The sequence below is a fragment of the Talpa occidentalis genome, unplaced genomic scaffold (genome assembly GCF_014898055.3).
Source record: "Talpa occidentalis isolate TD23 unplaced genomic scaffold, MPIMG_talOcc4v2.1 talOcc4.11, whole genome shotgun sequence".
NCBI lineage: Eukaryota > Metazoa > Chordata > Mammalia > Eulipotyphla > Talpidae > Talpa > Talpa occidentalis.
The window spans coordinates 34,940,271-35,084,449 of NW_023601104.1; the positions used below are offsets into that span (position 1 = coordinate 34,940,271).

The window sequence follows — 144,179 nt, forward strand, 5'->3', positions numbered from 1 at the left end:
TGGGACTACTTCTCTTGACACTGGGATATTCACTGATAAAAACGAATGGGAATTACAACCACAGGCACTGGTAAAGACAGTCATGAATACCAGTTCTAGCTTCATGATTGCAAAAACTAAGACTAGAGCAGATATCCAAATTTCTGTCTAATGCATATGTACTTATGGGTTTTAAATAAGTCTCTTTGTCTTCCCTGTCATTATTGCCCACTCTTGGCATAATTTACTTCATAACTTAGTCTTGATGTCAGATGACACAATTGAAAAAAAAAAAAATGACAGAATTAGAGGTGGAGAACAACCCAAAGGCCTGGAGTTGGAGTTGGAACTGGTCACAGTTCTTATGAGACATTGCGTTGTATCCCTTTGAGACATGTAGGAATGTAATTTTTATTATATGATGTTTACCACAGAGGGAGTTTTATTTTGCTGCATTTTGTTTTGGAAGCAAAAATGTGGAAAGAAGGCATGTCACTGATAGGGCAAAATCCCACAGTAACACACCACCTCATAGCACAAACTTGCTATAGCACAATTGCTACACACTCTGCCCTCCTTGTCTTCCACTCCTGCAGTAGGAATGATAAATACAGAGGGAGTGGAGTTGAAGCCCAGCAGGGAAACAGCAGGCAACCCTGTATGGGAGAGTAGAGACAGGGTTATATTTACTCCATCATTCGTCGTCTCCCAGATCAGGATGATAGAACAGGAATGAACCAAGAGGAGAGTTTTAGCATTGCTGTTCTGGAATTCCTTCCTACTGCAGAATCCAGAATCATTCTTTTGATATTTAAGCTGGAACTGACAGCTGCCCCAAATGGCACCATATGGCAGATGGGACATGGACCTAATTGAATCATGCAGTGGGACACTCAGATCTGCCATCCAGCTAGCTGTGCTGTCTCCCCCAGTTATCTAACTTGCTTCACAATAAACCCCCACATTTCATAAGACTTGAATGTTTTTGGAACTTGCGTATGGTATTCATTATAATGGTATAATGGAAGTCCTTTAGTGATTATTTGTGTCTTGTTTATTTGACTTCTGATTTCCCAGTGCTTGAGCCCATTTCTATAATTGGGAAATTCACACCTTAACATGAAGCAATGTTAATGCTCCCAATTCTCACTGTCCAGGCCTCCCTCACAGTTAACCTACAAGTAACATGGTCCCAGTGCAGCTAGGCCGCAATGGATCTGGAACCAAGTGACGACAGTAGTGGCATAGCCACTGAACCATGTGATTTGTCTGCATCACCTTCAAATTTTGTGTTTTTATTGTCTTAGTGATTCTAAGCATTTAACATTTTTTTTTCAATGCATGGCTTTTCTTCTTAAATCAGACAATTGTTTTTGTTGCTAGAATCCTTGTATGCTACCATATAAGTAATTTTGAAGGCAAAATAGCAGATTCTCATTCTAACTTTTGAACTAGTGCCCCAGGAAGCAGGGTTACCCATTAACAAAGATGGAAAAGGATGAGTCACTTTGAGCAGCTCTGGAATCTTTTTTCGGTGAGTCCATTTTCAGCATCAATTTGCTACTTGGTGAGCTTCTTGAACTCCTGCCTTTAATTTCCCCTTCTTATATATGGCTGCTCTTCCAGCCACTTTTGTATAGGAGAGAGCTCTTATATCCATAGCTGCTTGACTCTCCCTTATATTATTTGCTCTCTTTGTTAAAGTACATAAACTAGAACTGACTGTATAACACCAGAAATGAGGGATTCATGGCCATGCAAGGTAACACACATACATCTCAAATTTAGTGTCAGAAAAAGCAACTGCAAAATCCTAATTCAAAGAAAATAATAAGAATATGATTGATCCACTTGCCAGGGCAAACCTGGCCCAAAATGCCAGGAATACAAATTCATTAATCTTTTGTGCTAAGAAGTAGTTTTGCAGTGATCAAAGAATCTCTCTTTCCATTCAAGTCTAGATACCAGAGTTAAGTTATTTATCCATGGCCATGCCAGTAATCAGGAGCATACCTAGGAACCAGAACCAGGCCTAGTTTGCATCTGCATGAAACTATGAATTATCATCATTAAATATGTACTAGAAGGGTCTATAGATGTTATCTAGTCTGATAATACACACAGTGTCCAGCGAGCGAGTCCCCATATTTGAGTGAGCTCACTAATCTCTAAAGACATCCCTCACTTGATTTAAAGTTAATTTTTCTCCATAAGACATTAAGATCTTCTACCGTTGCCATTTTAGAATCTCAGAAAGCTTTGCTCTTTGGAAATTCTACTGTGCTAGTTTTCCCACATGGTTCCTAGCTTTTCCTGCTGACCGTCACAGCCAGGGCATAAACTGGAGAGACCAAGCTCTTGAAAACACAGAATGCACAAGAAAAAGGACTGCTCAAAGTTTTCAATGTAACACAAAAAAGAACAGCAGGAACTCTTTGATTCACTCATGTTTTAAAGGTACAGCTTTCTGGATTAGAGAAATGTCTCATGAGTAAATACAGAAAACACCAGCAGATTCATGATATTCTTCTGCCTTTAGGAAGCTCAAAGCCAACTTCACAGCCCAAGTTTAGGTGTGTTATGAGAACATTACCCCTAATTTCTTAATATAAATCCTTTTACATTGTGTGTGTGGAAATCATAACTTATTTTTCTGAAGAACTTGGTGAATTTATAGTTTCCCAGTTTGAAATAATTATAGGATTATCAAACATTTTAAAGATACAAGTTTCCACCACTTTCTGCAAGTAGAGCATTCCTATGAAACTATTTTCTAAGCTAAAATGGCATAAAGGGCCTCCCTGGTGGTGCAAGGGGTAAAAACACAACCTATGAAGCTTCCGCAGCCACTGTAACAAGAGTTCAATCTCCTGCCAGGGAGGTACACACATGGCGCAGCAGACCTCTCCTGTCTCGCCCGCTGCTCCCCTCAGCAGTGTGTTTCAGTCAGTCTGCCTGTTCTGCTCCCCACTCTGTCTCTGGTGAATCCTCTCACCCCCACACCTTTATCCCAGTTCTTTTATTTATAAATAAATCTTTTTAAAAAATAAAATGGCATAAAGTGAAGAAACAATTACCATGAATATACATGGAAAATTTTTGAGTGTTTCTCAACACCTGATATAACCTACTAAATCAGACCAAGTAACACATGCACTTAAAATCACACTAACATACAGAAAAAGCAGGTATGAATAGCTCCCTTGGGAGGAGCTCGGGGGGCCACTCTCTCTGCTTAGGGCACATGATATCTCTAAAAGGCTGCTACAAAACAAATGCTGGACACTGTTTGTGCTTTTCACCCTTTTTCATGAAAGGAAAAATCATTTTTGGATCATTCAGTCATCAAATATAGGTACTAACACAGGTCTTTCGTAACAGTTAAGTGGCATAGCCAGGAATACCAATATCTCAGAGTTTACCTTAGTTTCCCTCAAGGTTACACTTTACAAAAATATGGTTAAGCATCAAAACTAGGCACTTGGTATTGGCACCATGCGAAGGTACAATTCTAAGTCATATTAGCACATGTGTAGTTTCACACAACAGTTAAGTACAAGCCCAGGAGAAAAGGGGATGAAGAATAGAGGACAGGACCCCAAAGCAGATACACAGAGAGAAAAAAGAACAAGAAGATTGAAAAGGATTAATTTACATATGGATTAAGGAAAGGTAGAGCTAAGAGGGAGACGGCAAAGAAAATGTATTCACCTGCCCATGACCAGGTGCTGTCTTTCCTACCCACAGACAGTGTTCACTGAGCAGGGGCCAGGGTGCAGGCAGGAGCCCATCAAAAAAGCGAGTGGCCCTTGTTCAGGAAGTTAGGAGGTGGAGCCTGGGGAGCACCACCTTTACATCTAGTTGGCTAGGAGCATCCTTCACTGGCTTAGAGGCTGTTGTTACTGTTGCTCCTAAATAACTATATGATCTCCACTGAAATCAAGACACAGGACTGTGGGCCTTCCTGGTGGTGCCAGGGATTAAGTCTCAGCACTATGAAACTATCTGCAGCCACAGCAGCATGAGCTTGATCTCCAGGCAGGGAGGTGATCCACATGGCGCAGCTGACCTCTCCTGTCTCGCCCCCTCAGCAGTGTATTTCAGTCAGTCTGCCTGTTCTGCTCCCTATTCTGTCTCTGGTGAATCCTCTCACCCCCGCATCTCTGTACCCCAGCTCTTGTATGCATAAATAAATAAATCTTAAAAAAAAAAAAAGACAGAGGGTCATTCCATCACCATGGCCATCTCAGAACCAAGAATAGCAGCTCTCCCTAATGGATGCTGGACCTCACCTATGTGATGTTCTTTCTCTTCCTTGCATTGGTTTCTAGGCAGCTGAGTCAAATTAGAACAGCTCTGGAAAAGTAAGCAGGATATTTGTTAAAAGTAACCTTTCCTCTCTGGATCTTTTTCTTCCCCCCCCCCCAACCCCACAGTTCATAAGAATCAATGGAGAAGCTATTTTCAAACTTAAGTTCCTTACACTATAGAGCAACTGGCAAAGCTTTTTAATGTTTTCTGGTACCCAAGTTGCTGCTTGTTTTTCTTGTCATTTTGGTATTTATCATCCCTCTTCTCTTCTCATATAAGGGGGGGAAATGCTAGCCGCCTTAAAATTATTTTTGTAATGAGATAGGGCAAAAATAATATGTATATTGACATTTGCTTGGGAACCTAGAATGTAAATTCAAAGCACTAGCTCTTTATTCTGGCGAGATATCAGATCACAATTAAATCTGCCTCAAATTCTCAGTTGTCCTGGTAACTGCTCTTTACTTAGAGAACATGGAGGATGAGATTGCCCAAAAGGGTCTGGAAGGAGAGCAAGAGTTTATTAAGGAATTCGTTTTGATGTTCATAACCCTACCACAAGCTGTGCTAGAAACACAGGTAGAGAAGAGCCCTCCTTCAGGTTACCCCAATTACTAACATGAATTTGGGCTTTGTTGCCATTAGTGGCTGTGTACAACATAACAAGATTGTCTATGGCGCACCCAAAATATTGACAATTAATAGTACTTTGGATAATCACAGATTGGAAATCCTCTTAAACGCATTCAGCTCTAACAGACTTATTTACTTAGATCAACAGTAACTAGGGGAATTCTTAATGCATCAACTGGTGTGAGCGGATAAAGACGGCTGTCAAGGAGCTATACAGCTTAGGGATCAGGGCCAACTGAACAACTGAAAGTTTCCAAGTCAAGGAAGCAGCTCCCCATTATTAGATGGAGGTGGGGACATGTCAGTCTTTAGGACTTGTGCGGACAGCCTTGTGGCAGTTCATCTCTCTGATTGTACAAAGAAGATTTCAATTTGCATAAATGGGACCTTGCAACTGCTGTGAAAGAGACAATATTTGGAGCAAAAACAAAGAGGAAAAAATTTTAAGTAGCAGTCATTTTTATTTTGGCTTAACAGATTTTAGCAGTAAGACTCTGAATATGAATCAGCCTCAATTCTCAATCCTGAAGAGAATTTTCTGAAGCAGCCCATAAGGTGTCACTTTAGTCAGAGGCAATTTTTAAAAAGCCTAAAATTGCAAGACATAAAAATCATAAAATTTGTTTGGACATTGTAGAAAAAAAATAGTCACAAATTATGTTAACTCCATTCCCACATCCTTCCTGAATCTATTTGATTTCCATACTGCTACATAAAACTTCTTTTTGGAGATGGGGATGGGACAGGAGGGATGGTGTAAATAGTAAAAAGTGTATCTGAATTCAGACGTTACTTGTCATGTTTTAATCACGACCAGGTAGTGTGTGACAGCTTAATAAAAGGGCCAAAAAGAACAGTGCGGACCTTCTCCCTGTAGGTGAGTGATTCTTCTCAAAGTGGAACTCGAGTCCTTCTTTGATAATTTGGGCATCACTAGGAAAAAGCAGATACTTGTTAAAAGTAACCTCTCCTCTCTGGGTCTCTCACCCCCACCAAATACAGTCCATCAGGATCAATGGAGAAGGTATTTTCAAACTTAAGTTCCTTACAATATAGAGCAACCTGCAAAGCATCAGAAATGTGGCTTCTCCAAGTGAAATATCAACAGAGGGTACACAGATGCTTGGATTTCCTGCAGGTGCCACTTTTAAAGTGGCCTTTGCATCTTCTTCTAGCCTGTAAGAAAGCTATTTAATGATGCATAAAACTAATTATTATAAAATAAGATGAAATCTGTACGGTAGCTGTTCACAATGTGGAAAATCACACTTTTTCATGGCCTATTTTCTTTTAAAATGCATGCCCTTTCCCCATCCTTAATGTGTTCTGTATATGTAAAATAAATACTCTTCGCAGCAGGACCCAAGCTCAGAGGCCTTAAAACCCAGTAAGAGAGCCCTGTAGTTTAATGGTCCTTAAATGCTCGACATCTTTTTCACTTAATGTAAAATCCATCTGATCTAATAGCCGTGACTGAATGATAGATATATAATTTTTTTCTATTAAATGTTAATCTTCTGACTTGGCAGAGCAATAGAAGCTCTAAATTATTAAGAAGGCAATAACCTCTCTAAACTCTTGCCTGAATTCGAAATATTCCCAGGACTGTGATTTTGGAGAAAAAAAAAGAATGCAAACCTGTTGAAAATATAAAAGTCAGACCGTTTAAGTACAATTTGATTCCAAATATTGATTCTAAGAAGCATTATTTTTATTGATTTTTCTATTATTTCCCTGGAGTGTGTACATATATGTGTGTGTGCTTGTACATACACACACACACACACACACGCACCCTCAAGGAAGCAACCCTCACAAGTCTTTTTCATTTACATATGACATTTTTGTAACCTTCCCTTTTTGGTTGAATTCATTCATCATCAGTGTTTGTTCGTGCAGGCATAAATAATGAAAATGCCCTCTAATGCATAAGTGATGCCACATGCCCAATTATGCTAAACACAAGCATTCTCGCCGCCCGGGGAGTCTTCCTGGAATGCCATCTCCGCTGCAGCTTCACCTTTTTTCTTTTAAATTTCTACATTCATGATGTTCATGAGCCAAAGGCCCACAGATGCGGTAACAAGCAAACCACACTAAGAAGCACGTTCACATTAAGCTGGAAAGGCTGCTCTGGAGTCTTGTTTCAAGCAGCCGAAGTCAAAACACGGAGAACTAACATTTCCAAGAATAAAGTCTCAGGCCCAGTGCAGTCAGGGACGTCACTGAATAAAAGAAGAGCTGAAACACCTGTCTTATATTTTGCATTTTGTGCACAGTGTATTTTATGGTACCATTTGTTTTTCTCTATTCTGAAAATTATTCGTAATTGTTTTTTCCCCTCTGAAAATTATTCACAGCACTTAGCAGCCAGGAGTAAGGTCCAGGTTCTTTTTTCTCCGCCAGACATGTGCAACCATATTTTGCATGCTCATCACAAGAATCCTCTTTTTATCTTTATTTGGTGCCAGAGGTACTGCCATTACTTTGATGCACAGAACTTGCAAGAAGAAAAAAATATCACCTCAAGATTGCAGAATCCAGTGATGTGGAAAATAAAAAGACAGTAAGAAATCGTTTTCTTCCACCATGGCGAAGTGGATGTCAGAGAAACTTGTAACCACTGCTATGTAATGTTTGGCAAAGGTGTAAGTGGGCATGGATACAATGAGTCACTGTGGAAGCCAAAAATTCATTTGAAGCTCTTCTACTCTGAAACAAGTAAGCTGAAAACATGAGTCAAAAAGCATGTGTGTGAGGACAATTTTTAGGTCCTTTTTAGAGGAAAGCTAGGGGGGCCACCAGGGGGAAAGGTGCCTGTGTTCTAAAGCTGCATGGTTTTTAAAGCAGCAGTGACTCAATGCATTTAGAATAAGAGCAGATTTAAAACTGCGCAACACTAGTTAAGGACAAGAGAAAAAGTTTTGAATAAACAGGAAGCCAAAAGCGAAATTCATCGGGGAGTCTAGAGCAGTGCAGGTATTGCTAGTGATTATAGTCACTATAGTAGTAATTTTAAAGATGCTCATTGAATGATTTTTTGATTGTATTTTAATAGTTCTTTATAACACTGAAGGAGCTTTTCTGATGAGGCAGGAGTGAGAAGAACAAAACTAACTACAAGTTAGTGGTAAAGCTTTCAACAAAAAAGCACACTCCTACAGGAATTCAGCGATCCTTTCAGAGAGCACGCACATCTCAGACAACAGCCCATCTTCATTCCTCTGGGCCAGAAATTCAGATCTCATCGTTCTTCTGAATATAGAAGAGCAGAGAGACCAGCATCGTCCATTCTACATCTTCTACTTGTTGACTATCTAAAAAGTTTTCACCTTCAGTGTTATGAAAGCAGTCTGTGCCTAGGATATCAAAAGGTGAGCGAATAAGACAATGGAATAAATTGAAGTTGGCCACCTGGTATTTCACTCTCCATAGCTGACCAAAACAAGTGTTGCCACTGCAACACTCTACACCACACTCTCCAAAGACAGTAAACAGACTAGCTTACCTTGGAAATCATTTACAAGGTTATTCAAAATAATATTCAATAGAAATTGGTATTTTATTGATGGCTTAACACAAAAAGTAAAATACATATAAGTTTCTCTTCCCACTCATAATAAGGTAAATTCAACACTGACATGTGACTATTCAGTTCAGAACTCTGCTCTACTTCAGAGTTTCAATGAATCAGAACCCACGCCGTAGGACAACATTAAATATATAAATTAAAGAATCCAAATATTGCTTATGTAGGCTGTGTACAGCCACCTAAGAATGAAAAATAAATCCAGTTCTGACTTTTCACTGTTGTTTCCACACTGAAAAAAAAAATATATGACATCTTATTCCTTGGTGGGAGGAGCTATTTTGACAGTCCTTTGACCTTGTTATTATACAAAAATGAGATCAAAAGTCTGGTTCACGATGTTCAAAGATTATTATTAAGGCATATTTTGTAATTTAAAAATAAGTTGGCAAAAATGACTCAATTGTTCAATTGATTTGCTAGCTATCAAATTCATAATTTTCAATCTGAAGAGTAAACAAGGTATTAATAAAATTAACAAAACATACTTTCCCTTAATGAGATGTAGTTAATAAAAATGGTTGGTTACACTGGAGTATTTACTATAAACATGTCCAACTTTATTATGTTTTGCTATCTATAGTCTTACAGATGGCTATATTATTGCACTTTTGTCTAAAACCCTAAAGATGTTTTCTAAAATCAATTCTCAAATGATAATTGTGTAAGAAAATGGAATTTCACATTATTAATCTCATTAGTACAACTTTCCTATAAATAAGTATGAAACATTTGGAGAATGCATGTATAATGAGTGCTTGGTTACTATAGTAGCAAATGTCAGGGTAATTGCTAAGAAAGAGTGTAAAATTTTGACACTTTGAAAAATCTAGTATACCATTTACCATGGTTCTCTAACACTGTGGCAAGAAAAGTCACCACAAGTGAAAGTTCAGATAACGTTGTGGAAAGTATGAGGCAACTTTATTATAAATTCCTGACATATTCTACCCCTGCCTATTCCTAAATGTAACGTAGCACTGCAAAAGTTACTAGCATAAGAAGAAAAAGATCTGTACCTCCAAAAGAAGTCAAAAACACTCATTAAGTTACTTCAGTAAGAATGCCACTTGGCAAGCCAAGTTCAGTGCATTCCTTGAAATCACATTAGGTTTCATGGCTCGAGGGAAGATCTGAAAGATCTTTTGATCCACTTGAAAGTGGCCATGCACCAAATTAATTTCTCTGAAAAAAATGCCTAAAAAATGATTTCAATTTAGGGATGCTCTCAGATGGCTTGTTTTATCAGGGACTCGATGGTTCAAAAATACGTAGTCAATCCAAGGCAAAATGCTCTTTTTTTGCCTACCTACAAATGTAACATATCTAGAATATGAGATTTGAACTGTTAGTAAAAAACTCAGTCACATACTCAACTAATTTAAAAAACCTACTAATTGGACAAAATGCATTTTATTTCACTTGGAGTAGCCCAGTAGGCCACGAAGCCGCATACAGAACTCTCAGCACCATCAGGGAAGGCAGACGTCGCCAGGCGGGGCTGCTGCTAGCACACAAGCCCCTGCCGCATTTGTATGATCTGGAGCAAGGCCGCCTGCACATCTTCATCCATGTGGCCCTTGATAGAAAGCAGAAAGGGGAGAGACTGTGTCATCTTCATCTACACAGGAATCCTAAAGACAAAGGCTTTGTTGTAGGGCACAACAGGTTGCGATTCCCTCAATGGTAAATCCCCACCACCTTGGTGATGCTCTAAAGAATGTGTTAGAAAAAGGAGTAAGGTCCTATCATGGAAATACAGTCAATTTTAAGCTAGTGCACACCAGTTGCTCTGAACATCTATTATCAGAAAACAGATGGACAAACTTCTCCTTCTCTTTTTATGTAACAGCTCAGATGATAGGGGCAGCATAAATTATCAACAAGCAAAACAAACCAAGTAAAATCTTTTTTGGTTCCTGCTAAGTTGTTTGTTTGTTTATTTATTTATTTATTTGTTTGTTTGTTTGTTTTTAAAGATTTATTTTATTCATGCATACAAGAGCTGGGGTACAGGCCAGAGATGCAGGGGGTGAGAGAACTCATCAGAGACAGAGTAGGGAACAGAACAGGCAGACTGACTGAAATACACTGCTGAGGGGAGCAGCAGGCAAGACAGGAGAGGTCTGCCGTGCCATGTGGGTATCTCCCTGGTCAGCTGGGAATTGAACCCGCGCTGCAGAGTGCTGCGCTCAACTGCCTATGCCACCAAGGGAGGACCCTTTTTTTTAATTAGAAAAGTAATTAGAGAAAAAAAATCCCTATTTTTTTTAACATAAATAAGGTCATATGTATTATTTTACAAGTGAGTATTTTTCACCTTGTGTCATCAAAATCTTTTCCAAGTTATTACCCTAACTACTTTAAATTACTCTATAATTTTCCATTGTGTGGCTGTCTCATAGCTTCTTCACCCCTTTCCCCAATGATGGGTGTGTAAGATGTTTCTAATTTTTGTGGGCAGATTCCTAGAGAAGAAATTACTGGGTCAAAAACTAGGTTCAATTTTTAATCTTGTTTAGTATTTGCCAATTCTGTCCGTGAAAACGGTGCTTCCTTATTTACATGCATATCTCCCATTGCTGGTCAAGTTGAGATCTTTTTACATGAATGTTAATCATTAATACTTAAAAAAGAAACACTTGAAATGTGAAAAGATTGCTGGAAAGAGAGACTGAATGCAAAGCAACAGAGCTGGTTCTATGGAACCACCTCTTCAGATGCATGCTAGCACACTACACCCTCCACCAAGGCACTGCAGTTCTCCACCAGAGTCTGTTCTGCCTCCCCCTCTTTTTTCATGTCTACAGTCCCTCTCCCCCTCTGGTAGAATCAGTTTTATAATCAGATTTCTAGGGTTTGCTTTTGATTTGATCACTTTCGCTGTCTTCTTTATATTTCACATATAAGTGAAAACACACAGTATTTGTCTTTTTCCTTCTGACTTATTTCCCTTAGCACTATCCCTCCAGCTCCATCCATGTTGTCACAAATGGCAAGATTTCATCTTGGTTCATTGCTGAGTAATGTTCTACTGTGCAAGTATACCACATCTTCTTAAAGTGCTCAGCTGTCCATGAGCACTTAGGTTGTTTCCATAACTTGGTTATTGCAAATAGCACCACAATAAACATAAGAGTGCATAACTGCTTCAAATCAGTGCTTTTGCATTCTTTGGGTAGACACCTAGAAGCAGAATTGCTGGATCATACAGTAGATCTATTCTTAAAAATTTGAGAAAGCTCCACACTGTTTTCCTTAAGGGCTAGACCAGTCTGCATTCCCAACAACAGAGGATGAGGATTCCTTTTGTTTCACATTTTTGCCAACACTTGTTTCTGGTCTTTTTGATCTGGGTTATTCTCACATATCTCTGTCTTCTTTGGCCCAATGTCTATTTAGCTGTTCTGCCCATATTTTGATTGGGTTACTTATTTTCTTCTTGTTGAGTTTTAGGAGTTCTTTATAAATCTCAATTACCACTTCCTTGTCAGATGTATGATGTGCAAACATCTTCTTCCATTCTAAACTGAATTTTTCAACTTTATGATGACAGAAGGCAAGACTATTTCAGATGCCAATTGCTCATTTTTCATTAGGAGTCAGTAGAAAATAATTTCACATTTTAGAAGCATACACTATACAAAGTTGAAAGGTTTGTTAGTTTGCAATGTCTTTTGGCAAGTGTGTATTTCCTTCGTTGGCCTGTGTCAGATCTGAGGGAGTCATTCATCCTCTCTAATACAGATCTTCTACACTTTTTTACTATTTGCCCTTCGGAACCTCCCACTCTGCTGTCAGTCGACAATCTTCTCTAGTAATTGTAATGTACTTTCAAATCCCAGTTTAATTTCTCTCTACTCTAAAGAAAGGAGCTAGAGATTCCTTATAATACCATTCTTTTCCACTGGTTTTCCCTTCATCGTTTAAAGAAAAGGCAGGCATTTTGATTTTAAGAATTTAATGTCAAAATGTATTCCTTTTAATAATTTTAACTAGAGCTTAGTTTTTGCTCAATACTTAACTTTTTTTTCAAACAGCGTAGCCTGACATTTCAAATTCTAAGTAATTCCTATGATTGCTTACCTGCCACTCTAACATTGTCTCTCTGTCTTCCTGAAAAATCTATTGAGAATTTTAGAGGTGTTTATCATAGGGTCCCTAAGAACATGAAGTACAGCATCTTTCACATGTTAAATATTTAAGTGTGATTTATTTTTGTTAGAAAATAATTTATTCTTCATACCCCACCCCAAAAGAAAATTCTTAATCTTCTGCTTCACTGAGTTTAAAGTTCAATAAACATTATTAATAATCTCTTAACAGAGCCATTTTTTTTTCTTAAATTATTACAATTCTGTATATACCTTGTCATTTTTGTACTATTATAGTATTCTCGACATTTTAAAAAAATGATCCTGAGCAAGCAAGAAACAGTGAAGTCCTCTCTGTGCTCCTCACGTAGCTGACAGCTACGGGTGGATGTACAGTCAATATCTCCAGTCAGCAACACCATTAATGTGCACTACTATCAGATGTTGCCAAACTGTGAAATGAGTGTCAAGCAGATGGAGATAAGACTAAATTTAAGATGCTGTGTAGCCATAGCTTTGTATATTCCTCTGGGAGATAAAACAAACCATGATTAAAAGAAACACAATTATTTTTAAAGGAGCACATCGGGTACAACTATTTAAACAAAATTTTCTTAAAAATAAAAAGTATATATATTTTCTCTAAAACGATCTTTTTTCCAAAGGACAAATTCTTTACCTGTGCAGCACTAAGGAGGTGTGTCCGATAAATTGCAATTACTTCTTGGTGCTGTCTGTCAGCATCCTAGAAACGTGAAAAATTAGACAGATCAGAATATCAGCAATCACACTGTCAAACACATGGAGACCTGTAACAATGCTGTCCTGAGGCCTGTTTCTAGGAAATAGTAGTATTAAGGTATTCCTGCTTTTTACTGATTACCTTGGACCCAGAAGATGCAGGATTCCATATCATAAACAGCATAATCTTTTCTAATGAATGTGTGGGAATATTCTTAGTAAAGGCACTGCCATGTATCCTAGGTCACCAGTAATTATTGCTCTAGTGAACACTTACTGCCACTAAATTATGCAGACACTCATCAGCTAGACTCCGGAGTCTTGCTAGCTAACGTTGCCTGCTTTATCTCCCTGTCTTTAGACTTTATTCCCTAAATAAATGTTTGACCCCTTTCCTCATGACACTTTTGGCTCAAAAACTTTAAGCGATACCTCTTATAAGATCAAATCCAAACTCATCATCTTGGTTCTCAATGGCCTCCACAGTTTGGTCTCAAGACTTGTCTCAAGACATGCCCCCTGGGGGAATGTCACATGCATTCCACCTCCACCCCTTGCTTCACACTACTTCCTTTGCCTGAAAGATTCTCTATTGTTCTCTCACCCAGCAAAACACCACCCATCTATAAGTTCTGGCCAGGTTCTCCCTTCCTTCTTGAAACTAGTTCCTACCACAGCAGGACTCTTTCCTTCCTGGGCACCCAGGACTCTTATAGAATGGGAAAGTATTCTCAATTCTGTACTGGATACTTTTTGTCTTGTTGTTTTACTTTTCACTTTGCCTCTAACTCCCTGGGCACAGGAAGTGTATGTTCGTTTTATCCCTGACAGGATGTAGCGCAGTGTCCTCAACATAAATAATAGTCAAATATATTTGATTATTGACAAGACTACCATATCCTTTTGATAAGATCTAAATAGGTAATTTGTCAACATTAACCTGTAGGTCAACAGTGTTGTAAAGTGAACACTTTTAAATAACAACCTACTATTCAAAAACAACTCTTAAGCAATTTGTTTAGAATAGGAAAATATTAGCAACAATTTACATTTGATTGGGCTACGCTTTACTGAATATTTCAATATATATTAGCGCATTCAGTTAAAAAAAATCAAGCAAACAAACAAGTAATCAGTTCTGATTATCCTACTTTATGGATAAAGAAGCCAGGTTAAGGGCAATGTTAAAGTATATATAAAGTATAAAACCATAGAAAATGCCAATCTTTATTCATAAGGATAAAAGATTATTTTTTAAAAAGCTTCTTGGGTTTAATGGGCCAGTATTTTAAAGAGTGTGCTGCAATGGAAATGACACAGATGCAGCCAGTTCCAGAATTTAATCCTAACTGCAGGAGCTCTTGTTTCCTTGAGAATTCAATGGGGAAAATAAAACCTTGTGTAATGGTGATGAAGATCTAGTTTAAAGATAAAGTATTAAAAATTAAATAAAATATCTAATGCAGTACCTGGCATGTAGAGGCACCAAACTCATAATGATACTGCTAGAATAATAACTTTTACCAAAAAGCAATTACATTCTTTGATCTGAGCACAGCCACAGATCAATCTGACTTGGAAACAAGAATTCCCACACCAGCAAGCCCGCTCTGGAGCCCTCAAGTCACTCACAGCCAGCTGCTGGTGGAGGGACTGAAGCTGATGCTGCAGGGTGTCAATCAGCTGGCTCTGTCTCTTGCTGGGATTCCCGCTCCCGTAGGTGAGCTGTGAGAGGCCATTGAGTGCCTGTTTCAGTCTTTCCACATCATTAAGCAGTTCAGTTATCTTACAAAAAAAGAAAACAGTTGTGGAAAAACATATATTATTCACTTACTCGTTTAGAATGAACATCTTTAGACAGAAATCATTCCCTGATACATATCCCAGAAATGGAGGAATGAATGTTGTCAAAACAGTGTGTAAGCAGTAGAAACACTCTGTAATTTAACTTTAATTCCTCTCAGAAAATTCCTTTGAAAAGTATTACCAAATTAAGAATAAATATGATGTATATCCTAAGACCAGACTGAGGACTCAGGCTTGTGAGGCGACATTAAGTACCTGAGAAGGTACACAGACTATCTTCTAGGGTGGTTGAAAACTTAGGAAGAGAGGGAGGAGTTCCCTCAACAAAGTTTGAAAAGTAAAAAAAAAACATGTTTCTTGTAAGTCTATAGAAGTTTAACTTGTGTGCCTTGCTCCTTTTCAAGAATGTATAATGTTGACTATTTTGTTTTAAAGAGGAAAAAAAAAGAGGCATGTCTAGAGCAAAAGCATCAGTGTAGGCAGATCTGAGGTACTTGCTCATTTCTTTTGCACTTTAGTTTCCTTCTGAGTGAAAGGGGCAAAATCTTTCATAGTTAAGAAAATTAAATGCAGGGCCTCCCCAGTGGCGCAGCAGGTTGAGCGCAGCGCTGTAAAGCTGTCCGCAGCCTCTACAGTGCCAGTTCGATTCCCGGCGGGCCAGGGAGATTCCCACATGGCCGGGCAGACCTCTCCTATTTGCCCGCTGCTCCCCTCCACAGCATACTTCGGTCCTTCTGCCTGTTCTTCTCCACGCTCTGTCTCTGGTGAATTCTCTCACCAGCCTAAGCCTCTGGCCTATACCCCAGTGCTTGTATAAATAAATAAATCTTAAAAAAATTATAAAAAAAAGAAAAGAAAATGCAATCATAATTATTTGCCTGGCATATGCCCATAAATAGCAATGATTTTAAGTATACATAATAACTTGCTATTATCATTACATTTCACTGCATTCATAACCACCTCCCAAACAAGCTGAGAGTATTTAAATTCTAGGTTACATGGGCAGACATGTCAGAAGGGTTAATATTTGTACCACTCCACTGAGGAAGGCCAGGGCTGTGTCTGTATCCACAGAATTGAGCATGGAAAGCATTTAATAATCATTTGTTGAACAGATAAAATTACGCTCAGTCTCCCCAATTTCTCATTTTCATAGCACACACTTTATGCGACTATGAGTTTTGAAAATACTGTTGAGCACACACTCTGTAAGTGTGCGCTTTGAGAATGAAAGGCAAGAAGGAAACTTAAGTTACAAACTCGATCTTAAAATCTGGCTGGGAGGGTGAGCTATATAATGCTGACATAGCCATCATATGCATGTGTTAAATGAGTGGCAATGTCAAATCAAAACAAAAGATGCATTTTGGAAGAGGACGTTTACTGTAGGCTAAAATGAACAGGAAGGCTCTGGGAAGGATAAGTGGTTAAGTGGGCACTAAGCAAAGTAGAGGATTTAATTCAAAAGGGCGGGAGGCAGACATTCTGAATGAGGGGCTCAGTTTGTAGAAAGATGGGGGGCAGAGTGTAGCTGGAGGCCTCAGTGTACAGGTACAGGTAGATGCCAAGATAAGGAGGCAATGACCCCCCTAGTTCCAATGCAATGCAGGAACATCTTTCCCTCTTTTCCATCATCTTTCTTCAGATACCCTAAAACCCACTGAATTTTGACCATTCATTTAAGAGTGAACCTGGAGCCCTTCCCATGCCTACCCCCATTCTTGTTTTCCTTGAGGAAACCAAGGGAAAATTGCTTTTGATTTTTCTTTGTGTAACTTTACTTTTTTTTTCTATTGTACCTTTTTTTTTTGCTTTTGGCATACCAGTCCTCAGATTGGAAAGGTAGCCTTTCATGGCCACTTTGTTAATGCTTTTGTAAACCAGTTCAGGGAGGCTATGGGAAAGAGCCCTGTTTTACCCCAGGGGTTCTGTCTGGGGTTTCCAATGCAAAAAACACAGACTACTGGGGCCTACCTTGTTATCTTTTGCTTCAATCTGTTTAGCAGATTCCTGTATTCTTCTCTGCAGCTCTGTGATTGTGGTTAAGGACTTGTCACACCGCTCCTGCTGATCCTTGATTTCTTGCTCAATGCTGAAATGGAGCAATTCCTTCTCATCTTTGGCGCACAGTCCCTTCTTTTGGGCATACAAAACCTCCTCGCATACTTCCTCATATTTCCTATTCAGATTGGCTAATTTTTCATTGAGGCTGGAAATCTGTGTCTCCAAATCACTTTTTGTTGCTTTGTATTTAGACAAATCGACAACCTCTCTGGTCTCCAAATTTTTTAATGCTTGTTTAGTATTCTGAACCTCAGACTGGAGTTTGGAGACTTCTTCCGTTTTGTTTTGGCTTTCTGCTTCCTTTTCTCTCAGACTAGCTTTAATGATTCCAACTTCTTTCTCAAATGCTTCCTTAATCTGCAAATGCTCTGCCAGGGGCACAGAAGAGTTCTTTTGATTCTCCAACATTTGCTGCAGTTTGGTCACTGTCTGCTGCTCCTTCTCGTAACACCTTTGTTTATTCTTCAGTTCTTCCTTTAGATTCTCAATTGTGCCATTAAGAGACTTTTTTAGGGCCTCAACCTGTTCTAATGGTACATGCTGTTTCTGCATAAGTGTTTGTGTGGCAAGGATCTCAGAAGTCTGCTTGGTATTTTCTTCTAGCAGCTTCTCCTTCTCATTCCTTACCTCTGTGTATTTCTGTAATAGGTCTTTTAACTGTTTGCTTAGCTCTTCTATTTTTCTGCTTGACGCTCTTTCCATTTCATGAGAATTCTCAACAAGAGCATTCTTATCCTTTAAATCCTTCTGAAGAGTGAATATCTCCTCCCTTAACTGGTCATTCTCTTGCTTGCACTTCTTGCTCTCTTCTTCCCTGACATTACACTTATGTGTCTGCTCTGATAACTGTTCTTTTAGTTCCTTCTCTGTTGCTTTAAATTTTCTCTCACACTCTTCCAAGCTGACAATTGGCGCATACTTTAGCTTAATGCATTCTTGTATTGTGTCAAGCTCCTTTTTCTGGGCTTCAATTTCAGCATGCAGAGTCACGATCTCGTCTTGGCCCTTTTTGTACTTAGCCAGTACTTCAGCACGATCATCCTGCATCTTTTTCATGTTCTGACTCACAGTACTCATCTTTTCTTCGTGTTCTTTGAGGCTGAGGTACTCAGCTTTTATTTGGTTCTGAGCGTTTTCCAGGTTTCTTTTTAATATTTCATTCTCACTTTTTATCTTCACAAATTCTTGATTTACATCTTCCAGTTTTTTCTTCGCATCCAGTAATTCTCTGTTAGTTTTATCTAATGTGCTGCTCAGTGCCCTCTTCACCTCTTCGTGGGCTTTAACAGGCACGTACTGGAGACTCATAGTCTTTTTCAAGTTAGTGTTTTCAGACTGGAGCAAATGTATTTTCTCTTGGTCTTCACCACGTTTTTTATTAAGTTCAGAGAGCTGTTTATTTAGTTCAACAATGTTGGATGTCAGAGCCATGACTTTTTCATGTTTCTCGGGAGGCACCAACACAGTTTCCAGGCGACTAACATTCTTACTTAAACTATCATTTTCCATCTGCAATTTCTCCATTTCCAACTTCTTTTCTGTATGCTTTTGCGTTATATCCAAAAGCTTTTTATTCAGATCGTCGACAATTACACCATGTGACTTTTTCATTTCTTCACTTACTTTTAAAGGAACATAATGATTTTTCATTTCCGTGGTTAAAGTATGTATTTGTTGGCTGAGGGCTTTATTATCTAGATAAGCCTTTTCAATTTCTTTTTGTAGTGTCTGATTTCTTGATGTTAACTCAGTGATCTTCTTCCCCTGCTCCCCTACCTTTTGCTCTAACCTGTTCTTGAGCTGTTCATGGTCCTGGGGTTTGACATGCTGAGCAAGCGTGGCCTTAAAATTCTCATGTTCTCTCTTTAACTGTCTAATTTCACCAAGTGACTTTTCATATTCTCTTTCTAGCTCTGCTATTTTTTTTGCTTTCTCGTTTACTTCACTAGATAATAAGCTCTTCATGTTTTCAAATTTTTCTGTCGGAACAGAAAGGGCCAACTTTGCTAACAAATCTTTCACCTGGCTTTCCATGTCTGTGGTCTTTCTCCCCCTTTTCTCACACTCCATCTCATACATGCTAAATTCCTTCTGCAATCGCTTATTTTCTTCTTTCAGCTTGCCTTCATCCCTCTTAAACTCTTCTACTAACATCTCATTTTGTTTGATTTGGTTTCTTAGTTTTCCCACTTCTGCTGAGGCGCCTTCGTATTTGGCTTTCATGTCTTTCAGCTGCTCCTTGAGTTCCTCTGTGAGTCTGTGGCTCCCTGCAGCAGCTTCACTTGTCAGGTGCTCTTTAAGGGCAAGGAAATGTGTCTGCATTTGTTTCACTTTACCTTCCGAATCATACATCCTCTTCTGCACATCTTTTAATGCATCTTCTAATTGCTTTATCTGCTCGTCTGAATCCTCCTTGACTCTTTCACATTCTAAGGCTAAAGCTTTGCACTCTGCCACTTTGTGAGCCAGTTCATTCTGAAGCGTGAGCCGGTCCCGTTTGGCCGACTCACAGAAATGGCTCATGGCTTCTAACTCCTTCTTTAAAATTTCATTTTCAGAGAATGAGGTTTGATTGGGTAAGGACAGCTCCAGGGGCCTCAACATAGATCTGCTTTGCATATGGGCTGGCATACCTGGGGAAGTACACTGAAAAGGGAAAAAAAAAAACAATCATAAAAGCCTAAAGAAGACACTTATTTGCCAAACTGTGCAAAGTTTCCACATCATTGGTAAAGGGTTTTACCCTGGAAGAACACAGCACTGATATCTGAAGTAAGAAAAACAGTTCTGGGTATGATTTCTTTAATAGGCTCCTAGTGACATTTTCAAAATCTGTTCACTTAGGTATATTTCTGGCAGAACAAAGATGGGAGACAGCTTTGCCCTCTGGGTACTATTTTCTCTTCCTTTCCCCACTCATAATACCTACCCACACATGAATATCAACTTTATCAAAACACATTATTTATGTATGTTATGGCACATCATATACTTAAAACTTTAAACTCTGAAGAAAGTTATCAGAATCCTTGAACTAAAAATAAGTAAAATTTTAAATCTACCAATAATTTTATAGAATGACTATATATTATACAATCTCTAATAACATATATGACCTCTGAATACCTTCACTAACTCCAATGGAATCTTCCTTAAAGTATGGAAACAGGGCCTCCCTGGTGGCGCAAAGGGGTTAAGTCTCAGCAATATGAAGCTAACCACAGCCACTGCAGCATGAGTTTGATCCCCGGCCAGAGAGGTGACTCACATGGCACATCAGACCTCTCCTGCCTTGCCCGCTGCTCCCCTCAGCAGTGTATTTCAGTCAGTCCACCTGTTCTTCTCCCCACTCGTCTCTGGTGAATACTCTCACCCCCTGAAACTCTGTCCTGTACCCTAGTTCTTATATGCATAAATAAATAAATCTTAAAAAAAAAAGTATAGAGGCCTCCCTGGTGGCACAAGGGGTTAAGCACTGCATTATGAAGCAATCTGTAGCCTCTGTAGCATGAGTTTGATCCCTGGCTGGCCAGAGAGAAACCCACATGGCACAGCAGGCCTCTCCTGTCTTCGCCCACTGCCCCCCTTAGCAGTGTATTTCAGTCAGTCTACCTGTTCTGCTCCCCACTCTGTCTCTGGTGAATCCTCTCATCCCCCGCATCTCTGGCCTATACCCCAGCTCTTGTATGCATAAATAAATAAATCTTAAAAAAAAAAAGTATGGAAACACCTTCAAAATAAACCCAGTTAGTATGACAGCTGTTGACAGGATGCTAGTCAACTCACAAAAGGAAACAAATTTTCCTCTCTCTAGCATAAAGATTAATTAGAACTTAGCTGAAGACCTTAGTACAAATTTTTATTTACAGTTTGTCCCCTCTCTTATGTGTTGACAAAAAAGGATAATTAAACTTATGTAAGTGTTCATAAAAAAGAGAATATATAATCATGAAAGACTAAATTTAACTATTTCTATTTTTCCACACACAGCCTATAAAAGGCTCTTTATTAGTACTACTTCATTAATAAAAGCCATGGGCTATGAGTATGTTGCACTATTTTAATAGACAGATTTAAACTGAAGCTGCCTTTTGTGTATCAAGGAGAAAAACATTAACAACTCAGAGTAATAAATATTCCAGCCTTAGTGTGCTTCTAAACTGCCTTTCATCTTACCAATTATCTTTAGACTAAGACTGCTATAATTTACCAACAAATACTTACGCAGCTTTGCAATTTCCATATTTCTTTTATTATTATCAAATATTTATTTCATCTTAAATACTGTTCCATTAATATCCATTCTCTCCACTTAGCCTCTTAGAAGTTTAGAAGTTTCCAAATCAAAGCAACCTTAAACATCACATAGACTAATTCACTCTGCCTACAGATGAAAGTAAGTAATCCCAAATATTTGTCATTCCTGTAGTTCAAACGAGGTGTTAGAAATGCAAACTGTGTACCTACTAGAAACTAAAAGTAGCAGCAAACAAGTCTGAAAATGAGACAATACTGCCTCTTGGCAGCTTTATTTCGAGGTGAAGTTCCAAAACCCCGAATACATACATAAATGAAAAGGAAAGCATTATTTCAAAGTCAAAACAAATGACTTTTGAATTATTCATATGAATAATGTGCCTTCCCCTTTCTATGGGCAAACATGAAGAGTTAACCAATTGCTGTTAATGAATAAGGTTTACTATTCAAGACAATGAAGTTGTAATTCAAATCTTTTATTTAAGTCATTGTCATCAAAAACACTCTAGAGGGCACCAGAAACAGCAATACCTGCTTTTGTTAAACCAAACACAAGACCAATTTTTCTTTGGTATTGAACATCTTACTCAGTGGATATATTTAAAGAATAGTATTACTAGTACCTGTGAATCTGTAGTATACATTTGACCTTGTTTAAGAAGCAGGTCTTCTTTTCCTAAATAAGTACAAACAAATGATATCTTAATGTAAGTTTCCGCACGAAAGTAGGTTAAATATTAATTTGGTCTCTTCTTTAATATTCAAACAAAAGAGGAGCATGAATTACAATATGAAGTTACTCTTGTTCTAAATATTTACCTTAATATTTCTATACATAAAGGAAGTACCTATATTCAGAATACGAAGTGGGTTTTTAGAAATACGTGAGACTAACTAAAAAAGCTTTATGATAATCATAAAATAAGTATCTTACCATCATCAAAAAAAAAAATGGTATTCTTTGCCACCTACAGAATAAATGTTACTGTTGTACTTAGCCTAGAAGATAATTTAATATTCACTGGGAAGCAAGAAAATAGTTCTTCTAGAGAAATTGTTTAAAGCTGAAGAACAGTAAACAAAAATGAAGGTTAATTATGCACTCTCTTAAAATTAGTCATTGTTTATAGAACATCTAACACCTTTACAAGCTTACCTATATTGAGACTCTACAAAAATTTCTCCATAAAAAGCAAGCCCCAAATATTACAAGATAAATATCTACTAGTTGATGAGGCAAATTTGGTAATTGATGTAACATACAATTTAAAAAATAGAGAGAGTTAAGGAAACTCAGCCTCCATGATGAACAGACTGTATATTAAGAGGCTACAGCAGTGGCCTTCACCTCCTCCTAGTTCTATGTGTTGAGCTATAACACACAAGTAGTTGAATGAGATTTAGCATCAGGAATATCATGTTAGACAAAATAATAGGTGGAAACATTCCTCCTCTTTGCTTGAACTAGGTAAACTGAAATTAGAAACTGTATTTTTATACTTACGGTTACTGAAATGACTTCCTGATCCTAAATGATCGCTCTGAAATCAAAAGTATAAATTAAAACATTTTAGTTGAACACTGCTTCATTTTGTTAAATTTTGCTTCTATTTTAGCTCTAAGTGTTCCAGTCATTAAAACCACATTTTCAACATTCCTTGTTTCTCCTGAGTATTATTCTACTTGAACCCACAAAAAGATAATAGCGCTAGCAACAATTAGGGACATCAACTGGGAATAAACTACTTCACTAAGCATTTTAATAAAAGCAGCCAAGTGCTTCAAGGAAAAACCTACTATTCAAAGGGAAAAAAAAGCAAGCTCCAAATGAACTAACTTTCAATGCACACTCTTCTGCTTCTTTACCTCAAAAGGAAGGAAATGCCACATTCACATCAACTGATCATTTTACTCTACCCTGTTGGGAGCTGGGACCCTTCCTCATTGACTGCATAGTAGTGCAATCCCTTCTTTTAGAATTTTAGAATACCAATTACTTTTGGAGGCAAAGGGAGACAGAGAATAAGAAACCAAGTTAAAGCAAAGAGACTCACACACTGATAAATCCATAGGTGAAGTAATAGAAAACTTTGGATATCCCAAAGCAAAATGTATTTGGAGTGCTCCTTTTCCCAAGTAAGCCATACCCCAAAAATCCAACAAATTTAAATATTACACTTCAAAAATGAAGATATGCATGTTTGTATATTTGTACTAACAATTATATGTCCAAATCTGATATAAGTGACCAAGGTCAAAAAGATCCATAGTTCCTTAACCATTAATGCCACCTCACACTAATGATGGAAAATATCTGTAAACTTAGTCAAGCTTTTTGTCTGTGTAATAGTTACTACCAGAGTTTGCAATAGTTACTAAAAGAGCTTATACAATACAGATGGGAGAAGGCTTATTACACATAAGTGGTCAAAAAATTTAGTTTAGGTTTATTACCTTTCCCAGATGACCAAAATGAAAAGGAATACATGAGTTATTATAAAATTAGTTTCATTCTAAAATATCCATATTTTTCTATAACATAAGGAAAAGGCCTACAGATTATTACATAGAACGCAGAAATTTTGGTGGCAGTTTATGAAGAGTGTTGAGAGTTTTATTAAGTATATGAGATGATACAGTAGTGGACATTCAATTCAATTCAGTTATAAATGGTGAATTCTTAGTTTTTAATGGCTGCATTCATATATACTGGGTCATATAAAAGTGGGCCTATCATTATGTCTTTTTTTTTTGAAAGTAAAAAGTCATTTCTAATGTAACAATTCATCACAATGCACATTAATGACGGGGGAAAATGTTGAGTGAAAAAAGTCACAGAACAGACATGCGATCTGACCTCACATATGGAATGCGGACATAGCATGAGTCACAAGCAAAGGAGGACCCGAGAGATTATTGGGCAGGTGCTAGGAGTGTCAGGATCAGAGGTGCCTTTGCCTTATACCTTTAAATATACTTTCCAATTTTCTAAATAAATATATAGCTTCTGTGATTAAAAAAAAATGTTATTTTTCCATTATTTATTATAACGTCATTGAAAGTTTTAGACTTGACTCTACCTTAAGGCTTAAGAATTTGACACCAGTTATAGGTGTCAAACTTGATAAATACTACAAAGAGAAAATACAAATGTGCTCTGAGAGTAAAACTAATACTGCAGTTAACAGCAAAGGAGAGCAAGACTGCCTGGGTTCAAGTTCAGGCTCGACCACTTTCTTCTTGTAAAACCTCTCATGGGCAAATCCCTCTAAGGCTGTGTTGTAAGAGGAATGAAAACAACCTGTTGCATAGAGTCACCCTGTCTATTCCATGTGTGTACAGTACAGTGGTGTCTGGCACATATTTGGTGCTGTGACAATGTCAGCTATGCCTAGTTTCACCGTTAACCTTTAAAAATTCTTCCAATGTGAAAAAGATGTGAGCCACTGAATTGAATTATTCTGTAGCTTATAAAACTGTTTATAAGCAATCTTCACAATCAAATCATATAAATATAAACACACTGCTTTTGTTTTTTTTTAAATGTACCAAGACATAATTCATTCGCAACAAGTACACAAATGACTCTGTACATGTCTACCTTGCATCATCAGAGCCCAGATCAAGATATAGAACATTCCTAGCACCTCCAAAGCTTCTTCATGCCTCACCCTTGTCATTAACCCTCACTACAGGGAGACCCCATCACCATACATTAGTTTTGCCCGAGTCTCAACTTCATAAAAATGGAGCCATGCAGTAGTATACACTGTATGTGATTTCTTTCAAACAACATTATGTCTGTGAGCTTTATCAATATCTTCTAGCATTGTTTTTCACAACTACACACATTTTTATTTACAAGGAAAAAATTATTTTTTAAATTAAAAAAAAATTACAGTATCAGAATTGTATTCCCTCAAAAGATGAAAGATTCACATTGAATCAGCCACCCTCTTTAGTGACACACAGTGATGAACAACATTTATAATATACATATATATATATATATATAATATATTAGAAAACAGTCTATGAAATTGAAAGTCAGGTGTGTGGTCACCTCAGTGCGGGGAGCACGGGTAGTGACAGGAAGCACACGTGAGGAGGCTTTAGGTGCTCTGCAAAGGCGAGAAGGTTTCAGCTTACAGACAGCCTGCGTACTTCATGCTATATCTTGCATTTTAATAAAAAGCTTAAAAAGTGACTTTAGAAAAACTAAAAGCGAATTGATGCCACCAAAGATGAGTTATATGATCTGAAGTCATATTAACACATAGCTCTCACCAAACAAAATGCTCCAGTTAATCCATATACACACAAAATCCTTGGAATAATACTGGTTCCCTAGTCATTTAAATGCTGCTTGTGATTATTGCCATTTTTATTATTGAAAATTTACAGTAAAAATATGAAGTTTTGAAGAGGTGAAGATGGGCGAAGAGGAAGATTGAGGAAGAGAAAAGAAGTGAACTAAATGTCAGTAATATGCTGGTCATTTCAATGATCTCATTTAGTTTTCACGACCTTTCTGTGAAGAAAGAACAATTACCCCAATTTTGCCAGGCAGGCAACACGCTTGCAGACATTCAATAAACTACCTAAGCTCACACTATAAAGGAAAGAATAATAATTTAAATTTAAGTCTGATTCTAAACCCCTTGCCATTACCCATTATGAGTTATAGGAATTAATTTAATTTTTATACCTCAAAATATTTAGTTCTGTTTTTCAGAGCCTCAATAGTTCTTAAGCTTTCTTCATGTTGCTTTTCTTTAGCTGCCAACAGAGACTTCAGTTTTTCTTTCTGAAATGGAGAGGAATAAGTGCAGGAATAAATGCTTGAAACTGGGCTAAATCTGTGTCTTAGAAAATGTTTATGAGAATTACTTTAAAAACCAAAATTAAAAATTCTCCACACTGGTGAATTTTAACTATTAGTAGAGTTGATAATTTCTACAAATATACTAACATAAAAATACAAAAAAACATACAATATATACAAAAATTAGGAAAATTTGTTTGTTTTAAATGTTATCATTTTCAATAGGTGTTCAGATTACCGGGTTAAATTAGTGTGTGCACAAAAAGGGCAAAATAAGGAAAAATATACTTTAACTTAAAAGACAAATAAAAATGGTAACTAGAAAAAATGTTATCATTTTCAGATCTTGTCTTTTTAATGCTTAGAATTTTATATCTTTTTATGAAAAGTTTCACAGACAATGATACATTCTGAGGCAGTAATAGCAAAATGCCTTTAATAAACCCATCCACTATACTCAAAACATACTATTACAATTACATATAGGTTTTGTTTTCCCCTTTCAACAATAATTAGAAATAGAATCCTGTTTTCCACCTGAAATCAGGACTTAAAATTCCACTGCAATACCGTATTTGATTTACACATCTAGAGTAACAGTACATTTTAAAGTAAATTTATCATCCTACCTCACTTTCCAGATCATCAGCAACCATAACTTCCTACATTGAAGAAGAAAAAAAAAAGTCCATTTTCATTCTCCAAAGTTTAAAAGGAATGAGCTTAGCAAATATCTTTTTAAAAGACTGACACATGTCTTTAAGATTGGGAACAAGGATGTGAGAAGAAAATGTTTATATGTGGTCAGTGTGTCATTTACCTGTTATCATTCATTCTTCTCCCTAACCAGATTCAGAAACATCAACCACCAACTCCTTCCTGCTCTTATTCCTCTTGTCTTTTGTGTACACCTTCTTCTCCAATCCCATAGCCCCAACTATGTTCAGTTCTTTGTTATAATCACACCCCAGTAATAGTCTCTGCTCTTATATTTGACATTAAAAGCTTTATGTAAAGTCCTAGAAAGATATAACTGTCCTCAGGGGCAAGGACCTGATTTCTTCTCTTTCAGTACCCTGTCTTGATGTGACAGACAACCATTAACAGTTTGTTAGCCATGATGACAACTGGTAGTAAAAGAGATTTGGGGGTCTATTTTGCATCCTTTGTATCATGTAGATTATTTACCTCATTCAGCTGTAGTTGTAAACCATTGACTTTATCCAATAATATTCTCTGTTCTTGCTGAATTTTCCTCAACCTGTCTTTCAACTCCTCATTTTCAATCTCCAGATCCTTAAACAATAAAGATAACAGGTCCTAGTCAACCTTAAAAGAGCAATACCTTATAGAAGAAATTTTTAAAAGCACTTCACGATCATATGCAGATATACAAGAATAGACAAGTTTAAATACAATTATTTCAACTACATTAAAATTTATATACCCGAAATTACATAGAAAATGACTATACTATACTAGCTAAGTACAAGTAAATACAAAACAGCAAACCTTGATTCAATAAACAAAAAATAAAAGCATCATCTGAAAATAGAAAATAGCAGAGAAGAATATGTGATTTTAACTTTCAATTGATAGTTTCATGTCTATTATTCAAATGCTTTTATTTATTCATTATTTCAGTCAATGTTCTGATAAAACATTTAAGTTTTCAATTAAGGCTCTACTTTACTTTCTTAATGCTACATAGTAAACTACAAAAATCCATACAAAATGATTTTGTTTTACTATATGGAAAACAACCATTCAATTTATATCTTCATGGTACTTCAATCATTAAATAAACCATTTATGGACTCTTCCTCCAACTTAACCCACATAATAAACAGTTTTTGAATACTGGAACAAACATAAAAGATAAAAAGTGCTGTGTGGTTAACAAAATTATTTTTCTTAATTAAAATATAGTTTAAGAAAAGGGTCAGATTTTGTTTTCATTAATAACCATCATTTTACCGCTATAATTAATTTTCAAAAATGAATACAAATTTATGATTCATGCCCAAAATAGATATATTTAAATCAACAATGAGTTATATAAAGCTGTTGAATTATTTGCTTTTGAATATATATTTAAAGATACTTTATGCAATGTAATATTGATCCAGACATTCCTATCAAATGCTAAACCGTTTAGAAAGGACTGGACAAGAAAATGGAGCCCCAAAACATACTAAGCTGCACTTCTTTCTCCTGCTCACTTCTCCTACTTTTTTTCTGCCTCTTTTCCCCAAACCTATTAACAGACAGCACCAGAATTGTTTGCTAAGGAAGACACCAAATTTCCTTTTTCTTTTTACCTGAATGCTGTGGTGCTCCCTCTGATTTGACTTCACAGTCACTTCATCCAGCATGTATGGCAAATTTCGCTTTGGTGAAACATAAGAAAACACAGCTTAGCCAGAATGAGAACATGGAAAACTACATTTTCCTCGAGGCAATACACCCAATGGCGATGATCAGTTTACATTAAATTTTGTCGCACCTAACACAAGGTGGCAGTATTTCCTCTTAAAACTCCAAATGGACATCTAAGAATATGGGCCTCAAATAAATCAAGGTGTGATTTATTGTAAAATATAAAAAAATAACAATTTAAAATACTTATTGGTAAGGATTTGTTTTAAATAAAGTCAGCAAATATTAAAAAGAAGACCTTGTACTAGATACAAAACCAAAGTCGTGCTATGCGCTTCCATCAACCAACCACTCCCAAAGTAAAAATTTCGATTTTTTTTTTAAAGAGGTGAGAGAAGTCACATTAATATTGAATGCAAATATGGAACTCATTTATTTCTTTGAGCCCTAAAGAAGTAAAATATTAAGGAGTGTGGTAAGAAAGAGACAGCCAGCGCTTTGATGAGCTACGTGAAGGATCACTAAATGACTTGGGGTGCACGTTCTGTTTTTGCACACTTACTGCTTTGAAACTTTATTCCAGCTTAAAGATTTGCTTTAATAAAAGCACAACACAATTATTACACAAGAGAACAAATAACCTACTTTTTTTTTTTTTTTAATCCAAATGGACTTCTAAACCTGCACGATTTAGAAAACTATTTTGTTCTTCCTTTTGGAGAGCTAAAAAAGAAAGCTAACAGTTTGATTCTCCAAGATAATTTTAAGTGTTGTAATGCCTGCTGAATTTTGCTTAAGTGAGTGTTTAAAGCATTACTCTAATGAAACTGGATTTAGAACTATGGGGCGAACATCCCATCAAGAAGATGTTCTATAGCCACAATTTTGCCCAAACTACAATTCTAGCCTCAAGCCTTTTCCCAAAGTACCATTCATGTGGAATCTGGCCCGCCTGCTCATAATATTTGCACTGAAGTGTATCCACAGAAAGTGTGGCTCACAGCCAGGTTGCCTCACTGATGCTTCTCCTGCGTCCTCAGTCACACACACGTGTCCCTCCGACATTTTACAGCCGTTTGGGAACAGTAAACACTCCCCCATCAGAGACTTGGTCTACTTGTCCTCTCTGCCCCTTGGCTTCCTTACCTCCTTCACACCTCTGCTCAAAGATCATACCCCTAGACAAGGCCTGGCTTTCCTCTAAAACAGCATCTGCCCTCTCCCTCTGTATCCCTGAATCCTGTTCCACTTTTCTGGAAAGAATCTCTGGTGACACTACATACTCACTTGCACTCATCCATCTCTCTCCTGAGTGTGAGAATATATGTGGAAACAGATGAGTTTTTACTGCTCCCAGCAGAGTATTAACTTCATATGTTCACCTGGGCAATGCTTAAAGACCCTGAGCCCATTCACATATTCATGTCCAATCATTCTTTAAGTATCTGCATACTTTGAGTCATGTTTCTGTGGTTCTGTGCGAGATGCCTGGCATTGACATAACTGTACACATTTTATCTCACTCTACTCCCTTCTGAGGTTATCTAGGGAGGGAGAAAGGCAGAAAGAGTTGCTCTAGATGGAAAAGGCAAGTGCCAGGAGACATGACCCATGCAGGAAGGGGCGCTCATGCCAGGAGGAAGAGGGCAGCATGCTTTCACGTGGACCCCGGTGAGAAGTAGTGAAAGATGCAGAATGATGATCAGAATCACTCAGAAGGTACCTGATTACTTTCTCCTCAGGGTTGAGAAGTGCTCAGATTCGTCTCACTAGGGAAAAGCTGAAAGCCTGGAAGGGAACAGCCAGCAGAATAGGAAAGCTGCCTACACTAGCTTCTGAGCAGACAGGTGGGTGCAGGAAACCACCAAACTTGCGTGAGTTCAGAGATTAGGGGGAAACAATAAGACACACACAGGGAAACAAAACCAGGGTTAAATTGTGAGTTGATTAGTACAAGGTATGCATTATTTCATGCATTATGCCTTTCTAAAGTGATTCCTCAGTAAAATACAAACACAGCAAAAAAAAAAATGTCAACAGTGGTACTGAAAAAATAATATGTCACTTTGAAATTCTGTTTTCTTCATGTCTTATTGCATTAGAAGAACTGACCCACAACAGTAACATTATTACAAGGGGGAAACTGTCTATGGTCTACCACGCTGCTATTCATCATGTCAGAACCTCATCAAGGTGCAATATTTCAAACTTGAAAGGGCAGTGATCAGGAGGTTATTTATTTCCCATTGGCTACATTAACTGTAATTCAGATTCCCAGTCTCAAGCTGATTATCAGTATCCAGATAAAACCCCATGTCCTTAATACTTAGGTTCTCTGTGGACATGATTAACTAGAACAGCAAACATTTCCACTCAAACAGCTACATGTCCTCATTAATCAGTGCTGGTTTTTTCAAGCACTTTACTTAAATTGTCCCACACATATAATTTTTAAACATTAAAATTAAGATCTACCTGTTGAAGAGAAGGTCCTTTCTTCCAAAGTTCTCTCCCTGAAGATTTAAATAGAAAGAAAGGAGAGAAGGGAGTAGTAAAACAGCAGGTTGACTTGCATAGATGTATTCCCTAACTTTACACTTAGAGAAATAAATGCTAAAATTTTCTCTAAAGCTTACTACCTTACAGTTAAAATAATAATGAGATACCATGCTTGTCTATGAATGAGTCTAGTTTTGTGTTTTTTTTAATGTGATAACATCCAGGTAGATAATATCCAGTATTAGGGAGATAAGGTTGAGTGAAAATGCAAATTTTATAATACTCCTCAATTAGAAGATAATTTATCAATATATGTCAGAAACTTAAAGAAATGTGCATACCCTGAAACTGAATGATTCAATTTTTAGGAATTGATCCTAAGGGTATAATAAAAATATGCTAAAATATTTATGTTTAAGGACAGATACTAAATTGCTGTTTATATTAGTACAAAACCATAAACAAATAAAATGACAACTATAGAAAACGGCTTACGGCTTACTTAATTTCAAGTAGATGGAATTTAATGCATCAATAAAAAAAATCACACATTAGAGAAAAATTTATGAGGATAAAGTCTTCAAGACATAATAAAAAAGTAATCTACACCCTAAAACTACACACCTACATATTACTTCAATAAATAATAATTTTAAAGAATAATCAGAAAAAAATCTACAGCTCATACAGGTGACCTCAATTTTATGGAAAGGGAAGACTAGAAGGATAATCCTCATAATGTTACTAGAGGCGCCTCAGTGGTAGAATGAGTGACTTGTTTCATTTGTTCTGCTTTTATGTATTTTCCAATTTCTCTTAGATAAACATAGTAAACATATTTGGCACAACTATTTGATAAAAACTGGGTTAATATTTTATGTACAGGTTTAAACAATGATAACTTTCTTGAAACTTCAAGTATAAGAGTATTAAGAGCTTCATCCGTCATCACTGAAAAAAATTTGTGAAACGCTTGATTTGGCTTTCTCAGTTCTTAAGTTATTCCAGTTCAGTAGAGTTTACCTAATAAACTAGACAGTACATATGCAACAAACACTGCCTCAGAACAAGTTACTACTATGCCAAAATACAAAGCCACGGTATGGAGGGAGATGAACTAATACTGTTCTGCTTCTTACAAATTGTAGTTTTACCACCTAATCTTTTAAAGTTGCTCTTTATTAACTGGCACCTTTTAATTACAGAAAACCATTGGTACCTTTGTTAGCATTTTCTGATGCAGTCTTCAGTAAGGTTAGAATGTCCAGATTGTCACCAATTCTTGCATAGTAAGAACTATCATTGCCAAGGGCATCCAGCAAGCTTATATCAGCACCATTTTTAATTAAGACTTCCACTGCGTCTCTGCAGCCGTACTCACAACCCAGCATGAGAGCAGTTCTATAGGAGAAAAAAGAAGAATAGAAGACCTAGTGTAAAAGCCAGGAATATTTCAGAAATGTCCTCCTAAAGGCCTCCTTTCTCAAGAACAGAAATTATTTTTGAAAGTCATACTAGTTACAGATACAGGTTTTTATTTCAAATGTTTATAGTTTACTTTCATAGCATTTTTAAAAGCATGTAGTTGGTGTCTTAGCTTGCAGAGCTAAAAATCCTGTATCACCTCCTATACTTGTATTTTTTCTACTACCAAACTAACTTCCTTCATCCCAGTCCTTCAGTGTCCACAAATGTGAATAAAGTACCATAAAAACCTTCTACATCTGATAGTGGCGCTCCATTTGCTCAAAATCTGCAATAACAAAGCTAACTACGCAAGAGCCTTCATGAACTATGCCACACCACCCCCCTCACACACACCCCATGAATCCCTCTATCCTAATCAGACCTTGATCCCAATTTCTCTCCCTAGAAGAGCCATGCTTCGCCCACCTGAAGACCTGCACATCTTTAGGCTCAATTTTAAAACTTGCATTCTCAAATAAAGCTTCCTTGATTAACCTCACTGTCATGGATCATTGCTCTCTTCTGCCATGACAGAATCATTAGCACTTAAACCTTTAATAGTGTATCAGCAAATAGCAATAATGCAACAAGACAATCAAATCATCATGGAAATATGGAAGGACCCTAGCAATTGTTTTGTCCAATCCTCTATTTTTAGTACTAAGGAAACGCAGACTTAATAAATTGAAGTGACTTACATCTCCGTCGCTGAATTGCATAAGGAAAGCAATTCTTGCTTTTACTCTGATATGTACGTTCTATTTCTCTTTTATATTCACCAGTATTTGCTGGTTCTCATTTATATGCAATAGGCATTAACAAAGTCATCACTATTTGGGGTAAAAATACTATATATAGCACAAAAAAAAAAAAAAAAAAGAAAGAAGAAACAGGAACCTAAATATATGGGTCAGAAACCAAGGCTGTAATTTACATTTAAAACCATCTGCTACATAACATATATATAATATACATTGCTCACCTTGCTGGTTTTTTTGTGTGTGAAGTTCCAATGAAAATAACAGAGACAAACATACTTGGAAAAATAAAAGCTTTATAAAATGTAAGATATTATACATGGATTAGGCAGGTCATCCACTCTGATCCTAAATTTTATTTTTAAATCAAATTTTCATGTTTGGAACAGATTAGAATATCTGCAAAAGTAAAGTAATAAGAACTACTCTCTCTCTTAATAAATCACATTAATAATTTAGTTGCTTAAGAATTTCTTCCTATGAGATGCCTGAACAATAAAAGCAATTAAAGCTATAAAGTCTGACATCTAAAGACTTTTGTTATCTACTTCCAATGAACTACAAAATGATAGGATACATGCTTAGGAGAATAAAATTAAATGAAAAGAAACCAACAATTTCACTAGTAATCGCCTATAAAATCTCAGAAACTTACTATAAATTACTGTAATGCTTCAACTAGTGGAAGAAGAGCAACTATTATTAGTAATAATAATAATCGTTAGTAATGTTATTATTAGTAATAATAATATTACCACTATGATACAGTAGAGCCCTATGATACACTAGACCTAGAAAAGGGGAAAGGGAGAATCATAGATGGAAATTACTAGCACATACCAACTAAATTACTAGCACATACCAACTAAATTAACATCCAATACAGAAGCAAAAATAAAGTGAGAGAGTTTTAGGGAACAAAAATGAATTTGGTTTCAGAGAAGGAAGTGATATTGTACGTGGCAGGGTGTAGAGAACAAACACCTTAAGAAAATTTACACTGAAACATATGAGCTCCAGGACGCCAAAGAACTCTAATCTCAAAAGATTCACTAATGAAGAAAATTTTAAATGTAATTTTTTTGCTCTTCTCCCTTATTTCTTATTTGTACTCACTTTATCATAGACTTTAACCTTAAAAAAACTAGGATATAATTCCTCTTTCTTCGGTTCCTTGACCTTCATCACTGCCATTATTTTACATTCATCTTGCCATTTTCCCCTAGGTCCTTCTGCTGCCTCCTTCTACTGGACTCTTTAAAAAAAAAGGAAGAGGGAACCCACCTGGAAGAAAAGTCCAAGTCACAATAGCACTGACTCAGAACCACTGCACATCCTGCTGGTGTCTAGGAAGCCATGATAAAGAATTACCTGTTCTGCTTGTCTCTGGAATTAATATCCGATCCTCTGTCTATCAGCATTTGACATATGTTTGGCCTACACATCTGAGTAGCCAGAACAAGTGGTGTCCGCCCATCCTAAGCAACAAGAAAAATAGAACAGCATTAAGCTAACAAATCTCCTCAAACATAAAAGTTAGAGTACAAGTTCTGAAATAAGAATAAACATAAATTTGGCCCTCCTTGGTGGCGCAAGGGGTTAAGCACAACAATGTGAAGCTGTCCACAGCCACTGCAGCACCAGTTCAATTCCCAGCAGGCCAGGGAGCTACCCAGAGGGTGCAGCAGACCTCTCCTGTCTTGCCCACTGCTCCCTTCAGCAGTGTATCTCAGTAGATCCACCTGTTCTGTTGCCCACTCTGTCTCTGGTGAATCCTCTCACCGCCCTCTACCACCCCCCCTGCACCTCTAGCCTGCAGAAATAAGTAAATCTTTAAAAAAAAGAATAAACATAAATTTACTTACTACATCTTTGGCATGCACTGAGGCCCCATGGTCGCAAAGCAGCTGTATGCTGGAAGGGCAGTCCGCCATCGCTTTCAGGAGCAAAGGAAAATGATAAATGCTCAACATCTGTTGGTAAGACGTGTGGTGCTTTGCTAGGCCCATGAAAGGCAGAAGTTCTTTAGTTTCTAAACTACCAAACTTCACAGCCTCTGTCACTTTAGCATTATAAGCATTAATTTTCTATCTGAAAATTGATTAGAAAAGATTATTTTATAAATTTTGTATAATTGATTAGGACCAAGGAATACAATCATCCTTGCAGAAGACAAGAATATACTTCTCTTCTAAGGGCAACACACGTAATAAAAACCAAACACATTTTCTGTTTATATTTTTAAACATGACTATAACTGACTTGACTTTTGGAGTGTCAGCTCAGTTTTAAGACTCATATTCTCTTTTTTCTTTTACAAAAGAGACACAGTAAATAAAGTTTGACTCAAGTAATTCATATTTCCTGTAAAAAAGCAGAAGATTACTATGTCTGCCCATAATGATGGAAAGCAGGGTCATTTTGCTAAAAAATACAATATCATATGATGTCTCTTCCATGATCATATTTATATTTGAAAAAAATTATTATTAAATTCATAAATTGGGGCTGTGGTTACACTCCACCTGAGTTTTTTTGTTGTTGTTGTTGCTTTTTTTTAAGCCTATGAGTTGAAACCAGATTATTAGTATCAAAAAGTACTGACAAAGTCAATGGTTTTGGGGGGGTGGTAAATTCACTAGAATAAAACAAAACATAAGGAAATAAAACAAACTTTCAATTCTGACATCTTTAACCCAATTAAGTCTTTTATATAAATTGACGAGTCAATCTTAATGAAAAGGAAAACTGAAACTTGACACATTAATTCAGGAATCAAAAAATCAACAATATTCAGGTCCAGTTATAAAAAAAATGCAAAAATGTAAAATGTAATGAATTCTAGAGTTATAACAAATTGAAGAGATAAAGTCAGTGTTAAAGGCACCCTGGTGGAGATCAGCATCAGCTGGCCAGCCTCTCACCACCCTTTCTGCCATGGTAATAAAGCTGTGCTGGGCCCCTGGGGCTCATGTGCCAACCTCAGTCCCCAGTTTTCCTTGCACGTAGCTGTGACCATGTGAGTTAAATTATGCCAATGGAATCTGACAGGAGTGCTGTGTGCAAGCTTCTGAATCTAGGGCTTACAGGAATGGTTATACATTCCCCCACAATCTCTTCCCTTCCTGCAGCAGGAAAACAGAGGTATCCACTAGCAACTTCAGCTTAAAGAAGAACAAGAACCTAGACAATGTTCGTGGAATTACAAAATGGAAGAAATATGGGTCCCTTCATGATTACAGGCACATGGACAAAGGCAAAGGCTAATCTGAGCATCAGGACTGAGGAACAAAAGAAAGAAATGTTAGTTTCCACAGCAGCCTAGCCTTCTCTCTAACTCTAACAACAACTGCTCTAAGATGCGGGGTACAGCTGTAACAAATTCCCAAAGCATATGATACCGGCTTAGAGGTTGGGTCCTAGGTAGAAAGGAAACATATTTTGGGCTAGAAACCGCATGATATTTCTTGTGCTATGGCAGGATATTTGATAACACTATCATCTGTGATAATACAGAAGGAGCGCCATCACAGCATGTGCCTGTGGAGGCTCTCTGAGGGAGCAGTGTGAAGAGCCAGAGTCTTTGCACATGTTGGCAGTCGCTCACTGCATTTACTAAGGTATGGTAAGAAAAGGAAGAGGTTAAACAGGAATGGCTCCATCAAGGAAGAGAGAAGGAAGGGAATAATGCTGAGGTAGTTGGAAGCTTGGGGGAAGTCAACTGTTTCTCTATCAGATGATAGGATCTAAAACCACTGTTGCTTACAACTTTTCCCAAAAACTTCTTAATAAGGGAAAAAAGAGAAAGAGATAACAGTTCTGGACTAAACATCAGGTTGAGGAAATTATATTCTTATCCAAGACAACTATTTCAGATGGCTTTGAGGCAAGGGTCATTAAAATGAGCTAAAGAATCATAAGCCTAGAAATAAAGACAAGAAATAAAGGAGGGTTAGAAACTCTGTCCAGAAAGTAACTTTGGAGATGGTTCCTGACATCCAGAAGCAGCTGACAGACCAGAAACTTCCCAAGGTTCTGAGGGAATTGTACTACCAAGACCTTAGCAGTGAGTTGGCAAAAATGTATGGTTGTTTCAGCTCTTAAACAGCTTCTATAGCATGCATGCTGTCCAGCAACCACCTTATCTATGGCTTCGGCAGATAATGGACAAGAACCTCCCGGAAAGCAGAGGTAGGGGCCACAGAGGATGATGGACAGGGATCTCTCTTAGAATACAGAATGGGGGCATCCAGAGAAGCTAACTAAGAAATTTACTCCCAGACTTCAGTAGGGGTCACTGCAAAAGATTTGCTAGGCAGCAAATATGGTATCTGCTAAGCACCAGTGACTGCTGTATTTTCCAGATTCTCCCTTTTATTTCACTGAACTTGGCTTTGTTCCATCACTATGTATTGTGAAGAAAAGGGCTCTTTTCTTTGAGTTTACAAATTGCTGGATCATGAAAACACACATCAGAGCCAAAAAGAGAAAAAAACATATCACCCTGAGCTTTGAACTAGTTGTAATAACTGCATTGGCTTACATCTCATTTCCCTTAGGGAGGGAGCAATAGTTTCAATATGTGGGAGGTAGGGGTTGTGGGAATATATGAACGGCCAAAGTTGGGCTATAGCAGAAAACGCAATTTGCCATCAAAATCTGTTCTCCCGTTCATCAGCAGTTAGCAGCAAGACCATGACTAGTCACCTAGAAATTACACTTCTAGCCTCCCTTGCAGATAAATACTTGATTGACTTTGCTCTCGTCAATGGAATGTGAGTTGAAGGCAATCTGCCACTTCCAAATCTGGGCCTAAGACTCTGGGCCTGGGCTCCTCCAGACTCTCGCGCCTCTTCCTGCTAGCTTAAACATGGATATGAATGCATGACCTGCTGACCTATGCCACTGCTGATACTTGAGTTCTTTTATTACATCAACTTAGTCTTCATTCTAACTTCATCCATACACCTAATGAACAAATGTTAAGATGTCAATTGGTTATATTATTCCAGTTTTAAACACAGGAACAAAACATATATAGCATACCAAAAAAAAATGCATAACTAGTACTGCATACAATTTGATGAGTTTGGACAAAAGCATACACGGTGCTATCCACAATCAAGGTACTAAGCATAAGGGTTACCTCCAGAAGTTTCCTTGTGTCCTTTCCTGTGTATGTGTTGTGACTGTTTTTTCATGTGAGGTAAAGCATGAGTTCCATCTTTTTAATACATTTTAAAGTGCATAATACTGTGCTGATAATTCTGTGCAATTTTTATACATAAGTTATACTTCAATAAGGCATAAGAAACAAAGATAAATAACTTGGAAAAAGAGAACACCCATTAGATGACTTTGAAAATATTTTCATATGCATTAAGCATAATAATGGTATTACACTTAGGTTACAAAATAGAATAAATATCTTTTGGAAATACAAACTGAATTATTTATGGATAAATGATATGATGTCTGGATCTGACTGAAAACAAGCCAGTGGAGGGGAGTATAATGAGGGTGATATTCATGAATCAAGGTGGCCGCAAGTTAGTAACGGTCTGAGCTGGGTGAAGAGTATAAGGTATTTTTAATACAATGTTCTCTCTACTTTATGTATGCTTGGAATTTGTCATAATAAAAATACTTTTCAAAATTATTAATAAAGATGGACTGATTAATTTTATAAAAATGGAAAAAGTAGTAGGAATAGAAATAGCATGTAACATATTCATATCTCAAGAGACAGCAGTCAGTTTTAAAATTCCATCAAGCACAGTAAATTAGCACTACAAAGATGAATTTCTAAGTGATTTTAAATGTCACTTGCAAGTTTATTTTGATGTTTCCATAATTTTACAAGCAAGTCTAGGCTTATGTTTTTATTTATTTAAGTATCATCACAAAATTATCATAAAATATCAAATAAAAAAAACTATATAGTAATTCACAGGGGTCACTATACAGTTCAAATGACATTGTACACAAAAGTTCTTTGCAAATATTATCACTCCATACACAAATGAAAGAAAAATACATTGTGTGAGATTAAACAATCATGAAAGCATATTAATATAAACAGAAAAAAAGAATGAAAACTAACTATAAAACTATAAAAGTTTGAATTTGAATGTAATATTTTTAACCACAAACCACTTCAATATACTGCTTTCCTTCAGCCTCCTAGTAATATGTAGGAATTTCAGACTTATAAGAGTCAGACTATCTTTGATTCCAAGGATATTTAATATCTAACTTGTTGCTAAGTAATTCCTTTAAAACACCTCAAGAATAAAGCAGATAAATCAATACATAAGTGTGATTATTAATAAAATCTGTAGATTACTAGTAGATTTTTTTAAATAAAGCATATTATAATAATATGAAATTCAGCACTGACACCTCTAAATCAAAATAACCACCACCACCACCATTAATTAAGAAATCACTACATGCCACGCACTACTTATAATTCATTTATAGCCATTTACTATAATAGAATTATTAATTACATTTTGCAGATGGGAAAAATGAGAGTCAGACACCTTAATTAGGAAAATGTAGATTTTAAGAAAGAGAAGTCTTCCTCCTTCCCATTTCTCCTACCAAATCCCAAACATATACACAGTGCCTGGAGCTCCACAATGTTTCTTCATGATTATACAGATATATACATGTTAAAACTTTGAAATTAATTTTTAATGCCGTGTCATTTTAACAAATGTTTATAACCAACTGAAATGTTTGCTTACCTGCATCATGAAGAGCAGTTCTTCCCTGCAGGTCCATATGTTCAGTGGGACAATTGTACTGTTAACACATAGAAATTTCGTGATCTAGGACTTTTACTTTAAAATAATTAAATATCAAGACTCAAATGAATGTTACTTATCCTTAAAATAGTCCATATGTTTAAAAAAACAACTGAAGAATATTAGCCAATAAATATTTTGATGTGAAGCAAATATAATAACATGTTTTGACAGTATTTTACCAACAGGAAGACATCTGGCATATGACAATCGTAAAAAAATCATGTTATTGATTGGGGTTTTCTTTCCAGCAAGAGTTAAAACATGAACAACTGAGTCAGAAAATCAAATGAGTTCTGCACGAAAGTTGGAGGCAAGACACCATAAATAAAAATATTTGTGGTAATATATGACTTGCCCCTTTCACTGAAAACATAATACAACCCACTAGATCATAGACTGAAGGGGTTAATAGTATGCAGTCTAAGTTACTGATGTTCATATGTATCGGGAAAGATCCTATGCTTTATCACTTTATCTTATGTCATATACCAGACAACAGAAAATTCCAAGCTCTAGCTAATGTCAACAGGAAGGTCAAGTCTTTGTTATTTATTTTTAATACACTGAGTTATGCAATTCACTTCCCTCAGATCTTTTGCTCTTTATTGTTCACATTCTTTCATAAATGATGGAAAAACTATTGTGTAAGCTAATAGTCAAGGTTAACCTAGTATTTTCTTTGATCTCAAATTCCAAAAACACATTAAAAACACTTCTATTATTTGCAGTCAAAAAAAAAAACACCTCAGTATTTGCCACTTTTATTACCTGTAGAAGTTTCTGTAAGCACAATGCATGCCCATACTTTGCAGCCAGGTGAAGAGCATTTCTCCCTATGAAAGAAATCATTTAAAATATATATGAAGGGTTACTTTCTTCACATGTGATTTTTCCATGTGATATGACTCATTTTTCTAAAATTAGCAGACAGGAGATCTGATTTGTAAGCATATTTTCAGTTCTATGATGTTTCACCCAGTTTGATATTTTAATAAGAGATACTGTATACACACCAAAACAAAGTAGGTGGGAAGAAAAATTCAACATACGAACCCATGAAGAGCAAGAATTTGTGTTGTTTACCACTGTATCTCCAATACCTCATGCCTGAGACAGTATCACTAATTAAATACTGACACAGGGGAGATGGGAGGAGGAGAGAGAAGATGAAAAAAAGCATGGGGGAAAGAGGGAGAGAAAGATAAACAGATTTCACATAAGCAATGAAGATCTGAAAATAGAGAGTAAAGAGATGTTAAGTCAAAGAAAGGGAATTCTCTGATATTTATATATCAACTAAGTTCATTAAGTGACTGTGTCTCTGAAAATCAGACAACTTGTTCAAATAGAAAGTGTATTAAAATATTCTGGTTTAAAGGAAATAACAGGGGTGAAGGGAGGTGGTGGGCAGGGAGGATTTATAAGATAATCTGAAAGGTCAATGTTGAACACTAAAAAAAATAGGCAAATTTGCAGCGAACATTCTACTTTGAAACACTTTTTCTTCTAATCATATCTCCTTACACATACACCTTCACAGACTACTCCAGGCTTCCAATCTTTAAGGCTCTTAATTTCCCTCTAATTTCACAAACTTCTTAAAACATAATTTGACTTCATGAGTAGAACTTTCTGCCAGAAAAGAAGCAATTCATTTTCTGCTTATCTAGGAAGAATGAACACATTGACTTTCAACTCTCTTTCGGTTTTACACGTTTAAATAAGTGGACAAGTTTTCCTAGGCTTTATAACTTCTGTATAGCTGACTCATGTGGTTCTAGAACAAAAAGCATGAGTACAGGTATATAAACAGGTATAGTCACAACCTATTCAACCACACCTAGACATCCTCTAATTACAAATAAGTCAGATATGATTACAAATTTCAATTTGCTCCTGTCCACCAACAATTTTCCTAAAAATATTTCACACTATGAAAGGTAATAGAGTAACAGGCACCCACATGAGCAATGACAGAAGAGCAGGGTGGGCCTTGAGGGGAGCATGGTGGTGACAGTCCCAGGTATTCAAGAAAATGTCACAGAAACTTGGTCACATAAAACCATCAGGTCAGGACTAAGGAAATTCCAAATCCAGTCATTTGAGATAGGGTAGCAAAAAGTCAAGGAAACACCAAATTTAAAGCCAACCACCATGAATGACACCAAAGGTGCAGACTTGCTAAGACCTGGGCCAAAAATACCTCAAAGCTACATTAACTTAAAATCTGATTATTTTCAAAATACTTTCATACTGCTAGCTAATAAAGGACTAATATGCATAAAGTTTCTTTACCAAAAGTTCATCAAATATCCATATCTAGATTATCATACAAAACAACAGCAAATGAGACAAGGTGCTTGTCCTCAGGAAAGGACAACTCTAAGGACAGACATAATTTAAAAACAAAGAAAAACATGACAGAACAACAGCAATAGCAGAAGACAAAAAAGAATGAGGAAGGGTGTGCTGGGGTGTCACAGAGTTGACCACGTCTGCTGCTGCCTTAGGGAAGCACTGAGCTTCATCTATACTGGAGGAGGGAGGGCAAGTGTCACCAGATTGGCCATAGGCAAAAATGTCCAGGGCGGAAGAAGCCAGACAAAAACAAGAAAGATAATCTGAATCTGAATTAGAATCAGCACCATAAATAAGTGAAGTCCTAAGTCTTCTGAAGAGGTATGGTTGGTTCAAAATTTATGAAACAAATATTCTTCTACAGAGATGGAGAGATGGAATGATACGTAAGTAATAACATGTCCTTCTGTTTGTTGAAAGTTGTGAGTTTGATCTTTAATTTAGATTTGACATCTCTTCAGGTAAAAAATTTTCCTTACCTCAAAATTCAGTAGCAACATCTCCTCCCCCTTTCCTTCCTTCTATTTGTGAACATAATGCTAGTTAACAGCAACATAATTATTTGGCCATACATGGAGCCAGAGGATAAAATAAAGTTGCTAAGAAAATTCTATTCTAGATCACCTCTTAGTGGTCACTGAAGAAGACAGAGTTGCAGAGAAATAAGCTTTTGAGAGTCCCAGAGAAACAAGAATAGCTATATTCAAATACTTAAAGATCTATCTTGTGATGTGCAAACAAACTTATGCTGCAAGATTTTAAAAGACAAACACAGATGTGACTAAGTTTAAGCAGAAGCCCCAGAAAGAGCTACTTAAACTGCTAGAAGAAGTACGTTTTTGTAAGTAGTTAACCAGACACAGAAAGGGGTTCTCTTGAGGTATGATCATTAGGACCACTGCTCAGCCACTGAAGGACGCAGGGCAAGTTACTAAAGGGGTCAGTGCCTCACAGCCCCAGAGGCCGACATGAGGATAAAGAGAGTCAGAAGGAGTAGAACATTCCACAGGGTAGCTATGTCCGTGCTGGGAGTGTCAGCCAGTCTTGCTGTGATCATTATGGTGAGGCTGCTTTTCTCCATCACAAGAAAAGTCCAATCAAATACTGAATGACTTCATGACAGAGATTATCATATATTGACAAATACGTCAATATAAGCTAAGTGGCACCTAAAGGTTCTTCAGAGTCTATGGTTTTACTTATTTTTTTAAAGATTTATTTATTGATGCATACAAGTGCTGGGGTACAGGTCAGAGATGCAGGGGGTGAGAGGATTCACCAGAGACAGAGTGGGGAACAGAACAGGCAGATCTACCGAAGTACACTGCTGAGGGGAGCAGCGGGCGAGTCAGGAGAGGTCTGCTGCACCATGTAGGTTGCTCCCTGTCACTGCACTTCAGGTCTCCAACTGCTTGTGGGTTCAGTAATCCTTTCTCCTAAATTACCTGTACTTGATCTTTCCCCCATAATGATACTTTAGAAGTAAACCTTTTCTCAACAATATAAAAGCAGAAAATTAAGGATCTCTCTTTTTAAATATCCTTCAAGTCTGATTAAGAACACTAGCAGTGAACAATGCTTGTAACCTTTCTACCTTGTAACTAACCACATGCAAACATACCTGCAGTGTCACAGGATGTAATATCAACTCCATGTAAAAGGATGGCATTTAAACACTCAAGGTTCCCCTTTGAAGCCACAACATGGAAGCTAAAAAAAAAAATCCGTTATATAATGGAAAGTACCAAAGGTCAATTAAACGTTAATGTTGCCTTTTATTCAACACACACACACACACATACACACACACACACACACACAATTTTTAATACAAGAAAAAAGAAATCTAACCAGTATTACTGAAAAATTCATTTTAACCCACATTTACATAAGGGACCAATGCTGTCTAGAAACCAAAGGAATATATTAATGTTCAATTGTCTTAATAATTATTTCCAGCTGAAGACAATGAATGCCCAGCAGACCCAGGAAGAGCTATTTACCTTCCCTTTAACTGCCTAAAAGAACTGAGTTAGAGGACCTGCACCAGAAGAGAGCTAATACTGAAGATCACTTGTGATCAGAAAAACTTCTCCGCATAGCATAGCAAACACTTGCTCTTCGCCCTATAAATTTTCTACCCTCACCCCCAATTTTAATATCCAAATCTCCACCCTCCCTGCTAATTAGCTCAGGATGGCATTCAAGACTCAACTGCCTATCTTCAGATCTCAGGTTTTTGGGGTTCCAGAAGGCATGAAATTTGTGTTTCTTTTGTTAATGTCTTATATCAAATTTATTATTATCAACCAAAGAACTTAGAAGGTGTAAGTGAACAAGTTTCCTAATAATGCAAGTAAAGCCTGAATCAGAAATTAACTTTATGTTATCTAGTATTCAAGATAAAAGATTACAAAATACCCCACTATGTATTTGATACTCTAATACTTCATTAACTGACAAATGTTTACAGCAATATTTTGTGTGCAATAAGAATTGGCACAGATTATATTCCATTAAATTGAAACTAGTAAATGAAGCAGGACTTGATGACAAAGGACACTGAACTTGGGCTGGTGAAGAATGGAGACCCAAAACAAGATTAAGCACTCTGAAGATGCCAGGAGACAAAGGAGGTGCAAGCTGCCAAGGTGCCTGGTACAGACACACTCTGTACTCCTCCAGCAGCAGTCTTCCCTGACCATGCCATTTATTTTCTATTTCCCCATTTCCTGACACCTTAGTAATTCTGGTGCTCTCACTTATGCCTTTATTATTCTATCTAGAATTTCACATTTTCTAATGTAATACACAAATTGGAGATTTATTTCCTTTACAGTTTATGAATCTCTTCCCACTCAACTATAAACTCAGCAAAAGCAGGGATTTTTGTCTGATTTGCTCCCTATTTTATCCCCAGTACCAAAGAGATGATGGTCCTTAAATACTTGAATAACTGAATGCTTAGAAACAAAATTTGGAGACTGCTTGCAAATCCATTCATTATATAACACTTAGTCGTGTCTCTATTAATATTATGGCAGATATAAAAGCAAGACACCAAGTACTACTATGTAAAGCAATTTGAATTAGAAAGAAAGAAATCTTTCTGATAAAAGAAATATAGTGTTCTTAAAAATCAGAGAAGTTCTCCTTATAGTAGAATCAAATTGCTATAAGCTGAAGGTATCAATGAATCACTCTGAAACACTAATGCAGGGAATCATGCCATGAAATGTATCCTTAGAACTTCTTGAGGAATGAAAATTTCCTTTAAGCAAAGGTGTTTAGACTCCCAACAACTTTAGCTATATCATTTTTGGCTTGCTTGTTTTCATTTTATAGCTCACAAAATTTGGAAGACTTCTTTCTTCAAAATAAGTCAGCATTATATTGGTGATATAACATGGGCAGAAATCACAACAAATCCACAATACATTATTAATGCTGGTGTGCTATAAATGGTAGATGTGCTTAAAGATAGTAAATAAATCAATCACTAGATTAAGAGTTGTAAAGGAAAATTTGAAGACCTGCTTTACAGAAATATTCTATTGTAATTAAAAAGTATTCTTTTTCTAAACTAAAAATGTATTTCTGCTTCCAAAAAAGGAGATCCAGGAAATTTGGACAATCACTACCTCTAAGGACAACTAGAAAGACCACATAAAACATAAGACACATTCTTAAAGACACCTGTGAGCTAACAAGACAGTGAAAAATTACTGGGCCAGCATGCAGAGGAGGACAAGAAACCCAGAGAGGTGAGCTGGGAGTGTGAGGGTACTTTTTGCCTGTAGCATCTAATTCCAGGTAAAATAGCGGAAAGACAAAGGCTCACTTTGATAGTTTGGAGAGGAGGGGAGACAGGAATTAGAAAGCAGGGTTCTCAAAGTGGCAAAGAGATTCATGGTAAATCTGACCATTTTGGTTGGCAAAGGGATACACCCTAGGAGAGAGGTGAACAGGAAGAAAACTTGCAAAGATCAGTATTTCATTTTTGAAAATAGACTGAGGTCAAAAAGTCATGTTACTTTTGTTTTAAATTTCAAATTAAAAACCAAAAAAGAAATTAAAAATAAAATTGTTTTGTACTTGTAAATAATATAGGAGGCGTATTTGTAACATGTCCCTTACTTCACTAAATATGTTTTAATTAAGGGAAATTCAGTTTATATAACAAAGGAAAATGTTTTATCTTATGAATCTCAAAAAGAATTCTATTTCCAGCGAAAACTTCAAAAAACTATTCATACGGTTGACAAACTAAATTTCATAGTTTTATGCACTTGATATATTAAAATTATACCAAATTTTCAGAACTCTGACCATTGATACAAATTATTTCATTCAAAATTGAACCTTAGAGCAAAAAAATTCTAAAAGTCAAACATTCATTCAAAGCATGGATGGGCAGGACTCAAGAAACAAGTCTCCCCGAAGATCCTCATCCCAAAGTTTCTCTTTATCTTCTAACATCTTGGCATTTAAAAGGAAAAGAATCATGAAAAATTGTCGCTTTGGGATATTATATTTTCACTGTTGATATCATGAACCTTATAAATAACTTAAAATTTAGCAAAAAAAAAAAAAGGGTGGACAGGACTCAAAATAACCAGTTACCTACTTGATAAAATTGAAACTACATAAAAACTTAGAACTTTTCCAATTTTATTGCTTTTTCAAGCTACTTAATTTTAAAATCATGCTTTAACTATTTTTACTCTACTGAAATATCTAAGCAAACATACTAGTAATACTGGTCAAACATTAACTATTCATTTCCTAATATTCATTTCTATATTTAGTATCTGTTTTACAGCTAGAATATTCTAAATAAACTCATGCCATGCAAGTATAAGACTGAAAAGAATTTTAGGAAATGAGATTTTTCACCAAATGAGAATTTTAGGAAAATGAGATTTCTCTCTAACTTTGGAGAGTTTCCCAGATGAGGTTTTACGTGCTATAATTATAGAAAGGAGTACCAGCAGCACTCTCAACAGGACTGCGGAAAAGATAGACAGTTCATAAGCATATAGACAAAGCTCAGTAACACAAACACAAGTAGGATGACTACCTGTTATTCGCCAAACCAGTTATTCGTCTCCCTTTCTGCTCTCACATTCTCATTTAAGCAAATTACCCACAAAAAAGAATTGGAGGTTGAAAGAAAAGATCAAGAAAGAAAACTTGTAGTTCTTCATGAGATTAGACCTAGTTACTTAACCTCTGTAAGCCTCTTCCTAGTTCCTTTAGAGGGTCACTGCAAGGTTTAAATATGATAAGGAATAAGAAAAGGCTTATAGACAAAAATGTTCCAAATAACCCAAATCCTGTGGTTTGTTATGGAGTCTAAACAACTAGACAACTGGGGAGCATTTAAGCTTTCTCTCTATATCTTGAAAATCTTTCACATTGGGTACAGCTATTAGTGCATAATGTTTGAAAGTGATGTTTCAAAACCATGGGTTTTGGTAAAGATTTTTTTAATTAAAAAGTTGATAACCAGAATTTGCAAATTTCATTTACATCCCAAGGCTCAACCCAAATTCCCTTTAGGGAATCATCAGTAATACTTACGCAGATCTGCCTTCCACATCTAGTTTGCCTGGATTGACTCCCTTTTTAGCAAGTATTGAGGACACTTTTTCTGCATCTCCCCTTTCTGCTGCTTTCATCAGTCGGTCATCATACTTGTTCCAATCTGTTGCATGCTAGAAAAAGAAAAAGAAAAAGAAAAAGTAAACATGGCATACCACATATACTACACTAGAAAGACTTTCTAAAGGGAAAGCAGCAGCACATGATACATCATTCCATTTCTTATTGCATCCCAAATTCCCTTGCACCTACTATGTTAACTTCCAGAGAAGAGCAGAGTTAGAAAATGTGTCCAAAATACATGGTCTATAAGAAATAATTTTAAATGATGCTCGAGAAAAAGTACATTTCTCATGTTCTTGACTGGTTTCTTTGCCTTCAGAGCAAAGAAAGGAAATTATTGTAGTGCCAGGCATGAATTACTAAAATAACCCTAGTGAGCTAAACTTATTGTCCCCACTTAACACATGAGAAGACGAGGTTCCAGAGACACCAAATGACCTAGGTGGCCAAGACCAAACATGACTTCTCATGATTTCTGAAATCACTGGGCTTATCCTATTCTCCAAATAACTTTTTCAGATTTGGCTGTGATCACAGCCCAAGATCCTTAGATGTAGAAATACTCCCATTCCTAGCCCTGCAGTTTTTTAAAAGACATTGTTGGAGATAAGTTTATGGAGGTAAGTTACGCACACACATGCACACACACACTTCAGGAAGCAATTCATTATCCTATAAGAATAAAATGAAAGTCCTACACAGAAAGAACTAAAAAAAAAAACAAAAACAAAAACCTACTAAAAATCCTAGTAGGACTACAGATCACTTTCATCTTCTTCCTTGTTTTATAGAGTCAACATTGACTACTTTAGTTTAAAGATTTTTAATTTAATAAAAACAATGTATATGCATATGAAAGGACTAAACTAATTTTTTAAATAGAAGAATTTACTGCATGATATACATTTTAATTGTATCAAAGTTATCTTTAGCTTCAATTGGAGAAAATATGTTCAAAACAACATAAAATACTAATAACTTAGATCTTTTCATAGTAAGCAGAAATGTCAGAACCTGCAACAGTTCAGAAAACTTAAAATACACATCATAGGTTCCCCCACTATTCTGAAGAAGAATGTTCCTATCTGGTATGGTTTGGTAGGTTTTTCTGGGGGGGGGAGGGGTCTAGGAATGTTCAAAAATTTTCCATATACATTAATGGTAGTAGCATTCCCAGACCCTCAAAATAGCCTACCAAGTCACACCAAATAGAAATGTTCTACTTTCAGATAGTGGAGGAAACCAATATTTAAACAAGTAAGGTTTTACTCTTTTAAAGTAATTTATGGCAAATATATTAAGTTCTGTGCTGAGTCCAATATAATTTCTACATCAAAAAAAAAAAAAAAAGACTTTTTCACTTAACTTACAAAACCAACCCTATGTCCATAAATAAACAAATCTCTAGAAATAAAAATAAAAATACACCACTTACACAAAACAAATCCTCTACATGTTTGATCCATATGATACCTACTATTCCAATACCCCCAAAATGACCATCACCAGATAAGCAGTATATTCATTAAAAATTGAAGTGAAGAATGAATATAAAAATTGAACATGAAAAAGATAAAAACATTAAAATTTTTACTCATTCCTGGAATTTAATATATTAATGGAATCTGGTTCAAATACCTATACAAACTTCAGAGTTATCTCTAAATTAGGCAAATTTGGAGATGAACCATAAACTACCAATTTTGAGTAGAGACTAGCCCTACTTAATGAGTGGAAACTACATTTTAGGCATCTCCTTTCTTTAGCTTTAAAACAAAACAACAGATTACTGACTTTGAAATTGGGAGTGGTAGTAGATGTAGGCTTAGAAGACCGTGTTTTCAAATGCCAAAGGGATTAAGTCATGTTTAGCACATAAATACTTGCTCTACATTGATTAGTTAACCCTTGTAATTAAAACAACCTCAACTTTCTTTGCAAGTAAACTTGCTGATAGAGAAAAGGAGCTATTCAAGACTCTAAAAAGTGTAAAATCTAAAAGTATGGGTTTGGGGAAAATTAGTAAATATGATTAAAATCTCACATTAGCATGTGATTTTCAGTTCTGGGACACCAAACATCATTTTCCATTTTGGCCCACTGTCAGTTAACAGAAATACTGTTCAATTATTAAGATTCTATCATGTGACTTTTAAACCCAGAAAAAGAAACAAGAACTTTTATTTTCTTTCACTAACCCCAATTTGCTTATCAACTAATTCAGAAAGGATAAAATAAAACAAAGAAATCAAAATTCATAAAGCAGTAGTGCATTTTAAAAGAACACAATTCAAACAGCCTAATGGAAAATCTTTTGTTACACTGGACTGCAGGGATACCTACTCCGTTCATAGGAGCACAAGAAAACCAACAGTTCATCCTAGACAGGATTTAGTTTCTTGTTGCTAACAGCAAACTACTCCGCATTAAGTTACAAATCCCTGCAGCTCACAAAGCAAGCCTCCAACACACGCCTAACAAGTGAGTGGTCTCTCTCCAAATCTTCCTGCTCTGCAATCTTCATGCTGTGCTACACTTAGCTGGGATCTTTAAGGATATTTTCTTCGTCTTCAGGATCTTTCTCCGACTTCATAACGCTTGAAAATGATCTTCCCTGCTGTGCAGCACTTGATTACGAACAGCCCCAAGTCAGGTACTGAACTCCTCCTATTTCTCGTTCTTTAGAAACTGTCTTTCAAAGCTGTCCCTCCCAGGGACTCCACAGAAAACTCAAACAGCACTCTGCATCCTGCCTGCCGCCTCAACACTGCGGCACAGACACTGCGGCACAAGATAAAACTGTCTACCCTGATCGCCCTGTAAACAGCGTGCAGACGGCCGCCCATTGGCCAGGTTCTAATTAGATTCCATAGGATTTGGCAGCTGAGTGGAAGAAAGGAGCAGCTAAGAATATACTGTAAATGCATGCTTCTCTGCTGAGTAATAAATTTCAGGTCTATTGGGGCAAATGACTCAAACATATCGTAAAACATGCTTATTATAGCAAAACAACTCATGTGACTCGGCAATATCGTTAAGAGACAAATTTGGTTATTCCACAAAGCAATATTTAAAACCAGTTTAGGATCAACTATCAAGAAGTTATAATAGCCTTGATGGCCAGAATATCAAAATTTATTTTAAGCAAATGTGTCACACTTTTACTTAAGGAACCACCCCACCACCTCCACTCTCCACCCCCACCCCAACACACACACAGGGTAACACTCAAATTTTCTCCATTTTCCTGTGTACTCATATCAGTCTGGTTCTGCATACAAGCAGGTTTCAGTTTACAAGTGCTGCCAGCCTGTCTCCTAACATGTTAAGTGAGAAGAGCCAGAGGCACCGCCAAGACACTAAATAGACTACCTTCTGATGAATACTTTTCAACAAATTTTAAATTTAACTCGGTACTCTTAATTTCCAAGTTTAGCACCCTGCTGATATGACAAGTAAATATTTTATCAGTGGAAAACCAAATTACCTAGATTAAGGGATTTAAAAAAAACTGATTTAATACTAATGAAGGCAAACGCACATTAAACACTGAACTAGATTGTAAATAAAACTCCACTTGGGGACAAAACAATTTCTCTGCACTATGATGTTTAACATAGTTGTATCAACTTACATCATCAAAGCCTATAACAAACATCCACAACTGAGGGTATTTTCTACCTTCTAGTTACCACAATAACATGAGAACAATATGCACTTCCTCCAAAAAGACAGACTTGGGAAAACTGTTTCATGGGAATGCAAAATATTTCAGCATAAGTGTTTACAGAGCACGCTGCCAGTTGAAAATTCTGGTATGAATTTCATTAAGAAATCTGCTTCGTACTACTTACATTTAAAATATTAGGCCCATATTCTAAGGTACATAAGGTCCGACACCACAATGTATTATTTTTGAAACAATGATTTTCTCCCAAGCACATTCGACATCACAATGGATTCTTGGCTGGACCCGGAGACTCCACCCACTCTATTTTACCCTTCTTCAGAGGAAATCTGGGGTAGAACTCAAGCCTGTCCTTTGGTTAACAAAGCAAGTGCATTCTTTCTCGAAATAGGACAGCAATGGCAAAGGAAATCAAATGAAAGGGAGAAACCTATGAGTTATAATAGCCATATAAGGAGCTGTCCTTGCTGAGGCTCAGGAGACAATTTTGTGCGACCTCTTGTACTACTTTCCTGAGCTTCCCCAGACCCCTTCTTAATCTCCTCTTTCACTCCTCACCCTCCCTTCCAACTATTTCCCACGAGCTCCCAGCAAATTCCCACCTTTGCTATAACCTGTGTATTTAAAGATTCTTCCTTCATCTTCCCTCAGGTTCTTTTCAAGTCACTTCCCCAGAAGGCTTCTCAAACCTCAATATTTAAGCAGCCCCAAGCCCACCCAGCCTGCTGCCCTTTATCTTTCTGCTCAGTTTTACTTTTCTTCATAATGCTTATTAGTATCTACCATTAATGATATTGTTAGGGGGAAAGTATGTCCTGAGCTAATTCCATGCAGGCTTTGTGGACCCCACCCCCACTCCAGACCAAAGCCATCAAGACATCAGGAAAGACAAATCCCGTCACCACCAAAGGGAAGGTGGCTGGGACCTGAGGGTGGAGTTAAGCAGTCAGGTTGGGTATAAAACCAGACACATGGGCCTTGGGGGGCTCGCTCTCGGGCTCGCTCTCTGGCTCGCCTCCTGGCTTCATGGCTCCTGGCTCGCAGCCAGCTTTCAGAGTGCCATTTGGGATTCCAGATCGGCGGATCAGGTAGGACGCATTTAAAACTTTGTCTCCCACTTTTCTCCCTGAGTTGTACATTTCCTCATTTGCCCTTCCCTTGTAAATAAACCTTTTATTAACCTTCCCTGTGTGCCTGCAGAAGAGTATTGATAAGTCCTTTTAAGCGTGCGGATGAGGACCCACAGTCAGGCAACCCGTTTTGTATCGGGGCTGCCCTATAACAATATGTTTACCTGTTTGTTTATTTATTTACTTCTTATGTCTGGTATTTGTCTTAAAAAATAATCAGAACAATGAGGGGGGTAGATGAAATTTTAAAGTATACTAAAAGGATTAAACACCATGACTAAGTGGGATATCTTCCTGGGATACAAGGACCTATGAATAACAACCAATATGATACAAAATACTAACAAAATCAAGGACAAAAAATATTATATGATCATCTCAATTGATATAGAAAAGGCATTAGAAAAGATAAAAACACTCATCAAATTAGGAATAAAAGGAAACCTTAATATAATAAAAGCCATACAATGGAAAGCACACAGCTAATATCATACTTGTTAGGGGGAAAGGGATGTCCTAAAGCTAATTCCACACAGGCTTTGTGGATTCCACCCCCACCCCAGGCCAAAGCCAAAGACACTGGGAACTCCAAATCCCATCCCCACCAAAGGGAAGGTGGCTGGGACCTGAGGGTGGGGTTAAGCAGCCAGATTGATATAAGGCAGACACGTGGGCTTTGGAGGGGTCCCCCATTTTGGCTCTCCGCCAGCTAACAGCGTCTGGCCAGCTCTGAGAGTGCCTTTGGGTTTCCAGGTCGGCGGATCGGGTAGGACGCATTAAAGACTTTATTTCCCTATTTTCTCCCTGAGTTGCACATTTTCCTTATTTCCTTTTCCCTTGTAAATAAACCTTTTATTAACCTTTTGTGTATGCCTATAGTGGAGTATTAATAAGTCCTTTTTAAGCACGCGGGTGAGGACCCACAGCCAGGCAACCCGTTCAATATCGGGGCTGCCCTATAACAGCTGGCGCCCAACGTGGTTTCCAAGCTTCACCTGTGGTTGACCAGCCCAAAGTAATTTTTCTTGCGTTGGTCACCATAAAGCGCACTAGGTCTGCAGGAGTCCATACTCACTGGTGAAAAACTAACAACCTTTCCTCCACAATCAGGAACAAGAGAAGGATGCCCATTTTCACCATTTTTATTCAAAATATATTCAATGTGCTACCCAGAGAAATTAGCCAAGAAAAGGAAATAAAAGGTATTCAAACTGTAAAAGAAGTAAAATTATCTCTACTTGCAGACAACATGATCTTATACATTGAAAACCCCAAAAATACTATTAGAATGAATTAAGTAAAGTTGTAGGAGGCAAAACCAACACCCAAAAGTCAACTGTTTCTATACACTAACAATGAACAATCCAAAACAAAATTAAGAAAACAATTCCACTTGCAAGAGTATCAAAAATAATATATTAATTAGTAATAAACCTATCAAGGAAGTTTAAGACTTGTACTCTGAAAATGACAAAGCGCTGTTGAAAGAAATTAGAGAAGACACAAATAAGGCATTCTGTATTCATGGACTGGAAGATTTAATATCATTAAGATGTCAAAATTACCCAAAGTGATTTATAGACTTAACACAATAGCTATCAAAACTCCAACAGCATAATTTTCCAACAGAAAAAGCCATCATGAGAGCCCTTATACTGAATCTCATGGAACCCAAAGAGTTGAGTAATCAAGAAAAAGTTGGAGGTATCACATTTCCTGATTTCAAAACATATTATAGAACTACAGTAATCAAACCAACCTGTTACTGACATAAAGATCAGTGAAATAGAATACAGAGCCCAGAAATAAGCCCTCACATATATGGTCAAATGATGTCTGACAAGGGTGCCAAGACCAAACAATGGGGAAAGGATCGTCTCTTGAAAATAATGATGCTGGGGAAACTGGATATCTACGTGCAAAAGAATTAAGTTGGATGCTTATCTTATGCCACATTCAAAACTTCAAAATGAGTAAATTTTTTAAATTGAAAATCTAAAGCTCCTAAAAGAAAATAGCCTCATGTCATTAGATTCATGATTTCTAAGCCAGAAGACCAAAAGCACAGGCAACAGTAGCAAAAATTAATAGGACTACATCAAACTTAATTATTTCTTTACATCCACGTGAAACTGGAACCCTGAAGCACAAGCCATACAGCATGACCAGCTTTGCCATGGCCCACTGCCTGGGTGGTGGCACTTGGAGGCTAAGTGGCAGCAGTGGTTTCCCGCCCTGCAGCGTGTTTAGGCAGTAGCTGGTGTGCACTGCCCTGAAAGCAGCAGCAGTGGTGGGAGTTCCCACATGCCACAAGAGCAGGCTGCCGGTGGGCAGCACCTCCCTCAGTGCAAGCATGGTTTGATTACCAGAGCCCCAAGGCTCCAGCAGCAGCAGCAGCAGGAAGCTGCAGGATGGCTACAGAGACCCACCTCAGGTCTGGTTCGCCAGGTGTGAGTACCAGAGCCCCTCCACCTCAGGGCTCCAGTGCCAGGTCCCAGAAGCATGCTGTTTATAGGCAGTACAACTGGCAGTGGATGGCAGGCATCTTACCACCCCCCACAAGTGGCCCTACTGGGGCTCAGAGTGCCAGCAGAGGCTGGCAGTGGCAGCAGGCCATTGTACACAAACAATGGTTTCTGTACCATGCTGCCCTAGGTTATGCTGCCCCTCTGGGGCTGCACTAGCAAGGTTTCCCTATGCTGGAATAAGCTCTGACATAGGAAGCAACAATAAGATATGCAGCCCCTGGTTTTGAGTGCAGGGAGGAGCATGGGGCCTCACTGGGCCACCTCCAGGGCTGCAGCTCCCTGAAGCCACAGGCAGTAAAGAGGCTTGTGGAATCCCAGGTCAATATTGCAGGTGCCCAGCAGAACTCACCCTGCAGCAACTAGGATCCATGTCCCAGTGCTGCTTCGGGAGGCCTCCTCCCTATACATTGTGACACCCAACTCCACTGAAGGGATGTCAGGTAAAGAATGCCCCCAGGCCAACGGAGGCTAGTTCTAGCTGTGGTTCCTCACAGCCCATCAGCCCATGAGTCTGCCCTGAGATCAGGGCAGGTTGAATATGTTCAGGTACCATGTTTTTTATTTTATTTTTGATGCCTGGATTGTAGAATGGACCAATCAGGTGTGAGCTAAATACACCAATTAGGTTCAAGCCCAGCTCATTAGTTAATTATTTGGATTGAAAATCAAGAATGAGCTGATTGGTGCAAAATGATCCAATCAGTCACTTAGAATTGAAATTGATCCAATCAGGCTTATAGTATGGGGGAATCCTGAAAGAGGATCTAAGGAAGGCAGAACCCAACTTAAGGATTCCTGTTCCTGCCCCTGCCTCCTGCCCTGCCTCTGACATTGCCTGAAAGTAGCACCACAGGCCTTGGCCTGGTGTCTCAAAGAACTGTTTGTTGTTGGTGTAGCCAACAACTCACAAAGAACTGTTAACACTGATGTCTGTGACACTGCATCCTAGTGGCTGTCCAGTACTGTTGACAGGTGACCAGCACTCTGTGTCCAGGTCACCTTAGAGAGCTGTCTACCACTTCTGATCATCTGGTACACCTCCTGGGTGCTGTTGCCTCTGTTGCTGTCCAGTCCAGCATCCAGTGCTATCTAGTCCAGCCTTCAGACTGTTGTGACAGGTTCCTGCGGTGTCATCTCTGCAACCCCACCTGTGAGTACCTCCAGATGCCACTGTGAGTTGGCCCATTTCTTGCTGGTATGCCACCAGCTACAAGCCTTCATTGATACTACAACACCATCTTGAATGAGCAGCCTTTTGTTTGGGACTTCTGGACACTGTGGACACCATCGGGGTGAGATAACCAGCCTTTTTGTTTCCCCTGATTGTTAAATAAAGCCCACTGTTGTTGTTCCCTGAATGTGAGTGGTCTTGCAACTGTGCCCATGGGTGAAAACCCATAGACAGTGACCTGTCCTCTAGCTTGGCACTGTCCTTTGACTTATGATAGCAGAGCTATAGCACTGTTTCAGAATAACATAATAATGTAGTATTTTAAAGTTAGCAAATAATTTTTGAAAGCTAAAAGAGCAGTGAGGTGGAGTTTCAGGCAGTTTAGTCTACCTCTAACATCTTTCACAACTACTATAGAGACAAATTATCAGGCAAAAACAGGGAAGGAGATGTGACAGGAATGTGGGGAATTCCTGTTAATTAACCCAGAAAGTTCTGAGGTGATTTTGAGGACAAGCACTGAATAAAAGGAAAAGCCAGGTGGGTAAAGTAGATTATGGCATCTGTATGTTAAGATAATTGATAAACCTTACAAACATTTCAAGGCAAGTTTCAAGATTCAGTTGGTTATTGTTTCATATAAATTCTTGGAAGTAAAAAGAAAATAGTATGCTGGGATGAATTGTTCCCTTTCAGACAAAGGGAAAAAACCAGTTTGGCATATTTGAAAGACTGCCAACACAGTGTATGCAAAATGAGTAAGAGGGATCCCAGAAGGAGACGAGAGGAGAGAAGAAGGCAGGCACCACCAGATCTGAAGCTTTATCAAATATTTTTTAAAAGGAACTTCTTAGGAAATAAGACAACTCTTTCCATAAAGTTCTTTTGGCTGCTTTAGAATCAAGTCTAAATAATTCATCCTAACATACTATTTTTTTTCCACTTCCACGAATTTATATGACACAATAACCAACTGAATTTATATAAAACAATAAACAACCCACAATACCCAACTTGCCTTGAAATGTTTGTAAGATTAATCAATTATTGTAACATAACAGATACTATAATCTACCTTACCTGCCCCAGATCTGGAAACCTAAACAAACTTTTCAATGAACTATTTGAAAAGGTTCGCCATAAAAGAAAAACAGCATCTCCAAACAGCATCTCCAAAATAGAATTCCATTATCATATTCTCAAGATAAGGCCCTTCAAGAAAAAGTACATTGAGGCAGACTATGGCAAACAAGTCTCAGAGAACAAAAACCCTAAATAAAAACTAAATGACACGTATGTTTAGGCAAATTCCCCTAAATATCTAATTGAAGTATACAGTACAACAGGCATCTATAATACCCTATAATTATTAACATTCCCCACTGCTAAATCCAAGACAAGCTCTACTGCAATTGAAAACAGAGCAAAAAGCAGAAAGCAAAACACATGAAGCATAAACATTCCTTGAAGATTAGGCTGCACAATTAAGAACTGTTCTACAGTTCATTGGATTGATGATAGTTAGAAATATTTCCCCCATTTCATTTAGTCCAAAGATTATTTATTCCTCCCACTTACATAACAGCAAATCAGAGCTTGCGTAACACAAAAGGAAAAGAAGAATGTTAAACCAGGAAATCAAAAGTTGTACCTACAGCTTCTTTCTCCTTGATGCCTAATTCTCTTCCCTTCCTGATATTTCTTTATGCTTAATTATGTCCCATCTATCTCTCTTATCCTCTCAAACCTTCCATTGTATGATTTGAAAGGATGCAGTTAGGAGTCAATAGAATAAATAGAAGAAAGGGGAAATTATTTCCTATTAATTACTTTTCTGACCAAGGCAATAAATAGCAGTCTTAATCCTGTCTTATTGGCTCTCTCAATATAAAAATATCAAGGACAAAAATATGATAATAAAATCTAACCTCTTCAGGACTAACAGTGGCTATGAAATCTGAAAAAAAAAAAAAAAAAAAAAAGCTGAAAGAACAGGAGGTAGAGAGATTCAGAAAGTACTGCTTTGACAAGAATTTGTAACCACCCTGTTTGATTCTATTCTAGTCTGCTGCATAAATACCAGACTGTCCACCCCTCCCTATTGCAGGTATTTGTTTCTTTATTAGAACTGTCTAGACACCCAATGAAGCTTATTAAAAATAAAGACAAGAACTTCCCTCTCCAAATTTAATAATAGCATTTGTTTTGTCATATTACTTATTTTTCCCTTCCTCAAGAGAAGAAGCATAAAATCCCAAAGTAAATAGATGTATGTTTATTAAATACAATGAATTATAATACATATGATACAAGAACAGAGTTCTCTGGCTGAATAAGATTTTATTTAAAATCCCCCTTAAAATGCTAAGCAAGTCATTGAATGGGAAAAATAAACTTTGTTTCTAAAAAAGTATTACAGAAAAATGTGCTCAGGTTAGTTGTTTAGATGTCTAAATATCATGAGTGATTTTTTTTTTAAATATAAATGGAAAATCTGAGAAGGGTCTACTATGCCTCCCACCCCACCTTACACATATCAGTGAACCACAGGTGAATTTTAACAAACACTTTTGCCAATATCTTATATCTATCCCCAAACAGTACAGATAGTCAATGTTTACTCCTGGCAAAGTAATATAGCAAAAGTTCTGAACAATTATAAGCAATATACTTATAAAAAAGCCTCTGGTGGAGTTTGGCCACAATGGAAAAAGATTTTTGTTTCTTTGACTTTATATATATTTTTTCTTAATTTTGCTATGAAACACTAACTAAAACATACATATGCCTGGAACTCAAAATACTCCTAAAAATTTAACTGATAATAAACCTTACACTGCTAGAAAGTATTTTAAAAATTAAAATGAAAAACACAAAGATATGTACATAAAAACACAATGGTATAGGAAAATACGTTTTTGTAAATATATTAGAAGTCCATTGATTTCATTTATTAAATGAATAATAGTTCTATACAAACACCTAACTTCCCTGACAGCTATTTTATACAGGATTTCACCCCAATGAGTCTTAATATATGTCCCCGTATTTAAGACACATGGCCAAATTAATAATGAGAAGAAATGCATACTCCAGTGATATTCAGGCCTATAACAAAATGAGGACTCAATCCCAATTTTTTTTTAAGAAATACTTCTAAGTGCTTTCTAGAGATAACCACTAAACTTTAGGAAGACCCCCATCAAGCTCATATTACTTGTACTTTCCAAGGCACGTAAAGCAGCGCGGCAATCTGGAGTGGTCAGCTACAGCTGCTGCTAGTTCTGTTCACTCCCATAAAGGCTGTCTCTTTACAGTGTGACTTTCCCAGGCTTCCCATTAAAAAAGATGGTGTTATTTCCTTATCTCTTAGACCTGAAATGGACTTGTAACTTTTTTTGACAGATGGAGTGAGGCAGAACTGGAGTTGCAGGACTTCTGATCTAGGCTTCGAGAGGCCTTGCACAGTCCCCTTTACAATGCTGCTGGCACACGTGAACAAACTAGCCTCCATAAGGATGAGAGAGGAGCCCAGTCGCCCATTGTGCCAGCTAGCATCAAGTGCCAGACATATCAGTGTGGCCATTTAAGACCAGTCAACCCTATAGGAGCTGCCAGATAATGGCAGCCTCCTGTGTAACCCCGGCAGACCACCAGAACAACCATGAAGCAGAACCCTGTCCAAACTGCTGACCTATGGAACCCTCAGTAAATAGAGGAACTTTTGTAAGTCACTAAATTTAAACCTAGGACTGTCAGAATCCTCAGTCAAGACTTTCTCCACTAACTAAAGCTGCAATCTACCAATACTTTTTTGGAACAAATACATCTTATAAACTAATTCAATTTTATAGTTATGAGAACAATCAAATTGAGAAATAATAGTTTACTTTCATTACTCCATAATCTAAAATGGGGGGGGGTGAGTTGGCCTCAGAAATAAAACTTTTACCATTATAAAAGGAGGAAAATATACATGTGAATATACTGTGAAATGTTCTGGGAACACAACCCTTGCCTGCTAGAGCAGACAAGAGAACAGAACCAATTGCATAGACTTGTGTTTGTGAAAAAGCTATGCAAAATCTGCTGCCTGCAGGTAAAGCTAGTCTTTTTAACCCCCACTAAAGAGCAAGGAGCCAGATAGAAGATTTAAATGAGTCCCCAGTCTTTGAGTCTCTACCTTGCATCCTTAGAAAGGAAGAGACTAATGCTAGCATTGCCTTCAACAATCTTTAGGCAGCATCAACTATCTTTAGATCAAAACAACTTAGAACCAGAAGCCCTTTCTACTCCCTCTCCTCAAGAATTACATTTTTTTATGTCAAAGACTCACTGTTCCTACCTAAATTCAAAATTGTGCTTGTTGGAACTGTTATCACAGTAAAATCTGTCAAACTATTTCCCCGTATTCTAACCTTCACTCTGATTATCTAATAAACTGTCTAATTATCATTGAGACTTTATTTCCAGTTAACACACATAGTGAAATATGTAATAATATAAGGTGGATAAAATTTTATTAAAAAGTACTCTCTCTTCAATTCCAAAGATATGCAAGTAGTCATTTAAAAACTAACAGCATTCATATATATTTTATCCATAAAAATTGTACTTAGGATGTGATCTAAATCTGGATGGCTGTAATAAAACTTAGAAATTAATTTAGAAACCTGAGAATTTATTAGTTTTTATGGCTCTAGTAAAATTTTGGGCTTTAAACAATAAAACATTGCTACTATAATATTTAATGAGTATACATTCACACTTAACTGGAAACACTGAACTTCCAGGAGTGGACCAGACAGAGCAAATAGGAGAAGTGCCTTTTCTCTGTCTAATTTAATGGTTAGCAAAACATTTTCTGTGAAGGGCCCAATACTAATATTTTTAGGATTTGCAGGCCTATGGTCTGCCATTGTAGAATGAAAACAGTCACAGATGATGTATTAGGAATAAGCATGGCTGTGTTCCAATAAAGCTTTATTTATAAAAACAGGCAGTGGATTATAGTTTCCCAAGCCCTGGTTTAGGTGCTTAATTACCTCCAGAAAAACTGCGCTTGGTTTATTAACTGTGACTAAGCTAATCTGTTTGCTGCCTTAACGTGAGAACTATGACAAAGTATTCTGTATTCCTGTTCTGCCGTAAAGTAGTACTGTGTATATGTGACGGTGAATTTGATGTTAACTTGGCTCAGCTCTGGTGCCCAGTTGTTTGGTAAAATGTGATCCTAAATGTTGTTGTGATGGTATTTTGTACATGTGATTAACATCTAAAATTGAGTTGCTTTAATAAAGAAGATTACTCTCAATAATGTGGGTTGGCTTCATCCAATTGCCTAAGGCCTTAGGAACAAAAACTGGATTCCCAGAGAAGAAGCAATTCTGCCTCAGGACTGATATATATAAATCCTGCCTGAATTTTTAGCCTGCCAACATGCAGGCCTGCCTCACAGTGCCAGATTCGTCAGCCATCGCAATCATGTAGTCCATTTCTTAAAGTAAACAAGTATCTCCCTAGATAGCTGGATAGGTGATCCATAGACAGACAGACAGACAGATGTCAATCTTCTATCAACTCTATTTCTCTGGAGAACCCCAACTGACAGAGTATATTAAGGTAATATGCCCTTAAATTAAAAAAAAAAAAAAAAAGATATACTCTGGCTTTTTGTGTATCATCTAGAACTATGTGGTAAACTTTATTATTGCGATTACTCAGTCCCCTCCTCCTTGCAAGACAGTTACATATATCCCAAGTTAGATGTGCAGCTTGTGTGTGTCTCATATGGAAAGAATAGAAATCAGTATATTATTGATTTGGGGATCACCCACATGTTAAGTGTCGGCCAACAGAATATGAACATGTGATGCACATCACACCTAAGCAAAGATGTCAAGTAATAACCCAAGGTTGGGCCAGCCCTCTCTTGCTTTGTTTCTTCATCAAGAGATTAGAGTATCTCATGGAATTTCTCCGTTAGCCATGATTCTGGAGGGGAGCCACAGACCAGAGCAGAAATAGGGCTGACCCACAGTCTACAACACAAAGTTAGTAAGAAACACCCTTTTGTTATTTTGAAAACCACCAAAATTCAGAAAGCCCAAAGCTGCAGAAATTGGTACCAGAAGTGGGGGCTATCTTAACGATCACCACCACCAAAAGTATAAAAATGTGTGAGTTAATTGTTACTGGGAGATTGGAAAACAACATAATATTAGTGGTAAATTAAAAGCCACAATGTAAAAACATATCAATAGATAACTTGCTTAAAAGACTGTAAAATAAAAGCTGTGCTTCGGTTATTTCCTGGACTTGAGAAACTCCTAAAAGCCTTAGAAATTTCTAAGTAATAAGAATAATAAAAAGGAGAATCTTTTGCTATTCATAACAAGCCCCTTTCAACCACACCTGAATTTGTAAATCAGGTGATTTCTGGAAAGCCCCTAATACTGCTGATTGGACTGGTTGCCAGCACGACCAATCTTATGATTAGAGGGCTGGAACTTTCAGGTAGGGAAGAAGAGAGGAACCAGAGCTGGAATGAATCACCAATGGCCAGTGATTTAATCAGTTCTCTCAGGAAGCCTCCCTTAAGATCCTAAATACCCGGTTTGGAGAGCTTCTGGGAAACAGAGCACCTGGAGGTGCCGAAGCAGGGTTGCCTGGGGAAGGTGGGGAGCCCTTCTCCCATCCCCACTGCTACCAAACACATTTCCTCTACCTGGCTGTTTCTGAGTTGTATTCTTGTATAATAAAATGAAAATCTAGTAAGTAAACAGTTTTCCTGAGTTCTGTGAGCCATTCTACCAAGTTACTGCACCTGTGGAAGGGTTTGTAGTCAGTCATAAACACAGGTGACAACCTAGACCTTGACTGGCAATCATGGAGGGGGAAGTGGAGGAGCAATCTTGGGGAGGCCTGAGCTAACTCTGGGTAGCGTGTGAATTAAGTTAAATTGTAGGATACCCACTCTGTGTCTGCAGAGAATGGCAGAAAGGCTTGATGTGGAAAAACACACATATTTGGAGCAAGAAGTAAGCAGTGAGCAGTGTGTAGAGGAAACAAGTGTTTTCCTTTCACCCAGTAAACCCTTTCAGTGGAACAAAATGGCTTGAGGGAGGACTTCCCACAGGAAGACACTAAAATGTGTCCCACAGAAGCCAAGTAAGCTCAAGATAACTATTTAAGTCTAGCAGGAAATGTACGTCTCAAAGAATTGAGGATATAGTGCTTTGACATGGATCTGACTGGAACCAAATACATAAAAAACAAAAGACAGCTTCCAAAACAACCCTCAGGCTGAGTTAAGGGTCTATTACTCTTCTAGATCATCTCTGGGCCCCCAAATTTCTACAGGGAATTGGCAGGTGCTCAACTCTTAGGAAAGGTGCTCAACTCTTAACTCATTCCCCAGTAGAGAACATACTGTCCTCTCTGCTCAAATGTGGAAATGGATGATGTATTAAAGAGGACACCTCACAGAGGGCACAGCACAGAGGAATGGAAAACAATATATTAGGAAGCTACTTGTAGGAGCAAAATCAGGGCCCAATCAAGGAACATCCCCCAGTGGGAGAAAAGAAGCTCTCGTTACGTTTACCTAGCAAGATTTCCAAAACTTCAGGAACCATGATTGCCTTGTGCCTCCACTCTTCCCCTTTCTGAAACGAAATGCAATCTATGGATATTCTGACCCTGATCCTCCACTGCATGTTGGGGAGGTGGAGGGTTGAAGATGACTGGCCTCTAGATCAAGAAAATCTACAAATATAAATGATGTAGAAATTCTAACAAGGTTCTAGACTTCAAGACTCATGTGACTGAAAGAAATTCCTGAAGTAATCCTTGAGGGAGAGATAAATATATTTTGTATGCTGAAGGGTGGGAGGTTAATACTGATGCTCAGAGAACAGATTGTGGTAGATTATATTATGGTTCACCATTTAACACTCCCACCCTTGAAAGAGACTTACACATCCCTATCCATTGATGGATAGCTTGCATATGCCTCCTATAAGATAACAAAAACATTGTATTTGTTATACATCTTTTCAGACTTCAATATCTAGATACACTAAGTTTACTCTGAAATCAAAATGAGAAAACACTATACACATATTTCACTTAAGTGGGTATTAAAACGAGTTCAAGAGAAATGTTCATGAATGAATATCCCTAACTCACAGAATTCCAAAGCTTATTACAATATCAAACTTTCTGGCTCCCTCTGCTGGCAACTAAGAGAATCATATTTTTTTTAAAGATTTATTTGTGCATACAAGAACTGGGGTGTAGACCAGAGGTGAGGGGGTGAGAGGATTCACCAAAGACAGAGTGGGGAGCAGAACAGGTGGATCTATTGAAATATACTGCTGAGAGGAGCAGTGGGTGAGACAGAGATCTGCCACGCCATATGTGAGTTAGCTCCCTGGACGGCCCAGGATAGAATGCACGCTGCAGTGGCTGGAAATAGCTTGATCGTGCTGTGTCTATAACCCCTGTGCCACCAGGGAGGCCCAAGAACCATTTTTTAATAGTTTAATTCGGTCTGAAAAATCAAAGCGGCACTAATTTATCATTATTAAAAACAGCCTGAGGAACCTGTCTGAATGTACAGTTTAGCTATAAAGTGTACAGGGACAATATTTTAGTGAATTCCTGTTCACCAACAGGGATTGGCATCATAAAATCTGTACTGAGTTTGATTACTATGTGCTAAGAACCTTAATCAAATTTCATAATCTGAGCTTCAGTTTCCATAACTGTGAAGTGAAGCAAATATCAACTACCTCATAAGAATTGGAGTTAATATATTGATTCTCTGGAGTTAATATATTTATTCTTTTGGGGTATGCTCCAAAGTATTGACACAGAATAAGTGCAAAACAAATGGCAATTAAGTCTTACTGCTACTACCACCACCAAGATGCTGAGTTGTGGTTAGAGAGCACTAATACTAGAGAATACAGTTATCAATTTCAACTTTTAAAATGTAAGTGTATTGTACTTACACTCTTTTAATAACTTGCTATGGCTCAATATCAAAATCTTGAACATGACCTCGAAGATTCTTCACAGTCTGGTTCCTTCAGACCTCCAGGCCGCCTCCAGCTTTCTAATCTCTTTCAGAGTAGTGAAGTTCTTCAAAAGTAAGTGCCCACTCTTCTCACAGGACACCTAGAAACAGTTTCTCTTCCCCTGTGCTACTAAACAACAACTCATTTTTCAGATCTCAGCTCAACTTTTTCAGAGAAACTTTCTCTGACCAAGAGAAACTTTCTCTGGACCAAGTCACACCTTCCCTATAATTAATATTCTGATACACCTTTCCTTCATAGAGCTCTTGAAATAGAGCTGTAGCTTCACATTTAAATGAATTTGCATTGTAATACTGTATTCCTAATTGTTTACAAGTTCTTCAAAGCAGGGAGCACACTGTGCCCACAACCTAGCCAATTGTCTGCACAGGCACTTAAGGGTCTTTTGAATGACTGAATAAATTGAAATCAACAAACACTGAAATTAAAGAATTCCTGACTAAATAAACTAAAATGAAAAAATACTAAAAAAATTTCTAAACCTGATGACTTCAGATAAAAATTGGGTATGTAAATGTAAAATAATATTACAAATATGTTTGTTTTGCTTCAAAGGCTAGCTGGTGTTCATCAAGCCTGATAGAAATAACGCACAGAAATATATTAAACACATACACTCACAGATAGCTGCACTCTTTAAAGAGAAGAATCTGTAAGAGCACAGAAACCAAAGTAAATGATAGTCCTTTTACACCTCTGATTTAAATTCTAATGTGTATGGTCTGATTTTTATAACATAATCAACAACATTTATCTGACACTTTTATATTGTACTAAGGAGTTTCAGTTTGCATAGAAAATCTGTGGTAAATGAATACTAATAACAATAACCAACTAAAATATGTGCTTTGTGGCTTCTTTGGGAAGTACACACACTGCAGTATTTTAAATCAAGACATACCTACAATTGCCTTAAAGAGTGACCTTTTTATGGATTGAACTCTTATATGTAAAGTGTTCCCTAAGTATAAATTTTGACCCCCTGTGACTCTATTTTGACCCCAAATGGCTCTATTAATTCACACCAAGCCAGAAAAAAACAATCTGGAAAGCTCCAACCAAAAAGGGCAACAGGTTTGCAATATATCTTAGCCTAAAACCTTTATTTGCTAGATTTGAGACATTTTGATAGGTTTTTGTCTATATTTGATATTTTTACAAATCTGATGACTCCTAAACAATTTTACCCTCACAAGCAACATGACACATAAAAAAACCTAAAAATTAATTCCTTCCCTTGTTGTCTTAAAGTATATTAAATTTTAAAATATATATTTATAATAGAATCAAGCCATTGGGACCATCTAGTCCAGGAATAGTAAATGTTTGGCAGATTATGTGACCATCCCCATGATGAATGTGAATAAATCAATCTTTAGCATTATTTCCTTCTGACCAAGAAAGTCCACAGACCCACCTGGTCCCAGTGGATAAGGTAGAGATCAATAAGTAAGAATAGCACAGTCATTTTAACTGTCAAAGCATCTGCTGCTAATAGTTGTGAGAGGAGGTAGCCAACAACTTCAGGTAAAGCTTTCTCTTCTCTGTTGGAAAGGAAATCTTTACACTTGACACTGTCCTTTGAACCTTAAAGAGGACATCTGGTGAAAGATCTTTTAATTCTCCACAGAGGTAGATGGACCATAACCTGACTGAACATATATTTCCAACATTATCATTTAAGGGGTGGAGGTATAGCTGAAAATCCTATGAATGTACCTGAATGTGAGCTCAGGAACATGTGGAAGGAGGTTTTCAGGAATTCTGGCACTGACCAGGCAGGAATAATCCAAGATAACGGAAACCCCAGTCACAAAACACCATGACTTCACACATTTGGATGCTATCATCTATTCCCATTGTTCTCATTCTACCTTCACCAAATTTACGGAGAGACTAGACGAAAAGTGTCTGGCCCAAAAGTCAGCCACTCAGTTCTCATGGTACATGAATAAGATGATATTTAATTCCTCAGTGAACTTTCCAGGTAATTCATCATCTTCAGATCCAATCAAGGTTAAATCTCTGCTTAAACAAATCTAAGGTAAATTTTTAAGATGACTAAAGGTCTTCCCCTTAGCAACAGGGAACGGGGGCTCCCCTAACAAAACTTTCAAATCAAACCTTTACTAGATTTATATTAGCAACATAGAGCAAAATGTAAAAACTATAAACAGTACTGATTTTTTTATTTAGAAGCTTCTTTGCTGTCCTTTTCAGAATGAAACTAAATTTTTCCAAAATTCAGGTTTTAAAAATACATACTTCCAAAATCATTTCTCCAATTATTCTCATTTACTTGGCTTTAATTTTCTTCTGAACTAGAAATAAGATCACAGAACTCAGTACACTGCAAAAGCATGCAAATACTAAATCAAAGTTGGAAGATCATAATTTTTTTTCTTTTTTTTTTTTTTTTTTTTTTTTGTGGTGGGACCCTTGCAGGTGGCCGGGGAAAGAACCAGAGCTGCATAAGCTGCGGGCAGCCTCGCAGCCCAGCGCTCAACCACTGCGCCAGTAGGGGAGGCCCGATCATAATTTTTTAAAAGATTTTTTTCAATATTTATTTATTTATGCATATAAGAACTGGGATGTAGGCCAGAGGTGAAGGGGGGGCGGGGGTTGAGAGGATTCCCCAGAGACAGAGTGGGGAGAAGAACAGGCAGATCTACTGAAATACACTGCTGAGGGGAGCAGCGGGTAAGACAGGAGAGGTCTGCTGTGCCATGTGGGTAGCTCCTTGGCCTAGCAGTGCTGGCGAGAGCTTAACAGTACTGAGACTTAACCCCTTGTGCCACCAGGGAGGCCCAGAACATCATAATTTTAAGGAACACTCAAAGGGAAAAAATGGAGGGAAATAACCAAAGAGTTAACAAATATGGAATGCAAGATTAGAAAAACTTGTTTAAATTTTCTGTGGTTTTTCAATTTTCCGCAACAAATATTGTTCTGTTCAGATTCTTTACTTGTAAGAAACACACCCATTCGGTTATCTTATGACAAACAGGATTTATCATAAAGACATAGTGTCACAAAGGAAATCTCACAGAAAACGAACAATGGGAACCAGAATTGTGCTGAGCCCTTCAAGATCTGGTCCTGGAGTCAATTCCTCTAGAACCTCACGAGGAGAGTACGCAGAGCTGCCTGCCTCAGGGCTACAGCACACAGTGTGCACCCTAGTCCATGTCTGTTTTCCCACTCACTATCAGTCCTGAACATTCTTTCTCTGCTTTCATATTAAACTCTACATTCCTTCCATTTGAAGTATGAAGTATACAGTGTGGTTGTGGTACAAGAAGTTAAGGAAAACAGGCAGTTTTTGCTTAAAGGTTTATACTAATTGGAGCCTCCCCAGTGGTGCAGTGGGTGGAATGCAGCACTGTGAAGCTGTCCGCAGCCTCTGCAGTGCGGGTTCGATTCCTGGCTGGCCGGCGAGGGTCCCACATGGCGCAGCAGACCTCTCCTGCCACGCTTGCTTCTCCCCTCAGCAGTGTATTTCATCAGTCTGCCTGTTCTGTTCCCTGCTCTGTCTCTGGTGAATCCTCTCACCCTCTGGTATCTCTCGCCTGTATCCCAGCTCTTATATAAAAATAAAGAAATCTTTTTTAAAAAGGTTTATACTAATTATTTTAGATTATAAACTGCATACATGTGATTTTTTGAAATGATTAAATAGTATAGCGAAGGGTATACTATTCCTCTTCCCTGAAATTTTCTTTTGAGTGGGGAAGGTAATCCATAGAAGAAAAATTTACATTTATGTTTCTAACTATCATAAAAGTATTTTTATTTTTCTTTCTGGCTTATTTCACTGAGCATGATCCCTTCTAGAAAAATACCGGATGGTCTCACTCATAGCAGGAATCTAGAAAACTTAAATAAGGGACCAGGAAAATGAATAACTATAAGAAAGTGAAAATCATAATCAACAAATAACTATGAACCAGAGACACTCTATGAGGGGTATGGGAGCGGGGAGGGGGGTTGGGGTCAAAATAAGGGGGTTGCAATTGTATGGGGGATATAAAAATAAAATTTAAAAAAAAAAGTATTTTTACAAAGTATAATGCCGTAGTTCTTTTCCTCATTTTACATAATAAATACATAAACAAGTATTATGTAACAATTAGAAAACACAGATAATCAAAACAATTAGGTTACTTTTAAGTTATTTTATATCATAGCACAGAGAAATAATATGAAGCACTTCAAGACTCATTAGTTTTATTTTAAATGAATAGTCTTCTGAACTTCACTGTCCACAGAGTACATAAATTTATATTGGCAACCTATTTGATGTTTAAGGTTTTTTTTTGATGTTTAAGATTTTAATTATTGAATATCCTCGAGCTCTCTCGCAACTTCTTGATATGGGCAGTTATCTCAGATGTGGTTTTCAAATTCTTTTAATTTCAAAATTTTTCTTCAAAGATACTCTGAAATGAACATAGAAGTTGTTTTAAGTAGAGTCACTTTACTTCCTGTATATCTTTCCTATGTTCTTGCCCCACATAAGCTACTTCTTAAAGGAAGCAGCTCAAAACAGTATATATCAAAGTAATGGCGCTGTGTGCACTTATTCAAAACACAGACCACACTCTAAATCTCTTGAGTCACTCTCTTAAAGCTCTGAAGGCTCAGGAATATGTGTAAGAACATCTTATTTCTGCACCCCTTCAACACAGAAAATAATTTGTAAGAAAACTATTTTTAAAAACTGTTTTTAAAACTATTTTTAACTAATTTAAGAATTGGGCCTCCCTCGTGGTGCAAAGGGTGCAACCTACGAAGCTATCTGCAGCCACTGCAGCACAAGTTTGATCCCTGGCCAGGGAGCTACTCACATGGCACAGCAGATCTCTCCTGTCTTGCCCACTGCTCCCCTCAGCAGTGTATTTCAGTTGCTCTGCCTATTCTGTTCCCCACTCTGTCTCTGGTGAATCCCCTACACCTCTAGCCTGTATCACAGTTCTTGTAGGCATAAATAAATAAATCTTAAAAAAAAAATTGTGTGTATATTTTTCCAATTAAAGAAACTTTTCTCCTAACTAAACTGGGATTAGAAGAATAGATTGTCCTCCAGCTTACTTTTCTTATGTAGTAAATATATCTTCGAGATCTTGATATGCCACAGGTAAAAGGCAGGAAGAATGTCCACATTCTAAGTAATTTCTAAATTACCTTTATAATCAGAGAAATCTATAATTAGAGAAAACAGGAATGAGTAACAAATGTTTTAGTTCTGCTATTTTTTCTTACTTCAAGTATACTTTGAACAGATTTTGGAACTTAATGTTGGGGATACTACTTTTACTACTGTGCTGGTAAATACCTGTGTAGGAAACACCCTTGGCTTGGGATTTGGAAGTTAATTGCCAAGCTTCTAAATTGGTTAATTGGTTTAATTAGTTTTCATGTTTTGGAAGAACATGAAACATTTACTAACTCTTAAAAGCAACTCTGTATGTTCACACATTACATCAGTCAAGCAGCTGTATATAAAGAATAATTTGAATTTGGCATGAAGAAATAAGTAGTTTCCAGATTAACTGAAATTCTTTATTTTGTGTTCATAGTCCATTCCTATTTATAGCAAACTAAAAACTGTATTTTACTACATAATTAGAATTAAAATATTTTTACTGATTTTAATAGAATGTTGAAATATTCAACAAGTTTCCAAATAATCTCTATACTTGAGAAATCATGAAGTTTTAAGTTCAATATCTTTATTATTATGTCTCTTAACAGAGGATTTATTCCTGCCAATGTAAAGTAATTTTACTTCAAAAAGCCATTCAACTGGGCTTCCCCGGTGGCGCAGCGGTTGAGCGCTGGGTTGCGAAGCTGCCCGCGGCCTCTGCAGCGCCGGTTCGATCCCCGGCTGCTCCCCGGCCACCGGAGGAGGGTCCCACATGGCGCGCAGACCTCTCCTGCCGCCCGCTGCTCCCCTCAGCAGTGTACTTCGGTCCTTCTGCCTGCTCTGCTCCCTGCTCTGGCTCTGGTGAATTCTCTCACCCTCCCGCGCTTCTGACTGTACCCAGTGCATGTATAAACAAACACACAAACAAACAAATAAATAAATAAATAAATAAAAAAAAAAAAAAAAGCCATTCAACTGATTTTAAAATGCACACTTTATTTATAGATATGTAAGATATATACTAAATTCTCAGGAGTTTATATATTTAAAAAACAAAACTTCATTGACAATACTTTTATTTCTACTAACTTATATAATTTAGCCAAGAATATTACCATATTTTAAGTCAGTATAAGCGAAGATAATTGTGTTAGAAGTTAAACAAAATTACTACTATTGCTTCTAGAATTTTATATGTAGTAGAAAGTTCTTTGTTAAAACAACAGTTCATGTCCAGTCCTTGTTCTCTTCCCATTTCATGACTCTGGCAACTTACCTCCCAATTCTACTTCTCACTCTATACCATTTGCAAATGTGAAACACACCACAGAAAGCTTCTGCAATAGATTACATGAGTAAAAAGAATGAAGAAAACAACAAATCAGAACATTCCTTGGATGATTTAAAAAAAAACAGGAATCACATTTGAAAACCTAGTCATTTTAATTATGAAATATTAATTGATCTAAACTGCTTTCACAATACTTATGGTCCTTAGGTGTTATATGTAAATTCAATCACTTCAAATGTATAAGAAATTTTGTAAACCTTTGTAAACTAAATAGTTCTAGCTTTTATCAAGTACAAATCTGTGATAGAACTGGCCAAGTGAAGTCCTATATGGAAGAACCAATTTTAAGACCCTCCTGGATTTTCTCCGAAAATTAATAATTTCTCCTTCAGAGAAAAGCAGACAAAGGAAAAGAGAAAGAGAGGAAAAGGAGGGGGGTAGGAGGGGAGGAAGAAGCAGGGAAGGGGCGAGGAGAGGAGCTGAGTTTGCTAACCCAGTGAAGCACCAATGAGTAGGTCTGAGAGCAGGGTAAAGGGATGAAGTCTTTTTTTTTTTTTTTTTTTTTAATAGAGGCATGCTTTATTTATTTGTTTGCTGGTTTGTTTGTTTTGTTTATACATGCACTGGGTACAGTCAGAAGCGCGGGAGGGTGAGAGAATTCACCAGAGCCAGAGCGGGGAGCAGAGCAGGCAGAAGGACCGAAGTACACTGCTGAGGGGAGCAGCGGGCGGCAGGAGAGGTCTGCGCGCCATGTGGGACCCTCCTCCGGTGGCCGGGGAGCAGTCGGGGATCGAACCGGCGCCGCAGAGGCCACGGAGCAGCTTTGCAACCCAGCGCTCAACCACTGCACCACCAGGGAGGCCCTAAAGGGATGAAGTCTTAAGGTGCCAAATTTAAGTGAAGTTTCTCAGGACCAAGCAATGAGCCAAAATATGAAGCAAGAACCTGATGTCTTAATTTCACCTCTAGCGCAGGAAGAATTATACTAACAGTAGAAAATAACACTCTGATTTCTGCATCTTCTAAGCCTTGGCACACACGCTATCATCTGGGTCCCCTCCAAGAACCACAGGGCCTGTCTCTTCTGCTAAGTGATGGTGCCAAACAGGGACTCAGGAAACCCAGCAGAAAGAAAGGGTCACCTACACATATACAATTGGCCTGCTCACAAGTTTTGAAATTGTGAAGGTAGAAAGTGGCGAACGCCATTCCAGGACCTCAAAAAATGTGGCCTTTATTACAGTTGACTTTGGGTTTACAAGTGTTTTGTAAGTTTTAGACATGTGTAGTCACACTTCCAATGGTCCAATGGAAATGATATCATTTTAGTCCAGTCCATTTTCCCAATTACTGCTTTTTTTTTATTTTTTTTTTGGTGGAACCCTCGCTGGCGGCAGGGAACGAACCAGCGCTGCAGATGCTGCGGGCAGCCTCGCAGCCCAGCGCTCAACCGCTGCGCCACCAGGGGAGGCCCAAACCAAATCAGTGCTATCACCCAGGAACACTAAAAAGTGAAAGCATGCTATGTAGATAGAAATGTGAGTTTTAATAAATTAATCTTAAACAAAAATAATGATATGAAAAGGTTTCATCTAAAGATGCAATGTCATTCATTCCTTCCCTACTACAGTCCTCTCTAAGGAGTTTCTCTAATGCTAAGCAGTTAGAAGCAGACACAGGAAAATTTATCCTACACGGCAGAACGAAGAACAAAAAACCCCTACATAACAGCCTCACTGCATTAAATCAGACAGACACTCCGTTTGCCTTCAGAGTGCACCCAAACACACCACCACACCCAGAAGTGTTTATAATGGGTCCTAAGTGCAGTTCCTTCCTCCTTTGTGACTCACCCTTCCCCAAGCTCTCCAAATAGTTCCACAGTAGGAAGGCAAAGAGATCTAAGCATTAGGAAACCTGTTGTTCTATGTCCCCTGTGTGTATATAGAAAGAGCTGGTTAATAAAGCTTAACTTACAGGACCCCTTGCAATAAAACTCTTCAATTAGGCTAAAGCACTTCAAGTGGCGGGAAGATAGGTAAGGATGGGCTTCTCACTGCTTTGTTCTAAACACCACTTAGAGCAACTTTCCGCCTACCTTTCCACTCCTGCACCTCTACACAGCAGCTCTTCAGAAAAGGCATAGGCCTGTGCATTCTCCTCAAAACACAGGACAGCAAACACTATTTCCTCAGCAAATCGGTGAATTGGTGAGTTACAAAACATAGGGTTCTTAGTTTACTACCTACAGGTTCTTGATACTAAGTATCCAAGTGATACATTCAGTACTTAAGCTAAATTAGGGAAAACAAGTTTGTCACATGTAACACTTACCAGCAAGAATCTCTCAGCCTTTGAATTTGCAGGTTCCTAGTAATAAACTGCCAAATAAAGTTAAGTTCTCAGTTTTTTATAAATAAGTTCATTATAAATTACATTAATAAAAATCTATTCTAATTATTAAAATCACAGCAGAACAAAAAAAATGGAAACAATAACCTCATAATTCCTAACTATGGTCATCTTGTATATGCCCTGCTGTTCTTTTCCCAGTGAACATTCTACATGACTAATATTAGGGTGTACCTATATTTTCATTTTGATTTTTCTCAGTTAGAAGACTTCCATTTCTCCCACAGAGTTTGTTCATAACATTGCAAAACAGTCTTGTAAATTAGTTTTCTATTGCTGTGTAAAAAATAACTACAACCTTAGAGGCTTTAAAACAACACTTATTTATTAGTTTACAACCATGCTGGGGTCCAGGTGGGGTCAACTGGGTTCTTTGGTTAGGGCCTCTCAAGGCCAAAATCAAGGTGCCAGCCAGGCTGGGCTCTTGTCTCAGGAAGAATCTGCTTCCAGGTTGTTGGTAGTTCATTCCCTGCAGCTGTAGGACTGAGGTCCTTTCCTTGGTGGGCATCAGCCGAGAACCTCTCTCTGCTCCTAAAGCCACCTGCCCTCCTCTCACATGGCCCAATCCATCTGCATGCCAGCAACCAGTGACAAGCCTTTCTTGTCCTTCAAATCTCTCAGGCCTCCAATGCTGCTGCAAGCCAGAGAAAAACCTGTTTGTAAAGGTTCATGACGTTAGAATAGGTCCGCCTGAATAATCTCCTTTTTGACTAACTCAAAGTCAAGTGATTCTTAGCCTTAATTACAGCGGGAAAATCTTGTTTGCCATACAACAGGACATAATCATGGACATATTATCTCATCATATTCAAAATCCCAGGGATTAAGGTAGGAAGCCATAGGGCCATTTTTAGAATTCTACCTACCACACTTCCACACCACAATAGAAAATGTATTTCTAAACTGGGTGGAAGTCAAAAAGCCTAAAGGTGATCTAGCCACCGGACTAGAAAAGTTCTAAGTCCTTTCCAATCCTAAAATGCTAAAAACTCTAATATAAAAACTTGCTAGAGAAATAAAATGTAAGGCTATTTTAAAACTTACGAAGAATATAAATTATGTGAATTTTAAAATTAGTTAAATCAAAAAAGGAACTGAAGTTTCTTATATTTAAGAAAATAAAAAGAATTTTTGTAAAACTGTCACCTTTTGGAGGACCGATTTTGCAGTTGTAACAAGAGGTGGAACATTTAGGGAAGAATGAAGCATGAACATGGAAATAAAAGTGCCATTTTCGTGCTAAGTCATAAGGCCTGGGAAAACCAGAAGTAAAGAACTCTGAATCAGTGACAATTTCCATACCACAAAACTGCAGTTTGATTCTAGGTGTGAAATACAAGGTCAATGAGCCAAATGAAAAAGTAGGTCATATACAGGCTCTTCCAACCAAGGTTCCTCGAGGAAAACGAGGACTAAGCCTGCATCCCTGAGATCAGGCTGGCAGAGCTTTCAGCTCACTTACTTTGGGATTAAGACAGTGTCCATCCCCACCACACAATCTAGCACAAAACAAAAAAAGAAAGTGACATAAAGTACATATCAAATAAATATTTAAGTGTAGTGTAACAGACCATAAATATGTTTGTTAGCTTAAGGAACTTTACCTCCTAGACCAAGAAGAGGACTCTTCCTAGAGCTCAGCTTACAAAGGCACTAAACCGGGCCCCCCTGGTGGCACAAGGGGTTAAGACGCGACCTGTGAAGCTATCAGCAGCCACTGCAGCACAAGTTCGATCCCCAGCCAGGGAGGTGACACACATGGCACAGCAGACCTCTCCTGACTTGCCTGCTGCTCCCCTCAGCAGTATATTTCAGTCAATCTGGCTGTTGTGTTCCCCACTCTGTCTCTGGTGAATGCAAACCCACCCCCCCCACACACACACACACACGCACCCCTCTGGCCTGTACCCCAGCTCTTGTATACATAAATAAGTAAATCTTTAAAAAAAAAAAAAAAAAAGGAGCTAAACCTGCCAGCAGGCTGACACTGGACCCCAGGTGTGGCAAGCTCCAAAGGGCTATATAACAGTTTCCAGGAGGGACAGAAGAAAGTGAGGGCAGGCAACAAAAGCATTAAGACCAAAAAAAAAAAAAGTCCGTCAAATATTAGTGGAACTGAATTTTGCTGAAATTTTTCATCTCAAAGTGATAACTTATACAATGGCAAATATGCCAAGAGAAGTAGATCCAGTTCCTTAGCAGAATTCCAAAGACTTGTTCCCAGCAAAATAAGCCAAGGAGTTTGCCTATTGGTATTAACTAGTAGAAAGAGCAAGCACAATGATAGCTGTGAATAATACCATAGAATGAGCAACTCACAACAGTCATAAATATGAAACACTAGCTAGAGTTTCCACTCTGTCAAATACACAGTGTAGTGTTTTCCACAGCTTTAGGAATCTCATTCATTGCTCTCTTCTATGATGGAAACTTAGTGGGGGAACAAATGTGTATCTGTCACCTTAAAAAGAAATTGTATTCAACTATCCAAGTCAAAATTCCTTTGCACAAAAACAAAAATTGTACTCAAAGTGAAAGCAATTTACACTACAATTCAGAAAATCATCTCATTCTACATCTAAACAATGGCTGTTACCCTTCACCTAATAAAGAGATCTGAGGAGCCGCATTTACCATACTTTCAGAACCAAATCAGTACAATTTTAGCACAACTAAGCAAACACTAAGGTAATGGTTTAATTGACAGGTAGCAACCATTGTTAAAATTTCTATTTATATTGTTATACCACTTCTAAAATGTATTTGTTCTTTCTAGTTCCCTAAACCTCTGGGAGGGTAGAAAGGTTAAGTGGTATTATCCCCATCTTGTCTTCAAAGACAAAGAACTGAAACTTACTGAGATCAAGTGATTTGCCCAACAGCTTTGAAGTAACAGTGCCTGGATTCAAACCAGATTTTCTGACCTCTTGTCCTTCCTGATCTTTCTGTCTTTAGAATATCTGTACTTAAACAGTATTGACAGTAAAATGAAAGAAGATACTTTTAAAACTGCATCACATTTTTCCTTTTATTTATACTGGAGAAAGTAAAAGAATACTTTATATTAAAAAACATTGATTTTTATAAAAATCCTGAAAAAACAAAGCAATACAAGAAAACAAAAATAGCCAATTATCCAATATTCTAAACAGACTATGTCCTTAACAGTCAAATAAAATATTTGATACATTAATAATTTACACATTCATATAAGCTCTGTTCTGCATATTTCAATAACCTATGCTATTCAAAAATGACATTATTTTATGCTTAAATATAATTCCAAGTGATCTTTAACACTAGAGAAATGGAACTAAAGGAATTTAAACTTCAAATAATCGTGAATATACACTGATTTATTTTTACACTCTCTAGGTAACAGTGTCTGTATACTATAAATACTTAAATGATGCACACTGACTTTTTAAGAAGTATATTCTCCAATAAATGGCTGAATAATAATAACTTCAACCAAGTGTAATTCTCAGTTATAAAGCAAAGTTTAATCAGTCCACAAACAGGAAAGTATTTACTTAGCAGAACGCTGAAAATGAGCATCTTTCAAAGTGTGGTCTACACACCACTATCACAGGTATAGACTTCACTGGCTCAGGACCAATGTGGGTGACAGAATCTACTGGCAGTTCCTTCTAAAGTTCCAGATCATTCAGTATTGGCCCGCAGCAGGGAGCATGAAGCAAGTAGGAAAATGTCCATGAGGGGTCTGTGCCAAAGCCCTGGTCCCTGGCTCAGCCCTGTGACAGGGTCAGCAATGTTCAAGTGCTCACACACCCTGCAGCCACTGCCTCAAACACCAACCTCTTCCCACCTGCCCCCACCCCTTCAATGCTGCTCTTTCCCTAGAGAGATTCAGGATAAAAAGACCACTTCTGCAGATCAGATGACCACTGGGTTCCCATTTTCTTCCTGTCCTTCATACAGTTTCCTTCCTAAATAAATATCTTGACATTTGTGTTTTTAAGTGACTCATTTTATTTTTTATATTATTAATGAAGTACCATTGTTGTAATCCTTGTTAATACTTTGACAATATAGGATTTCTCCCTTGGACTTATTCATTTTAAACAAATATTAACAATTAACACAAATATTTCATGGATGGATGTGACAAAAATCATCAAGATTACACATTAATATTACTGAAGTTTAAGAGATAATACTATTATGTACAGTGTAAGATAAAGAAGTCTGAAGAACTGGAAAACATTCCTTCCAACTCTGCTACATAAGTCATCTAACACCTAAGTCCCCTCCCACCACTGTTACACTGTAGATGTAGATGTCTTATTCTGTGTGATGGATTCTATAGTATTTGAAGCTAAAATATAATGTCTCCAACACACTTTCATAAGTTTCAGTTAAATTTATATATTTTTATATATATATATATATATATATATATATCATTCTTTCCTGGATCACTGTACCCATTTCTTTAAGCCTCAGATTAAGAAACTCACTGTACAGGCTGACAGTTGCTAGGGGAAGAGAGGTGGGAAGCATTGTACCCAAAATGGGTACATTTTGGAGTGATGAAAATGTTTCAGAACCAAGTAGAGACAGTGATTACACACTTGGAGCTGCTTGTCTTTCTCATCTTTGCTTTCCCCCAGCATAGCGTAGACACTCAAGAAATGCTTTTTTATTAAATGAAAAACAGAGACCACCTATCTCCCTTGGGGTGCAAGGTTAGAGCAGATGATCTTCTGAAGACCCAGGATATATAGAAGACCAGGAGGGCATGTATGTATTAGCTGGAAAGCCAAAGAGCAGAAAGAGTGCTGTTCCTCTGGTTATAAAGGACAAAAATGAAGGGTACCTAGGTGAGATTTTCAGTAGTGATAATAAGAACCAACATTGAGTGCATCCTAAACTATACTTAACACCATTTTCAAGTGAGGAAATGACAGCCTGAGGTCACGAAGCTGATTACTGGGAGCAGAGCGATTCAAACCCAGGTCACCCTGCCTGCTGAACCTGAGCCCCTAACACTAACCCTTTACCCTGCCCCTTTAGATGACTCTAGGCACAGTTTCAAAAGCTATGAATGGACATTCTTTGGCCCACAATTTGCCTTTTCTAAGACTGAAAAAGCACTCTATTTCCCGTACTTATTTAATTATCCATTATCATAAATGCCATTTATATTTCATAAGTGCTTTTTTAAAATATAAAATGTTCCTTTTAAAAAAGGAACTCACACACACAAAAAAAGATGAATCATAAAAAAGACTTATTTTTAAAAATATCTCTCACACAAAAATCAGTGTTTGTGGGTTTCTCCTCATGGGCAGGGCTGGAGAGATCAGAGTGTGCTGGCCTTGCCAGAGCCAAATGCAAGGCCTCCCCACCCTGCACAGGGCCAGTGCCACAGCAGGAACACCACAGAATAACAAGAACCAGCCAGAGGAAAGAATTAGTCAAAATTCATTGAGATTTTAAAAAATCGTTTGTGCATCTGAAAGGGACAACCTACTACAGAGGTAATGTCAAACCTTGATACATACCAATGAGATCAATACTAAAAACATACTATCCCCCTAAAAAACATATATATTCTCTTAGAGACACACACACCAACTTTTAGCTATACTGGAATCTCAGAACTAACTTCATCCATATGGCCTTCTTAATATCTAAAACCAGGGATGATGATAATACACTGGGTGAACATTCATATTGAACAAAAAAGTAAGGCAAAAGGGAAAATATGACAGATAATATGATGAAAAATGTAGAATTCAAGACAAAAGTTATAATGGGGCAAACTGGAGCCTTTTATACCAATAGCTACACTTCTTTACAATGAATGTAAGACAGTCAAGAATTTTAATGAATCAATTATAAAATTAAATACATAAAACAAAACCATTTGAAATATAAGGGAAGGTGACAGAAACACAACCATGTTTTATGTCTATGTGAGAGACAAAAAGTAGCAAAATTATATGTTTTTTTTTAAAGATTTATTTATGCATACAGGCCAGAGATATGGGGGTGAGAGGATTCACCACAGACAGAGTGGGGAGCAAAACAGGCAGATCTACTGAAATACACTGCTGAGGGGAGCAGCGGGTGAGAAGAGGTCTGCTGTGCCATGTGAGTAGCTCCCTGGCGGGAGATTGAATTCATGCTGCAGTGGCTGCGGACTGCTTCATGATGCTGCGTCTTAACCCCTTGCACCACCAGGGAGGCCCACAAAGTAGCAAAATTAAAGGTGTAAATCTCCTAAAGACGGGTATGAATAAGACACCAATAGAAAATGGTCAGAGGACACAGAACAGATAATTCCTGAGACATGAAGTCAGTGGCAATAGCTTAGAAATATGTTCACACTGCCTAGAAATCAAAAACACAGTCTTAAAGCAATACTCTTTTTCTAGATTAACGAGCATTTTAAATAACACTATTCATTATTGGAAGGAACTAGGGAATGCAACAATTTCATACACTGCTGGGAAGGAAGCAAACCCGTTACAAATTGATTTCAAGAGTTCCCATGAAAGGCCTGTCATCCCACCCCCCCCCAAAATCCCTCCCTTTCTTTCTTTTCTTTTTTAGTATATGGCTTAAGGTACAAATTCCACAGCTTTAAATTTGATATTATATCAGTTCACAACAGAAAAAGACAAGATTTCCAGAATCAGGCTCCCAGCTCTCCTCTTATTAATTATGGTATCATGGGCAGGTGAATTCTTGGAACATCATCTATAAAAAGATAGCAGTAGTACCCACTTTTTACAGTTGCTATAAGGACCAAATGAGTCAATGTAAAGCACTTAGAATAACGCCTGGGACATACATGCTCAAGGAATACTGGCAGGCCTCCCTGGTGGCGCAAGGGGTTAAGCACCGCACTATGAAGCAATCCACAGCCTCTGTAGCACGAGTTCAATCCCCAGCCAGCCAGGAAGCAACCCACAAGGCGCGGCAGACCTCTCCTGTCTAGCCTGCTGCTCCCCTCAGCAGTGTATTTCACTCAGCCTGCCTGTTCCGCTCCCCACTCTTGTCTCTGGTGAATCCTCTCACCCCCCGCATCTCTGGCCTGTACCCCAGCTCTTGTATGTGTGGGTGGGTAAATATTAAAAAAAAAAAAAAAAAAAGAGGGCCTCCCCAGTGGCGCAGTGGTTGAGCGCTGGGTTGCAAAGCTGCCCGCAGCCTCTGCAGCACCGGTTCGATCCCCGGCCACCAGGTGAGGGTCCCACATGGCACTCAGACCTCTCCTGCCGCCCGCTGCTCCCCTCAGCAGTGTACTTCTGTCCTTCTGCCTGTTCTGCTCCCTGCTCTGGCTCTGGTGAATTCTCTCACCCTCCCGTGCTTCTGACTGTACCCAATGCTTGTACAAATAAATAAATAAATCTTTGAAAAAAAAAAAAAAGGAAAGAAAGAAAAAAAGAAAGAAAGAAATACTGGCTACTGGCAGTGGGATTTCTTCAAGTAATTTCTTAAGCAATTCAGCAGCATTTACTGAGCATTCCTAATGGGATACTTATATCTGCTCAAAACATTTCAAATTACTTATAATTTTAAGTACAAAGTTTATTAGAATCAGCTATGGGTCAAAGCTTGTGCCTTTGGTATTACTGTTGCATCAAATGCTGACCAAATAAAGAGGCAAATGGAATCTTTAAAAAACAAAAGAGCATAACCAGCGGTTATGGCAAAGTAAACAGCATTGCAGATGATGTGTTTTACTATTTATTTTGAACTATATTTCATTTCCTACAAGGAACATGCATGATTTTTATGGGGTGAAATTAAATACTATTTTAAAACAATAGATAGTCATTTAGCTTAACTGGTTTAGTCATGTACCTCTTTCTCTCCAGGGCACTTACCAGGTCTGAGTTTATTATGTAATCACAGTTCATCACACCCCATCCCTTGCCAGAGCTTTAGTTACTCAACTACAGGGATCCAGGTTTTATGCATCGCTACAGAGACTGTGCCATTTGGAATAAAGAAGTCAATGTCTACAGTATTCAAGATTTCTGAGAATAAAAAAATTCCAACAAACAAAACTGTTTTTGTAACTACAAACAAGTTATTTTATTCTTGTGCTTTTATGCTATGATTTCAGCATAAAGCCTGAAAAGTTATATAAAGCTTTTAATTGTTCTAAGACTAGAAAAATGAGCCAATATTCACAAATTATCCTATCATTCTATTTTTAATTTCAATAAGTACATATCAATCATCCATTTTTAGGCAAACTCCCTAAAGAAATAAATTTGCTTCTCTCACATGAATAAGCTCATGCATTCCTATATCCCTTAAGAATCAGGACAGGCAAATGTTTGAGTCATCTTTAACAGGGCAATAAAGGCTTCCAAATGACAGCGATGAAACTGGGAATACATGAGTTACAGTGTCTAAATCTAACATTTTCAACTCTAGATTTCTTTACCACAGATACAACAGTAAGTTAAACAGGGCTGATGAGAACAAAATTTTGCTGGCTATTAGTTAATTCTGGTGGGAAAGGAAAGAGGAGACGAATGAACTTGTTAAATCACTAACCGGAAAACTTCTGAAAATGAAACTTCACTGCCTCCAGTCAGAGATCTCCATAAAGATTGGTTTAGGCTTGTTGAGTAATTCAAATTTTTTATTCAAGGAAAGAGTGAGAGAGACAGACAGACAGACATACAGAAAACATGCTGCCACCCTCTAACTCCTTTCACTGAAATTCTTGTCTATACATCAATCTGCACCATCCCCTTACCCTACCACCAAAGTTCCTTTCTAAATTTGACGCATCTTCAGTGGGCTACATAATGTTCCAGCTTCACACCCTGCTGCTTGCTGCTCTTCTGCCTGGGAAGTCTTTCAAACTGTGTGTCTAGCCCAGACCCCAGCTTTACCATTACACCTTTTCCCTGACCTCATCCTGCACATGCACACTCTCAGTGCACACGTCTTTATACACACATAGTATGTGCATACTTGTTTATTATAGCCTTGACATGCTATGTTATTGTAATCACATGTCTCACTCTTACTATTCTTTATTTCTTCAACTAAAAATTGATTTATTGACTGGGGTGATGGATGCTAACTAATCTTAAAATTCTTGAAGACTATGAATTGTCCCATCATTATAGAAAATTTAGAACATATAAAAAACATATCACAAAAGTAAATAAAACAGACATGACCCACCCAGCTGACAATAATTCCTGACCAATTCTATTTCAAATACACCCCACACTTCTCCCACCCACCTATGCCCCATCAATTATCGTGAAGCAAACCCCAGACTTCACATCATTTCATTTGGAAAAGAATATTACAATATTACAAGAGAAATAGAATATATTATAATAGAAATACCAATACCTCTAAATGTTTCTCTGAAAGGCAAAAACTACTGATAAACATAACTATATCACTACCATTGTCACATTTAAATCTTTTTAAATAAAACTACAATATCACTTTTACCTTTTTACAGTTATTTAATCAGGGTCTGAGTGAAGTCTACCATTGTGACTGATAATGTCTCCTAAATCTCTTTTAATGTTCATTTTTTTCCTCCACTTTTTTCTTCTTGTAATTTATTGAATTACAGGTTATTTGTCCTATAGTTTCCCACAATGAGGATTTTATTCACTATACCCCCAAATTCCTCTATTCTCTGTATTTTCTGGAAAATGGTTAAACCTAGAGGCCTGTCATATTCAGGATTGGTCCATCTGGCCAGACTATTAGTAGGCAGCAATAACTATTTCCATCAGGAAATAAATTATATCTGGTTATCTTTCTTTTTGAGACATTAATAGTTACTTATAATCACTGCCAATAAACTCTAGGTCAATTAATTCATTAGGAGTTACAAAATTCTGATATACTAATTGTATCATCCATTCTTCCCCTGTTAGCTGGGATAAAAATACCTTTTATAAAAGTGAAACTTCCCCCTTACCGAATATTTGGTAACCCTGAGGAAAAACACGACATTTCATTTTTTCTCTTTATTTTCACCATCTGGAAAGAACATCAGTTCCCAAACATCTTCCAAAAGTGACGAATTATTTTTTGTAATCATTATTATCACTCATGGATCTCAAGATTTCAGTGAATCTTGAATAATGATAATGTTACCACTATTGCTGATTAAACGGTCCCATAGCACCTTGTCTGCTCCCATCTTGGAATTATCCATCACTTCAAAGAGGACCTAATGATTGAACCTAACTTATGTGCTTCATGAGTGTTTTCCAAACTAAACAAAGCAATTGCTGCAAGGTCCAGTTCTTGAACTAATAATTTCAAATCTGAAAAATGCATGTGATGTACAATATATAAAGATACACAATCATTACTCCACTCTTAACAAAAGAAATATTTTAAATCCTTAACTACTCATCATTGTTATAATAACGGATTTTCAAATATGCCTAAATCCCTGAGTAGAAAACACAAAGCTCTAATTCTCAAAATCACAACTGAAACAAAATTATACTTTGGCCTTTACGCATTCTAAACATGGCAACCTTCTGTTCTTAGTGGGAACCAAAAGAGGTTTTTTTGGAGAGTTTATTCACAGTTACTTCATTTGTAACTGATTTCTTTTTAGAAATACCAATTTCTTTTCGGGGTACTACAACATTAATGACATACTTTAGAACATATGTGATTGCTGATTTATAATTTTATTGCCCCATTTTAAGCATAGCCTATAGAAAGGGCAGAAAAAATAATCACTGCAGAATATCCCAAGTCAGAGATTAACAATCAAGAATTTACTCAGCTACAAATGTTAAACATGAAGCACAATTTGAAGTGGAACCCCCCCTTCCAAAATGTCTTTTTAAAATACCAGTTAATGGACCTCCCCGGTGGCACAGCGGGTTGAGCGCAGCGCTATGAAGCTGTCCACAGTCTCTGAAGTGCGGGTTCGATTCCTGGCCAGCCAGGGAGATTCCCACATGGCACAGCAGACCTCTCCTGTCATGCCTGCCGCTCCCCTCAGCAGTGCTTTTGGTCCTTCTGCCTGTTCTGCTCCCTACTCTGTCTCTGGTGAATCCTCTCACCCTCCCTAGCCTCTGGCCTGTACCCCAGCTATTGTATAAATAAAAAATAAATCTTTAAAAATAAATAAAATAAAATACTGGTTAACACACTTCTACTAGTTCTGGAACAAGAGCCCTTAACTTTGATTACTCAAATTTCCTATGTGGACTAGGTGAAAATGGAATAAGACTATTGTCAATATCCATATAATCGTACACATAATTGACTTGACTTGAAATAGCATTAATAGTTATTTAATTATCCCTTTTGAAAATCTGAAGCACCAATTCTGTAATTAAAAATAAATGTAAAAATAAAAATTGTCTTGTAGTTAAAATATGTAGTCATCCAGATTTTACTAATACATCCTCAACTGTGTATTACTCACCATCTATAATTGTGAACTACATTTATTATGTAATTTATATAAACACATACTCCCCACTTAATGAATTCTAGACTCATTGGCATATTTATTACAATGGTAGTATTCAGAACATTTTATATGACTTCTCTGGCATGTAGTCTGCATATAGTTATAATTTAGCATGTTAAGTTAATATGCCATATTTCACATAAAATATTCACATACCTCAGCCTATTGCTAGTGTCTTCAGATACTTAAATAAATACATAAAGAAAAGTATTTATGAAATACACATAAGAAAAACTTTTTCTCAAGTCAAAGTTGTGGAAATCATGACCATTTCCATGATAATGATCAAGATATAATAACATAAACTTGAAAGCCACAAATTAGGTTGATAAATACACTGTATAAAATATAACCACTTCCTAGATATCAAAAGTCACCATAAAGTCATAGGACAAATAAGCAACAAGAAAAAATATTATTCACATTAATAGAGCTAATTTGCCTCACAAAAAGTACATACAAGTGAATAGGAAAAAGAACCAAAAGCTAAATAGAATAAATGGAAAGGGTAAACTGTTCATAGAAAAGACCATGCAAATGGCTCTTAAAAACATGTAAAAATACTCAACTTCACTTTGAATAAGAGAAATACAAATTTAAACCATCCTGAGATACCGTATATACCTCTGAGGCGACCAAAGATTTAAAAAATGTGAAAAGAGCCTTCCTGATTGATATGGCTGAGTTCGATCCCCAGCCAGAGAGCTAAGCCATATCCTTTCCTGTCTGGCCTGCTGCTCCCTTCAGCAGTATATTTCAGTGAATATACCTGTTCTGCACCCCATTCTGTCTCTGGTGAATCCTCTCACCCCCTGGCCTACACTCCAGTTCTTCTACACAAAAATTAAAAAGAAAAACAACATTAAAAAAAAGTGAAATAGACTTTCAATGAAAGCATGAGAAAAATAAAATTTCTCACATATCACAAAATTCCATTTATGCCTATTATTATTTTTAAAAAGATATGCATGGAAGGAAATTTAACAACATTCTTCAAAATTACAAATGCATGCACTCTTGAATCCAGCAACTCCACTTTTAGGAACTGATTCTACAACTGTATACATACACACAGAAAAGAGACAAGGGCTTATTCATCAGCATTGCATATTACAGCAAAAGATACGAACAGGGATGCTCTGAATGAGACAAGATATTTACAGTTAACAAAAAAAAGATGAAGAATAGTGAGAATAGTGGGCTATCACCTCTATAAAGAATATTTATATTCATATTTGCTTATGAGCTTACATAGACTCTTTTTGGAGGGATAAGCAACTGAAATGGGGGGAAGGGGCAAGGAGGCTAAAGAACTCAGATTGGGGGAAGGCTATTTAGCTGGTTTTGCTCCTTTCAAATATTAAGTCACCGACTATACTGTCTATTTAAAAGCAAATAAAATTCTAAACATGTTTAAAGGAAAAAGAAAAAAAAAGATGTTCAATCTTAACAATATGCACACACGTAACTCAATCTGACCTGAGTGATTATGGCTTATAGATTGAAAAGCAAAAGTCATCTCTTTCCCCTGTACATTCATTTTATTCTATCAATGCTAGGCTTGGTTTTATTAACCATTACATGCATTTATTTTCATTTAAAACTTTTATAAAACTTATCCCAATATTTAACTTAGCTATCCTTTTACTTAAATTGCAAACTACAGTCTCTTTTCCCTCACAATTTCCTTTAAGTCCAAGAAAAATCATCCTAGCAATAGGTGGAGAAAAATTCTGAGTTAACTCAAGAGCAAAGGCAGATTAATTAGTATTCTCACCCAAAACTTAATCATCTTGGAAAAAATTTTACAATTCCATTTTAATTACTCCAGTGCACAACTAAGTCATTTGAGCATTACATCTTCTTTTCGTTTCTGACTCTTCATGTTTTTTAAAATAACGTTTAATTTAGTAACAGAATTTTGATGATACTGCCATTCTTCTAACTTGCCAAATTAGCTAAATCCCAACATCTGCAGTCAGGCTGTTTCTCAAGACTTCTGTTTCCCTGCCAAGTAAAGACAGGCCCTGAGTACTGAGGGTGCTCACGGAGGCCGGGCGGAGACCAGCGCCGAAGGCGTGCTCGTCCCGCACGGATCCGTCCCACAGGTGACCCCTACACGGATCACCGGCAAGCACCTGCCCACCTTCACGATCACTTCCACCGTTTGGGGCTTTGTCCTAGCGATCACACCCGACTCCATCAGCCTCACTCAGGAATCAGGTTTTCTGTGTCACCGAGGCCACCCCACGAAGCCCAGCGAGCCCACCAGCGCCAAGGCTCCGCGCGTTGTGCCCACGCCGGGTCCGGAGTCCAGGAGCGGGGGCGCCGCGCCCACGGCCCTGCCCACGGAGACGGGGGCTCCAAGCCCGGCCGGCCCGCAGCCCCCGCGCCGGAGGGGCACCTGTCGGCCCCCGCGGTTCTGTGGGCGAGCCCCGGGAGAGGGGCGGGTGGAGGTCGCTGGAGAAGACAGCGCCGTGGGGGATAACCCAGAAACACCGGGAGGGGGGATTCGATCGCGAAGGCCGGGAGAACTGGGGGTGAGGGGTGGACCACGTCCCGGCGAGGCCCGGGGGCGCCGCTGGGGGCGGGGGACCCCGCGGTCAGGGGACCGGCGCGGAGCTCCCGCCGCAGAGCGGAAGAGCAGCCGCGGCCCACGAAGCCCGACGGCTGGCGGGAGACCGAGAAGGGAGGGAGGGCGGGCGGGCGGCCGCGGACCCCGCGCGCCCCTCGGGGGAGGCACCTGGACGCGCACCTCCGCGGGACTCACCGCGCCGGCGACGGCGACCGAGGCGGGGCCGGGCGACGAGGGGCCGGGTGCGTCCTGCCTCCACAAGCGAGACTTAAGGGTCTTCATGGCCGAGTCTGGACAGTCCGGCGACCGGAGAGCGCGGCGCGCCCGAGCCGCGCGCCGACCTGGGGGTGTGCGGGCAGCGAGCGCGCCGGGAGGCGGCGGGGCGCGGGCGCTCGGACCCCACCTGCCACCTGGGCCACCGCGGCCGACGGCTCGGGGCGGCGCCCTGGCTCCGCCCGCAGCCAATCAGCCCGCGGCCCTGGAGGGGGCGGGGCCGAGCGTAGCCAATAGGATTCCGGGAAGGGGGAGGGACTTCCCTTTCAAACTTAATAACCCCCTTCCTCTCCCTGCCGGGGAAGTTTGGGCTGCAGCTGGGGGAGCTGCGGGGCGAAGGGAGAGTGGCGGGGAGTCTCGAGCGCTGGTCTCCAGGCCTTCCACGCCCGCCTGCCTGGGTGGTGGAGCCTCGGGTCTAAAGAGAGTGCGGGCTACGCCTGGTCTCCTGTTTCTCCAACTCCCGCGTGCCCTTTCTAAGTAAAGCGCCCTTCCTTCCGCTGGTCCTAGAAAGGGCGCCGGGTTACCTGCACACACCCCGACTTTCTAAAGCAACGTCCTTCCATCTGCTCATGTTTACTGCATAAACCCTATTTCTGGAAACAACCACGCGCATCAAAATTTCCAGAAACAAACAGTCTCTTATTAATAAAGTGCTGTTTTTATAAATTGTACAGATGAAAAGACTTTGAACTCGTTGCTGTAAATCAAAGGACATGAGAGATGCTCGATAATTATTTGCTGAGTGAAACACCCACTGCTTTGGAGGGAAAGCTATGGAGGGGGGGGTTGGGATGGGGCGACAGGAGGGAGGAAAGAGGTTTCCATAAAAAGTGATAAAAGAAGCCGTCAAAGAAAACATACCATGATCTTTTCTTTGAAAACAAAGTTGGTTTCCTGAAGAAAGAAATTACACATGAAAATATAGGATGAAATTAATTAGTTCATCCGACCCAGAAATCTGGGGTAATAAGACTCATTTAAGGAAAGGATGCAGAAACAGGTAGTGAGCACACCTAATAATTTGCTGTTAACGTGATATCTTCAATAGTCTTCTCTTCCTTGGGGTCAATTTTTCCTTGCAAAATATTTATTCTAGCATGCACCCATTTGAAAAGACAAACAGTCCAACTTTCTGACTAACAAAGAACTCTTTTTGTCTGAAAGGTCAGTCCTAATCTAAGGACTTAAATTAACTCAAGGTTTTCAAACACTGTAAGAAAGTTTTCAGAACTTTCTTGGAGATAGTTATAAGACTGTGTTAACCCCCCCCACACACACACACACACACACAATTAAATAACAACTAACTACCTGAGAAAATCACAAATTTCTTCTTGCCTAGTTCTATAAAAAGAAATTTTCTTCGACTCCTCTTTCCTCAAGACCCAGGGCTATTCAATTTTTGTTGGCTCTTTATAATGTCTCTTGGTTAGTTACTCTCTGTCCTTTGCTGCCAGTGGAAGCCAAGACAATCCCTTCCGGAGATGATCTAGAAGTTTCCCAAACAGTCACCTGACCTCTAGTTTTTCCTCTCCCATCACCAGTAATTTACGAACCATCATCTAAGAATCTTACAAAATACTCCTCTCTTGCTCAAAAATTTCAGCAGTTAATGAATAAAATCTAGCTCCTTTATGTGTCATTCATTTCAGGCTCTGCAACATGGACCCAACCCTGTTCTCCAGCTGACTCCCCAGTTACTCTTCAAACCACTCACCATTCCTCTAACATGGGTCATGCTTTTCAATTCCCGTGTCTGTATGTATGCTGACCCTCTCCAGCAATTTTCTTTGTCTACATTCATCCAACAAAATCCTACTTCCCTGAAGAATGACTGGAGGGGGCTCCCCATGGGAGGGAGGGCTCTGGAAGACTATTCTGTCTGGGTGCTAGTAACTCCTATGGTCAGTATATGAAAATTTAGTAAGCCTGTACTCATATGTATACTTTTATGAGTGTTGTGCTTTAATGTTTTTTTAATCATATATCCATTCAAAGTGCCTCTTCTTTAAAGAGCTTTCCCTGATCAAACAACTAAAAGTGATCTCTCCACCCTCCAAATAGTTAAACTGTACTTCTCATGTTACAAACACACATGTTCTAAATAAGCATCATTTCACTATTAAAGCCAGTGAATAACTGATACATACTGAATTGTCTAGAATGCTTGGCATATATTAGGTGCTGGATAAATATTTCTGAATGGATTGATACAATCTTTTTGGTTACTGGAGTAATAATTGTTTTTCAGCCTGAGCCTTTTTGTGATTACATGTAGGAAGTCCTGAGATTACAGTGCTACTCAAAATACTTATACCTCAAACAACTTTGTTCTAGACTTAAGATAAGTACCCTTTTACAGCTAGTTCTATGGTTGAATCTTAAATATTAACGCTTTCCAGTAGCTCTGACTCCCCCAGGTAATTGTCTGGTAAGTTATTAATTACAGCTTTATGTTGTACTGTGTGTCTCCTGTAGCCTCCAAGTCCTCACAGTCCAATGATTGGCCAGTCTCTTCAGTTGTTACTGGATAAAGCAAAGGAAGCAGACAGAGCCACAAGTACAACTTACATCAGGTTCCAAAAATGTTGGGCAAGTTATTTTTATGAACTGTCTGCATGATGTCCCCATGGTGTCTGTGTCCAGTGGCCTTTATGAATTTTTCCAGGCTAGAAACTTGATAGCGGATGTCTGCTTATTCCCATTTGAGAGCAACTAAGTAAATAGCACTGGCTTGAATAAGCAATAAGTCTTTTTTATAATGATCTGGAAGGCCCCTACATGAAGTAAAGTCACTATTATTAGCCTTTAGCAAGACAGGTTTGGCTTGGTTTTGTTAACTATTGTTACATTACTTATTTTTATCTTCACTTCAGAGAAAATGCCATTTATCAATCTGAGATGGATTTTTGTTACTATATTGAATATGATTTTGTTTTGCTTTGCTTTTTATCTTTTATAATATATGAAACCAGGATGGGAAATGTATTTTTTTAATTATTTTAATAAGTTATACATATACATGGTAAAGAAATCCCCAATAATATAAGTTGACAAAGTTAGTCTCCTTACCACTTCTATCTCTTGGCCCCTACTTTCAAGATACTTGCATTCTCGACTGCAAGTTAAAGCTAACATAGACATATATAACTCAATTTGGAGAATAACTACTTGTGATCTGTGTAGTAGGATTACAGAGGTCGGTTGATACCCGACAGGGCAGGTTGGTCAGGGCTTCGGTGAGTGTGCATGGGTGAGAAGGGACACCCGGGAGGCAGAGAGTACACAGGGGACCGTCCAGAGCAGGTAAGAGAACAGAGTTGGGATATGTTTACCAATGACTATGAGATGTTAATGACCACAAGATGACAAAGATGATTCTTAGAAGGAAAATTAAAAATCAACACACAAAATTGAAAATTTTCACATAAAGTAATTCCTTTTTCAAACAGGAAGATCTCCTTCCAGGCAAGCTTTGGTTATGAATTTCATGTTCAATGATTTCTCTCTTGATTTTTAGGGCTTTCTGCTGTTCCTGGTAGCCTAGGGAACCCGGCCAACAAAGTCTTTCAGTAATTCCAAGGAGGGACCCAGGATATTGGTTATTCTCTCCTAGTTTGAATGTCAAAGCAGACAGCTGCAGAGCCACATGTGACCATGGGTTCACCAGGAAGGTCACCCCCACCTAGAACTCAGACTGCAGCCCAGAAATGAGAGACCTGAGGCAGTTCTCACACCCTCTTCTCTTGCTACAGTCAAACAAAAAACACATTGCATAAGAGAGCTTTAAAAAAATAAGTAGGTCATCTTTGGCTCTAATTTTAAAACCCTCTGCATTTCTAGTAAGCTCACCAGTGACTCCATCCTGAAAAACTAAAGAGATAAAAAGAAAAGTGGGAAAAGGAGACAGCGTCTGCTCCATATAACCATAGATACTTGTGTGGGTTTTCTTAGTGATTCATCACTAAAACTTTTAGGGCTCTGAAATCCATTCCCTCTCACAGAAACTTCTTTAATATATCCCACTGAGGGTTGCTTTATACTCTGCTACACTAATCTTGAGTCTACCAGTTACACTGGAAGAGGTCTGCTGCCCACTGTCTCTGTCCTCCTTGGCACTTACAGACTGTCATTCACCTAAGCTGCATCAAGTTTACCATTAGTTTCAATTCTGCGAAAGGGATCTAAAAGGCAAGAGAATAGACTTCCCCAATGTAATTGAGTTTATACCTTAAGGCAGTGAAGACACCCACAGCTATTTCTTTGAATTTAAATTTAACGTCAACAAAACATAGCTTGTTTTAGAAGACTAACCTCTGTTATCAAGTCTCCATTGCCACAAAGCTCCAGAAATACCATTAGTTTCACTTTGATGAGATGATTGATGAGTGTGCAATGGTTCAAAGGCAGAGCTGGTGATTGCCACTTTTAAAACAGGCTACGCATATACTCTGGTTTCTCTTCAGATCGTATAAATCTTTCGCCTTTTAAAACAGGCTACTCATCCTGGAACCCAGATAAACCCAAGGAATTTGGTTCTGGGGTCAGTAAGTTTCTGACTACATAGTAAACATGTCTGGACCTTGGAGTTTTCTTATCTCCCCCTGGATATCATGAAATATACAAACTGTGAACTTTCAAGATTTTAGCCTGTCAAATAAATTGAATAGAAAAGTTTCTTGCTGGGCCTCCCCGGTGGCGCAGCGGTTGAGCGCTGGGTTGCGAAGCTGCCCGCAGCCTCTGCAACGCTGGTTTGATCCCCCACTGCTCCCTGCCACTGACGAGGGTCCCACATGGTGCGCAGACCTCTCCAGCTGCCCGCTGCTCCCCTCAGCAGTGTACTTCGGTCCTTCTGCCTGCTCTGCTCCCCACTCTGGCTCTGGTGAATTCTCTCACCCTCCTGCACTTCTGACTGCACCCAGTGCTTGTATAAATAAATACATCTTTTTTAAAAAAAAAAAGTATCATTAAAAAAAAGAAAGAAAAGCTTCTTGCTTTTGAATTGAAAACATGGCAAATAAAGGCTATTTTTATTGATTCTGAGTCTGAGTCTTTCTTTTACTTGTTCTCTTTAAATTCTTTTCCTTTTGGAACTCCAGAGGTCTTTTAAAAATCCTTGCTGGTCATGCTGATGGAAGAATGTTGCAGACAGAACAAGCCAAGGAAAGTCCCATGCTCAAATGCACTTGATATCCTCACATGCAAGCTTTATCATGGGTGTTCAACAATGACTTTAAGTCACTTAATTGAAAGGAAGGTCAGAGTCAACATATTAGATTTATAGATATTCTAATAAGGCTCTCTATACAAACATTTTATTTTATTTTTTTATTTTAACATTTATCATTTTTTTACATTTTTTTAGACAATATTTGCTTCCCCAACCCCCTCAGATTGAGTCCCTATAGAATTTCCTTCCCCAAGGCACCCAACAAACATTTGATTATAATATGTTATTTTCTATTATATAAGATTATATATTTTTAATGTAGTATTTGAAATTCTTTCATATCTTTATAAATTAATGCATGTTTATATAGACACTGATTTTATTTCTTTTTATTGAGGTAACAGTTTATAACACCATTTAGGTTTCAGGTATAGGCTTGAGTTTCTCATCTCAGCAACTGTGTATTTCTCATCATACCTGCCAAAACGGCCAGTCACCATCTACAACTAAGCTATTCCTTCATCCCTTCTTCCCCTCTGGTAACCACCATCTTGTTATCAGTCTGTTTTGTTTTGCTGTGTTTGTTTGTTTGATTGCTTTTATTTTACATAATATTCCACAAATAAGTGAAATCATACAGTATTAATCTTCATCCTCTTGACTTATTTCCAGTTGACTTATTGCTTATTTCATATAGCATAATTCCCTCGAGATCCATTCACACTGTTGAAAATGGCAAGATTTCATCATTTTTATAGCCAAGGAGCATTCCATTCTGCCTATATACTACATCTTCTTAATCTGTTATTCATCCATCATTGGGTTATTTCCATATCTTGGCTATTGTAAAAAGTGTTGCAATGAACATAGTTATGCACATATCTTTTCAAATTAATGTTTTCATGTTCTTCAGAACAACTGGATCATATGATAGTTTAATTTTTAACTTTTTGAGGCACCTCCATATTGTTTTCCAATATAGCTGCACCAATTTACAATCGCACCAACAGTGCACAAGATTTCTTTTTCTTCACATACTCGCCAACACTTATCATTTCTTCACTTTTTGATAACCATTCTAACTGTTTTTTCTTAGCAGATCTTTAAAGGAAAAATTAAATCAATATAACTGTGGGTAAATGTATACCTAAAAAGTTTAATCTTAAAAATGAGTACCTTGCACCATATTGTACAGGATTTATGTGTGTATTTATGTTTGGACTTAGTTACCAAAAGACCCAGACATTTTCTTCCTGGAAAAGAATAATTTGTGAAACTTTTTTCTCCAAACCCCTTTTTCAAAATTGCTTGTACCATTGTCTAAATTATTAAAAAGGAAAATATAATTTTGCATGAAATTTCTAATGCAATGCTTACTTACAATGCTTACCTGAGAGTTAATTCAATTACCTCTCTCAGCTAAATCAATTAAGGTACAATTCTTGTATACAGTGGTGTTATTTCGTATTGCATTTAGGCCATTAGGGATGTTTTAAGAGTATACTTCATTCAAAAAAACTTGTCACTTTTATGTTCTCATGGGTTAATCATGTATTATTTTTATATCATCTATATCTATTTAGTAAAAATATCAAAAGATATTTAATATTAATGAATCAATGCATGCCTTCCTATTACTGTTTTACTAATGCTGTTGCCACTGGCAAAATATGTAAGGTAAAGAATAAATTAAAATGCCAATACATTCTGAACTTTAAAAGAGCTTCATTTAAAGTTGCCAGACTAGGGAGAATTATGTCTTTATTGTGCTCCATAAACTTCAAAACTATCCATAGGCCTAAACAACAATTAAAAACAGCTCCTTTGAAAGTTGAAAGGCTATCATCCATGAATTTGCCTATGATCAAGGCATGGCAGTTTATGGCTAAACTAAAGGCATATTTTTTCCACTACTGAGACATGGAGTTTGGAGAGAATAATAAATTCCCAAGCTCATCAACCTTTGACTCATAACTCTAAGTTGACACTCATCAAATCAACAAATGCAAATTAATTTAAACCCTGACACCTAGTGTGTTGGACTCTTACTAGCTAAGTCATACCTCAATTAAAGCAAGTTTGTGGAATTCCCATTATGAATCACAGTAATTCACCTAATATAGGTTACTCACACTACTATATAAACACAGCCAAAGTCCCCATCCAATATCACAGGGCTCCAAGCCAGCCCCACCCAACCTATGTCTGAATGTCAACACTTTAAATGCTTTTGTTAAAACCACACTGCTTTACAAAAAGTAATGGAGGTAACTTGAGACAAATCTCACTACCTTATTCTTGATAACAAAACTAGGAAGTAAACCTGAGAAAAGGGGGAATTCATGTTCATTATTAGAATAACCAGTATTTCTGTCCTTGAGAAAAGATTTCAGCTCTCTGATAGCCAGGACACAACAAAAATGTAAACAATCAATGACAGCTTTAGTACCAGGAAAGGAAAATGTACAATAAGTTCTCAAGAGAGGCAAAGTTTTCCTGATACTGTGCTCTAATCTGAATTTCTCAGATGGGTGTGGTTTTCTGTTTATGACACTGAGCAATGTAGTAGACCATCATCTCAACACCTTTGTTATTGTAATATTTAGAAATATCTTTGTTACATATCCAGAATGTTCATTCATTTGCACAGAAATTATTGGCTAGTCACAGCTGATAGGTGAGACTATGCTAGGGAAACAGCAAGGAACAAGATGGACAGAGAACCTGTTCTCATGGAGGTTGATTCTAGCCAGAGTGATGGGATGGAGGAGTGACCAAGATCAATGCAGACAGTGGTGCAGGAGGAAAATAAAGAGCAATGTGCTTCAACAGGGGAGGAGGGACCACTGTACATTGAGTAGTCAAGGAAGTTCTTTCTGGAGAAATGACTTTGAACCAAGGTCTGAGTGATAGAAAGGAGCCTGCCAAGTATAATATGGAGGCAGAGCACTCCAGGTGGAGAAAACAGCAAGTGCAAAGTCCCCACGAGGAGATCCACCTTGGCTTGTTGTAGGAGCACATGAAGACCAGTATGGCTGGAGCATAGTGGGAGAAGAATATGAGCACGATGAGTCTGGCAAGGCAGGCTGGGGCCAATGTGAGTAGTGCCCTGTAGGCCAAAATGTAGACTTGATTTTTATTCCAAAGGGAAGATAACCAAGTTGTTCTATTAGGAAGCTGAATCAGCAGGAACTGGCAGAATCTTGTTTGTATACCAAAAAGATCTTTCTGTTTCTGGAGCAAGAATTAATCATTAGTGACCAAGAGAGAAAGCAGGGGGGCATGAGCAGGATTGGGATATAATCTAGAAAGAGAGCTGACTGGATATGGAGAGTGAGATGTTAGATAACAAGGTGGATGGTGGTATTATTTACTGAGTAGGGATCATCACAGAATCTAGGTTTTTAACAGAAAGTCAAGAATTCTATTTTGGTCATGATGGTTTCAGCAGCCCTATAAGAAGCTAAGTGGGATACATTAAGCAGATGACCTACACAGCAAGAATGACACTCACTGGCGAGGTGGGTCTGGCGACACCAATCTGGTAATCAAGGGCAAATAAATGGCATTTAAGAACCTGGGACCAGATCAGATCTATTATGGAGGAAAAAAGGCCAAAAGCCAAGATGTGGGTACTGCAAAATTTAGAAACCAAGTAGAGGAGAAGGCACCAGCCTTCTAACCAGAAGTAGGCAGAAAGTAGGCAGAACACCTAGTTATGGTCACACAGCAGCCAAGAGAGGGTAGTTTTTTCAATGGTCAGTCTGCCAAATACTGCTGATGGATGGAGAAGCAAGAAGACAGATAAGTGATGATTGGGTTTGGCTTCATCGACTCTAATAATAGCCTTGACAAAAGAGTTTCCATCAGTTTTAGAGAGAGAAGTCTGCTAAAAGTAGTTTCAAGAGAGAATAAAGGGTGGAGAAGAACAGTGAGGTGGTGTAGGGCCTCCCTGGTGGTGCAAAGGGTTAAGACGCAGCATTATGAAGCTATCCACAGCCACTGCAGCATGAGTTCAATTCCCAGCCAGGGAGGTGACCCACATGACACAGCAGACCTCTCCTATCACTCCCACTGCTCCCCTCAATAGTGTATCTCAGCCATTCTGCCTGTTCAGTTCTCCACTCTGTCTCTGGTGAATCCTTTCACCCCCCCACACCTCTGGCCTGTACCCCAGTACTTGTATGCATAAATAAATAAATCTTTTAAAAAAAGAGTGAGGTTGTGTGAAGGGGAGCAAAGAAATGGAGATTGTACTTGGAGAATGACAAGAGGTTAGCAGAAGGCTTTTTACTTTAAGATGGGAACTACTAAAACTTCTTTTGTGGGTTGGGAGGGAGGATTGTTGAAACAGAGAAAGGGGCATCTGCAGGATTTAAATCCTTGAGAAGGTGAAAAGTGTTGTAATCCCTTAGAGAGGAGCTTGACATGTCATCTGTAGTAACAGGGTAAAGGTAAATAATAAAGGTACAGATACATATACGTTGGCATATTTAGTGAAAGGAAAAGAAGGTCTGACATAGATTGTTTTCTCATGAATCATGATCATTAGTAAAAGGAAGATGGACAATGAGGAAACAGATCTTTTAGAACTTTAAAGAGAAATGGGAAGGTATGAAAATGGCAAATACTTATCAGCTTTACAAGTGGACACAATATCAACTTCATCCTCCTGGTCTAAGAAATCTCCAATATCACTCTGAATATGAAGATGAATTTCTCTCTTGATATCTTTCAACCAGCAAAAGGACCAGCTTGGGCAGGGATCACCAATATCAAAACCACCAAACAGTAAACTTCGGTTAACTTTTTGTCTTTTTTTTTTAAGATTTATTTATTTATACAAGAACTGGGGTACAGTCAGAGGCATGGGAGGGTGAGAGAATTCACCAGAGACAGAGCAGAGCAGGGAGCAGAAGAGGCAGACGGACCGAAGACACTGCTGAGGGGAGCAGCGGGCAAGGCAGGAGAGGTCTGTGCGCCATGTGGCTATCTCCCTGGCTGGCCAGAAATTGAACCCGCACTGCAGAGGCTGCGGACAGCCTCACAGCATGGCACTCAACCCACTGCACCACCGGGGAGGCCCAGTTAACTTTTTTTCCTAAGCAATAGGTATTGGTCAACTTATGTGTTCATCAAAGCACCACATCTCCTGTGTGTGTGTGTGTGTGTGTGTGTGTGTACCCCACAGCTGTTACTGTATAATAACTAAAATAAATGGAGATACTATCATGTGCCAAGCACTGTGCTAAGTTCTTGAGACCATGCATTGGTCATGAGATGGAAAGGACAGAGAGTCAGCAATTATTAATGAAGTCATGTAGTTATGAATGGAGTCATGTAAATGAATGTTAAAACCTAGTAAGATATTCATGCTTGTAAATATTTTGTCCTTAGTGAAAAATAAACTAAAATCAAAACTTAAATGAAATTACCTATACTTGTAAAAGATTCTGTCTAGAAAGCAAAAATATTTCAGATTGAAAGTCCAAAATTGAAAAATGGGAAATCTAAAAGCTTGTTGACACAACAAAGTCTATCAAAGAAGAGACTCAACCAGTGATGTATTGGTAAAATTTAACTGCTGTAATTATTTTGGGACAGATAATTACCACATTTCTGGTATGCAATAATTACCAATATCCATGCTATAAATACTCCCATGATGGAGTTCAAGCTAGTAATCTAATATCAACCAGCTCACAAAAGGACTTTAGAATTTACCAGTCAGCTCTTGTGAGTTAGCATCAGCACACCCCTGGGAGAAGCTAGTTAGCTTCCTTCTGCTACTACCTGGCCTCGGATTTCCTTTGGTGTGTCTAACTTTGAGATCTCAGAATTTCAGGTGATTTGAGATTATATTACCCCATCTATGGCAACAGTGAGTGAAATTAAAAAAGGAACTCCAGGGCCTCCCCGGTGGTATAGGGGTTAAAGATGCCGCACTATCAAGCTATCACCCACCACTACAGCATGACTTGGCTCCCAGGCCAGCGAGCTGACACACATGGAGCAGCAGACCTCTCCTGTCTTGCCTGCTGCTCCCCTCAGCAGTGTATTTCAGTCGACCCGCCTGTTCTGTTCCCCACTCTGTCTCTGGTGAATCCTCTCACCTCCCCACACCTCTGGCATGCACCCCAGTTCTTGTATGAATAAATTAATAAATCTTTAAAAAAAAAAAGGAACGCCAGCTATGAATTATACTTATCCTAATGTATGTTTTATTAGGGTTAGGAATCAGCGTAATAAACCATGTTGTTTCAGTCTTTGCATTTTATTTATATTTTCTCTCTCTTTTCTAAAAAAAATTTTTAAAGATGTATTTATTCATACAAAAACTGGGGTGCAGGCCAAGGATGTGGGGGTGAGAGGATTAACCAGAGACAGAGTGGGGAACAGAACAGGCAGATCTACTGAAATACACTGCTGAGGGGAGTAGCAGGCAAGACAGGAGAGGTCTGCTGCACCATGTGGGCAGCTCCCTGGCTGGGCATTGAACTTGTGCTGCAGTGGCTGCAGATAGCTTCACAGAGGTGAGTCTTAAACCCTTGCGCCACCAGGGAGGCACCTCTTTTCTAAAAACTTAAAGAGACAAAGTTAGTGAGATATAACTAGATATGGAAATTTACATAGCGGTCACTTCTGTGTTTCAACATATCAGAGCAATTCCAGGTCTATGCTCTTAAACAGTAGTTATATTGCTTCCTCAAGTTACGTACCCAAGAAGTTGGTGTGGATATATCAGATATTGTAAATGACTTGGTTTTCTGTATGAAACCAATTTATATACAGAGATTTAACAATGGCATCTTAAACAAATGACTCATTGACCTCCTAGCTTCAGATTTAAGAATATGAGTACTCACCAAAGTGGTGCTTTTATAAAGTCAAGGGTGATTGTTATATGAACATTCAAAACTATGTCTTTCTAGTTTCATTCCTGATTCATGTCAGAACAAGTATTGTTTAGAGTTCAGAGTTGAAAAGGGACTCTAGGGCAGAATCACGTTTTCTTTCAGACATGTTCCTCAATTGCTTTTTAATGACAACATTCTTGGGATTGCTGGAACACTGAATTCTTCTGTCATTTCAAACAAAGAAAAAGTCAGTATCACCCAAAATTGAGATTCTAGACAAATATCTCAAAAAAAAAGTAGAGTGGGAAACAGCGTCATTAACAGGGAGAATTTAGCCAACACAAGATCTTGTGATTGAGAAACCTCATTCATTCCTGAAATATTTACTGAGTAACTACTAAGTGCCAGGCACTATGATGAGTTTTTATGGCTAATCATTGTGCCTAAAGAACAAAAATCAGCAAATGGTAAGTGTCAGTCTGACTGGGACAGAATGATAAAGAGCAAGAGATGGAAAGGAATATAAGGGTTCTGGCTAAAGCAGTACCTCGTGGGATGCTGTAAGAGCTCACGGCTTTTCTCTAAGCCATGTAGGGAAAAATTGTATCAAAGTTACATAGAAATCCAATTAAGAGCAATGGTTATCTGACCAAGGTAACAGGAGTAAAGAAGTTGTTGACAGTGTGTTGTTTCTTTGCTTTTCCCAGCTTTGAGAAGCTGCCCACACCCCTTGACTGGTGTCCTCTTCTTCCACCTTCAAAGTCAGCATCAATGCATCTCTCTGACCTTTCCGTGGTCACATTTCCCTTTGACTCTGGAATCTAATGGAGAGTTTCTCTGATTTTAAGGAGCCATGTGATTAGATGCCTCCCAAATTATCCAGGGTAACATCTCCATCTGAAAGCCCTTAATTTAATCACATCCAGAAAGATCCTTTTGCTATGTAAGGTACACATTCACGGGTTCTGGGCATCAAGACGTGGACATCATTCGAGGTCATTTTTCTGCCATCACATCCAAAGACTGACACCCAGATGAACATTTGGAATACAAACCTTATGTATTTTGGGGTGGCCATTTATCATACAGCTTATTAAGGCATGCATGCTTAAACAGCTGTAATCTCTATGAAGCAGAAACTGTTTCACTTTTGTTCTTCACTATATTCCCAGCAGTTAGCAAAGAGCGTGAAGTCAGTGTTTACTATTTGTTGAGTGACTGAATGAATACATGAATAAGGACACCTGTTCTTTCTGTGAGCTGTTCTAGGGGATATCTCTGCTTTGGGCTCAGCAGATAATATCTGATGCCTTCAAGGGAAATGGGTCTAGAGCAGGGTCAATCCATATTCCTGGTCCTCTGTTACTTCTTTCAATGTTTGATTCCACTTTTAGCCCATCTCTTTCCTCAGTCGCCTCCTGGAGTTCATGCCATCTGCTATATTAATGCACATTAGGATGTTAGTGACAGAATTAGATGACTGATGTTTTATTTTTAAATTATTTTAATAGGTGCACAACACAAAAAGTTTTATGTATAAAAGCATATCCATTGAAAAGGATGCTGGTGATCCCTCCTATTTCTGCCACCCAGCTCCCTTTCCAGAGGAAATATCTTCTACTAGTCATTTTGTTTTGTCTTGCTTGAGAAGGCCATCCAAGTCTAACAGAATTATGCATAATCTAAGTCTTTGAATATTCAACTTTTTAGTATAAAAATGGAAGCATCCTAACATAAGCTATACTACATCTTGCCTTTTGATTTGACAATGTCAATCTTTCCAACAACTACTTAGCCAATAAATAAGACATGCAGCAACATACTACACCTTTATAATAGGGTCTTAAAGTTGTGGCTACAATGTGGTAGTACTTAGGCAACCAACACGAGACGGTAGGACTGTGTGTGCAGAAGGAAATGGAGGGAGGCATCTGAAAGCCCAGATGTGTGTCAGAAGAAAATCTTAAAGAAAGCAATGCAGAGGGTTACAACAAATGGAAGGCTGCTGAAGGAACTTGAGTCCAGAAGAAGGAAATCCAGGGGAGCAGAGGGAACAGGCATATAGGGGTCTTTGCTGCTGGCCCCCACCCAGTCCAGAGGCATCTTCTTCTACTCCTCTGAGAGCCTTAATACTGGTACATTTCATCTCCCAGACCCCCACCCTCAGCCAGCACATTCCTGTGCCTTTGCTCACATCCTCCTGCTTCCCCAATGCATTTGAAACCATTGCTCACACCCTCTTTCCTAAATTCTCACCCACCCAGGGTTCTGGATCACCTTGCTCTACCTGTACTCCTACTACCTCTCTCAACTCCCATCCTTCTCTGGATCCCCTACTGGATGAGTATCCTAGAGCTGCTATAACAAGTACCACAAACTTTACTTCATGCTAGAAAATACAAGAATGTATTGTCTCACAGTTCTGGAGGTTAGAAGTTCAAAACCAATATGTAGCAGGGTCACACTCTGTCTGAAACCTGTAGGGTAGAACCCTTCCTTGCTTCTTCTAGCTTCTGGTGTTTTCCATCAGTTCTGGGTGTTCTTTGATTTATGGATGCCTCACTCCACTCTGCCTCCCCTATCCCATGGCCATCTCCCTACACAGGACTTTTATCTAAGCAGGTCTTCTCCTCTTATAAGGACACTGGTCATATTGTACAAGGGCCCCACCCTCCTGCAGTATGACCTCATCTTAATGAACTAATCTGCGGTGACACTATTTCCAAACAAGGTGACATCCACAGGCAATAGGGATGAGAAATTGAATGCTTCTTCCAGACAAACACAGTTCACTCAAAACATCTTCTTATAAAACAGTCTTCTTGAAAGTGGGGTGAGACTCTTTCTGACTCCACAGGGTAACCATTTAAGGAAAAGGAATAAAACATCAGAATTTCTACTTAAAAAATAAGACAGAAATTAAGGCTTACAATACTGGGACTGTAGAGTGACACTGTGACATTCCTTGGGTTCTATTTGTCAGCGCGCATGTCATGCCCTACAAGTGGTGGGTCTGCAGTGTGTAACAGACTCTTCTGAATGAGGAGGTATAGATGCAGGCCCTGCTGCTGCTTCTGTGATTTCAGCAAATCCCCACATACTACCACTTGTGTGCTCCAAGAACACACAAATGGCCCCATTTATGAAAGCATTACGTTTGAATAATAGACACTATACAATGCTTTGTGCTGAGATGAAGCACAACCCTGGAAGTATTCTAAAATCCAACTGAAAGATGAAGTTGCATTTTATTTTACAAATTTTCCAATTTTTCTAGCCTTTTTTTTTTCTGATGACAAGTAACATAAGCATTATGCTACCTAGCAAGTGCTTTTGGAATAAAAACACAAGACTGGGAGCTAGAATTCAAAAACCATCAGAAACCTGGGTCTTCTATAAAAGCTCAGTTTGGAAAGCATCCACTGGCTGATGGATGTCTGGGGAAATGGTTCAGTGGGGAAGAGGGAATCTCCACTAGGGATTTTTAATCCCATTTCTGGCCCCATTTAATTTGGGTGTTTTGAATGATACTATTTCCGTAGAATAAGTACCTGGAAGCCAAGAAATAGATATTGAAATTGTTCTTTAGCTACATACGCCCTGGCAGGAAGCCAACTAAAACCAACTTAGAGAGACACGCCTTCAATAAAGGTCTGGAAGGAATTTTTCATTGGGGTCACATTGGTGTTCAGCTTTATATAGGTTTAGGTGTGCAGCATTGTAGATCAACGTATGTATATACTACATTAAGTTCACCGCTAAAAGTCCAATTCTATCTTTCACCATACAATTGGCCCCTTGCAGGATTTGTTTTAACAAAGTTTTTTTAACTAAGTGAAACATCTACAGGCTAGAGGTTCTGGCACATGGGCTGGAGTGGGGATGAAGCTAGGAGTAGATTTTAGAGGTGTAATCTATAGACTTTGGTAACTGATTTCTAAGAGATGAGTGAAAGAAAGGAAAGTTAAGGGCTTTCTAGTTTTTAACTTATGCACAAGAATGTTGCCTTTTACACAGAAGCAGCAACTGGTTTGTGGGGTGAGAAAATTTGTTAGGTTAGAGATAATTGTGCTAGAGTTACCTTAATAGTCCACATCCAGCAAGGAAGAGAGCCAAGTCTGTACCTGAAGAGAAAAATCCAGATGCTGTCAGCACATATAGTGGGAATATCAGTCCTAAGAACAGATAAGAAGGCCTAGGAAGTGTGCAGAGTGACTGAGGCCTGGACCAGACCTGAGGAATGGCAACTTTCAGAGGATGGGAGGAGAAACACAGACCAAGAAAGAGATAGAGGGAAAGTCAACAAACTCGGGTCACAGAGGTCAAATGTCAGTAAATATTAAGTGCAGTAATATTGACAGAAGCCAACAGCCACTTTACTTCTGTCATCCTCACACAGAGTACGGCTTGTCCAAACACTCAGAACACTTCAGGGCCACTCTGCTGCCCACTGTTCACTCTCGAGAGCAAATAATCCTCAGGCACCCTGCGAGCAAGGCTGCATTTGCACAGGTGACCACATGTATTTGTATCGTTAATTTACATTTCTTTCTTGGTATTCCAATATTTCAGTTCAACAATGTGAAGAGCAGAAACTGAATATTATAGCAGAAAATCCTCTATAGTAGCAAATGCTCACCCAATGATATGAGAACCACATGAATGGCCAGAAGGTCAATATAATGATGTTGCCTCAAAGGATGCCATATAGGACACAGGGACACTTTGAGATCATACATGCTGACCTCCAAGGTAACTGTCCTGTGTGCATTACATGTCCTTTGGCAACTGGCTCATTTCAAAACCTTATGTTAGTCAATCTGGGCCAAGGGACAAGTTACTCTGTTTCTCATTCTGTAGCCACATCTTGTCCTATTCTCTTTGCACTTAGTGTACAGATCAATCCATTAATTATTGCAAACTAGAGATGGAAAAGCTATGGAATGATAGCTCAGATGATGCTTAGGCTAGGTACAATACAACTGTTTCATATATTTCATACATTTTATTGTTAAAATTGAATGAAACAAAGAAAAATAATATAAATAATAGTAGAAACAGAAAAATAATGTGTCAGTTATTGATGTTTGCCTCTCATCACCAAATGTGCCCTTCATTGCCTAGCGTGTGGACTAGAAACTTTTCTCATGGCCCCATGGCACGATACTGAGCTTTGTCAATAGAGACTTCTGAAGGGATCTGCAGGATGGAGGGAAAAGGGATGCCTCTTCCTGGCCCTGGTGTGCTTTCTTTTCTTACTCCTGAGATTTTCCTCTGGTGGGAGACAAAAGCAAGTTTAGAGACACTCCCATGGAAGCTTTTAGGGAGTTGCACAAGTGCCCTAGCAGGGTTGCCAGTGATGTCTGTATTGCTCCTTGGGTAGCTTCTCAGAAGCTCTTTCTAGCACACCAGTAGATACTCCTTACCTGCCAGCCCCAGTCCATAACACCTTGAGGAATTTCTGTACCCTTCATTGGGTTCCAGTGAATCTTCTACAATAAGGTCTTTGCTGACATCTTGGGTTTGGGGACATGCCAAATTTGCCCCTTCTTTGGATACTCTCCATCAGCCCTAGAGCAGGCTCCTTCTGTCTTCTATTTCTGTATTTTCCAGAGTTTACTTTACACCTTTGGAGCTAGTTCCTTGGTATTAGCGATTAGTTTATTTCTTTAAACTACCCCATCCCAAATACCGTATGGTTTTTCTCTCCTGATGGGACCCTGAATGACAAAAATAAAATGAAAGGGGATCATTTCATCCAACTTTGCTTTGTAGGTGAGAAGACTGGACCAGAGAGCGCAACAGAGGGACCAGAAAAGCAAGTGCATGCCTTGCCAAAGCCACGTGGTGCCTGGAATCAGCACTGGAAGTACATCACCTAATGGTTACCTTAATTAGTGACTACCCTACACTAACCCCACACAATAGATACACGTTGAGTGGGGGCACCAACGAATTAAGGCTCCAAGAGCAAGACTTTCTTGAGGAAGGTCTGGGAAAAGAAAGCAAAGAGAAGGTCCAAGAGTCTTTGATGGTGACAAAAAAATGTTATCACTGAGACAAGAAAAGTACCCAATTAGGAGAGGTCTCTTAATTTACCAGTTACTTCACAATGGAACAGGCTCAACCAACAGCTTTACTTCAACCCACATATGGCCAGGGAGTTTGGGAATGATTCCTCAGAGCATTTGTCCTGTAGGCAACTGAACCTCGAGAAAGCATGTCTGTTCATCCCAGTGCCCACCCACTGACTTTTCAGATTACCCAGGCAGCTCAAATATTCACCAAAGAGTGGCAGCTTCCTTGGAAGAGTGCCAACTTAATTGTTTGTGGTATTTGAGTCGAGGCAGCTCTCTCTGTTTGGGTGGGAACTAACGGCAGTGGAAACAGCACCTCCAGAACTCTCCTCATCTCCCGCCCACACAGAGAGATCCCCACAATCCACAACGCAATGGTTTAGATTTTGTAATTAACACTTTCTCTTTATGAGAATGGTTTTGGCATAGTGGGTGTCAGTTCACAGTCTCTTTGAAGCCTTGCCTGCACCCAGGAGATGTTTTGAGTTTCTAGTTAGGGCATGAATAGATAGCAAGAGAAGAAAGGCAGTCTAGCATTATGATTAGAGTAAGGAGGCAGGGAAGAGTTACCCTCAGGTATACTTATTTTAGACAAGTTGTTTTGACAAGTTCAATGAAAGGGATGGGATTCTTGGGGTATCAAGAAATACTGGAGAGAACACTAGCCTTGAAGACCACCTCCCAGAGATCAAGTCCTGGCTCTGCTACTGTTGTATGTTCCTGGGAAAGTCACTTTTCACCAGTGGAACCTCAGTATTCTTACCTATGAAAACTTGACCTACCTGATTTCTGGGCCCCAGCAATAACATTCTAAGAGACTACGGATCTGGGGCTCCTGGGAGTAGGAAAACACCTCTCTTTATTCACTGTTCCCTTCAAGAAATTCACTTCGGTGTATTTCAGAGTAAATGTCATTCTTTAAAAGAATGGGACCTTCAGATATCCCTCATCGCACGAGGCACTGCAGCATGAGTTCAATTCCCAGTCAGAGAGCTAACTCACATGGCAGAGCAGATCTCTCCCGTCTCTCCAGCTGTTCCCCTTAGCAATGTGTTTCAGTAGATCTGCCTGTTTTGCTCCCCACTCTGTCTCTGGTGAATCCTCTAACCCTCTGCAACTCTGTCCTATACCCCAGTTCTTGTATACATAAATAAATAAAAGTGAATTTTTTTTTTAAGATTTGTTTATTTATTTATACAAGCACAGTCAGAAGCATGGGAGGGTGAGAGAATGCACCAGAGCCAGAGCCAGGAATAGAACAGGCAGATCAATGAAATACACTGCTGAGGGGAGCAGCGGGTGACAGGAGAGGTCTGTGCGCCATGTGGGACCCTCGCCCCACGGCCAGGGATTGAACTGGCGCTGCAGAGGCTGTGGGCAGCTTCTCAGCCCAACGCTCAACCGCTGCGCCACCAAGGGAGGCCCAAAAGTGAATCTTTTTTTGAAAAAAAAAAAAAAATGAGACTTTTCTTTTGTGCCTATAAATAGGATTCCTGGATCTAATTCCAAGTGAAATTATGTGGAGGCTAAATGAAAGTTTTGGAACACCAGCGGGGTGTCCAAGATTCAGCTTAATTTAGTTCAGTTCTACCGCTGTCTTCCCAGAGGTAGTATCAGATTTTACAAGTAAGGACTCAGACGCCCAAGATTGCCCTACACTTTGAGACCAGTGATAAGTCCAGATCATTACCTGTGTCATTACCAGTGGTAAGTCCAGGTTATTATCTAACAAACTGGCTGCACATCAGAGGTTCCAGTTTCAATTAATTTACTAGAGAGACTCCAGAACTCAGGAAACCCATTTGCTCAGTAGATCACCCATTTATTACAAAGGGTATAACTCAGGAAGATGGAAGGAGACACATGGAAAGGTATGAGGAAGGGGTGTGGTGTTTCCATGCCCCCTCCAGGTGCACCACTGTCCTCTAGTCTCCACATGTTCACCAGTGGGGAAACTCTCCAAAGCCTCTTTGGGGTTTTTATGGTAACTTCATTACACAGGTACAGTTGATTAAATAATTAGCCATTAACAACTGAACTCAACTTCTAACTTCTCTTCTTGGGGGTTAGGGGGTAGACCTGGAAGGTACAACCCCCAATCCTATGCTTAGTTCTCCTAACATCTTTAGATGCCTCTAAAAGTCATCTCAGTCACCTCTCTCACGAAACACTTAGGAAATTCCAAGGCTTTTGGGATCCTTGAACCAGGAACAGCAGATGAAGAACAAATAGGTATGAGAAATGTTTTTTGGTCATCTGAATGGCCAAATATTTATTTCTTAGAAATCATCATATCATAGCCTATCTAGAAACAAATGGCCTGGAGTGCTTTTCTCACTCACTTATTCCCTCACTTATTCCCTGAGCCCTTCCAGGGCTGAAGGAAGTAGCCAAATCCTCAGCACGTTTCAGGTTCACACTCAAAGCCTCTGCAAAGCCTCCCTGCTCACAAGCACATTCCAACCCTTCTTTTCCATTCCCATAGCCTTTCATGTCTGCTTATCTCATTTATTAATGAACTCTGTAAACCATAGAGTTTAAAATATTTAATTAAATATATTATATTTATATTTATGTACATATTTATATATTTTATCTCTATTTATTAAGCATTTAATAAATATCTATTAAAATATTATACATCTCAATCCTTGCTCTCAGAGACTTAATTAATTTATTCATTAATGCATTTATAGGGACAGTTCCGGTATCTCTGTAACTGCACAGTGAGATCTTATGGGTAGGATCTGCACCTCACATTTTGTGTCTCCACTGAGTCCAACTCAGAGTCTTGCCTATGGTTAGTAATTAATGTCCTTAACTGACTGATTGATCCCAGAGCTTTGTGGAGGTATAAAAACATGAAAGAGGAAGTTCTTATACTCAGATTCAGTCTAAATGAGTGACATAGTCCACCCTGAAGAGTGAAGGGACAATGCAGGTAACATCCCTTGGCCTGTGAGTCATTGTCAATATATGCAATAGGCCAGTGTTTCCCAACTTTGGACTTTAGAGCCCTTGCAATTTACAGTTTGTATCAAGCACCATAAATCCTCATATCTATAGATGATTCAGGCATATCTCAGAAAAGTGCATAAACTTATTTTTCAGTTGACAAAATATATAGCCACTTAAAAATCTAGGATTTTTGGTGATGGACTACAGGTGCACTGTGGTGGCAATACCTGATGGGGGTATCCTAATATTACCTCCATTAAAAACAAATTAATAATTCTTTAAATCTAGGACTTCTGGTTATTACAAACTTTTAAAACAGACCCGAACAAATATTGTCATATGAGTTCTTTGAACATTTTCTGAAGTTAAAAAGGAAGGATTATCTTATTCAAATAGGGTGTTCAAACCACTGGCATACACAGCAAAAATTTAGAAAAGAAAGTGAACATTTTTGTCTAAGAAGGGGAAGGATCAAAGTTTTTTGGGTTTGTTTTTACCTGAAAGAGATGGAATTTAAGTTCTGCCTTGAGCAATGATTACATTTTTTAACAGCAAGGTCATATCTGAGGGTAAACCCATTTCAGGTGTCCTAATGTCAATAAAAAGTTCACACCTACATCTGACAACACTCCCTTTGGTAGGTCATGCAACTTTAAGCACAAAAGCTACCCAGGTGAATGAGAGCACCTGGGAATGGAAACCTCAGGTAATTCATTTCCTTGAAGAGGAAACAGGAAATCAGCTATGCATGAGAAACTACTCACCCTAGTAATGTATACCAACCAGTCAGGAAACTGAAACTGATTTTATCCGATTTTTTTAAATGCCTTCCAAGCACTACAGACAACTGTATAACATCAACCACACCCTCCAAAGTTAGTGAGGGAGACATATACAAGGACACATGTGTACAAGGAATCTTGTATATGAGGTCATGTGAAATATAGTAGTTTTCATTTGTCATCAAATGTGGCTGGAGGTCATCAAATGTGGGTTAGTCCAAGATTTGCCACAAACTGGTCGTGAAGCTCTTCTTAGGCAACTCATTTCATTTTCTAGGCTTTGATCTGATAAAGTAAGAGGCTGAACTGAAAAATTTTTAAGATTTCTTCCTACTGGCAGGTTCTGCCTTTTGGGTGGTGACTGTGGTGAGCAGTCATTTGCCCCAGAATTGCTGGTTGGTGGCACTGCTTTAGCCTTTGATCCAGAGGAAATTTCTCAGGTTGGTGAGCAGAAGAAAAGCAGACACCTCCCTATTGGATCTGGAAAATGACACATGGTTCTCATTCCTATAGCCTGAGTCCAAGTTGCTCTCTCTGCAAGAAGTGACACTTCATGCTTTCCTTTCTCCCCTTTCTTGTGAGGCTAAAATTTACTGTGACTTTTCTTGCTTTCTTTGAATTTGGTTTCACCCACATCCAAGTGCCACTTATTCATTGTCTTGCACTGCTGGGAAGAGATCATGAAATGATCCATGTTTTGGAAATGTTCTAGAAACATTTTGGTATGAAGGAACAAATGCTTTAAAAATTACTCATGGTCTTTGGTCTTATAATCCTATTTCAAAAAATTTATGTTAAGGAAGTAATATTAAGTGTCCCTAAAGATTCAGGCACAAAAATATTCTTCAGGTTGTATAAGATGATTTATAACTACAAAAATTTGGAAGCAACCTAAATAGCTAGAAAAGGAGAATGATCAAGTTACAGTATGTGAAGATAATTAAAATATTGTTTTAACAGTTGAAGAGTTATTTTTCAAAATAGTAAGTGGAGAAAATAAAATATGAAATTGTATGATGTGATCTCAACTCTGTGAACAAAAAATGAACAGAGAAATATATGAAAAGGAATATACCCAGTGGTATTTCTGGATATTGAGTGTCTCCTTGCTCATACTCATCTGTTTTTATTGATAAGCTCTTAGTTTTATCAAAATAAAATTATGACTCAAATACAAAGAAATAATTCTGGACAAAATGTTAATAATGAAACATTTTAGTGAAGAGGAAACTACTGTTCTTTATTTTCTTCTTTATATTTTTTCTGCAGTTTCCCAATTAAATATTATTTATATCATGAAAGAAAAAAATTAAGACAGTGCACAGTGCAGGATGCTTATTATGGGGCTCTCACCCACACCCCTTCACCCCACATTGGCCCTTGGAGATGGTGCATGTCCACACTTATTAGCAACATCATGGCCTGGCAACGTGGCCCAAGCGGATGGTGCTCTAGTGTGCTTGCCACTAAATTTAGGCTGCAGGTGGCAGGAAGGACACAAGAGGAAGGACAAGGATCCAGGGGGCGGCTGCTTAGGGAGTCTTGGGCACCTAAATCTGGCTTGTGTTGTTGCGTAGAAACACCACTCCCAAACATCTCGGCCAGCCATGGTTGCCTTGCTTGTCTGAGAACTGAACCACAGGTGGACTCCTTTGTCCTCTCACATGCTCAGCCTATGCACCAATAGCAGCAGCCAATCCAGACCAGGAGCCAACTGGATGGGTGACCCACCAGAGACTTTGAGAAGTGCTCTGCTATTTCCTTATGCTGTGCCAAAGGTTGGCAGATCCAGTCTGGGAGGTCAGATTTCATAGCCCATGTTGCAGGCAGTCTGCAACCAGGGAAATACCTAAAAGTTTTTCCTTTCATCTCAAACACCTGGCATTGAGGTGAAGAATGATAGTCGCATGTGTCTTACAGCTCCTCCACTACTAGCTTGGGAACTATGGACATCTTGCTTGGTCTGTGCCTCAGTTTTCCCAGTTGGCATCATTCACTGGATCTGACTTGTAGTTGATACTTGATAAATGGTATTGGATGAATGACAAAGAGGGTGAGCCTCAATAAGCTGACCCCTGGGGAAGGCTCTCAGGATGGGGAAGGTGAGGGGGGTCCTCACCTTCGAGATGAGGCTAGAGGAGAGCCTGTTTGCCTGAAAATGGCAGGTGTTTACAGGTGAATGGGAGCTGAAAGGAGAGGAATGGGGTGCCCAGTTTCAAAGGGAAGTTAGCCAGCTATACATGAGAAAGGAAGAGTTTGCCTATTCTGGAATAGAGTGGAGAGGCATGGGAGCAGGTAGTGGGCCCCTAAACGTCAGCCTCAAGCACTTGTCCAGGAGGTGGGCACAGGAGCTACTGAGCTCGTGGTGCGGGGTTGCTCTTTGGGACCCAATGGAACTGCTGGGATTAACCTCTGAGTTGACATGGATTAAACAGAAACAATGCAAGAGAGACTGGGTTCAGAAAGCAGCAGAATCTCTGGGAAGTGAGCCCCATGGCTCTTAAGAATCTCAGGAGGGGCCTCCCTGGTGGCGCAAGGGGTTAAGATGCAACCTATGAAGCTATCCGCACCTCGGCAGCATGAGTTCGATCCGCGGCCAGGGAGCTACCCACATGGCGCAGCAGACCTTTCCTGTCTCTCCCACCGCTCCCCTCAGCAGTGTCTTCAGTCCATCTGCCTGGTCTGTTCCCTGCTCTGTCTCTGGTGAATCCTCTCCCCGCCCCTCCCCCCCACACCTCTGGCCTGTACCCCAGTTCTTGTATGCATAAATAAATCTTTAAAAAAAATAAAAAAGAATCTCAGGAGAGTTGTGTTGTCACAGAGAGAGTGCTCTAGTGCTGAGCCAGGAGCGGCCCTGGGGCAGGGCTGGGGACAACTGTTTCCACCATTGTTTGGTAGGGCAGCGGGAGCCACTTTTTCCCATTGATCTCATAATCTTGCTTCCTCTCACTTATTCCCATCTTAGTCTCAAACGTGATGTTATTCTACTATCTTTAAAAATGTGGAAAAGCCCCCCACCCCCAGTTCCCACCATCCCTAACTGACTACACTGGCTCTGGTCACACACAGAGGGGTTCAGTCTTGAGCCAAGCGTAACCAACCCACAAGGGTCAAGGGGACCTCTAGGGACATTAAACATAACAGAGAAAATAAAAGCACATCCCCACATTCCCAAGGGTCCAGCAAGCACATTCTCAAGCCCACGCAAACTTCCCTGAGGTTTGAGAGGGATGGGAGAGTTTCCCTGGGGTGGGCCCGAGGGGGAAAGATAAACAGAAAGGAGAACCGGCATTCAGAGGAGTGGAGGGGGGTGTGGAGGCCACCCCCAAATGGATGAGTTTGTTAAAGCATCCTGTGGGAAGAGCAGCTTACCCGCAGTGAATCTCTCTGTGGCCTCCAAACCTACAAGCGTGTCTGGTACTGCAGGTTTCCTTCCATCTATGGGGTAGACCCAGGGATGCCTCAGGAGCTAGCCCAGCAGCCAACTCCCGCTGGGAATTGAAGCAGAGGAGGGCACATGTAGCAATTAATGCCTGAGCTTTGTGTTTTGTGGATATACCATTGAATATGAATGTGTGTGCATTTTTGTGTATGTATACGTCGGTATACACTTTTGTGTGTGTATGTTTGTGTGTGCATGTGTCCCACCAACTGATCAGACCTACCAGCAACAACTGCCCCTGCAGTCCAGGATTTGGGGGCTTCTTCCAAAGCCAGTGGAGCTAATTTAAGTCAGCTGTCTCCTCAAACTTAGTTAAAGTGAGTTTTAGTGGGATTCTTCATGTGGGGGCTGTGGTTAAACAGAAATTCCTTTTAAATGATGTCTGAAGAGTGAGTCAAAATAAGACCAGAAAGCTAGAGATGAGTAACCCCAGGACAGAGAGGAACGTGAGCTGGGGCCTGGGGGGAGCATTGACATGAAGCTCACTGTCCCGGAACAAGGGAGACATCAGCTCCCTCTGCTCGCACCCAGAGGCTGCCTTCTGCTTGCTCCCCAGCCCTCCAGAGCACAAAGGAGCATTATTCCCTTTCAGAATTCTCCAATGTAATTGAATTTAATAATCATAGTCAAGTCCCCTCTTTAAAAAAAAAAGCTTATTTTATAACTTTTTCTTATCAAAAACTACACCACTACTTACTGTTTAAAAAATTAGAAAATATAGACAAGTAAAAACAAAAAGAGGGCCTCCCCGGTGGCGCAGCGGTTGAGCGCTGGGTTGCGAAGCTGCCTGAAGCCTCTGCAGCCGGTTCGATCCCCGGCTGCTCCCCGGCCACCGGAGGAGGGTCCCACATGGCACGCAGACCTCTCCTGCCGCCCGCTGCTCCCCTCAGCAGTGTATTTTGGTCCTTCTGCCTGCTCTGCTCCCCGCTCTGGCTCTGGTGAATTCTCTCACCCTCCCGCGCTTCTGACTGTACCCAGTGCATGTATAAACCAAACAAACAAACAAATAATAAATAAATAAATAAGACATGCCTCTAGAAAATTAAAAAAAAAAAAAAAAAAAAAAAACAAAAAGACATGGTAAAATATCCATAATTTCGTCGACTTTAAACAATCACTGGTGGCTCCACATTGCATAATTAAAATGCCCTCCTAAGTAGGTATAGATATTTGTGCTTCTATACATGTGATGTATATTACAGAAAATGAATTATATTATTTATATAATTAATAGTGTAATGTATACTACATATTATATAAGTATTTTTAAAAGATTTTTTAAAATTTATGCATATAAGAACTGGGGTACAGGCCAGAGGTGTGGAGGTGAAAGGATTCATCAGAGACAGAGTAGGGAGCTGAACAGGCAGATCTACTGAAATACACTGCTGATAGGAGCAGTGGGTGAGACAGGAGGGGTCTGCTGCGCCATGTGGGTCAGTGCCCTGGCCGGGGATCAAACTCGTGCTGCAGTGGCTGCCAATAGCTTTATAGTGCTGAGACTTAACTCCTTGCGCCACCAGGGAGCCCCATATTATGTAAATATTATACTCACACAAATGTAGCTTTTTCAAACAAGAATGGGTTCATGCTACAAATACTGTTTGATTCCCCCCCCCCCCGGCCTTTTACTTAACAATTTGTGTGGCTAGAGACGCATTTCTCAATATCATTTCAGTGTCTACATACTATCCATTTCCCTGAAATGTTAAGTTTACTTAACTAATTCCCTGTTGCTGAACACTTAGGTTGTTACGACTTTTTTCTATACTATTAACAGTGTTGTGGTGGATATCCACACAGCTAAATATTTGCATAAATTCTTCATGTTGCTCTTGGACAAAGTCCCAGAAGTCATGTTACTTGTAGCTCTTTCATTTTCGTATATTAGGAAAATGAATCCCAGAGACTGTTCTAAAGTACCACAAAAGCAAGAAAAGGTGGCTGGGCAGGGAATGCACAACCCAGCCCAGAATTCAGGCCTGTGCACTCCAGCAGCCGTGCCGTTTCTGGTGTGATTTAAACTGAGCTGCCTGGTGGCTGAATCTGTAAACTAATCATCTTTCTCCAAGGAGGGAGTTGGCTGGAAGGAGTGTTGGGGCAGGTAACAGACTTACAGAGAAACACAGAAGGGAGTGTAGAAGAAAGGGAAGGGTGGGCAGTGAAGTCAAGAATTGGTCTGGGAGTAAGAAGTCTGGGCTCCAGCTCTGCCATGAGGTGCTGTGTGGTTTTGAGGACGTTGCTTTCCTACTCTGGTCTTGTTTCTTTGTCAGACAAGCAGGGGCACCAAACCAAATGGGTTTTACTGTCTTTCCTGCTCCAGTTGCTCTGCTGTTCTTTAGTCATGTGATTAACATGGTACCATGGTTCAGAGCATCCCTTTGTGTTTTTGACAGTCTTTTGCATTTCCTGAATCTTAATGATGAATTGCCAGTAACTCGTAGAAAAATTCCAAGACATGCTTTGACAGTCTGATGGCAATGTCAAAGCCCTCCACTCACCTCTCCTACAGTAACAAGTTCTTCTTAATACATGGCCATGCCCCTTGTATTGGAAACCTATCATGTGAGGGCCTCCAGGAAGTAGGAATGTGCACCTCACACACACCCAGTCATGCCCCACGTTGCCTCCTTTCTGCAAGGCCTCTGCAAGGGTCCCAGGGTCTACAGCGTTGGTAGGGAGATTTCATGCAGCATGCCAGCCTAATCAAGTGGCAGTGGCTGCCTCCAGGCTTGCACTGAAAAGCACTGTAAGTCACTTCCATTCTCACCCAGAATGACCACAAGTCTGCGAAAAGCAAGGAATGCGAGAAAGAAGGGGCATCACAATTCTCACAGTCCTGATGGACTTCATGAGAACAGGGATATTTGTCCAGCCCTGCTTGCCAATAGGTTCTGCTTCAGGGTGGTGACAAAGATCACCCTCTCAAACCCCACCAACTGGTAGAAAATTTTTGCACACAACACTAATGATAAAGGACTGATCACAAAAAACTACAAAGAGCTGATGAGACTCAACAAAACAAAGAAAATAATCTAGTCAAAAAATGGGCAGAAGAGCTAAAAAGAAACTTCTCTGAAGAAGAAATGCAAATGGCCAACAGGCATATGAAAAAATGTTCAACATCACTTGTAATCAGGGAAATGCAAATCAAAACTACAATGAGATACCATCTCACACCAGTGAGAATGGCACATACTAAAAAAACTAGCAATGACAAATGTTGGCAAGGTTGTGAAGAAAAAGGAACTCTCCTGCACTGCGGGTGGGAGTGCAAACTGGTCCAACCACTATGGAGAGCTGTGTGGAGATTTCTGGACCTACTAAACATAGAGCTTCCATATGATCCAGCAATTCCACTCCTAGGTATTTACCCAAAGGACACAGAAACATCAATTCCAAAGAGCACCTGCACCCCTATGTTTATAGCAGCACTATTTACAATAGGGATTGGGGTCAAAATAAGGGGGTTGTAATTGTATGGGGAATATAAAAATAAAATTTAAATTAAAAAAAAAACCCTCTCAGAAGATTCCAGCTTGTGGAGTCGCAGGTGGTTAGTGCCATAACGCAGGCCTGCCTCCCACCTGACCCACTGGCAGCATGGGAGTGTCTCCTGGTTCACTGGACTCCCTCAATGCATTGTCTCCAAGCCTCCTGTATCATATTTTGTTTTGAGGTGGTAGGTCAGTCTGGGCCACTGTTGTCCATTAGGAGGTCACTGGTTGGATCATTTATGGGCTGGAAGTTGGAAGTTCAAAGAGAATCTACTACTTTCTCCTGGCAACAGAAGATTAAGAAGCCAACACCTGTGGAATGTTTTCTCCTTGAATGTTTTCTCTTGAATGTTATCCCTCGCTCTTTCTATGGTTTTCAGAGTAAAGCAAGGTTAAAATGGGTGTCAGTGCAACTGTAAGGTGTCAAGTAAACAACATCGGCAGGTTCCCCCCTTGAACTGGGGCAAGCACACTGCTCTGATCGGGGAGAGTAAGCTTCTGGACAAGCACGATCCAGAATCAGGAAGCTGGAGCATTATTTTCAGCCTTGTTAATCACTGAGAAAGTCACTGTGCCCCTAGGTCTCAGCTTTCCTATCTGCTACCTGCCCTGCCCATGCCAGAGGGCTTCAGGAGCTATGGATCTGGAAAAGAATGCAACATGCTTTAAAAAGAATGCTCGAGAGCTACTTAAATGGAAAGCCTGATTGTTTGTTTTCATAAATGGAGTTGTCTCTTTGCCATCACTGCTGGAAAGGCTGTTTGGGCCGTAAGCATTTGGCCTCTGAACTTTCACTCTGGACTGGAGCAGTCGTGGGTGGCAGGAATGCAGTGGGGGGAGAAACTCTCAGAGTTAGCAAGCATGGGCCTCAGTCTCAGAGTTGGCCAGGTTTTCTAGAGGGGAAAAAAATCTCAAGTAGCTCTTTGTGGTCATGAAAATACACTTATGTGATTATTTGGGATGTTTTAGAGTCAGAAGAAACGCTTTAAGGGACACTTATCATAATGGACACAGATAGAAGTAATCATGCGACATAGGCTGTGCAAATCCACACGAAATGAATAGAAGAAATGATCAGAATAATTTATACCCCTCTTCTTTCTAGCATGTACACACAGGCACACAGGCATACACACAGATTATTTCATCCAAGTTACTCAGCTATGGCTTCAGTTCCTTTGGTATGGCCCTCTGTTCTCTTTGCACCCCATTAGAGCCTCTCAGTCTTCAGAGTTCTTCCCAATTCCTTTTTTATTTGATCCTCAGTGCCAAGGACACTGCCTGGCTCACAGTAGTCACTCAGTAAGGTTCTGGTAGTGAAATACCATCCTCTATGGGATCTTTTGTCCCAGGTCTCCAGTTTATTGACATTAGCCCCCAGTGAATCACACCTCTCTGAATCCACGCCCTTGTGTAGCTCCTTCTACACTGACTCTGGACTTGGTTAAATCATTTGTTGTGGTCAAGGGGACCTTTGCCAACAAGATATAAGTGGGACCTTGAAAAGTACATGGGAACACACACAGCATGTGAAGAAGCCAGGGCCAGCCTGCTAGAGACACATGGCCCAGTTGACAGCCAACTCTAACCCCAGGGGAAGCTCTTTCGGACCTGTCAACCCCATCAAGTCACCAGAGGACTATAGCCAGGCAAAGTTAGCAGACTGACCCAGCTGAACCTAGCCCAAGTTGCTGACCCGTAGAATTGTGAGAAAATGTAATTGTAGTACTAAGTCATTGAATTTTAAATTGGTGTGTTATTCCATCAATTGAGACACTGTTTCTTTTTAAAAATGTGTCAGGGCCTCCCCTGGTGGCGCAGCGGTTGAGCGCTGGGCTGCAAAGCTGCCCGCAGCCTCTGCAGCGCCGGTTCGATCCCTGGCCACTGGCGAGGGTCCCACATGGCGTGCAGACCTCTCCTGCAGCCCGCTGCTCCCTCAGCAGTGTACTTCATCGGTCTGCCTGTTCTATTCCCCGCTCTGGCTGTGGTGAATTCTCTTACCCTCCCGCGCTTTTGACTGCATACCCAGTGCTTGTATAAATAAATAAATAAATCTTTAAAAAAAAAAATGTGTCATTGCCACCTTCAGACCAGGAATAATAAAAATGTTCCATCTCATCTACCAACTTTAACTAGTTGGCAGTATCTTTCTGGAAGACTGCTGAGAAAAGTTTGAAGGCCAAGTTAATGGAAAAGAAAGCCATGATTCATTCATTTGTAATATGCACAAAGAACACAGGTAGAAACACTGGCAATATGTATGCCTTCTGTTTGCCACCCTTGTTCCCTATTATCAGAGGTCAGTGAATAAGGAAAGCAGAATTATCAAAGCTAAGTGTTGGGTGGGTTTCTGGGTAAGGGGATTTCCCAAGGAGTGAAGTAACATTTCCCAGGAAGAGTGATGATGAAGGCAGATCTTCAGTGAGCCCCACTGGTCAGTCACCACCTGTCACTGGAGAACAGAGTTCAGTGACTCAGGAGCCCCACAATGTGGGACACTGGCCCCCAGGCTTGCCAAGCATCTTTATAAGTGGATTCCCACATCTGGTCATCAGCCTCAAAGGTCCAGAAACTCAGTGTTATTGGTACCTACACAGCTGATTGGGCTCTTGAGGACAGAATTTTCAGAACAGGATTCATGAGATACTGATAGAAAAGCAAAATGCAGACTTTCTAAGAATATTATTCTTATCTGCTTCCTCAGACTAAATTAGTCATCTAAACGGTTCAGTCCATGGAGAAGAAAGGAAGTGGGGAAGGCGCCTAAGGGATATTTCACAAGAGGCGGCAAAGGAGGATAAAATATTTCTGTCTGACCATAGCATTCTCTCTCCAGCAGTGGGAAAATCCTTGACCACAAGTCCAGTGCCCTCTCCTTGAGAAAAACTGACTGAATTTTGACCTCTTGCAGACTCCTGTTCTAACATCTCTGTAGATCTCATTCTAGGAGATATGCTTCCTCAAACATGGATATAAATGATGGGGCCATTCCTACTTTTCTGCTCAGAAGCACTCTCTGGGGATTCTGCCTTAATTAGAGTTTGCTTTCCCAAGTCCTTGACTTATCCATTACCGTGGCAATTTATAAGGAAATTTACCCTCCAAAGATTTCTACACAGTCATTGATTTTTGTCCATCTAGACATCCAGCCACTCATCCACCCATCCTCCCGTTACTTCACTACTTGTTCTGTAAATAATATGCACTCAGTTGATGCTGGTGGATACAAAGAGGAATAAGGCATGAGACTTGCCTTCATGGGGCCTCCAAGGTGAGAAAGGAGAGGGGAGTCTAGGAGGGACAAGTCCTAGACAAGTTCAGGGGGAAATGAGGATACTCTATGACTAAGCAGAGGTGATAGGAAAGAAAGGACACATATCATAGAAAGAAAGTGTTAATGAGAGAAAATGGACCATGACTGCCATGTGGGTAGGCAGTGAGGGCATGCCTACCAGAATAACAGAATAACAGAAATGATTGTTAACTTCTAAGGTCTTTATTGGTATCATTAATATTAATAGCTGACATGTACAAAGCTTCTTCACCATGCTAGGGACTATTCTAAGCCTGTTACATGCATGAATTCTATCAATCCTCATAACCCAGCGAGGCAGGTACTATCATTGTCCATATTTTATATAAAAAACCTAGAGGCACACAGAGATAAGTAACTTGTCCAAGTTGACACAGTGACAGGGGTAAGATGACTCTGGTATCCAGTTCAGTGTCTAAGTTAGTGCCTCCTGCAAAGATACGAAACATAGGTGAAGATACAAAGAAGAGTTTTAGAACAGGCAGTTGCCTGGGCCCATCCCAGTGGAAAGCTCCAGCAGGACTTGTATGTATGGGATGGAGGCCAAGGAGAACATCTGCACTGGAAACATCCATTTAGATACATCTCCATGTGGTGGTGGAAGCTGTCTGGCTGGTGTGGAATGTCAAGATGAGACCAAGGTCAGGACCTGAGAGAAGAAGCTGGAAGGGACATTTGGAGGAAGAAGAGCCAGCTAGGGAGCATGGTAATGAATGATTAGAGTTAGGGCAAATGGGGGTGTCACTGAGGGTAAGGGGGTGAAAAGTTTCTAGGAGAGTATTCCCTTGAGTCACCTACCACCAAAAAGAGCATACAAATGAGGCATGAAAAGCAGCTACAGAATTAGACTTCAAGAGGTGTGACGCCTCGTGACCTTGACCAGCAGTTACAGTGATGTGAACCCCAGCTCCCAAAGCACCTAGTACAGTGATTCTCAAACTCTGGTCCAGAAAAATCTCCAGGCAGTTTATCGGAATGCAGACTCCTGGGACTAGCCCCAGAGATCTGGATTCATAAAGCATAAGTCAGGGCCCGGGAATTGGAGTTTTCCCTCCTCCTCCCGCCTGGTGATTCTGAGACCATTGTTTCACAAACCATATTTTGATAAGCACTGCCCTAAAGACACAAGCACTTCCTTTTCTACCTGCCCCCAGGTTCAGGGCTCCTGTTAAATGATTCACAAACTCCCTAGGGGGTTCACTGTGTGAGTGGCCAACCTTTACAGCTCACACCTCCCTCCAGGGGCCTTGCAGCACAGACGCTAGTGGTATAATCATATTTCAGTACTACAATTAGCAAAAAACATTCCTCCATACCCTAGACACACACAGGCCCACATGCATGTACACACTCATGATCATGTGCATTCACAGAAGAGGAACAAGACAGACACAACACACTAATAAACGTAAATGAATGTAAATACATGGGATGCATTTAAGGAGAGGAGAAAACTAGAATAATACAAAAGGAGGCAGGGTTCAAGTGAGTCAAACACTACCAAAGAGAGCAAATAAATGAGATTCTTAACACTAAAGAATAAATATAAATACATTCTACTTGCTTTAAGGAAAAAAAGTACAAAAGGATCACAAAGGGGTAACAAATTGAGCTTGGAGGAGCTGGTGCAGGCATCACTGAGAAGGTGACATCAAGTTATTCACCAAAAGAATTCACAAGGCAGAGCAGGGAGAAAGGATTCTAAGCAGAGGAACCCCAGAGTAAAAGTGGGGAGCCCCAAAGAGCATGGAGTTTCCTGCCAGGGACCAGAGGAAGGGAGGAGCAGATGGGATAGCAGTGAACTAAGTTGGAAAGTTATACTGGGCCTCTCTTGGGAAAGTCTTTGATGCCTGTGAAGGAATCTGCACCAGATCTTGGAAGAGAAGGGGCGCCCATGTGGTCTTTCATCAGGGACCTTGTCTTCTGTTCTTGAGTTAAGGACGTCCCAGTGGGAAAGCAGCTAGTCTCTCCCCTCAGCCTCCTGCAGCATCCGGGAGAAAGAACTCTCTAGCCGAGGCAGGATCTGGAATTCACACAGAACACAGAGACAAGCCCTCTGAGTTTGTTTCTTCTAAGCTGTGGAAGCTGAAGCCTATCATTTGAGAAATAAACCATGGGGATGAGGAGGAAAGGAAGGGGCGGAAGGAATAACACGCCACTTCATTCCTCCATGGAAAAAAAACAGGTAGAACATCTCCCTGTCTAAACATGGATTTTAAATAGTCACAGAAAATAAAGTTTGGTTTTTGCAGGGTGGGCTAGGGGAGGGGAACCAAAACGACCGAAGAACAACAAAGTAGGAAAAATAAGCGGAGGAGGAAAGAACAGCCAAACAGGATGTCAGCAGGCAGCAGTTCCCTGTGAGGCCACTGGCAGAGGCCTCAGGGCCCAACTCTCTGTAGATTACAGGGGTGGGGAAGGAAAAGGTTTCCTCTTAGCCTTGGGCTCCAGAACAGACCAAGACAAAATTTAAAAACCAATTTCTTTTTTTTTAAATATTTATTTATTTATGCATACAAGAACTGGGGTACAGGCCAGAGGTGTTGGGGCAGGGGGTGAGAGGATTCACCAGAGACAGAGTGGGGAACAGAGCAGGCAGATCTACTGAAATCCACTGCTGAGGGGAGCAGTGGGTGAATCAGGAGAGGTCTGCTGTGCCATGTGGGCAGCTCCCTGGCCTGCTGGGGATTGAACTCATGCTTCAGTGGCTGGCGATAGCTTGATAACACTGTCTTTAATCCCTGTGCCATGAGGGAGGCCCTTAAAAACATGTTTCTTATAGGATGGGAGGTGGAGCGTTGCTTTAGGTGCCCACCTGGACCCTGAGGGTGAAGCAAGAGGTGGGGCTAAAGTCAAATCAGAAACTGAGTCCCACGAGTGGGTCTCTGTGGCCTTGGGTGAGGGCTTCCACCTCTCTGGGCCTGCTTCCTCATCTGGGATTGAATGTGCTTGGCCAGGCTTCATGGAGGGGTGGCCAAGGGGCACATGAAATCCGCCTGTGTTTCCTGGATGTACTCTGGCATGAGCTAGGACCAGAAAGAGTCTCTTGTTTTTCTAACAACATTGTTCTGCCACCTAAAGTCAGAGGCCAAAGGAACTTTGGACTTTCTCTCATTCATGTATAGGAGCTCCTTTATATGGGCAGCCCAGTGTAACTAATGGTACCGGGAAGGGAGGAGTGTGCAGGTGCCGTGGACTAGGTGGGAAGGATTGGCCGCCCTGTGGAGAAGCTTGATGCCATGCTAAGGAATTTGGACTTCACTTTGAAAGAAATGAAAAGCCAGCTGTGCTTGAGCCCACTTGCCCCAGCCCCCCACTCTTTTCTTGAGCCTGCTCAGGGAGGAGTCCCGCTGTCTCTGACTCCCAGCTCCTCACCCAGCCAGCTGTCTCAGCCATGCTGTCGGGGAGCACTGGGTTCTGCATGACCTTCATTACGCCCCCTCTGAAGGAGTTGCTGAAAGAGCTCCAGGAACCCACATCCAACCTGGCCGGGACTTGCCAACGCTCCCTCTGGACGTATGAGGGAGTTGATGTCCACAGAGTGAATTTTCACCAGTGAGAAACTGGAGACAGGAGGGAAGCAACAGAAAGACCCCTGACTCTCCTCCCCAGCAGCCTGTTGCCATTGTGGAAGTTTCCTGTGGTCTCCCCAGAGATCCAGCATGTCGGCGCGGCGCCTCGGCCAGCTTAGTTGTGGGCCACCTTGTGTCTGCCGTGGCTCTTTCTCTGCCCCACTTCCTCCTCTCTCACAGTCGCTGCCCTGGGATTAACGATTCCTTCCCATAAAGCTTTGTAAGTTTGGCCTCTTGTATTTTAGGGAAGATGAGCAAAGACAGAGGATTCCCAGTGACTGTCCAAGGCTGGCCGTCTTGCTGACCCTGGCGGGGGAGGGCTGGCCACATTAGTGACGTGACGTTCTGGCTCCTGAGTGTGTTGGAACAAATTCATACTTATTATAGACATTCGGGGCAGATCAAGAGGGCATAAACAGATGGGCTCAAGAACTGGCTCCATCACTCACCAGCTATATACACTTGAGTGATGACTTGACTCTCTGAGTCTTGCTTTCCTCTCCCATGAGATGCAGATAATAGACTGCTTCATGGAGTCGGCAATGATGAGTAAATGAAATGAGATGAGCTGTGTGGAATATTTAGCGTATTACTGGACACACAGGATGAGCTCAGACAATGCTGGTTTCATTGCCATGATTAGGAAAATTGAAGAGCAGGCATCCAGGACGCTTTTGAGTCAGAGCCTGCAACACAACTGCAGAGGGATGCCCGTTGGAGGCCTGCAGGAGGGCGTGACCGTGAGGGCCGGGGCCAGGCTGGAAGATTTCCCAGGAGAGATTCTGAGCATGGGATTCTCTGCCATTTGAACCTGGACACATTAGTCCAGGCTGCATGGTAACTATGGGCTGTGCATGCCTCTCATGCCCACGATGACCTCAGCCCTGAACTTGCCACCCCTCACCCCAAGTGCTATTCCTGCAGTGGCTCCGGCCCCCATTTCATCCTCAGAAAGGACAGGCATCTTGCCTGGCTCACGTCCACTCTATCCTTGGTTTTGGAGAGTGGAGGGACTATTTAGTGGGAAGGAGCCCAGGGCAACCTAGGACAGAAGCTGTTACTGCTACAGCCTCAGCGGCCTGCGGAAGGCTCTGATGCCAGCTTGGATGTCAGCAACGGACTCAAGGTCAATGCCACATTCACGGTGCTGCTGCTGGGCCCTGTGTTTACTTTCACTGCTCACTGCTGAGTGGTCACAGCCCACAGGTGGGGCAGAGTGGGAGAAGAGAGGAAGGGCTCCTCTCCCCCCTCAGGCCCCTGTGTCTCTATACCACTTCCACAGCTGCCTCACGCTTCGGTTTGAGGGAATTGAGGCAGGCTTGAGAAGGTGTCACTGTAAGTCACACACAGACTTAAGGGAGGGCTTTGTTTTGTTCTGTTTCAATTTTTTTTGATGGTGGGGGAGCTTGCACATGGAAAGAGCCTGAAAGAGAGAGATGAAAGTTGACAGAGCAAAGACCCAGAGGAAATCTGGGAGGACACGAGGCCTCAGGGATCCGGCACAGGTGAAGGGATTCTGGACTCTGTGGTGGGGGCACCTGTGTTCTTTGAGCTCGGCGGCAGGATGTGGGGGGTGGCAGACATAAATAGGTTGGTAGCAGGAGGCTGGAAGTGGAGGCATTTCTGCCAGATGGTCTCACTATTCTCTGGGAACTAGGAGGCAATGCCATCTGCTGAGAGGGGAGCTGGAGTAAGCATGGGATTAGACAGCAGAGCTGAAGAGCTGGAATAACATTGTGGGGATGGGATCATCGGAGGGGCTTGTGGAGGCTGGCCCCATGCACTGAAAACTGTGGATTGATTTCCTGTCAGCAGCATCTGCACCCAGGTCCAACTGCAGAGGGCAGGTTAGTCTCCAGCTGCTCCCTGTGTGCCGCACTTAAGGACATGATTATGAAAAGCTTGATGCCTGCAGTCTCAATAGCAATGAGGGCCAGATCTTCCCTCCTCCCTCTCCAGGGCACAGTCCAAAAGCTAAGTGACTCAGAGAGATTTTAGTCATCATTTAGCCATCCCATCTCTACTCCATGGGCTGTCTCCTCCTTCCCTCTCCCCAGGGAGCAGTGACTGGCCCTGTGGACAGCTCAGTGCAGCAGGAACAGACAGCTAGGTAGCCCTGCCTGCCCGGCCACGGCAGAGTCCCTGTGCCTGGTGCACCTGAGGCAGCGCACAGCCAGCACCCAGCAGCCGCAGCGCCCTCTGCTGCAGGGGTGTGCGGCGGGCCATTCCACACAACTGGGTGAGACTCAGCCCATCAGTCAAACACTCGGGAAAGGTGCTCTGCATCCTCTCCTACCATCCACCACTCTGCCAACCTCTCCTTGTGCCAAGGCCTGCTTTATTAAAAAGGACTTGGGCACAGAGGTTTTATGAATTGATATATAACTGACTCTGCTATGTTCCCATGGATTAGTTGTTTCCCAAGTCTCCCCATCTGGGTGGGACGATCTGGGGACCAGGATGATGTGGAAACGTGTTTCCTGGCAGAGCGACCAGGGCCGCTCATTGTCTTTACAGAGAGAACAGCTTAGTGCCCAGCCCTGCTCTGGGCACGAAGATTCCCCAGATGCCATGAGTGCACGAATGTCACCGCGAGGCTCTGCTATCCGGCAGGGAGAGGTCATGTGAGTTCACTATGCACCCCACCAACACCCCTCTTCTAACAGCAACTACCTTGTTTTTAATGCACTTATCTAGAAGGATAAAGGGCCAGAAACAAAAGTCTCAACCACCACCACGAAAGCTACATTTCCAAGTTTAACTCTTCAGCCCTGTCTTTTCCCTTGGGCAGAGTTAACTTTGTCCTGCGGTGCTCTTTGGTCGTTGGTGTGTTGCCACCTGGTGGTGGGAGAAGGTAACTGCCTGTTTAAATCAGGTCGTATTCATTGTCTCAGTAAGTATCCAGAGTCCACGACCAGGCAGGCGCTGGATGACAATCGCGGCCATCTCTTTACATTAATGAGAAGTCTGTATTCGTGGTTGGAATTACTCCTGAGATTGGTGGTACTGCCATTCCAGATCCTTCGTAGCAGCTGCATGATAGGAATCCAGTACTCTCTCTGCTCACTCTGAAATCTCACCCACGTGGGTAGATAATGGAAGCAGCCTGATGGAAGAATGTCCCCGGCTGCAGAATTCCTTTCCGGTACGTACAACAAGCCTGCCCTTTTCCAGATGCGGTGATTTCTCATCCCTGCACATCAGTGTTTCTTTGGCCCTAGCAGCACATCAGAATCACCTCTGGGCTTTTAAAAACAGTGACACCCAAACCTCATCCCCAGAGATTCTCATTTAGGGGTGAGGCATTGGTCTTGTTAAAGATCACCAGGTGGTTCTAACCTGTACTCAAGATTGAGAAATGCTGTAAAAAATGGCAAGTGTGGGTCGACATTCCCCTCTACATCGCTATTAGAGCTGGAAGAATTCCTCCCTCCCACACCCACGGCTCCCACTTGCCACACTCAGTCAGAAGTGGGAACTATGGCCCTGTCATCTAAGCAGTTCATGTGTCTCTCACCGTATGAGAAACACGTTTCCAGTTCCCAGGGGTGTTCTTCAAGAAATTGCACGAACGTCTATTAAAAGGTGTATGACCACCAGGTCCCTTTGCTTATTCTTGGGCAGACTAAGGAGCAATGAAAGGAGACTGGGTGAGGGAAGAGTTAAGTTTGGGAGCACAATCTGGTCGACAAAAGAACAGAAAGTAAACTCCAAGGGGCCCAAAGTATGAGAAGTTGCAGGGCTGGTGGGGGAGCTGGTTTTGTATCTCCTAAAGGGTCTAAAGTTAGCCCAAGCTACCTCTGGAAATTCATGTTTGTCTTTGGGAGAGGTGTGGGTGTACCAACTGTTAGTCCATGAAATAAACAATAAAGAAGTCCATTTCCAATTCACATTAGTGGGGTCACCTTAAAGAGGATAGATATAGGGACCCATCCCCTCTCTCCCCACAGAGCCCAAGCTCATCTGTGACCATTTTGCTGAGCATTCTGGATGGAATAAAGGGCTTGGCTAAGTGAGCCTCTGAGAAGTTGGGGGCGGGGTGGGAGATGCAGTGTGACAGACCACCAGTGTGTAGGTGGAAAGGGAATTTCTCAAACACAGGAGGGAATGCACACAGTGGGAGGGGGAGTTGAAAGAGAGGGTTGTCTCCCTGAAGGAAAAGCAGCCATAAGGTCAAGAGGACAGGATCAGCTTCTGGGGTGCACCCACCTGAAGAGTCTTTCTGTGAAACATTTACTTTCTTACATGTTGTGGCACAGGCAAAGGGGCATTGGTGGCCACTAAAAGTTCTCTTTTTTTGTCTTGTAACTTATTTAGTTTTCCAACCTGTAGTAAAGTTCAATACAATCATTCCCAGTTGTGTGCTGTTGTTGACCAGAGCGATCACATGGCCTGCTTCCCCTGCATATAGGCCCCTCTGCAGGAACAACAGGGTACTGGGGGCTCCTGTTGGGTGCTGACCTGGGTCATGGCCACACAGAGCTAGTGGGAAGGGAACAGAGCTCAGCGGGACAGATGCCAGGGAACGGCAGATGTGGGGGAAAGGAGACAACCCCCACTCCTTTCCCAAAGACAGATAGAGGAGACCCTTGAGAAGCAAGAGGAAGCTGTCCTTTAGACCCCACCATAAATTCCTTCCTTACTGAGGGTCAGGGGAGGGGGAGGCAGTAGAAAGAGCACAGATCTGGAGGTGTGCCTTTAACTTCCTAAGTTTGGAAATCACAGGAGGATGTTCAGATAGGGACTTTCTATCAAGATGGAGACAAGTGTGGTAGAGAGAGGTGGAGAATTCAAGACCAGGGGCAAAAACTGGAGCATTTAAGCAATATGAAAGATGCCCAGGAATAACAGGATTTGGAGACATATACCAAGCCCTACTCTTTATTTCCCATATGAAGAAGCAGACCCTGAGGGGCAGAGGTCACTGGCATCCCCCAGGCTATAGAGCTATTTGATAAGAGATCTAGACTGGAATCCACTTCTCCAGACCCGCCAATCAGATCATACTTCTGTTTTCTATTTTCCCAAGTGTCCTCTTCTTGATCCCAGTGATAGCGCCATTGACTGGTGAACACAAGAAAGGTGAAGAATGGAAGATGGATGAGGAGGACCCACCAACTGAAACTCTTTTGTCATGTCTTCTGGTGCTGATTAAAGGTGAGTTTTATCTTGGATTTTGCAGAACTTATATTTTTGTTTATGTTTTACTTTGCTTTGCTTTGTTTTTAGGAGAGTACCCATGTTTCTATAGGCAGAATTAAATCTCTGAGTCAGAGCTCCCCATTTGCTTTCAGCGTACTCCAAGACTTCAGGACTGAATGGCCTACCTGTATCAAATGGTTTCCATTTAAAAGAGAATTTGAGGGCCTCCCCGGTGGCGCAGCGGTTGAGCGCTGGGTTGCGAAGCTGCCCGCAGCCTCTGCAGCGCCAGTTCGATCCCCGGCTGCTCCCCGGCCACCGGAGGAGGGTCCCACATGGCGCGCAGACCTCTCCTGCTGCCTGCTGCTCCCCTCAGCAGTGTACTTCGGTCCTTCTGCCTGCTCTGCTCCCCGCTCTGGCTCTGGTGAATTCTCTCACCCTCCCACGCTTCTGACTGTACCCAGTGCTTGTATAAATAAATAAATAAATCTTTAAAAAAAAAAAAAAAAAAAAGAGAATTTGAAATTGCTCCATGGAGCTTGGCCACAGTCCTCACACCAAGTGATTCCAGCAGAGGCAGGTCTAACCCTGTCATGGAGGAGATATTTGTCCATGACCAAGGTGGCCAGGGCTTTGAAGAGTAAAATAAAGTAGGGAAAAGGTGCAGAACCAAATGAAATGCCCCCTTTGAACAGGAATTGATTCCCCTGGAACAGCAAAAAAGGGGGTGAGGGATTTAACCCTCTTTGACCTTAGGCTTAAGTCTCTCTCTCTCTCTCTTCAGCTCTGGCCCTGACTTAGGGGTTCACTGTTGCCTCAATTGTGACTTATGGGGTTCCCAGTGTTTTCTGTGTTTCTAGTGTGTTCTGAGATTAGAGGTACTAGCTCTTCCCATGATGCTCTGCTCGGCCAAGCCTCATTTGTCTGTGAGGGGTTGAGATGGAAAAGAAACCAGCTACAGGAGGTGTTCAGACTTGCCCAACCTCCTGTGTCGTGTGTTTGTTTATAGCAACAGGGTCCAAGCTGTGAGCTGTGAGGAACTGGCAAAATAGCTTCTGTGTTTGGGACCTGGTCACCCTGTACTGGACTCTCTGAAGATCTTGGAAACATCATGTTTGTTTATCTGAGACAGGAGCCCAAGAAAACACATTGGAGAAGCTCTGTGCCTGCTTCCTTGGAGTTAGCCAGGCAAGGAAATTCTCTCTAGCCACAAGACAGAACTAAGTTTTCAAAAGTAAGCTGTTTGGGTGCCCTCCCCATTCTCAGTTCAGTGTTTCAATTATTGGTTCCAATAAAATGTCCCAAGTATTTGTATCTCTCTTCTCAAGGTATGATTACTTTTTTCTTTAATCATTTTTTAAAATAACAAAACCCTTTTTCCATTATTGACTGTTATACATCTACTTTACATTGCAGCCAAAATGATCTTCAAAGTGTAGATTCTTTCCAAGTGTTTCTTGGACTCCGTGTGGGCTGATGCTGCCGGTCTCTCTGATCTCCTTGTGTGAGTTATACTCTCCCCCAGCTCTTAGTTCCAGCCAGATTGGCTCAGGTTTATTCACCAAGTGCTTCAAGATTGGGGGACTTTACGGGATGGATTCAGACTACCTAGACACCTGAAATCACTCAATCGTTTTATACCTTTTAGAAAATGTTATACATTTTTTGACTGGAGTATTTACTTTGTTTTTGTTGAGTCTCATCAGCTCTTTGTAGATTTTTGTGATCAGTCCTTTATCATTACTGTTGTGTGCAAAAATTTTCTCATAATCGGTGGTATTCACCCAAATGACACAGAAACATTAATTCAAAAGGGCACCAGCACCCCTGTGTTTATAGCAGCACTATTTACAATAGCTAAGCTTTGGAAACAATCCAAATGCCTGAAAATAGAGGACTGGATCAAGAATATGTGGTACATATACACCATGGAATATTACTCAGCATTCAAAAAAGATAAACACATGCAATTTGCAGCAACATGGATGGAGCTGGAAGGGATCACGCTCAGCAAAATAAGCCAGAAAGAAAAAGAAAAATACCAGATGGTCTCACCCATAGCAGGAACTTAGAAAACCTGTATAAGGGACCAGGAAAAAGACTAATTATAATAAAGTAAAAATCAAAATCAACAAGCAACTATAAACCAGAGACATAGTATGGACCAGGCAGGGGGTTGGGGGAGGGAGTAGGATCAAAACAAGGGTGGAGGGAATTGTATGGGGACTATAACCAAGATGAAAATCATACATTATGCAAAAATGAAAAATGATGTAAAAAATATATAAAATTAAAAAAATACTCTTCAAACAAAAAAATAAAAAATGTTATACACAATAATTTTGCTTTTGTTATTGCACAGTTCTATGACATTTTACACATGTGTAAATTATTGGAATCACACCACAAATGATACAGAACAGGTCTAATTCTTTAATACCTTCCCTATGCTGCCCTTGGTAATCAGTACCTGCCCTCTGTCACCTGGCAGCCACTGATCTGTACCTGTAGTTTAACCTCTCCAGAGTGTCATAGGAAGGCAATCATACACTATATAATTTTGAAGACTGGCTTCTTTCCCTTAGCAGTATGCATTTGAGATTCATCCACATTGTTGTGTGTAGCAAAAGCTTGTTCCTCTTTATTTCTGAGTAGTATTCCATTTAATGGATGTACCATAGCTGATTTTTTTAAGATTTATTTATTTATGCACATGAGCTGGGGTACAGGCCAGAGGTGTGGGGGTTGAGAGGATTCACCAGATACAGCATGGGGAACAGAACAGGCACATTGACTCAAGTACACTGCTGAGGGGAGCAGCGGGACGTGTCAGGAGAGGTCTGCTGTGCCATGTGGGTTGCTCCCTGGCTGGCCGGGAATCGAACTCATGCTGCAGTGGCTGTGGTTGGCTTCATAGTTTGCGTCTTAACCCTTGCGCCACCAGGGAGGCCCCCATAGTTGTTTTTTAAATTCATTTATTCATTCAAGAATATTTGAGTGGTTTCCATTTGGATCAATTATGAATGGTGCTGCTATTAGACATTTGTGTACAGGTTTTTGTATGAACATAAGTTTTCCCTTCTTTATAATAAATACCTGTAGCTGAGATTGCTGGGTCAAATAGTAAGTATATGTTTAATTTTTTAAGGAAATATCAAACTGTCCCCCAGAGTGCCTTTCCTGCATCCATATTGCATTTTTACCAGCAGTGCATTAGAGATCCAGTTGCTCCACATCTTTGTCAGCACATCCTATTATCAAAATTGTTTGGTTTAGTCATTCTAATAGGTATGTAATGGTATATTATAGAGATTCTTAATTTGCATTTCCTTAATGATGAATGATATGAATAACTGTCCATATATGTTTGTCATCTGTATATCTTTTTTTAGTGAGGTATAATTCAAATCATTTGCCCATTAAAAAACTGGGTTGTTTGCTTTCTTATTGTTGAGTTTGAGGGTTTATTTTGGATATAATCCTTTGTTGGATATATTATTTGCCATTATTTTCTCCCAATCTATGGCTTATCTTCTCATTCTCTTTTCAAAGTTAAGTTTTTCATTAAATGAATTTCAATTTATCAAAATTTTAAAGAACCTGGTTATATGATCCAAAATGAAGGCTTTCTCTTATTTTTTTAAAACTAAGAGTTTTATAGATTGTTAATCTTACATTTAGGTCTGTGATTCATTTGCAGTTAATTTCTGTGTATGATGTGAGGTATAAGTTGAGATTCCGACTGCTTATGAATATTCACTTATTCCAACACCATCTGTTGAAAAGACAATCTGTTGAAATGCTTTAAAAACTTTGAGCAGACATTTCACAAAAGAAGATCCACAGATGGCAAATAAGCACAAGAAAACATCTTCAACATTAGGAAACGATCTCCAATGTTAGGAAAATGCAAATTAAAATCACAATGAATTATCACCATACACTTTTGAGACTGGCTGAAATTCAGTATTGGCAAGGATACGATGGAGCTAGAACTTTCATATACTGCTGGCGGGGACGAGAAAAGACACAAGCACTTTGGAAAACAGTTTGTCAGATTCTTTAAAAGCTAAACACACAGTTGCTATGTAATCCAGACATTCTACTCATAGGTATTTGCCCAAGAGAAATGAAAACCCACTTACATACAAAGATTTGTACACAGATGTTCACTGCTGTTTTATTTCTAATAGCCCAAATGGGATACAACCTGAGAACCCATCAACAGTGAGTAGATAAGCCCAGCATGGTACATGGGCACAATGGAATACTGCACAGCAATAAAAAAGATAAGCTAATGATACGCTACCACACAGATGGTTCTCAAAATGATTATATCAGGTTCAAGAAGAAGGACAAGGGGCCTCCCCGGTGGCGCAGCGGTTGAGCGCTGGGTTGCGAAGCTGACAGCAGCCTCTGCAGCGCGGCTTCGATCCCCAGCTGCTCCCTGGCCACCGGAGGAGGGTCCCACATGGCGCGCAGACCTCCCCTGCCGCCCGCTGCTCCCCTCAGCAGTGCGCTTCAGTCCTTCTGCCTGCTCTGCTCCCTGCTCTGGCTCTGGTGAACTCTCTCAACCTCCCGTGCTTCTGACTATACCCAGTGCTTGAATAAATAGATAGATAGATAGATAGATAGATAGATAGATAGATAGATAGATAGATAGATAGATAAATCTTTAAAAAAAAGAAGCAGGACAAAAGGATTATTCAGTATGCTTTCACTATTATAAACATGACAAGACTACCTTCTTTTTTAACGGCCAAATAATATTCCAAGAAGGCAAGATTTTCATGAATGTGGACTAAGTCCCTTCCAGAAGTTCTTCTCAATCATTTCATGGCCCCCAGATCTGGCTTTGGGCAGCCAGATTTTCCAGATATAAAGATTACAAAACCCAGCACTTTAATTTTACCTACTGTTAAGTTTCCTTATAAGGTTAATCTCACAGTAGATTAGGGTTTTATAGACTCCATCATCCTTAAATTTTTTAAAGGATATACTAAACAAAGATCAGATGTTACATTTACTAGCTTCTATTCCATTCCTAATGTCAAGATCAGCTTCCCCATCTTGTAAAGGGGCTCTACAAGTTTCTGTTGGAAATTTATGTTCAAAACTTCGGCTCCTTCAAAGAAAAAACATAGTGAAAATTTGTCATGTGACATTTCTTGTGTTCAAAAACAGGACAAATCTACTTGTATATCTACTGCCTCATTTCTATTCTTTTCTTGGTTATAGGTCTCTTGGACTGTGGTGTGAGATGAATCATTTTGAGGGATAAAGAAGATTTTCATGTTTGTTGTAGTTTTTCTTTGCTATCTGTTCTTCTTTGAAGTTTGCCTTATGGATACTCAAAATGATATTATTGGAGACTCACAGATAATTGAATGTGTCCGGGCACTTGTTAACTGGCCCTTCAATGCATTCAGGTGCTACAGGATGGGATAATCACTCTCATTTTATACCCCAAAGAGCTAGCTTTGGTGATCTCTTAATCCTGACTTCTGAAAATCCATACTGGACCTTGACCTCCATCTCTTTGTTCTCCCTGCAGAGGTTCAGAGCTCATAAGTCCTCATCCCAGGCTTACTCATGCAGAATATACTTTCCAAAGCCTTATGATGGGCCACAGAGACTTCTGTCATATACAGAATACACACCTAAGTTATATTCCAGGGCCAGGGAATGGGGAAGTTGTCAAAAAATGCTGAATTAAAGAGCCTTCGAATCTATATGGCCTGTAAGAGAATCTGTTTGGAGGTTTGGAGACACTAAATTTATGAACACTTCTAAGGCTGTAAGTTTCTATTCAGTATCCATTCAACAAGCATTTCCTGAGCTGCAGGCAAGAGCCAGACACTGTAAGATGTGTTGAGGTGCTTGGTCCTTGCCTCATGGTTCATAATCTGGCAAAGATATGGTGTGTAAACAATTGACAATCATGCAGAGTGATAGTCGCTCTAGATAAGACTTTCCCATCCTTCTTACTTAGGATAAGTTTACAGCTAAGAGTTTTAGTAAGAACAGTTTTGGAGCAATTTCTTTGTGCTGGGGTGTTGTGGAATACTTTCCATGGATTACCCCCTTTCATCTTACAAGAACATTGATGTTTTAGGTATTAAAGGTCTCAATTTACAGGTCTCATTTTACAGTAAAAGAAGCATAGAGAAGTAAGGAATACATCATAGTTTGGCCAGTAGCAAGGCTGGAATTTAAACTATGATCTTTCTTATTCCCCAGCCATGGAAGTGTAAACGGGCCCTGGGCAGCTGCCAGGTTATGGGGAGTTTCCCTAGGACTATGATCCATGATGGACACTAGAGGGCGTCGTGAACAAAGCAAAAGGAGGAATTGCCTTTAGGGCTATCTAATGGCCCCAATTGACCTCTCCAACTTCATCTTTAGGGATGTGTTAACTCTAAGTGAAATTGGCCCATGTGAAGGTAGATCAGCACACCAGGAGGAGGCATGCATACTCCAACATGTCCCCATGCCCACCCCAGTTATTTCCAGAGCAAAGGGGGAGCCTGTCTGGGACCCCATTTCATTGGCACACTCACTAAGGACTGAGCCAACATCGCTGTCACCCTGAGGGATGCTCATAGGGATGGGGTACACAAGCCCATAGCCACCGTGGTGGAACAGGCACCCACTAGCTTGAGTCGCAGTTGGAAATAATAAGTTAGGCTTACCTGTCTCAGTCCTGGAACTTGGCAGGAACTACTAGGTAGTTTCTCCGTCATGTTTATAATTCACAAGGAGTAGTAGCATATGTATCTGAAAAAACTCTTGGAAAAAGCTAGCTCACAATTTGGGGCACGTATTTAAAAATAATCAGGGACCAGTGTGTCTTCAAAAAGTGCTTTCTCGTGTGTTTCAGGTCCCTGTGCCAGAAACCAAACAGAGCCTTTTTCAACCCAGCCACACCCTGGAGTGGAGTGAGGAGAATAAACAAGACACAGGCAGGGACGCACTTAGGAAAATAAAGCTGGCCGGCCAGCTCAGAAGTTTACCCCACAGTCCAAAGGATGGTGGATCAACCAAGTGAAGGTTCAGGGCTTCCCCCAAGATGTACAACCTGGCGTGACATGGAGGCAGTTTCTTCTATGTTTAGGGAAGAGGAAGTCAGCAATTTTTTTTTTAAGTAAAGTAGTTATGCAACTAGAACTCTATTTTAGTAAAATGGGTTGGGTGACATTATGGGGACTAGGTTATAGAGAAAGGTTGGAGACAGCAAGACCCTGGGAGGAGGGTGTCTGGAACTGAGAAAGCACAGGGGAAGGAAGCATGAAGACTCATTTCAGGGTTAGTACTAACAGCATTGAGTTGTTTACTGAATGTGGAAACAGGGAGGAAAATAGATCTATGATCTCCTCATACTCTGAGCATTGACCAAGTGCAAGTTACTAAGCATTTTACAATATCAAAACATTTCATCCTGACAAATCTTTTGAGGTTGGCATTATTGTCATTCAACCCGTTATGGGAGGGGAAACTGAGGCACAGAGAAGTTAAGTCATTTGGCTAAGGTCAAGAGGATTTGAACCCCGGCTATGGAATTCCATACCTACATTTTCACAAAGCCACACAGACTTGTCTCCAGTCTGGGGACATGGAAGATGGTAATGTCACCGGCTGAGATGGGAAGTCAGGAGTGAGGATGAATTTGTAGGGGAGGGGCAGTCGACTTGGTGCATTCTACCAGCCTCTCAAGTGGAGATGCCCAGCTGGCATCAGGTCCAACATGGAGTGGAAGCTCGTTTTCTTAACAATAATGAAACATCTGTAAAAATACTATTGGCTAAGTTTCCAGTCAAGTTATTCCAGTAAGAACTGCCATGCTAACAAAACAGGAAGCCCGGGCCTCAACTAAAGGTTTGGCCAGAGATTAGAAAGTTCAAGTTCATCGCAAGGTGACCAGCATTTCTGGCCACTATGATCGGGGAAAGGGAATAAGGGCCACATGGAGAAGGTGCACCAAGAGACCAAGACCCAGCCTTGGGAATGGAGGAGGGCAAGGATGTCCAAGGGACCATGGCTTCAGAAAGCCGCCTGCCCAAAAGAATCACCCAGAGTTTTAAAAAAACACTGGTGTCCAGGCCTCACTGCAGAACCAATAAAATCAGACAGTTCAGGGTGAGCACAGGCACTCTGTAAAGCTCTCTAGATGACTCTAAGATGAGGCCAGGGTTAAACACTAGAGAAATAGAAGGAAGATTTGTCTTTGGAGAGGATCAGAGAGCAGGGTAATGATTAATACCTGCAAAGTACTTTTTATTTCACAAGGTACCTTCACATACAAGGCCTCGTTTAAGAAGCAGCTTTTGTTAGTCGCTGGCTGGATGGGAAAACTGTAACTCAAAGAGAAAAGACTCTGTCAAGGTCAAATAGCTATTTGTTGAAACAGTCAAGACTACAGACCATATCTGCCGGACCCAAATTCAAGGTTGTTTCTTGAGGCTACAGAGGACAGTACTAGAGACAGAAGGCCAAATTCATCTGTATGCATATAGAAAGTTGAGGGTGCTGGTATTTTTTAAAAGTAGTTATGATTCACAGGAGCAAATCTAAAAATAGAGTTGTAGCTTATGAGCTGGAGCATAAGGGGTGGAACAGCCTGAATATAACCAGGCCAAGAGGAGCTGGTAGAGCCCAGATGCCCTGTGGTGCAGGAGCAGGTGGGCTGGCTGTGGGGAAGGATCAGGCAGGGGACACGTGGGAGCAGTCCAGGAGCGAGACACAGGGAGGTCTTAGGGTTGGGGATCATGGCACTGACCAGTGTCAAAAGGCCTGCGGCCTGGAATCAAGACAGAGCCCTTTGAATTACCTACAACTGCTGGTTCCTGGAGGCATTTACTAGCTGATAAGAAGTGTTTGGGATCTTAAGAGACACACTAATCAGATAACAATCGTTAATTTGTATAAACCTATATAATTTAAAATACATGATCTTGTTCTGCTTTCACAGTGGTTGAGGTATTATTCTACCTTGGCAGTTTCATGTGTAAAACTGATATATAACACCTTATAGGGACACTGAGAAGATAAATAAAAATGTGTCCAGCAAAATGCCTAGCACATAGGAGGTGCTGAATAAATATTAGCACCTTTTGTGGCTGTTTTGATTCGAATGTGCATGGTGAGGTTCAGAGATGTTGAGCAGCATCTGATGGTTAAGAATGTGTGCTCTGCAGAAATAAAACCACATATATGTGGGCAACTATTTTATACAAAGGACCCAAGAACATACAATGCAAAAAAGAAAGTATTCTCAATAAACTGTGTTGGGAAAACTGACAGCCATGAGCTAAATAACAAAAGTTACACCATACATAAATATTAAATCAAAAGGAACGAAATGCTTGAATATAAGACCTAAAACCATAACATACAGAGAAAGCATAAGTGATAAACTCCTTGACGTTGGCCTTAGCAAAGCTTTCATGGATTTAACCCCAATGACAAGAGAAACAAAAGTAAAAATGAACAGATGCAACTACATCACAGTAAAAAGCTTCTGCAAAGTGAAAGAAACCATCAGCAAGAATGGAAAAAGATATTTGCAAATCATATACATCCAAAATATAGAAAGGACTCATGCAATGCAATAGGCGGAATAGAGACTTCTCCAAAGAAGACATGCAGATGGCCCATAGGCACATGAAAATACGCATCATCATTATTATTAGGGACATATAAATCAAAATAGCAATGAGGTATCACCTGATGCTGTTGAGATTGGTGTTATCAAAAAGACAAGAAATAACAGGTGTTGGCGAGGAGGAGGAGAGAAGGTAACCCTTGTACACTGGCAATGGGAATGTAAATTAGCACCCACTAGGGAAAGAGGTATGGAGGCTGTTTTTTAAAGTAACAATAGGAATACCATAAAATCCAACTATTCCACTTCTGGATAATTATCCACAGGATTGGAAAGCACTAATTCAAAAAGATATATACACTCCTATGCAGCATTATTTGCAGATGCTAAGATTTGGAAAAAAATTCTGTCTCTTGATAGATGAGTGGATTAAGAAGATGTGGTGTATATACACCATGGAATACTACTCAGCTTTTTTAAAAAAGGTGAACTCTTGCCATTTGTGACAATATAGATTGAACATGAGGAAATTGTGCTAAGTGAAATAAATCAGATGGAGAAAGACAACACCAGAGGGTTTCACTCATATGTGGTAGATAAAGAAACAAAACAAACAAAAAAATAAAATGAAACAAAATAAACTTGCAAATACAGAGAACAGGCTGATGGCTGCTAGAGAGGAAGGAGGAGAGGAGTGGTGGAACAGGTAAAGGAGCCAACTGTTTGGTGAGAGTTGGAAACTCTCCCAGAATTTTTGCTTCGGTAAATCTGGGGCAGGGCCTAGGAGTCTGCATTTATAACAATTTCCAAGGCAACATCACTGTTGCAGGCTCAGGGGTATCATCTAGACAACTTGGTCTATACCAAGCTGCATTCTCTTGGTATAATTCATTGTGATGTAAGACACCATACTCTAGCCTCTGCACAAACTCTGCTGATCCCTCAGGTTGACCCAAGTCCTAAGGAGAACGGCACAGCTGCTCTGGGGTACGTTTAAGAAAGGTGTCCCTATTAAGCTCTTTGGGTCCTCATGACACAATATCCAGGGCCTTATCAGATGGGCACTGACTTTGTCAGGCACAGTCTATGACTTCAGAGCCAGCATGCCTGGTTGGATGTTTTATTATTTATTCACTTGACAGGAAACATACATTTGGTCCTACCAGACACAATGTTACTGGTTTAGTAGTTGCCATTGCAATACGAATTCTCTGGGCTCTCAGAAAGCCCTGGCATGGGTAACTGAGAGCAGTTCAGTCATTGCAGGGAAGAACCCTGCCCTGAAGAAGAGGTCTGCTGTCCCACAGTCCTGCAGAGCCATGACTTCATTCATACCAAGTGTCACCAAAGTAACAGTCATGCTGGTAGGAATGGTGTTCTGAACTAGAAGGTGTTCTTAAAACCATAGTGTACCAGACATTTCATGTACATTACAAATATATAAATTAAGAGGTCTACATGTATACAAAATCTTTCAAAGGGGACTTAATTTCATTCTGTGTCATGCCAGGTGTTTGTCAGAATCCTGAACACAAAGGTGGTTTTCAATGGAGCTAGTAGTAAAAATATAAGGTATTTATACATAGGCCCTGTTCCTTTCATGCCCACCATGGAATCCCCTGGTATTATCAGGGCCTCTGGGCAACCTCAGCACCCCCACAGGTAACCCATCTGCAGTCTGCATCTTTCTGGAGAGTAGGGGACTTGCTCCAGGGCTCTTCTCCTGTGTCCCCATCTCAGCTTGGCGGCGCCTCCGAACCCAGGGGCTGCCCGAGGGAGTGATGCTGCTATCAGAGGAATAATCGGTGCACTTGCGGAAGATTTCAGGGCTGGTGCTACAGTTCAGCTTACCTTCCTCAGCCAGTGGGGATTTTCTGGAAACACCCTTTCGTTGAGCCAAGGGGCTGCTCCACGGACTAGAGCATGGGGAGGCATTCGGGCTCAGAAAGAGATTTTGATGGCCAGAAGGACTTAGCTTGTTGGTGACTACATGCCGCCGGCCAGCCATCGGGGACGTGGGATTGCTCTCAGGGTCAGAGGAGCTATTGGCAGAAGACTCATCACCCATGTATTGTAGCTCCTCAACCCTCTTGTTTGGAGATTTGTTCAGGTGGATGCTCGAAGTGGGCTCCTCATCCTGGTTCTTGTCTTTGGGAGGCTTCTTTTTGGGCGGCTTCATACCAATCAGGATAGCCTTCATGTTCTCCCTGCCCTGAGATTCCATGATCATGAACTCATGGGCTTTGATGGCTGCCTCCACTTCCTCAAATTCCACAATGGCGCACTCTTGGGTGCCCACCTGGCTGTACCGGCTGCTGATCCTCCGGATATCAGGGGGCAGCTCTCTCCCGGGTTTAAGGATCCGCACTGATGAGATGACACCAAAGGTCCCAAAGAGCTTGAGCAGATGTTCCATCACCTTCTCCTGTACCCTCCCATTCTTCTGGGGGGTGGCCAGGGCCCACAGCTTAGGGGACAGGTAGAGATCGTAGACTAGGAGCATCTTGCTGGGGAGGTTCTCATTGGGGAAGAGTGGGACAGGGGTGGTCCTCCTCACCTTCCGGTGGTCCTCATTCAACTCCAGGATGACTGAATACTTCAAGGCATGTGCCGTGGTCCTCCAGTCCCGTGTAAGGTGCTTCACCTGAAGAACACAAAGAAAATCTGAAGTAGCACCTAATTCCTTGTCCATCTGTGTCCTCTCTCCTCCCTCCTTCCTTTCCTGACCCTATAACACTGGTCTGTAGAGTCATACCTGATGTGTACAGGCTCTCTAGTGTCTACTGAGAAAACATGCTTTCTACAACTCCAACATGACAGCACAGTTTAGAGCAAGCTGTCCAACAGAACTTTCCATGGTGATGGAAATATTCTACTCTGTGTAAGTTTAGAGGTTAAACCTGGCTCTAGACCAAGGCTGCTGGTTACACAAACCCAAGGCCCACCTTCAACTGCCAGCAGAACTTAAACTTCTTCATCTGTAATATGGAGATGTTCATAGCTTCTACTTCATTGAGCAGGCATGAAGAATAAAAAGATATCTATGAAAATATACATATCTGCAACCAGACATATACTTAATATATATAACACTTATAATAGTATCTAGTTCACAGGACTCAATATAGTATGTGTCATCATAATTTCAAATATTGCATGCCACCATTTTGATAGCCAAAGAGATTTGAACATTCCACTGCATCTCTGAAGTTACATTTCAGTATCTATATATTTGATACACAGGATATTCCCAAAGATCTTTCATATATCACTGCAATAGCTCCTGAAAAGTGGGCTGTTTCAACTTGGAATTATACCCAACTTGGTCTTCCTGGAAAATGACAAAATAGTACCTCCTCAATTCTCTCCAGTGGAAATTGTGTGTATCGACACTGCAGCATGTGAAAGCTATATTTATATTGCAAAACAGTAATTTTTGAGAGGTCCACTTCCGGTGAAGGGAAGGCCAGGGAGAATGAGTCATCCTGAAGAAACGGTGGATTTGGGTGTGGTGGGTAACCTGAGCCAGCAATGGCAAGATCACACTGAGTCCACAGAAGCCAGGCAAACACAATTGCTCTGCAGAGAAACCCTGGATTGAATCAGGAACTTCCCAAACTCAAGAAGGGAGGGCTCACTAACAGGGGTTGGTGGGGCTGTCATGGCCCTGTGAGGTAGTACACACAGGCTCCTGAAAAGAAGGCCCTATCCACTTGACCCCGTGGCTCTGGGTGAAATGGCTCAGACTTGGACTTAGGATATGGAAATCAAGAGTCACCATGATTCTGTGTGGTCCTAAGGGCCGATCACCATGACACAAGTCAAGAGCAGAGAAGCAGGTCCAGGAAAGTGTGGGACTTCAAGTGGACAATCAACTAGGGATCCAGAAAGGGAGGAGAAAAGGTCAATGCCAGAATGTGAGACATGCAGCTTCTGGCTCTCTGGTGGGAGCCATCACAGAAGCAGGCTCTGGCTAGGATACTACACCCTCCAGAGTTAGAAGCAAAGTCATCTCGGCTACTTATTGCAATTACCAGGGAATATTAGAATGAAAAGAGTCCTGGCTCTTATTTTGGAAGTGCTGGGGAGTCTACATCTACTCTACAGCCCATCTTCAGCAGTGGAGAACCCTACAAAATAGATTTCCATAAGTGACAGTTTAAAAAGGAAAGGAAATCAGGCTGACTCTTGGCCCCTGGGAAGGAAAAAGGAATATACAGGAGGATTCCATGGGCTACTTCATTTTGGAGTGACCCTTTTCCATGTGAGGGTTGATCACTGTTCTCTGGAAATGAAGTGCCCCTTCCTTTCTTCTATCCCTTAAAATTTCCTACTTATCATCCAAGATACTATTTCAGTGCCATCACCTCTGGCATGACTTCTCAGTTCTTCAGGCGGCATTAGTGGCTCTGATCTGATCTTGCTCTTTTTCTGTAGTACTATCTAAGGTCATTTTGTAATCCTTCACCTATTCCTGTCCTTTATCAGATTTTCCCAGGGCCAGGGAATGTCTGTTCGTTTTGCATATCCTGTGGCTAATGCAGCTCTCTCACAGAATGAACACCCCTTTGTTGAATGAATAAAGGAAAGAGAGCAAGAGATGAGGGCAGAGTATGCCTGCAGGCAAGGCAGGAAAGCGCTCCAAGGAGAAAGGCTCTCCTCCCAAACTCTCTGACAAAGTGCACAGGCACTTGGCCTAGACCCGTTACCCATCCCTCCCATTATGCAACAGAAC

General features: G+C 39.9%; 2 protein-coding genes across 6 annotated transcripts in view; both read right to left on the minus strand.

The window, feature by feature from the left end:
* Positions 1-6,613: 6,613 nt before the first annotated feature.
* On the minus strand, positions 6,614-89,069 carry UACA (uveal autoantigen with coiled-coil domains and ankyrin repeats). Of its 3 annotated transcripts, none has more exons than XM_054688533.1 (19): positions 88,944-89,069; positions 48,162-48,295; positions 44,200-44,288; positions 40,989-41,053; positions 40,158-40,215; positions 35,271-35,341; positions 34,777-34,883; positions 32,400-32,581; positions 31,157-31,194; positions 28,624-28,692; positions 27,491-27,598; positions 26,932-26,964; positions 26,186-26,284; positions 22,982-23,018; positions 22,101-22,153; positions 17,131-19,866; positions 14,980-15,132; positions 13,286-13,351; positions 6,614-10,091 (listed from the first exon to the last, which is right to left on the minus strand). In XM_054688533.1, exons 1-19 carry the CDS (start codon positions 89,043-89,045, stop codon positions 10,020-10,022), a joined length of 4,272 nt encoding a protein of 1,423 aa, XP_054544508.1. In that variant the 5' UTR covers positions 89,046-89,069; the 3' UTR covers positions 6,614-10,019. The 3 variants fall into 3 exon arrangements, with proteins under 3 accessions (XP_054544508.1, XP_037358734.1, XP_037358735.1); XM_037502837.2 differs by lacking the exon at positions 88,944-89,069 and adding an exon at positions 50,589-51,082 and having other exon boundaries at positions 6,616-10,091; XM_037502838.2 differs by lacking the exon at positions 88,944-89,069 and adding an exon at positions 50,290-50,368 and having other exon boundaries at positions 6,616-10,091.
* Positions 89,070-140,091: 51,022 nt separating this feature from the next.
* LARP6 (La ribonucleoprotein 6, translational regulator) overlaps positions 140,092-144,179 on the minus strand; it is a 19,216-nt gene continuing 15,128 nt past the window's right edge. For 2 of the 3 annotated variants that reach the window (XM_037502839.1, XM_054688534.1), the window contains one exon: positions 140,092-142,088. In XM_037502839.1, coding sequence (XP_037358736.1) covers positions 141,021-142,088 — 1,068 coding nt within the window. In that variant the 3' untranslated portion in view covers positions 140,092-141,020. Of the gene's footprint in view, positions 142,089-142,389; positions 142,466-144,179 lie in introns of those variants that run through there. The other variant, XM_037502840.2, reaches the window with a different exon arrangement.

Bases quoted from the DNA above. Each gene is read 5' to 3' on its own strand.
- UACA (XM_054688533.1), bottom strand. From the start codon at position 89,045: ATGAAGACCCTTAAGTCTCGCTTGTGGAGGCAGGACGCACCCGGCCCC. The intron at 28,693-31,156 runs GTAGATCTTAAT...GTTTCACCAAAG, and splicing joins AAGGACCTTCTCTTCAACAG to CGAAATTTGCCATACATGCT. The intron at 26,285-26,931 runs GTAGGATGATAA...TCTCCATTTCAG, and splicing joins CTGATGATCTGGAAAGTGAG to AAAGAAAAACTGAAGTCTCT.